Genomic DNA, 144179 nt, shown 5'->3' with positions numbered 1-144179 from the left:
AGAGAACACAAAGAAGTTTCTCAGAAAGCTTCTTTTCTTTGTTATCGGAGATTATTTCCTTTGGCCCTATAGTCTTCAAAGGGATCCGAAATATCTGTTCTCAGTTTCCACAGAAATAAGGCTAGCAAAGAGATCCACGAAATACAGATGTAACTCTGTGAGATGAATTAACAGAACACTAAGCAGTTTCTCAGAAAGCTTCTTTCCAGATTTCATCTGAGGATATTTCCTTTTTCACCATAGCCCTCTATGGGCTTCCAAATATCACTTTGCCAATTCCACAAGAACTGTCTTAGCGAAAGGCTTCTTGAGGGGAAAGCTGTAACTCAGTGAGATGATTTCACAGAACACAAAGAAGTTTCTCAGAAAGCTTCTTTCTCTTTGTTATCGGAGGATATTTCCTTTGGCCCTATAGTCTTCAAAGGGATCCGAAATATCTGTTCTCAGATTCCACAGAAATAAGCCTAGCAAAGAGATCCACGAAATACAGATGTAACTCTGTGAGATGAATTAACAGAACACTAAGCAGTTTCACAGAAAGCTTCTTTCCAGATTTCATCTGAGGATATTTCCTTTTTCAGCATAGCCCTCTAAGGGCTTCCAAATATCACTTTGCCAATTCCACAAGAACTGTCTTAGCGAAGGGCTTCTTGAGGGGAAAGCTGTAACTCTGTGAGATGATTTCACAGAACACAAAGAAGTTTCTCCGAAAGCTTCTTTCTCTTTGTTATCGGAGGATATTTCCTTTGGCCCTATAGTCTTCAAAGGGATCCGAAATATCTGTTCTCAGATTCCAGAGAAATAAGGCTAGCAAAGAGATCCACGACATACAGATGTAACTCTGTGAGATGAATTAACAGAACACTCAGCAGTTTCTCAGAAAGCTTCTTTCCAGATTTCATCTGAGGATATTTCCTTTTTCACCATAGCCCTCTATGGGCTTCCAAATATCACTTTGCCAATTCCACAAGAACTGTCTTAGCGAAAGGCTTCTTGAGGGGAAAGCTGTAACTCTGTGAGATGATTTCACAGAACACAAAGAAGTTTCTCAGAAAGCTTCTTTCTCTTTGTTATCTGAGGATATTTCCTTTGGCCCTATAGTCTTCAAAGGGATCCGAAATATCTGTTCTCAGATTCCACAGAAATAAGGCTAGCAAAGAGATCCACGAAATACAGATGTAACTCTGTGAGATGAATTAACAGAACACTCACCAGTTTCTCAGAAAGCTTCTTTCCAGATTTCATCTGAGGATATTTCCTTTTTCACCATAGACCTCTAAGGGCTTCCAAATATCACTTTGCCAATTCCACAAGAACTGTCTTAGCGAAAGGCTTCTTGAGGGGAAAGCTGTAACTCTGTGAGATGATTTCAGAGAACACAAAGAAGTTTCTCAGAAAGCTTCTTTTCTTTGTTATCGGAGATTATTTCCTTTGGCCCTATAGTCTTCAAAGGGATCCGAAATATCTGTTCTCAGTTTCCACAGAAATAAGGCTAGCAAAGAGATCCACGAAATACAGATGTAACTCTGTGAGATGAATTAACAGAACACTAAGCAGTTTCTCAGAAAGCTTCTTTCCAGATTTCATCTGAGGATATTTCCTTTTTCACCATAGCCCTCTATGGGCTTCCAAATATCACTTTGCCAATTCCACAAGAACTGTCTTAGCGAAAGGCTTCTTGAGGGGAAAGCTGTAACTCAGTGAGATGATTTCACAGAACACAAAGAAGTTTCTCAGAAAGCTTCTTTCTCTTTGTTATCGGAGGATATTTCCTTTGGCCCTATAGTCTTCAACAGGATCCGAAATATCTGTTCTCAGATTCCACAGAAATAAGTCTAGCAAAGAGATCCACGAAATACAGATGTAACTCTGTGAGATGAATTAATAGAACACTCAGCAGTTTCTCAGAAAGCTTCTTTCCAGATTTCATCTGAGGATATTTCCTTTTTCACCATGGACCCCTAAGGGCTTCCAAATATCTCTTTGCCAATTCCACAAGAACTGTCTTAGCGAAAGGCTTCTTGAGGGGAAAGCTGCAACTCTGTGAGATGATTTCACAGAACACAAAGAAGTTTCTCAGAAAGCTTCTTTCTCTTTGTTATCGGAGGATATTTCCTTTGGCCCTATAGTCTTCAATGGGATCCGAAATATCTGTTCTCAGATTCCACAGAAATAAGGCTAGCAAAGAGATCCACGACATACAGATGTAACTCTGTGAGATGAATTAACAGAACACTCAGCAGTTTCTCAGAAAGCTTTTTTCCAGATTTCATGTGAGGATATTTCCTTTTTCACCATAGCCCTCTATGGGCTTCCAAATATCACTTTGCCTATTCCACAAGAACTGTCTTAGCGAAAGGCTTCTGGAGGGGAAAGCTGTAACTCAGTGAGATGATTTCACAGAACACAAAGAAGTTTCTCAGAGAGCTTCTTTCTCTTTGTTATCGGAGGATATTTCCTTTGGCCCTATAGTCTTCAAAGGGATCCGAAATATCTGTTCTCAGATTCCACAGAAATAAGCCTAGCAAAGAGATCCACGAAATACAGATGTAACTCTGTGAGATGAATTAACAGAACACTCAGCAGTTTCTCAGAAAGCTTCCTTCCAGATTTCATCTGAGGATATTTCCTTTTTCACCATAGCCCTCTATGGGCTTCCAAATATCACTTTGCGAATTCCACAAGAACTGTCTTAGCGAAAGGCTTCTTGAGGGGAAAGCTGTAACTCTGTGAGATGATTTCACAGAACACAAAGAAGTTTCTCAGAAAGCTTCTTTCTCTTTGTTATCGGAGGTTATTTCCTTTGGCCCTATAGTCTTCAATGGGATCCGAAATATCTGTTCTCAGATTCCACAGAAATAAGTCTAGCAAAGAGATCCACGAAATACAGATGTAACTCTGTGAGATGAATTAACAGAACACTCAGCAGTTTCTCAGAAAGCTTCTTTCCAGATTTCATGTGAGGATATTTCCTTTTTCACCATAGACCTCTATGGGCTTCCAAATATCACTTTGCCAATTCCACAAAAACTGTCTTAGCGAAAGGCTTCTTGAGGGGAAAGCTGTACTCTGTGAGATGATTTCACAGAACACAAAGAAGTTTCTCAGAAAGCTTCTTTCTCTTTGTTATCGGAGGATATTTCCTTTGGCCCTATAGTCTTCAAAGGGATCCGAAATATCTGTTCTGAGATTCCACAGAAATAAACCTAGCAAAGAGATCCACGAAATACAGATGTAACTCTGTGAGATGAATTAACAGAACACTAAGCAGTTTCACAGAAAGCTTCATTCCAGATTTCATCTGAGGATATTTCCTTTTTCACCATAGCCCTCTATGGGCTTCCAAATATCACTTTGCCAATTCCACAAGAACTGTCTTAGCGAAAGGCTTCTTGAGGGGAAAGCTGTAACTCTGTGAGATGATTTCACAGAACACAAAGAAGTTTCTCAGAAAGCTTCTTTCTCTTTGTTATCGGAGGATATTTCCTTTGGCCCTATAGTCTTCAATGGGATCCGAAATATCGGTTCTCAGATTCCACAGAAATAAGGCTAGCAAAGAGATCCACGACATACAGATGTAACTCTGTGAGATGTATTAACAGAACACTCAGCAGTTTCTCAGAAAGCTTCCTTCCAGATTTCATCTGAGGATATTTCCTTTTTCACCATAGCCCTCTATGGGCTTCCAAATATCCCTTTGCCAATTCCACAAGAACTGTCTTAGCGAAAGGCTTCTTGAGGGGAAAGCTGTAACTCTGTGAGATGATTTCACAGAACACAAAGAAGTTTCTCAGAAAGCTTCTTTCTCTTTGTTATCGGAGGTTATTTCCTTTGGCCCTATAGTGTTCAATGGGATCCGAAATATCTGTTCTCAGTTTCCACAGAAATAAGTCTAGCAAAGAGATACACGAAATACATATGTAACTCTGTGAGATGAATTAACAGAACACTCAGCAGTTTCTCAGAAAGCTTCTTTCCAGATTTCATGTGAGGATATTTCCTTTTTCACCATAGCCCTCTATGGGCTTACAAATATCACTTTGCCAATTCCACGAAAACTGTCTTAGCGAAAGGCTTCTTGAGGGGAAAGCTGTAACTCTGTGAGATGATTTTACAGAACACAAAGAAGTTTCTCAGAAAGCTTCTTTCTCTTTGTTATCGGAGGATATTTCCTTTGGCCCTATAGTCTTCAATGGGATCCGAATTATCTGTTCTCAGATTCCACAGAAATAAGGCTAGCAAAAAGATCCACGAAATACAGATGTAACTCTGTGAGATGAATTAACAGAACACTCAGCAGTTTCTCAGAAAGCTTCTTTCCAGATTTCATCTGAGGATATTTCCTTTTAAACCATAGCCCTCTAAGGGCTTCAAAATATCACTTTGCCAATTCCACAAAAACTGTCTTAGCGAAAGGCTTCTTGAGGGGAAAGCTGTAACTCTGTGAGATGATTTCACAGAACACAAAGAAGTTTCTCCGAAAGCTTCTTTCTCTTTGTTATCGGAGGATATTTCCTTTGGCCCTATAGTCTTCAAAGGGATCCGAAATATCTGTTCTCAGATTCCAGAGAAATAAGGCTAGCAAAGAGATCCACGACATACAGATGTAACTCTGTGAGATGAATTAACAGAACACTCAGCAGTTTCTCAGAAAGCTTCTTTCCAGATTTCATCTGAGGATATTTCCTTTTTCACCATAGCCCTCTATGGGCTTCCAAATATCACTTTGCCAATTCCACAAGAACTGTCTTAGCGAAAGGCTTCTTGAGGGGAAAGCTGTAACTCTGTGAGATGATTTCACAGAACACAAAGAAGTTTCTCAGAAAGCTTCTTTCTCTTTGTTATCTGAGGATATTTCCTTTGGCCCTATAGTCTTCAAAGGGATCCGAAATATCTGTTCTCAGATTCCACAGAAATAAGGCTAGCAAAGAGATCCACGAAATACAGATGTAACTCTGTGAGATGAATTAACAGAACACTCACCAGTTTCTCAGAAAGCTTCTTTCCAGATTTCATCTGAGGATATTTCCTTTTTCACCATAGACCTCTAAGGGCTTCCAAATATCACTTTGCCAATTCCACAAGAACTGTCTTAGCGAAAGGCTTCTTGAGGGGAAAGCTGTAACTCTGTGAGATGATTTCAGAGAACACAAAGAAGTTTCTCAGAAAGCTTCTTTTCTTTGTTATCGGAGATTATTTCCTTTGGCCCTATAGTCTTCAAAGGGATCCGAAATATCTGTTCTCAGTTTCCACAGAAATAAGGCTAGCAAAGAGATCCACGAAATACAGATGTAACTCTGTGAGATGAATTAACAGAACACTAAGCAGTTTCTCAGAAAGCTTCTTTCCAGATTTCATCTGAGGATATTTCCTTTTTCACCATAGCCCTCTATGGGCTTCCAAATATCACTTTGCCAATTCCACAAGAACTGTCTTAGCGAAAGGCTTCTTGAGGGGAAAGCTGTAACTCAGTGAGATGATTTCACAGAACACAAAGAAGTTTCTCAGAAAGCTTCTTTCTCTTTGTTATCGGAGGATATTTCCTTTGGCCCTATAGTCTTCAAAGGGATCCGAAATATCTGTTCTCAGATTCCACAGAAATAAGCCTAGCAAAGAGATCCACGAAATACAGATGTAACTCTGTGAGATGAATTAACAGAACACTAAGCAGTTTCACAGAAAGCTTCTTTCCAGATTTCATCTGAGGATATTTCCTTTTTCAGCATAGCCCTCTAAGGGCTTCCAAATATCACTTTGCCAATTCCACAAGAACTGTCTTAGCGAAGGGCTTCTTGAGGGGAAAGCTGTAACTCTGTGAGATGATTTCACAGAACACAAAGAAGTTTCTCCGAAAGCTTCTTTCTCTTTGTTATCGGAGGATATTTCCTTTGGCCCTATAGTCTTCAAAGGGATCCGAAATATCTGTTCTCAGATTCCAGAGAAATAAGGCTAGCAAAGAGATCCACGACATACAGATGTAACTCTGTGAGATGAATTAAGAGAACACTCAGCAGTTTCTCAGAAAGCTTCTTTCCAGATTTCATCTGAGGATATTTCCTTTTTCACCATAGCCCTCTATGGGCTTCCAAATATCACTTTGCCAATTCCACAAGAACTGTCTTAGCGAAAGGCTTCTTGAGGGGAAAGCTGTAACTCTGTGAGATGATTTCACAGAACACAAAGAAGTTTCTCAGAAAGCTTCTTTCTCTTTGTTATCTGAGGATATTTCCTTTGGCCCTATAGTCTTCAAAGGGATCCGAAATATCTGTTCTCAGATTCCACAGAAATAAGGCTAGCAAAGAGATCCACGAAATACAGATGTAACTCTGTGAGATGAATTAACAGAACACTCACCAGTTTCTCAGAAAGCTTCTTTCCAGATTTCATCTGAGGATATTTCCTTTTTCACCATAGACCTCTAAGGGCTTCCAAATATCACTTTGCCAATTCCACAAGAACTGTCTTAGCGAAAGGCTTCTTGAGGGGAAAGCTGTAACTCTGTGAGATGATTTCAGAGAACACAAAGAAGTTTCTCAGAAAGCTTCTTTTCTTTGTTATCGGAGATTATTTCCTTTGGCCCTATAGTCTTCAAAGGGATCCGAAATATCTGTTCTCAGTTTCCACAGAAATAAGGCTAGCAAAGAGATCCACGAAATACAGATGTAACTCTGTGAGATGAATTAACAGAACACTAAGCAGTTTCTCAGAAAGCTTCTTTCCAGATTTCATCTGAGGATATTTCCTTTTTCACCATAGCCCTCTATGGGCTTCCAAATATCACTTTGCCAATTCCACAAGAACTGTCTTAGCGAAAGGCTTCTTGAGGGGAAAGCTGTAACTCAGTGAGATGATTTCACAGAACACAAAGAAGTTTTTCAGAAAGCTTCTTTCTCTTTGTTATCGGAGGATATTTCCTTTGGCCCTATAGTCTTCAAAGGGATCCGAAATATCTGTTCTCAGATTCCACAGAAATAAGCCTAGCAAAGAGATCCACGAAATACAGATGTAACTCTGTGAGATGAATTAACAGAACACTAAGCAGTTTCACAGAAAGCTTCTTTCCAGATTTCATCTGAGGATATTTCCTTTTTCAGCATAGCCCTCTAAGGGCTTCCAAATATCACTTTGCCAATTCCACAAGAACTGTCTTAGCGAAGGGCTTCTTTAGGGGAAAGCTGTAACTCTGTGAGATGATTTCACAGAACACAAAGAAGTTTCTCAGAAAGCTTCTTTCTCTTTGTTATCGGAGGATATTTCCTTTGGCCCTATAGTCTTCAATGGGATCCGAAATATCTGTTCTCAGATTCCAGAGAAATAAGGCTAGCAAAGAGATCCACGAAATACAGATGTAACTCTGTGAGATGAATTAACAGAACACTCAGCAGTTTCTCAGACATCTTCCTTCCAGATTTCATCTGAGGATATTTCGTTTTTCACCATAGCCCTCTATGGGCTTACAAATATCACTTTGCCAATTCCACAAGAACTGTCTTAGCGAAAGGCTTCTTGAGGGGAAAGCTGTAACTCTGTGAGATGATTTCACAGAACACAAAGAAGTTTCTCAGAAAGCTTCTTTCTCTTTGTTATCGGAGTTTATTTCCTTTGGCCCTATAGTCTTCAATGGGATCCGAAATATCTGTTCTCAGATTCCACAGAAATAAGTCTAGCAAAGAGATCCACGAAATACAGATGTAACTCTGTGAGATGAATTAACAGAACACTCAGCAGTTTCTCAGAAAGCTTCTTTCCAGATTTCATGTGAGGATATTTCCTTTTTCACCATAGCCCTCTATGGGCTTCCAAATATCACTTTGCCAATTCCACGAAAACTGTCTTAGCGAAAGGCTTCTTGAGGGGAAAGCTGTAACTCTGTGAGATGATTTTACAGAACACAAAGAAGTTTCTCAGAAAGCTTCTTTCTCTTTGTTATCGGAGGATATTTCCTTTGGCCCTATAGTCTTCAATGGGATCCGAATTATCTGTTCTCAGATTCCACAGAAATAAGGCTAGCAAAAAGATCCACGAAATACAGATGTAACTCTGTGAGATGAATTAACAGAACACTCAGCAGTTTCTCAGAAAGCTTCTTTCCAGATTTCATCTGAGGATATTTCCTTTTAAACCATAGCCCTCTAAGGGCTTCAAAATATCACTTTGCCAATTCCACAAAAACTGTCTTAGCGAAAGGCTTCTTGAGGGGAAAGCTGTAACTCTGTGAGATGATTTCACAGAACACAAAGAAGTTTCTCCGAAAGCTTCTTTCTCTTTGTTATCGGAGGATATTTCCTTTGGCCCTATAGTCTTCAAAGGGATCCGAAATATCTGTTCTCAGATTCCAGAGAAATAAGGCTAGCAAAGAGATCCACGACATACAGATGTAACTCTGTGAGATGAATTAACAGAACACTCAGCAGTTTCTCAGAAAGCTTCTTTCCAGATTTCATCTGAGGATATTTCCTTTTTCACCATAGCCCTCTATGGGCTTCCAAATATCACTTTGCCAATTCCACAAGAACTGTCTTAGCGAAAGGCTTCTTGAGGGGAAAGCTGTAACTCTGTGAGATGATTTCACAGAACACAAAGAAGTTTCTCAGAAAGCTTCTTTCTCTTTGTTATCTGAGGATATTTCCTTTGGCCCTATAGTCTTCAAAGGGATCCGAAATATCTGTTCTCAGATTCCACAGAAATAAGGCTAGCAAAGAGATCCACGAAATACAGATGTAACTCTGTGAGATGAATTAACAGAACACTCACCAGTTTCTCAGAAAGCTTCTTTCCAGATTTCATCTGAGGATATTTCCTTTTTCACCATAGACCTCTAAGGGCTTCCAAATATCACTTTGCCAATTCCACAAGAACTGTCTTAGCGAAAGGCTTCTTGAGGGGAAAGCTGTAACTCTGTGAGATGATTTCAGAGAACACAAAGAAGTTTCTCAGAAAGCTTCTTTTCTTTGTTATCGGAGATTATTTCCTTTGGCCCTATAGTCTTCAACAGGATCCGAAATATCTGTTCTCAGATTCCACAGAAATAAGTCTAGCAAAGAGATCCACGAAATACAGATGTAACTCTGTGAGATGAATTAATAGAACACTCAGCAGTTTCTCAGAAAGCTTCTTTCCAGATTTCATCTGAGGATATTTCCTTTTTCACCATGGACCCCTAAGGGCTTCCAAATATCTCTTTGCCAATTCCACAAGAACTGTCTTAGCGAAAGGCTTCTTGAGGGGAAAGCTGCAACTCTGTGAGATGATTTCACAGAACACAAAGAAGTTTCTCAGAAAGCTTCTTTCTCTTTGTTATCGGAGGATATTTCCTTTGGCCCTATAGTCTTCAATGGGATCCGAAATATCTGTTCTCAGATTCCACAGAAATAAGGCTAGCAAAGAGATCCACGACATACAGATGTAACTCTGTGAGATGAATTAACAGAACACTCAGCAGTTTCTCAGAAAGCTTCTTTCCAGATTTCATGTGAGGATATTTCCTTTTTCACCATAGCCCTCTATGGGCTTCCAAATATCACTTTGCCTATTCCACAAGAACTGTCTTAGCGAAAGGCTTCTGGAGGGGAAAGCTGTAACTCAGTGAGATGATTTCACAGAACACAAAGAAGTTTCTCAGAGAGCTTCTTTCTCTTTGTTATCGGAGGATATTTCCTTTGGCCCTATAGTCTTCAAAGGGATCCGAAATATCTGTTCTCAGATTCCACAGAAATAAGCCTAGCAAAGAGATCCACGAAATACAGATGTAACTCTGTGAGATGAATTAACAGAACACTCAGCAGTTTCTCAGAAAGCTTCCTTCCAGATTTCATCTGAGGATATTTCCTTTTTCACCATAGCCCTCTATGGGCTTCCAAATATCACTTTGCGAATTCCACAAGAACTGTCTTAGCGAAAGGCTTCTTGAGGGGAAAACTGTAACTCTGTGAGATGATTTCACAGAACACAAAGAAGTTTCTCAGAAAGCTTCTTTCTCTTTGTTATCGGAGGTTATTTCCTTTGGCCCTATAGTCTTCAATGGGATCCGAAATATCTGTTCTCAGATTCCACAGAAATAAGTCTAGCAAAGAGATCCACGAAATACAGATGTAACTCTGTGAGATGAATTAACAGAACACTCAGCAGTTTCTCAGAAAGCTTCTTTCCAGATTTCATGTGAGGATATTTCCTTTTTCACCATAGACCTCTATGGGCTTCCAAATATCACTTTGCCAATTCCACAAAAACTGTCTTAGCGAAAGGCTTCTTGAGGGGAAAGCTGTACTCTGTGAGATGATTTCACAGAACACAAAGAAGTTTCTCAGAAAGCTTCTTTCTCTTTGTTATCGGAGGATATTTCCTTTGGCCCTATAGTCTTCAAAGGGATCCGAAATATCTGTTCTGAGATTCCACAGAAATAAACCTAGCAAAGAGATCCACGAAATACAGATGTAACTCTGTGAGATGAATTAACAGAACACTAAGCAGTTTCACAGAAAGCTTCATTCCAGATTTCATCTGAGGATATTTCCTTTTTCACCATAGCCCTCTATGGGCTTCCAAATATCACTTTGCCAATTCCACAAGAACTGTCTTAGCGAAAGGCTTCTTGAGGGGAAAGCTGTAACTCTGTGAGATGATTTCACAGAACACAAAGAAGTTTCTCAGAAAGCTTCTTTCTCTTTGTTATCGGAGGATATTTCCTTTGGCCCTATAGTCTTCAATGGGATCCGAAATATCGGTTCTCAGATTCCACAGAAATAAGGCTAGCAAAGAGATCCACGACATACAGATGTAACTCTGTGAGATGTATTAACAGAACACTCAGCAGTTTCTCAGAAAGCTTCCTTCCAGATTTCATCTGAGGATATTTCCTTTTTCACCATAGCCCTCTATGGGCTTCCAAATATCCCTTTGCCAATTCCACAAGAACTGTCTTAGCGAAAGGCTTCTTGAGGGGAAAGCTGTAACTCTGTGAGATGATTTCACAGAACACAAAGAAGTTTCTCAGAAAGCTTCTTTCTCTTTGTTATCGGAGGTTATTTCCTTTGGCCCTATAGTGTTCAATGGGATCCGAAATATCTGTTCTCAGTTTCCACAGAAATAAGTCTAGCAAAGAGATACACGAAATACATATGTAACTCTGTGAGATGAATTAACAGAACACTCAGCAGTTTCTCAGAAAGCTTCTTTCCAGATTTCATGTGAGGATATTTCCTTTTTCACCATAGCCCTCTATGGGCTTACAAATATCACTTTGCCAATTCCACGAAAACTGTCTTAGCGAAAGGCTTCTTGAGGGGAAAGCTGTAACTCTGTGAGATGATTTTACAGAACACAAAGAAGTTTCTCAGAAAGCTTCTTTCTCTTTGTTATCGGAGGATATTTCCTTTGGCCCTATAGTCTTCAATGGGATCCGAATTATCTGTTCTCAGATTCCACAGAAATAAGGCTAGCAAAAAGATCCACGAAATACAGATGTAACTCTGTGAGATGAATTAACAGAACACTCAGCAGTTTCTCAGAAAGCTTCTTTCCAGATTTCATCTGAGGATATTTCCTTTTAAACCATAGCCCTCTAAGGGCTTCAAAATATCACTTTGCCAATTCCACAAAAACTGTCTTAGCGAAAGGCTTCTTGAGGGGAAAGCTGTAACTCTGTGAGATGATTTCACAGAACACAAAGAAGTTTCTCCGAAAGCTTCTTTCTCTTTGTTATCGGAGGATATTTCCTTTGGCCCTATAGTCTTCAAAGGGATCCGAAATATCTGTTCTCAGATTCCAGAGAAATAAGGCTAGCAAAGAGATCCACGACATACAGATGTAACTCTGTGAGATGAATTAACAGAACACTCAGCAGTTTCTCAGAAAGCTTCTTTCCAGATTTCATCTGAGGATATTTCCTTTTTCACCATAGCCCTCTATGGGCTTCCAAATATCACTTTGCCAATTCCACAAGAACTGTCTTAGCGAAAGGCTTCTTGAGGGGAAAGCTGTAACTCTGTGAGATGATTTCACAGAACACAAAGAAGTTTCTCAGAAAGCTTCTTTCTCTTTGTTATCTGAGGATATTTCCTTTGGCCCTATAGTCTTCAAAGGGATCCGAAATATCTGTTCTCAGATTCCACAGAAATAAGGCTAGCAAAGAGATCCACGAAATACAGATGTAACTCTGTGAGATGAATTAACAGAACACTCACCAGTTTCTCAGAAAGCTTCTTTCCAGATTTCATCTGAGGATATTTCCTTTTTCACCATAGACCTCTAAGGGCTTCCAAATATCACTTTGCCAATTCCACAAGAACTGTCTTAGCGAAAGGCTTCTTGAGGGGAAAGCTGTAACTCTGTGAGATGATTTCAGAGAACACAAAGAAGTTTCTCAGAAAGCTTCTTTTCTTTGTTATCGGAGATTATTTCCTTTGGCCCTATAGTCTTCAAAGGGATCCGAAATATCTGTTCTCAGTTTCCACAGAAATAAGGCTAGCAAAGAGATCCACGAAATACAGATGTAACTCTGTGAGATGAATTAACAGAACACTAAGCAGTTTCTCAGAAAGCTTCTTTCCAGATTTCATCTGAGGATATTTCCTTTTTCACCATAGCCCTCTATGGGCTTCCAAATATCACTTTGCCAATTCCACAAGAACTGTCTTAGCGAAAGGCTTCTTGAGGGGAAAGCTGTAACTCAGTGAGATGATTTCACAGAACACAAAGAAGTTTCTCAGAAAGCTTCTTTCTCTTTGTTATCGGAGGATATTTCCTTTGGCCCTATAGTCTTCAAAGGGATCCGAAATATCTGTTCTCAGATTCCACAGAAATAAGCCTAGCAAAGAGATCCACGAAATACAGATGTAACTCTGTGAGATGAATTAACAGAACACTAAGCAGTTTCACAGAAAGCTTCTTTCCAGATTTCATCTGAGGATATTTCCTTTTTCAGCATAGCCCTCTAAGGGCTTCCAAATATCACTTTGCCAATTCCACAAGAACTGTCTTAGCGAAGGGCTTCTTGAGGGGAAAGCTGTAACTCTGTGAGATGATTTCACAGAACACAAAGAAGTTTCTCCGAAAGCTTCTTTCTCTTTGTTATCGGAGGATATTTCCTTTGGCCCTATAGTCTTCAAAGGGATCCGAAATATCTGTTCTCAGATTCCAGAGAAATAAGGCTAGCAAAGAGATCCACGACATACAGATGTAACTCTGTGAGATGAATTAACAGAACACTCAGCAGTTTCTCAGAAAGCTTCTTTCCAGATTTCATCTGAGGATATTTCCTTTTTCACCATAGCCCTCTATGGGCTTCCAAATATCACTTTGCCAATTCCACAAGAACTGTCTTAGCGAAAGGCTTCTTGAGGGGAAAGCTGTAACTCTGTGAGATGATTTCACAGAACACAAAGAAGTTTCTCAGAAAGCTTCTTTCTCTTTGTTATCTGAGGATATTTCCTTTGGCCCTATAGTCTTCAAAGGGATCCGAAATATCTGTTCTCAGATTCCACAGAAATAAGGCTAGCAAAGAGATCCACGAAATACAGATGTAACTCTGTGAGATGAATTAACAGAACACTCACCAGTTTCTCAGAAAGCTTCTTTCCAGATTTCATCTGAGGATATTTCCTTTTTCACCATAGACCTCTAAGGGCTTCCAAATATCACTTTGCCAATTCCACAAGAACTGTCTTAGCGAAAGGCTTCTTGAGGGGAAAGCTGTAACTCTGTGAGATGATTTCAGAGAACACAAAGAAGTTTCTCAGAAAGCTTCTTTTCTTTGTTATCGGAGATTATTTCCTTTGGCCCTATAGTCTTCAAAGGGATCCGAAATATCTGTTCTCAGTTTCCACAGAAATAAGGCTAGCAAAGAGATCCACGAAATACAGATGTAACTCTGTGAGATGAATTAACAGAACACTAAGCAGTTTCTCAGAAAGCTTCTTTCCAGATTTCATCTGAGGATATTTCCTTTTTCACCATAGCCCTCTATGGGCTTCCAAATATCACTTTGCCAATTCCACAAGAACTGTCTTAGCGAAAGGCTTCTTGAGGGGAAAGCTGTAACTCAGTGAGATGATTTCACAGAACACAAAGAAGTTTTTCAGAAAGCTTCTTTCTCTTTGTTATCGGAGGATATTTCCTTTGGCCCTATAGTCTTCAAAGGGATCCGAAATATCTGTTCTCAGATTCCACAGAAATAAGCCTAGCAAAGAGATCCACGAAATACAGATGTAACTCTGTGAGATGAATTAACAGAACACTAAGCAGTTTCACAGAAAGCTTCTTTCCAGATTTCATCTGAGGATATTTCCTTTTTCAGCATAGCCCTCTAAGGGCTTCCAAATATCACTTTGCCAATTCCACAAGAACTGTCTTAGCGAAGGGCTTCTTTAGGGGAAAGCTGTAACTCTGTGAGATGATTTCACAGAACACAAAGAAGTTTCTCAGAAAGCTTCTTTCTCTTTGTTATCGGAGGATATTTCCTTTGGCCCTATAGTCTTCAATGGGATCCGAAATATCTGTTCTCAGATTCCAGAGAAATAAGGCTAGCAAAGAGATCCACGAAATACAGATGTAACTCTGTGAGATGAATTAACAGAACACTCAGCAGTTTCTCAGACATCTTCCTTCCAGATTTCATCTGAGGATATTTCGTTTTTCACCATAGCCCTCTATGGGCTTACAAATATCACTTTGCCAATTCCACAAGAACTGTCTTAGCGAAAGGCTTCTTGAGGGGAAAGCTGTAACTCTGTGAGATGATTTCACAGAACACAAAGAAGTTTCTCAGAAAGCTTCTTTCTCTTTGTTATCGGAGTTTATTTCCTTTGGCCCTATAGTCTTCAATGGGATCCGAAATATCTGTTCTCAGATTCCACAGAAATAAGTCTAGCAAAGAGATCCACGAAATACAGATGTAACTCTGTGAGATGAATTAACAGAACACTCAGCAGTTTCTCAGAAAGCTTCTTTCCAGATTTCATGTGAGGATATTTCCTTTTTCACCATAGCCCTCTATGGGCTTCCAAATATCACTTTGCCAATTCCACGAAAACTGTCTTAGCGAAAGGCTTCTTGAGGGGAAAGCTGTAACTCTGTGAGATGATTTTACAGAACACAAAGAAGTTTCTCAGAAAGCTTCTTTCTCTTTGTTATCGGAGGATATTTCCTTTGGCCCTATAGTCTTCAATGGGATCCGAATTATCTGTTCTCAGATTCCACAGAAATAAGGCTAGCAAAAAGATCCACGAAATACAGATGTAACTCTGTGAGATGAATTAACAGAACACTCAGCAGTTTCTCAGAAAGCTTCTTTCCAGATTTCATCTGAGGATATTTCCTTTTAAACCATAGCCCTCTAAGGGCTTCAAAATATCACTTTGCCAATTCCACAAAAACTGTCTTAGCGAAAGGCTTCTTGAGGGGAAAGCTGTAACTCTGTGAGATGATTTCACAGAACACAAAGAAGTTTCTCTGAAAGCTTCTTTCTCTTTGTTATCGGAGGATATTTCCTTTGGCCCTATAGTCTTCAAAGGGATCCGAAATATCTGTTCTCAGATTCCAGAGAAATAAGGCTAGCAAAGAGATCCACGACATACAGATGTAACTCTGTGAGATGAATTAACAGAACACTCAGCAGTTTCTCAGAAAGCTTCTTTCCAGATTTCATCTGAGGATATTTCCTTTTTCACCATAGCCCTCTATGGGCTTCCAAATATCACTTTGCCAATTCCACAAGAACTGTCTTAGCGAAAGGCTTCTTGAGGGGAAAGCTGTAACTCTGTGAGATGATTTCACAGAACACAAAGAAGTTTCTCAGAAAGCTTCTTTCTCTTTGTTATCTGAGGATATTTCCTTTGGCCCTATAGTCTTCAAAGGGATCCGAAATATCTGTTCTCAGATTCCACAGAAATAAGGCTAGCAAAGAGATCCACGAAATACAGATGTAACTCTGTGAGATGAATTAACAGAACACTCACCAGTTTCTCAGAAAGCTTCTTTCCAGATTTCATCTGAGGATATTTCCTTTTTCACCATAGACCTCTAAGGGCTTCCAAATATCACTTTGCCAATTCCACAAGAACTGTCTTAGCGAAAGGCTTCTTGAGGGGAAAGCTGTAACTCTGTGAGATGATTTCAGAGAACACAAAGAAGTTTCTCAGAAAGCTTCTTTTCTTTGTTATCGGAGATTATTTCCTTTGGCCCTATAGTCTTCAAAGGGATCCGAAATATCTGTTCTCAGTTTCCACAGAAATAAGGCTAGCAAAGAGATCCACGAAATACAGATGTAACTCTGTGAGATGAATTAACAGAACACTAAGCAGTTTCTCAGAAAGCTTCTTTCCAGATTTCATCTGAGGATATTTCCTTTTTCACCATAGCCCTCTATGGGCTTCCAAATATCACTTTGCCAATTCCACAAGAACTGTCTTAGCGAAAGGCTTCTTGAGGGGAAAGCTGTAACTCAGTGAGATGATTTCACAGAACACAAAGAAGTTTCTCAGAAAGCTTCTTTCTCTTTGTTATCGGAGGATATTTCCTTTGGCCCTATAGTCTTCAAAGGGATCCGAAATATCTGTTCTCAGATTCCACAGAAATAAGCCTAGCAAAGAGATCCACGAAATACAGATGTAACTCTGTGAGATGAATTAACAGAACACTAAGCAGTTTCACAGAAAGCTTCTTTCCAGATTTCATCTGAGGATATTTCCTTTTTCAGCATAGCCCTCTAAGGGCTTCCAAATATCACTTTGCCAATTCCACAAGAACTGTCTTAGCGAAGGGCTTCTTGAGGGGAAAGCTGTAACTCTGTGAGATGATTTCACAGAACACAAAGAAGTTTCTCCGAAAGCTTCTTTCTCTTTGTTATCGGAGGATATTTCCTTTGGCCCTATAGTCTTCAAAGGGATCCGAAATATCTGTTCTCAGATTCCAGAGAAATAAGGCTAGCAAAGAGATCCACGACATACAGATGTAACTCTGTGAGATGAATTAACAGAACACTCAGCAGTTTCTCAGAAAGCTTCTTTCCAGATTTCATCTGAGGATATTTCCTTTTTCACCATAGCCCTCTATGGGCTTCCAAATATCACTTTGCCAATTCCACAAGAACTGTCTTAGCGAAAGGCTTCTTGAGGGGAAAGCTGTAACTCTGTGAGATGATTTCACAGAACACAAAGAAGTTTCTCAGAAAGCTTCTTTCTCTTTGTTATCTGAGGATATTTCCTTTGGCCCTATAGTCTTCAAAGGGATCCGAAATATCTGTTCTCAGATTCCACAGAAATAAGGCTAGCAAAGAGATCCACGAAATACAGATGTAACTCTGTGAGATGAATTAACAGAACACTCACCAGTTTCTCAGAAAGCTTCTTTCCAGATTTCATCTGAGGATATTTCCTTTTTCACCATAGACCTCTAAGGGCTTCCAAATATCACTTTGCCAATTCCACAAGAACTGTCTTAGCGAAAGGCTTCTTGAGGGGAAAGCTGTAACTCTGTGAGATGATTTCAGAGAACACAAAGAAGTTTCTCAGAAAGCTTCTTTTCTTTGTTATCGGAGATTATTTCCTTTGGCCCTATAGTCTTCAAAGGGATCCGAAATATCTGTTCTCAGTTTCCACAGAAATAAGGCTAGCAAAGAGATCCACGAAATACAGATGTAACTCTGTGAGATGAATTAACAGAACACTAAGCAGTTTCTCAGAAAGCTTCTTTCCAGATTTCATCTGAGGATATTTCCTTTTTCACCATAGCCCTCTATGGGCTTCCAAATATCACTTTGCCAATTCCACAAGAACTGTCTTAGCGAAAGGCTTCTTGAGGGGAAAGCTGTAACTCAGTGAGATGATTTCACAGAACACAAAGAAGTTTTTCAGAAAGCTTCTTTCTCTTTGTTATCGGAGGATATTTCCTTTGGCCCTATAGTCTTCAAAGGGATCCGAAATATCTGTTCTCAGATTCCACAGAAATAAGCCTAGCAAAGAGATCCACGAAATACAGATGTAACTCTGTGAGATGAATTAACAGAACACTAAGCAGTTTCACAGAAAGCTTCTTTCCAGATTTCATCTGAGGATATTTCCTTTTTCAGCATAGCCCTCTAAGGGCTTCCAAATATCACTTTGCCAATTCCACAAGAACTGTCTTAGCGAAGGGCTTCTTTAGGGGAAAGCTGTAACTCTGTGAGATGATTTCACAGAACACAAAGAAGTTTCTCAGAAAGCTTCTTTCTCTTTGTTATCGGAGGATATTTCCTTTGGCCCTATAGTCTTCAATGGGATCCGAAATATCTGTTCTCAGATTCCAGAGAAATAAGGCTAGCAAAGAGATCCACGAAATACAGATGTAACTCTGTGAGATGAATTAACAGAACACTCAGCAGTTTCTCAGACATCTTCCTTCCAGATTTCATCTGAGGATATTTCGTTTTTCACCATAGCCCTCTATGGGCTTACAAATATCACTTTGCCAATTCCACAAGAACTGTCTTAGCGAAAGGCTTCTTGAGGGGAAAGCTGTAACTCTGTGAGATGATTTCACAGAACACAAAGAAGTTTCTCAGAAAGCTTCTTTCTCTTTGTTATCGGAGTTTATTTCCTTTGGCCCTATAGTCTTCAATGGGATCCGAAATATCTGTTCTCAGATTCCACAGAAATAAGTCTAGCAAAGAGATCCACGAAATACAGATGTAACTCTGTGAGATGAATTAACAGAACACTCAGCAGTTTCTCAGAAAGCTTCTTTCCAGATTTCATGTGAGGATATTTCCTTTTTCACCATAGCCCTCTATGGGCTTCCAAATATCACTTTGCCAATTCCACGAAAACTGTCTTAGCGAAAGGCTTCTTGAGGGGAAAGCTGTAACTCTGTGAGATGATTTTACAGAACACAAAGAAGTTTCTCAGAAAGCTTCTTTCTCTTTGTTATCGGAGGATATTTCCTTTGGCCCTATAGTCTTCAATGGGATCCGAATTATCTGTTCTCAGATTCCACAGAAATAAGGCTAGCAAAAAGATCCACGACATACAGATGTACCTCTGTGAGATGAATTAACAGAACACTCAGCAGTTTCTCAGAAAGCTTCCTTCCAGATTTCATCTGAGGATATTTCCTTTTTCACCATAGCCCTCTATGGGCTTCCAAATATCACTTTGCAAATTCCACAAGAACTGTCTTAGCGAAAGGCTTCTTGAGGGGAAAGCTGTAACTCTGTGAGATGATTTCACAGAACACAAAGAAGTTTCTCAGAAAGCTTCTTTCTCTTTGTTATCGGAGGATATTTCCTTTGGCCCTATAGTCTTCAAAGGGATCCGAAATATCTGTTCTCAGATTCCACAGAAATAAGGCTAGCAAAGAGATCCACGAAATACAGATGTAACTCTGTGAGATGTATTAACAGAACACTCAGCAGTTTCTCAGAAAGCTTCTTTCCAGATTTCATCTGAGGATATTTCCTTTTTCACCATAGACCTCTAAGGGCTTCCAAATATCACTTTGCCAATTCCACAAGAACTGTCTTAGTGAAAGGCTTCTTGAGGGGAAAGCTGTAACTCTGTGAGATGATTTCAGAGAACAGAAAGAAGTTTCTCAGAAAGCTTCTTTTCTTTGTTATCGGAGATTATTTCCTTTGGCCCTATAGTCTTCAATGGGATCCGAAATATCTGTTCTCAGTTTCCACAGAAATAAGTCTAGCAAAGAGATCCACGAAATACAGATGTAACTCTGTGAGATGAATTAACAGAACACTCAGCAGTTTCTCAGAAAGCTTCCTTCCAGATTTCATCTGAGGATATTTCCTTTTTCACCATAGCCCTCTACGGGCTTCCAAATATCACTTTGCCAATTCCACAAGAACTGTCTTAGCGAAAGGCTTCTTGAGGGGAAAGCTGTAACTCTGTGAGATGATTTCACAGAACACAAAGAAGTTTCTCAGAAAGCTTCTTTCTCTTTGTTATCGGAGGTTATTTCCTTTGGCCCTATAGTCTTCAATGGGATCCGAAATATCTGTTCTCAGATTCCACAGAAATAAGTCTAGCAAAGAGATCCACGAAATACAGATGTAACTCTGTGAGATGAATTAACAGAACACTAAGCAGTTTCTCAGAAAGCTTCTTTCCAGATTTCATCTGAGGATATTTCCTTTTTCACCATAGCCCTCCATGGGCTTCCAAATATCACTTTGCCAATTCCACAAGAACTGTCTTAGCGAAAGGCTTCTTGAGGGGAAAGCTGTAACTCAGTGAGATGATTTCACAGAACACAAAGAAGTTTCTCAGAAAGCTTCTTTCTCTTTGTTATCGGAGGATATTTCCTTTGGCCCTATAGTCTTCAAAGGGATCCGAAATATCTGTTCTCAGTTTCCACAGAAATAAGGCTAGCAAAGAGATCCACGAAATACAGATGTAACTCTGTGAGATGAATTAACAGAACACTCACCAGTTTCTCAGAAAGCTTCTTTCCAGATTTCATCTGAGGATATTTCCTTTTTCACCATAGACCTCTAAGGGCTTCCAAATATCACTTTGCCAATTCCACAAGAACTGTCTTAGCGAAAGGCTTCTTGAGGGGAAAGCTGTAACTCTGTGAGATGATTTCAGAGAACACAAAGAAGTTTCTCAGAAAGCTTCTTTTCTTTGTTATCGGAGATTATTTCCTTTGGCCCTATAGTCTTCAAAGGGATCCGAAATATCTGTTCTCAGTTTCCACAGAAATAAGGCTAGCAAAGAGATCCACGAAATACAGATGTAACTCTGTGAGATGAATTAACAGAACACTAAGCAGTTTCTCAGAAAGCTTCTTTCCAGATTTCATCTGAGGATATTTCCTTTTTCACCATAGCCCTCTATGGGCTTCCAAATATCACTTTGCCAATTCCACAAGAACTGTCTTAGCGAAAGGCTTCTTGAGGGGAAAGCTGTAACTCAGTGAGATGATTTCACAGAACACAAAGAAGTTTTTCAGAAAGCTTCTTTCTCTTTGTTATCGGAGGATATTTCCTTTGGCCCTATAGTCTTCAAAGGGATCCGAAATATCTGTTCTCAGATTCCACAGAAATAAGCCTAGCAAAGAGATCCACGAAATACAGATGTAACTCTGTGAGATGAATTAACAGAACACTAAGCAGTTTCACAGAAAGCTTCTTTCCAGATTTCATCTGAGGATATTTCCTTTTTCAGCATAGCCCTCTAAGGGCTTCCAAATATCACTTTGCCAATTCCACAAGAACTGTCTTAGCGAAGGGCTTCTTTAGGGGAAAGCTGTAACTCTGTGAGATGATTTCACAGAACACAAAGAAGTTTCTCAGAAAGCTTCTTTCTCTTTGTTATCGGAGGATATTTCCTTTGGCCCTATAGTCTTCAATGGGATCCGAAATATCTGTTCTCAGATTCCAGAGAAATAAGGCTAGCAAAGAGATCCACGAAATACAGATGTAACTCTGTGAGATGAATTAACAGAACACTCAGCAGTTTCTCAGACATCTTCCTTCCAGATTTCATCTGAGGATATTTCGTTTTTCACCATAGCCCTCTATGGGCTTACAAATATAACTTGCCAATTCCACAAGAACTGTCTTAGCGAAAGGCTTCTTGAGGGGAAAGCTGTAACTCTGTGAGATGATTTCACAGAACACAAAGAAGTTTCTCAGAAAGCTTCTTTCTCTTTGTTATCGGAGTTTATTTCCTTTGGCCCTATAGTCTTCAATGGGATCCGAAATATCTGTTCTCAGATTCCACAGAAATAAGTCTAGCAAAGAGATCCACGAAATACAGATGTAACTCTGTGAGATGAATTAACAGAACACTCAGCAGTTTCTCAGAAAGCTTCTTTCCAGATTTCATGTGAGGATATTTCCTTTTTCACCATAGCCCTCTATGGGCTTCCAAATATCACTTTGCCAATTCCACGAAAACTGTCTTAGCGAAAGGCTTCTTGAGGGGAAAGCTGTAACTCTGTGAGATGATTTTACAGAACACAAAGAAGTTTCTCAGAAAGCTTCTTTCTCTTTGTTATCGGAGGATATTTCCTTTGGCCCTATAGTCTTCAATGGGATCCGAATTATCTGTTCTCAGATTCCACAGAAATAAGGCTAGCAAAAAGATCCACGACATACAGATGTACCTCTGTGAGATGAATTAACAGAACACTCAGCAGTTTCTCAGAAAGCTTCCTTCCAGATTTCATCTGAGGATATTTCCTTTTTCACCATAGCCCTCTATGGGCTTCCAAATATCACTTTGCAAATTCCACAAGAACTGTCTTAGCGAAAGGCTTCTTGAGGGGAAAGCTGTAACTCTGTGAGATGATTTCACAGAACACAAAGAAGTTTCTCAGAAAGCTTCTTTCTCTTTGTTATCGGAGGATATTTCCTTTGGCCCTATAGTCTTCAAAGGGATCCGAAATATCTGTTCTCAGATTCCACAGAAATAAGGCTAGCAAAGAGATCCACGAAATACAGATGTAACTCTGTGAGATGTATTAACAGAACACTCAGCAGTTTCTCAGAAAGCTTCTTTCCAGATTTCATCTGAGGATATTTCCTTTTTCACCATAGACCTCTAAGGGCTTCCAAATATCACTTTGCCAATTCCACAAGAACTGTCTTAGTGAAAGGCTTCTTGAGGGGAAAGCTGTAACTCTGTGAGATGATTTCAGAGAACAGAAAGAAGTTTCTCAGAAAGCTTCTTTTCTTTGTTATCGGAGATTATTTCCTTTGGCCCTATAGTCTTCAATGGGATCCGAAATATCTGTTCTCAGTTTCCACAGAAATAAGTCTAGCAAAGAGATCCACGAAATACAGATGTAACTCTGTGAGATGAATTAACAGAACACTCAGCAGTTTCTCAGAAAGCTTCCTTCCAGATTTCATCTGAGGATATTTCCTTTTTCACCATAGCCCTCTACGGGCTTCCAAATATCACTTTGCCAATTCCACAAGAACTGTCTTAGCGAAAGGCTTCTTGAGGGGAAAGCTGTAACTCTGTGAGATGATTTCACAGAACACAAAGAAGTTTCTCAGAAAGCTTCTTTCTCTTTGTTATCGGAGGTTATTTCCTTTGGCCCTATAGTCTTCAATGGGATCCGAAATATCTGTTCTCAGATTCCACAGAAATAAGTCTAGCAAAGAGATCCACGAAATACAGATGTAACTCTGTGAGATGAATTAACAGAACACTAAGCAGTTTCTCAGAAAGCTTCTTTCCAGATTTCATCTGAGGATATTTCCTTTTTCACCATAGCCCTCCATGGGCTTCCAAATATCACTTTGCCAATTCCACAAGAACTGTCTTAGCGAAAGGCTTCTTGAGGGGAAAGCTGTAACTCAGTGAGATGATTTCACAGAACACAAAGAAGTTTCTCAGAAAGCTTCTTTCTCTTTGTTATCGGAGGATATTTCCTTTGGCCCTATAGTCTTCAAAGGGATCCGAAATATCTGTTCTCAGTTTCCACAGAAATAAGGCTAGCAAAGAGATCCACGAAATACAGATGTAACTCTGTGAGATGAATTAACAGAACACTAAGCAGTTTCACAGAAAGCTTCTTTCCTGATTTCATCTGAGGATATTTCCTTTTTCAGCATAGCCCTCTAAGGGCTTCCAAATATCACTTTGCCAATTCCACAAGAACTGTCTTAGCGAAAGGCTTCTTTAGGGGAAAGCTGTAACTCTGTGAGATGATTTCACAGAACACAAAGAAGTTTCTCAGAAAGCTTCTTTCTCTTTGTTATCGGAGGATATTTCCTTTGGCCCTATAGTCTTCAATAGGATCCGAAATATCTGTTCTCAGATTCCACAGAAATAAGGCTAGCAAAGAGATCCACGAAATACAGATGTAACTCTGTGAGATGAATTAACAGAACACTCAGCAGTTTCTCAGAAAGCTTCCTTCCAGATTTCATCTGAGGATATTTCCTTTTTCACCATAGCCCTCTATGGGCTTCCAAATATCACTTTGCCAATTCCACAAGAACTGTCTTAGCGAAAGGCTTCTTGAGGGGAAAGCTGTAACTCAGTGAGATGATTTCACAGAACACAAAGAAGTTTCTCAGAAAGCTTCTTTCTCTTTGTTATCGGAGGATATTTTCTTTGGCCCTATAGTCTTCAATGGGATCCGAAATATCTGTTCTCAGATTCCACAGAAATAAGCCTAGCAAAGAGATCCACGAAATACAGATGTAACTGTGAGATGAATTAACAGAACACTAAGCAGTTTCACAGAAAGCTTCTTTCCAGATTTCATCTGAGGATATTTCCTTTTTCAGCATAGCCCTCTAAGGGCTTCCAAATATCACTTTGCCAATTCCACAAGAACTGTCTTAGCGAAAGGCTTCTTTAGGGGAAAGCTGTAACTCTGTGAGATGATTTCACAGAACACAAAGAAGTTTCTCAGAAAGCTTCTTTCTCTTTGTTATCGGAGGATATTTCCTTTGGCCCTATAGTCTTCAATGGGATCCGAAATATCTGTTCTCACATTCCAGAGAAATAAGGCTAGCAAAGAGATCCACGAAATACAGATGTAACTCTGTGAGATGAATTAACAGAACACTCAGCAGTTTCTCAGAAAGCTTCCTTCCAGATTTCATCTGAGGATATTTCCTTTTTCACCATAGCCCTCTATGGGCTTCCAAATATCACCTTGCCAATTCCACGAAAACTGTCTTAGCGAAAGGCTTCTTGAGGGGAAAGCTGTAACTCTGTGAGATGATTTCACAGAACACAAAGAAGTTTCTCAGAAAGCTTCTTTCTCTTTGTTATCGGAGGATATTTCCTTTGGCCCTATAGTCTTCAATGGGATCCGAAATATCTGTTCTCAGATTCCACAGAAATAAGTCTAGCAAAGAGATCCACGAAATACAGATGTAACTCTGTGAGATGAATTAACAGAACACTCAGCAGTTTCTCAGAAAGCTTCTTTCCAGATTTCATGTGAGGATATTTCCTTTTTCACCATAGCCCTCTATGGGCTTCCAAATATCACTTTGCCAATTCCACGAAAACTGTCTTAGCGAAAGGCTTCTTGAGGGGAAAGCTGTAACTCTGTGAGATGATTTCACAGAACACAAAGAAGTTTCTCAGAAAGCTTCTTTCTCTTTGTTATCGGAGGATATTTCCTTTGGCCCTATAGTCTTCAAAGGGATCCGAAATATCTGTTCTCAGATTCCACAGAAATAAACCTAGCAAAGAGATCCACGAAATACAGATGTAACTCTGTGAGATGAATTAACAGAACACTCAGCAGTTTCTCAGAAAGCTTCCTTCCAGATTTCATCTGAGGATATTTCCTTTTTCACCATAGCCCTCTATGGGCTTCCAAATATCACTTTGCCAATTCCACAAGAACTGTCTTAGCGAAAGGCTTCTTGAGGGGAAAGCTGTAACTCTGTGAGATGATTTCACAGAACACAAAGAAGTTTCTCAGAAAGCTTCTTTCTCTTTGTTATCGGAGGTTATTTCCTTTGGCCCTATAGTCTTCAATGGGATCCGAAATATCTGTTCTCAGATTCCACAGAAATAAGTCTAGCAAAGAGATCCACGAAATACAGATGTAACTCTGTGAGATGAATTAACAGAATACTCAGCAGTTTCTCAGAAAGCTTCTTTCCAGATTTCATGTGAGGATATTTCCTTTTTCACCATAGCCCTCTATGGGCTTCCAAATATCACTTTGCCAATTCCACGAAAACTGTCTTAGCGAAAGGCTTCTTGAGGGGATAGCTGTAACTCTGTGAGATGATTTCACAGAACACAAAGAAGTTTCTCAGAAAGCTTCTTTCTCTTTGTTATCGGAGGATATTTCCTTTGGCCCTATAGTCTTCAAAGGGATCCGAAATATCTGTTCTCAGATTCCACAGAAATAAGGCTAGCAAAGAGATCCACGACATACAGATGTAACTCTGTGAGATGTATTAACAGAACACTCAGCAGTTTCTCAGAAAGCTTCCTTCCAGATTTCATCTGAGGATATTTCCTTTTTCACCATAGCCCTCTATGGGCTTCCAAATATCACTTTGCCAATTCCACAAGAACTGTCTTAGCGAAAGGCTTCTTGAGGGGAAAGCTGTAACTCTGTGAGATGATTTCACAGAACACAAAGAAGTTTCTCAGAATGCTTCTTTCTCTTTGTTATCAGAGATTATTTCCTTTAGCCCTATAGTCTTCAAAGGGATCCGAAATAACTGTTCTCAGATTCCACAGAAATAAGTCTAGCAAAGAGATCCACGAAATACAGATGTAACTCTGTGAGATGAATTAACAGAACACTCAGCAGTTTCTCAGAAAGCTTCTTTCCAGATTTCATGTGAAGATATTTCCTTTTTCACCATAGCCCTCTATGGGCTTCCAAATATCACTTTGCCAATTCCACGAAAACTGTCTTAGCGAAAGGCTTCTTGAGGGGAAAGCTGTAACTCTGTGAGATGATTTCACAGAACACAAAGAAGTTTCTCAGAAAGCTTCTTTCTCTTTGTTATCGGAGGATATTTCCTTTGGCCCTATAGTCTTCAAAGGGATCCGAAATATCTGTTCTCAGATTCCACAGAAATAAGGCTAGCAAAGAGATCCACGACATACAGATGTAACTCTGTGAGATGTATTAACAGAACACTCAGCAGTTTCTCAGAAAGCTTCCTTCCAGATTTCATCTGAGGATATTTCCCTTTTCACCATAGCCCTCTATGGGCTTCCAAATATCACTTTGCCAATTCCACAAGAACTGTCTTAGCGAAAGGCTTCTTGAGGGGAAAGCTGTAACTCTGTGAGATGATTTCACAGAACACAAAGAAGTTTCTCAGAAAGCTTCTTTCTCTTTGTTATCGGAGGTTATTTCCTTTGGCCCTATAGTGTTCAATGGGATCCGAAATATCTGTTCTCAGTTTCCACAGAAATAAGTCTAGCAAAGAGATACACGAAATACAGATGTAACTCTGTGAGATGAATTAACAGAACACTCAGCAGTTTCTCAGAAAGCTTCTTTCCAGATTTCATGTGAGGATATTTCCTTTTTCACCATAGCCCTCTATGGGCTTCCAAATATCACTTTGCCAATTCCACGAAAACTGTCTTAGCGAAAGGCTTCTTGAGGGGAAATCTGTAACTCTGTGAGATGATTTTACAGAACACAAAGAAGTTTCTCAGAAAGCTTCTTTCTCTTTGTTATCGGAGGATATTTCCTTTGGCCCTATAGTCTTCAATGGGATCCGAATTATCTGTTCTCAGATTCCACAGAAATAAGGCTAGCAAAAAGATCCACGACATACAGATGTAACTCTGTGAGATGAATTAACAGAACACTCAGCAGTTTCTCAGAAAGCTTCCTTCCAGATTTCATCTGAGGATATTTCCTTTTTCACCATAGCCCTCTATGGGCTTCCAAATATCACTTTGCCAATTCCACAAGAACTGTCTTAGCGAAAGGCTTCTTGAGGGGAAAGCTGTAACTCTGTGAGATGATTTCACAGAACACAAAGAAGTTTCTCAGAATGCTTCTTTCTCTTTGTTATCAGAGATTATTTCCTTTAGCCCTATAGTCTTCAAAGGGATCCGAAATAACTGTTCTCAGATTCCACAGAAATAAGTCTAGCAAAGAGATCCACGAAATACAGATGTAACTCTGTGAGATGAATTAACAGAACACTCAGCAGTTTCTCAAAAAGCTTCTTTCCAGATTTCATCTGAGGATATTTCCTTTTAAACCATAGCCCTCTAAGGGCTTCCAAATATCACTTTGCCAATTCCACAAAAACTGTCTTAGCGAAAGGCTTCTTGAGGGGAAAGCTGTAACTCTGTGAGATGATTTCACAGAACACAAAGAAGTTTCTCAGAAAGCTTCTTTCTCTTTGTTAACGGAGGATATTTCCTTTGGCCCTATAGTCTTCAATGGGATCCGAAATATCTGTTCTCACATTCCAGAGAAATAAGGCTAGCAAAGAGATCCACGACATACAGATGTAACTCTGTGAGATGAATTAACAGAACACTCAGCAGTTTCTCAGAAAGCTTCTTTCCAGATTTCATGTGAGGATATTTCCTTTTTCACCATAGCCCTCTATGGGCTTCCAAATATCACTTTGCCAATTCCACAAGAACTGTCTTAGCCAAAGGCTTCTTGAGGGGAAAGCTGTAACTCTGTGAGATGATTTCACAGAACACAAAGAAGTTTCTCAGAAAGCTTCTTTCTCTTTGTTATCTGAGGATATTTCCTTTGGCCCTATAGTCTTCAAAGGGATCCGAAATATCTGTTCTCAGATTCCACAGAAATAAGGCTAGCAAAGAGATCCACGAAATACAGATGTAACTCTGTGAGATGAATTAACAGAACACTCAGCAGTTTCTCAGAAAGCTTCTTTCCAGATTTCATCTGAGGATATTTCCTTTTTCACCATAGACTTCTAAGGGCTTCCAAATATCACTTTGCCAATTCCACAAGAACTGTCTTAGCGAAAGGCTTCTTGAGGGGAAAGCTGTAACTCTGTGAGATGATTTCAGAGAACACAAAGAAGTTTCTCAGAAAGCTTCTTTTCTTTGTTATCGGAGATTATTTCCTTTGGCCCTATAGTCTTCAATGGGATCCGAAATATCTGTTCTCAGTTTCCACAGAAATAAGGCTAGCAAAGAGATCCACGAAATACAGATGTAACTCTGTGAGATGAATTAACAGAACACTAAGCAGTTTCTCAGAAAGCTTCTTTCCAGATTTCATCTGAGGATATTTCCTTTTTCACCATAGCCCTCTATGGGCTTCCAAATATCACTTTGCCAATTCCACAAGAACTGTCTTAGCGAAAGGCTTCTTGAGGGGAAAGCTGTAACTCAGTGAGATGATTTCACAGAACACAAAGAAGTTTCTCAGAAAGCTTCTTTCTCTTTGTTATCGGAGGATATTTTCTTTGGCCCTATAGTCTTCAATGGGATCCGAAATATCTGTTCTCAGATTCCACAGAAATAAGCCTAGCAAAGAGATCCACGAAATACAGATGTAACTCTGTGAGATGAATTAACAGAACACTAAGCAGTTTCACAGAAAGCTTCTTTCCAGATTTCATCTGAGGATATTTCCTTTTTCAGCATAGCCCTCTAAGGGCTTCAAAATATCACTTTGCCAATTCCACAAGAACTGTCTTAGCGAAAGGCTTCTTTAGGGGAAAGCTGTAACTCTGTGAGATGATTTCACAGAACACAAAGAAGTTTCTCAGAAAGCTTCTTTCTCTTTGTTATCGGAGGATATTTCCTTTGGCCCTATAGTCTTCAATGGGATCCGAAATATCTGTTCTCACATTCCAGAGAAATAAGGCTAGCAAAGAGATCCACGAAATACAGATGTAACTCTGTGAGATGAATTAACAGAACACTCAGCAGTTTCTCAGAAAGCTTCCTTCCAGATTTCATCTGAGGATATTTCCTTTTTCACCATAGCCCTCTATGGGCTTCCAAATATCACCTTGCCAATTCCACGAAAACTGTCTTAGCGAAAGGCTTCTTGAGGGGAAAGCTGTAACTCTGTGAGATGATTTCACAGAACACAAAGAAGTTTCTCAGAAAGCTTCTTTCTCTTTGTTATCGGAGGATATTTCCTTTGGCCCTATAGTCTTCAAAGGGATCCGAAATATCTGTTCTCAGATTCCACAGAAATAAACCTAGCAAAGAGATCCACGAATACAGATGTAACTCTGTGAGATGAATTAACAGAACACTAAGCAGTTTCACAGAAAGCTTCATTCCAGATTTCATCTGAGGATATTTCCTTTTTCACCATAGCCCTCTATGGGCTTCCAAATATCACTTTGCCAATTCCACAAGAACTGTCTTAGCGAAAGGCTTCTTGAGGGGAAAGCTGTAACTCTGTGAGATGATTTCACAGAACACAAAGAAGTTTCTCAGAAAGCTTCTTTCTCTTTGTTATAGGAGGATATTTCCTTTGGCCCTATAGTCTTCAAAGGGATCCGAAATATCTGTTCTCAGATTCCACAGAAATAAGGCTAGCAAAGAGATCCACGACATACAGATGTAACTCTGTGAGATGTATTAACAGAACACTCAGCAGTTTCTCAGAAACCTTCCTTCCAGATTTCATCTGAGGATATTTCCTTTTTCACCATAGCCCTCTATGGGCTTCCAAATATCACTTTGCCAATTCCACAAGAACTGTCTTAGCGAAAGGCTTCTTGAGGGGAAAGCTGTAACTCTGTGAGATGATTTCACAGAACACAAAGAAGTTTCTCAGAAAGCTTCTTTCTCTTTGTTATCGGAGGTTATTTCCTTTGGCCCTATAGTGTTCAATGGGATCCGAAATATCTCTTCTCAGTTTCCACAGAAATAAGTCTAGCAAAGAGATACACGAAATACAGATGTAACTCTGTGAGATGAATTAACAGAACACTCAGCAGTTTCTCAGAAAGCTTCTTTCCAGATTTCATGTGAGGATATTTCCTTTTTCACCATAGCCCTCTATGGGCTTCCAAATATCACTTTGCCAATTCCACGAAAACTGTCTTAGCGAAAGGCTTCTTGAGGGGAAAGATGTAACTCTGTGAGATGATTTCACAGAACACAAAGAAGTTTCTCAGAAAGCTTCTTTCTCTTTGTTATCGGAGGATATTTCCTTTGGCCCTATAGTCTTCAATGGGATCCGAATTATCTGTTCTCAGATTCCACAGAAATAAGGCTAGCAAAAAGATCCACGACATACAGATGTACCTCTGTGAGATGAATTAACAGAACACTCAGCAGTTTCTCAGAAAGCTTCCTTCCAGATTTCATCTGAGGATATTTCCTTTTTCACCATAGCCCTCTATGGGCTTCCAAATATCACTTTGCCAATTCCACAAGAACTGTCTTAGCGAAAGGCTTCTTGAGGGGAAAGCTGTAACTCTGTGAGATGATTTCACAGAACACAAAGAAGTTTCTCAGAATGCTTCTTTCTCTTTGTTATCAGAGATTATTTCCTTTAGCCCTATAGTCTTCAAAGGGATCCGAAATAACTGTTCTCAGATTCCACAGAAATAAGGCTAGCAAAGAGATCCACGAAATACAGATATAACTCTGTGAGATGAATTAACAGAACACTCAGCAGTTTCTCAGAAAGCTTCTTTCCAGATTTCATCTGAGGATATTTCCTTTTTCACCATAGCCCTCTAAGGGCTTCCAAATATCACTTTGCCAATTCCACAAGAACTGTCTTAGCGAAAGGCTTCTTGAGGGGAAAGCTGTAACTCTGTGAGATGATTTCACAGAACACAAAGAAGTTTCTCAGAAAGCTTCTTTCTCTTTGTTATCTGAGGATATTTCCTTTGGCCCTATAGTCTTCAAAGGGATCCGAAATATCTGTTCTCAGATTCCACAGAAATAAGGCTAGCAAAGAGATCCACGAAATACAGATGTAACTCTGTGAGATGAATTAACAGAACACTCAGCAGTTTCTCAGAAAGCTTCTTTCCAGATTTCATCTGAGGATATTTCCTTTTTCACCATAGACTTCTAAGGGCTTCCAAATATCACTTTGCCAATTCCACAAGAACTGTCTTAGCGAAAGGCTTCTTGAGGGGAAAGCTGTAACTCTGTGAGATGATTTCAGAGAACACAAAGAAGTTTCTCAGAAAGCTTCTTTTCTTTGTTATCGGAGATTATTTCCTTTGGCCCTATAGTCTTCAATGGGATCCGAAATATCTGTTCTCAGTTTCCACAGAAGTAAGGCTAGCAAAGAGATCCACGAAATACAGATGTAACTCTGTGAGATGAATTAACAGAACACTAAGCAGTTTCTCAGAAAGCTTCTTTCCAGATTTCATCTGAGGATATTTCCTTTTTCACCATAGCCCTCTATGGGCTTCCAAATATCACTTTGCCAATTCCACAAGAACTGTCTTAGCGAAAGGCTTCTTGAGGGGAAAGCTGTAACTCAGTGAGATGATTTCACAGAACACAAAGAAGTTTCTCAGAAAGCTTCTTTCTCTTTGTTATCGGAGGATATTTTCTTTGGCCCTATAGTCTTCAATGGGATCCGAAATATCTGTTCTCAGATTCCACAGAAATAAGCCTAGTAAAGAGATCCACGAAATACAGATGTAACTGTGAGATGAATTAACAGAACACTAAGCAGTTTCACAGAAAGCTTCTTTCCAGATTTCATCTGAGGATATTTCCTTTTTCAGCATAGCCCTCTAAGGGCTTCCAAATATCACTTTGCCAATTCCACAAGAACTGTCTTAGCGAAAGGCTTCTTTAGGGGAAAGCTGTAACTCTGTGAGATGATTTCACAGAACACAAAGAAGTTTCTCAGAAAGCTTCTTTCTCTTTGTTATCGGAGGATATTTCCTTTGGCCCTATAGTCTTCAATGGGATCCGAAATATCTGTTCTCACATTCCAGAGAAATAAGGCTAGCAAAGAGATCCACGAAATACAGATGTAACTCTGTGAGATGAATTAACAGAACACTCAGCAGTTTCTCAGAAAGCTTCCTTCCAGATTTCATCTGAGGATATTTCCTTTTTCACCATAGCCCTCTATGGGCTTCCAAATATCACCTTGCCAATTCCACGAAAACTGTCTTAGCGAAAGGCTTCTTGAGGGGAAAGCTGTAACTCTGTGAGATGATTTCACAGAACACAAAGAAGTTTCTCAGAAAGCTTCTTTCTCTTTGTTATCGGAGGATATTTCCTTTGGCCCTATAGTCTTCAAAGGGATCCGAAATATCTGTTCTCAGATTCCACAGAAATAAACCTAGCAAAGAGATCCACGAATACAGATGTAACTCTGTGAGATGAATTAACAGAACACTAAGCAGTTTCACAGAAAGCTTCATTCCAGATTTCATCTGAGGATATTTCCTTTTTCACCATAGCCCTCTATGGGCTTCCAAATATCACTTTGCCAATTCCACAAGAACTGTCTTAGCGAAAGGCTTCTTGAGGGGAAAGCTGTAACTCTGTGAGATGATTTCACAGAACACAAAGAAGTTTCTCAGAAAGCTTCTTTCTCTTTGTTATCGGAGGATATTTCCTTTGGCCCTATAGTCTTCAATGGGATCCGAAATATCTGTTCTCAGATTCCAGAGAAATAAGGCTAGCAAAGAGATCCACGACATACAGATGTAACTCTGTGAGATGAATTAACAGAACACTCAGCAGTTTCTCAGAAAGCTTCCTTCCAGATTTCATCTGAGGATATTTCCTTTTTCACCTTAGCCCTCTATGGGCTTCCAAATATCACTTTGCCAATTCCACAAGAACTGTCTTAGCGAAAGGCTTCTTGAGGGGAAAGCTGTAACTCTGTGAGATGATTTCACAGAACACAAAGAAGTTTCTCAGAAAGCTTCTTTCTCTTTGTTATCGGAGGATATTTCCTTTGGCCCTATAGTCTTCAATGGGATCCGAAATATCTGTTCTCAGATTCCACAGAAATAAGGCTAGCAAAGAGACCCACGACATACAGATGTAACTCTGTGAGATGAATTAACAGAACACTCAGCAGTATCTCAGAAAGCTTCCTTCCAGATTTCATCTGAGGATATTTCCTTTTTCACCATAGCCCTCTATGGGCTTCCAAATATCACTTTGCCAATTCCACAAGAACTGTCTTAGCGAAAGGCTTCTTGAGGGGAAAGCTGTAACTCTGTGAGATGATTTCACAGAACACAAAGAAGTTTCTCAGAAAGCTTCTTTGTCTTTGTTATCGGAGATTATTTCCTTTGGCCCTATAGTCTTCAATGGGATCCGAAATATCTGTTCTCAGATTCCACAGAAATAAGGCTAGCAAAGAGATCCACGAAATACAGATGTAACTCTGTGAGATGAATTAACAGAACACTAAGCAGTTTCTCAGAAAGCTTCTTTCCAGATTTCATCTGAAGATATTTCCTTTTTCACCATAGCCCTCTATGGGCTTCCAATTATCACTTTGCCAATTCCACAAGAACTGTCTTAGCGAAAGGCTTCTTGAGGGGAAAGCTGTAACTCTGTGAGATGGTTTCACAGAACACAAAGAAGTTTCTCAGAAAGCTTCTTTCTCTTTGTTATCGGAGGATATTTCCTTTGGCCCTATAGTCTTCAAAGGGATCCGAAATATCTGTTCTCAGATTCCACAGAAATAAGTCTAGCAAAGAGATCCACGAAATACCGATGTAACTCTGTGAGATGAATTAACAGAACACTCAGCAGTTTCACAGAAAGCTTCTTTCCAGATTTCATCTGATGATATTTCCTTTTTCAGCATAGCCCTCTAAGGGCTTCCAAATATCACTTTGCCAATTCCACAAGAACTGTCTTAGCGAAAGGCTTCTTGAGGGGAAAGCTGTAACTCTGTGAGATGATTTCACAGAACACAAAGAAGTTTCTCAGAAAGCTTCTTTCTCTTTGTTATCGGAGGATATTTCCTTTGGCCCTATAGTCTTCAAAGGGATCCGAAATATCTGTTCTCAGATTCCACAGAAATAAGGCTAGCAAAGAGATCCACGACATACAGATGTAACTCTGTGAGATGAATTAACAGAACACTCAGCAGTTTCTCAGAAAGCTTCCTTCCAGATTTCATCTGAGGATATTTCCTTTTTCACCATAGCCCTCTATGGGCTTCCAAATATCACTTTGCCAATTCCACAAGAACTGTCTTAGCGAAAGGCTTCTTGAGGGGAAAGCTGTAACTCTGTGAGATGATTTCACAGAACACAAAGAAGTTTCTCAGAAAGCTTCTTTCTCTTTGTTATCGGAGGTTATTTCCTTTGGCCCTATAATCTTCAATGGGATCCGAAATATCTGTTCTCAGATTCCACAGAAATAAGTCTAGCAAAGAGATCCACGAAATACAGATGTAACTCTGTGAGATGAATTAACAGAACACTCAGCAGTTTCTCAGAAAGCTTCTTTCCAGATTTCATGTGAGGATATTTCCTTTTTCACCATAGCCCTCTATGGGCTTCCAAATATCACTTTGCCAATTCCACGAAAACTGTCTTAGCGAAAGGCTTCTTGAGGGGAAAGCTGTAACTCTGTGAGATGATTTCACAGAACACAAAGAAGTTTCTCAGAAAGCTTCTTTCTCTTTGTTATCGGAGGATATTTCCTTTGGCCCTATAGTCTTCAATGGGATCCGAAGTATCTGTTCTCAGATTCCACAGAAATAAGGCTAGCAAAGAGATCCACGACATACAGATGTAACTCTGTGAGATGAATTAACAGAACACTCAGCAGTTTCTCAGAAAGCTTCCTTCCAGATTTCATCTGAGGATATTTCCTTTTTCACCATAGCCCTCTATGGGCTTCCAAATATCACTTTGCAAATTCCACAAGAACTGTCTTAGCGAAAGGCTTCTTGAGGGGAAAGCTGTAACTCTGTGAGATGATTTCACAGAACACAAAGAAGTTTCTCAGAAAGCTTCTTTCTCTTTGTTATCGGAGGATATTTCCTTTGGCCCTATAGTCTTCAATGGGATCCGAAATATCTGTTCTCAGATTCCACAGAAATAAGGCTAGCAAAGAGACCCACGACATACAGATGTAACTCTGTGAGATGAATTAACAGAACACTCAGCAGTATCTCAGAAAGCTTCCTTCCAGATTTCATCTGAGGATATTTCCTTTTTCACCATAGCCCTCTATGGGCCTCCAAATATCACTTTGCCAATTCCACAAGAACTGTCTTAGCGAAAGGCTTCTTGAGGGGAAAGCTGTAACTCTGTGAGATGATTTCACAGAACACAAAGAAGTTTCTCAGAAAGCTTCTTTGGCTTTGTTATCGGAGATTATTTCCTTTGGCCCTATAGTCTTCAATGGGATCCGAAATATCTGTTCTCAGTTTCCACAGAAATAAGGCTAGCAAAGAGATCCACGAAATACAGATGTAACTCTGTGAGATGAATTAACAGAACACTAAGCAGTTTCTCAGAAAGCTTCTTTCGAGATTTCATCTGAGGATATTTCCTTTTTCACCATAGCCCTCTATGGGCTTCCAAATATCACTTTGCCAATTCCACAAGAACTGTCTTAGCGAAAGGCTTCTTGAGGGGAAAGCTGTAACTCTGTGAGATGGTTTCACAGAACACAAAGAAGTTTCTCAGAAAGCTTCTTTCTCTTTGTTATCGGAGGATATTTCCTTTGGCCCTATAGTCTTCAAAGGGATCCGAAATATCTGTTCTCAGATTCCACAGAAATAAGTCTAGCAAAGAGATCCACGAAATACCGATGTAACTCTGTGAGATGAATTAACAGAACACTAAGCAGTTTCTCAGAAAGCTTCTTTCCAGATTTCATCTGAAGATATTTCCTTTTTCACCATAGCCCTCTATGGGCTTCCAAATATCACTTTGCCAATTCCACAAGAACTGTCTTAGCGAAAGGCTTCTTGAGGGGAAAGCTGTAACTCTGTGAGATGGTTTCACAGAACACAAAGAAGTTTCTCAGAAAGCTTCTTTCTCTTTGTTATCGGAGGATATTTCCTTTGGCCCTATAGTCTTCAATGGGATCCGAAATATCTGTTCTCAGATTCCACAGAAATAAGTCTAGCAAAGAGATCCACGAAATACCGATGTAACTCTGTGAGATGAATTAACAGAACACTCAGCAGTTTCACAGAAAGCTTCTTTCCAGATTTCATCTGATGATATTTCCTTTTTCAGCATAGCCCTCTAAGGGCTTCCAAATATCACTTTGCCAATTCCACAAGAACTGTCTTAGCGAAAGGCTTCTTGAGGGGAAAGCTGTAACTCTGTGAGATGATTTCACAGAACACAAGGAAGTTTCTCAGAAAGCTTCTTTCTCTTTGTTATCGGAGGATATTTCCTTTGGCCCTATAGTCTTCAAAGGGATCCGAAATATCTGTTCTCAGATTCCACAGAAATAAGGCTAGCAAAGAGATCCACGACATACAGATGTAACTCTGTGAGATGAATTAACAGAACACTCAGCAGTTTCTCAGAAAGCTTCCTTCCAGATTTCATCTGAGGATATTTCCTTTTTCACCATAGCCCTCTATGGGCTTCCAAATATCACTTTGCCAATTCCACAAGAACTGTCTTAGCGAAAGCCTTCTTTGGGGGGAAAGCTGTAACTCTGTGAGATGATTTCACAGAACACAAAGAAGTTTCTCAGAAAGCTTCTTTCTCTTTGTTATCGGAGGTTATTTCCTTTGGCCCTATAATCTTCAATGGGATCCGAAATATCTGTTCTCAGATTCCACAGAAATAAGTCTAGCAAAGAGATCCACGAAATACAGATGTAACTCTGTGAGATGAATTAACAGAACACTCAGCAGTTTCTCAGAAAGCTTCTTTCCAGATTTCATGTGAGGATATTTCCTTTTTCACCATAGCCCTCTATGGGCTACCAAATATCACTTTGACAATTCCACGAAAACTGTCTTAGCGAAAGGCTTCTTGAGGGGAAAGCTGTAACTCTGTGAGATGATTTCACAGAACACAAAGAAGTTTCTCAGAAAGCTTCTTTCTCTTTGTTATCGGAGGATATTTCCTTTGGCCCTATAGTCTTCAAAGGGATCCGAAATATCTGTTCTCAGATTCCACAGAAATAAACCTAGCAAAGAGATCCACGAAATACAGATGTAACTCTGTGAGATGAATTAACAGAACACTAAGCAGTTTCACAGAAAGCTTCATTCTAGATTTCATCTGAGGATATTTCCTTTTTCATCATAGCCCTCTATGGGCTTCCAAATATCACTTTGCCAATTCCACAAGAACTGTCTTAGCGAAAGGCTTCTTGAGGGGAAAGCTGTAACTCTGTGAGATGATTTCACAGAACACAAAGAAGTTTCTCAGAAAGCTTCTTTCTCTTTGTTATCGGAGGATATTTCCTTTGGCCCTATAGTCTTCAATGGGATCCGAAGTATCTGTTCTCAGATTCCACAGAAATAAGGCTAGCAAAGAGATCCACGACATACAGATGTAACTCTGTGAGATGAATTAACAGAACACTCAGCAGTTTCTCAGAAAGCTTCCTTCCAGATTTCATCTGAGGATATTTCCTTTTTCACCATAGCCCTCTATGGGCTTCCAAATATCACTTTGCCAATTCCACAAGAACTGTCTTAGCGAAAGGCTTCTTGAGGGGAAAGCTGTAACTCTGTGAGATGATTTCACAGAACACAAAGAAGTTTCTCAGAAAGCTTCTTTCTCTTTGTTATCGGAGGATATTTCCTTTGGCCCTATAGTCTTCAATGGGATCCGAAATATCTGTTCTCAGATTCCACAGAAATAAGGCTAGCAAAGAGACCCACGACATACAGATGTAACTCTGTGAGATGAATTAACAGAACACTCAGCAGTATCTCAGAAAGCTTCCTTCCAGATTTCATCTGAGGATATTTCCTTTTTCACCATAGCCCTCTATGGGCTTCCAAATATCACTTTGCCAATTCCACAAGAACTGTCTTAGCGAAAGGCTTCTTGAGGGGAAAGCTGTAACTCTGTGAGATGATTTCACAGAACACAAAGAAGTTTCTCAGAAAGCTTCCTTGTCTTTGTTATCGGAGATTATTTCCTTTGGCCCTATAGTCTTCAATGGGATCCGAAATATCTGTTCTCAGTTTCCACAGAAATAAGGCTAGCAAAGAGATCCACGAAATACAGATGTAACTCTGTGAGATGAATTAACAGAACACTAAGCAGTTTCTCAGAAAGCTTCTTTCCAGATTTCATCTGAGGATATTTCCTTTTTCACCATAGCCCTCTATGGGCTTCCAAATATCACTTTGCCAATTCCACAAGAACTGTCTTAGCGAAAGGCTTCTTGAGGGGAAAGCTGTAACTCTGTGAGATGGTTTCACAGAACACAAAGAAGTTTCTCAGAAAGCTTCTTTCTCTTTGTTATCGGAGGATATTTCCTTTGGCCCTATAGTCTTCAAAGGGATCCGAAATATCTGTTCTCAGATTCCACAGAAATAAGTCTAGCAAAGAGATCCACGAAATACCGATGTAACTCTGTGAGATGAATTAACAGAACACTAAGCAGTTTCTCAGAAAGCTTCTTTCCAGATTTCATCTGAAGATATTTCCTTTTTCACCATAGCCCTCTATGGGCTTCCAAATATCACTTTGCCAATTCCACAAGAACTGTCTTAGCGAAAGGCTTCTTGAGGGGAAAGCTGTAACTCTGTGAGATGGTTTCACAGAACACAAAGAAGTTTCTCAGAAAGCTTCTTTCTCTTTGTTATCGGAGGATATTTCCTTTGGCCCTATAGTCTTCAATGGGATCCGAAATATCTGTTCTCAGATTCCACAGAAATAAACCTAGCAAAGAGATCCACGAAATACAGATGTAACTCTGTGAGATGAATTAACAGAACACTAAGCAGTTTCTCAGAAAGCTTCTTTCCAGATTTCATCTGAGGATATTTCCTTTTTCACCATAGCCCTCTATGGGCTTCCAAATATCACTTTGCCAATTCCACAAGAACTGTCTTAGCGAAAGGCTTCTTGAGGGGAAAGCTGTAACTCTGTGAGATGGTTTCACAGAACACAAAGAAGTTTCTCAGAAAGCTTCTTTCTCTTTGTTATCGGAGGATATTTCCTTTGGCCCTATAGTCTTCAAAGGGATCCGAAATATCTGTTCTCAGATTCCACAGAAATAAGTCTAGCAAAGAGATCCACGAAATACCGATGTAACTCTGTGAGATGAATTAACAGAACACTCAGCAGTTTCACAGAAAGCTTCTTTCCAGATTTCATCTGAGGATATTTCCTTTTTCAGCATAGCCCTCTAAGGGCTTCCAAATATCACTTTGCCAATTCCACAAGAACTGTCTTAGCGAAAGGCTTCTTGAGGGGAAAGGTGTAACTCTGTGAGATGATTTCACAGAACACAAAGAAGTTTCTCAGAAAGCTTCTTTCTCTTTGTTATCGGAGGATATTTCCTTTGGCCCTATAGTCTTCAAAGGGATCCGAAATATCTGTTCTCAGATTCCACAGAAATAAGGCTAGCAAAGAGATCCACGACATACAGATGTAACTCTGTGAGATGTATTAACAGAACACTCAGCAGTTTCTCAGAAAGCTTCTTTCCAGATTTCATCTGAGGATATTTCCTTTTTCAGCATAGCCCTCTAAGGGCTTCCAAATATCACTTTGCCAATTCCACAAGAACTGTCTTAGCGAAGGGCTTCTTTAGGGGAAAGCTGTAACTCTGTGAGATGATTTCACAGAACACAAAGAAGTTTCTCAGAAAGCTTCTTTCTCTTTGTTATCGGAGGATATTTCCTTTGGCCCTATAGTCTTCAATGGGATCCGAAATATCTGTTCTCAGATTCCAGAGAAATAAGGCTAGCAAAGAGATCCACGAAATACAGATGTAACTCTGTGAGATGAATAAACAGAACACTCAGCAGTTTCTCAGACATCTTCCTTCCAGATTTCATCTGAGGATATTTCGTTTTTCACCATAGCCCTCTATGGGCTTACAAATATCACTTTGCCAATTCCACAAGAACTGTCTTAGCGAAAGGCTTCTTGAGGGGAAAGCTGTAACTCTGTGAGATGATTTCACAGAACACAAAGAAGTTTCTCAGAAAGCTTCTTTCTCTTTGTTATCGGAGTTTATTTCCTTTGGCCCTATAGTCTTCAATGGGATCCGAAATATCTGTTCTCAGATTCCACAGAAATAAGTCTAGCAAAGAGATCCACGAAATACAGATGTAACTCTGTGAGATGAATTAACAGAACACTCAGCAGTTTCTCAGAAAGCTTCTTTCCAGATTTCATGTGAGGATATTTCCTTTTTCACCATAGCCCTCTATGGGCTTCCAAATATCACTTTGCCAATTCCACGAAAACTGTCTTAGCGAAAGGCTTCTTGAGGGGAAAGCTGTAACTCTGTGAGATGATTTTACAGAACACAAAGAAGTTTCTCAGAAAGCTTCTTTCTCTTTGTTATCTGAGGATATTTCCTTTGGCCCTATAGTCTTCAATGGGATACGAATTATCTGTTCTCAGATTCCACAGAAATAAGGCTAGCAAAAAGATCCACGACATACAGATGTACCTCTGTGAGATGAATTAACAGAACACTCAGCAGTTTCTCAGAAAGCTTCCTTCCAGATTTCATCTGAGGATATTTCCTTTTTCACCATAGCCCTCTATGGGCTTCCAAATATCACTTTGCAAATTCCACAAGAACTGTCTTAGCGAAAGGCTTCTTGAGGGGAAAGCTGTAACTCTGTGAGATGATTTCACAGAACACAAAGAAGTTTCTCAGAAAGCTTCTTTCTCTTTGTTATCTGAGGATATTTCCTTTGGCCCTATAGTCTTCAAAGGGATCCGAAATATCTGTTCTCAGATTCCACAGAAATAAGGCTAGCAAAGAGATCCACGAAATACAGATGTAACTCTGTGAGATGAATTAACAGAACACTCAGCAGTTTCTCAGAAAGCTTCTTTCCAGATTTCATCTGAGGATATTTCCTTTTTCACCATAGACCTCTAAGGGCTTCCAAATACCACTTTGCCAATTCCACAAGAACTGTCTTAGTGAAAGGCTTCTTGAGGGGAAAGCTGTAACTCTGTGAGATGATTTCAGAGAACAGAAAGAAGTTTCTCAGAAAGCTTCTTTTCTTTGTTATCGGAGATTATTTCCTTTGGCCCTATAGTCTTCAATGGGATCCGAAATATCTGTTCTCAGTTTCCACAGAAATAAGGCTAGCAAAGAGATCCACGAAATACAGATGTAACTCTGTGAGATGAATTAACAGAACACTAAGCAGTTTCTCAGAAAGCTTCTTTCCAGATTTCATCTGAGGATATTTCCTTTTTCACCATAGCCCTCCATGGGCTTCCAAATATCACTTTGCCAATTCCACAAGAACTGTCTTAGCGAAAGGCTTCTTGAGGGGAAAGCTGTAACTCAGTGAGATGATTTCACAGAACACAAAGAAGTTTCTCAGAAAGCTTCTTTCTCTTTGTTATCGGAGGATATTTCCTTTGGCCCTATAGTCTTCAAAGGGATCCGAAATATCTGTTCTCAGATTCCACAGAAATAAGGCTAGCAAAGAGATCCACGAAATACAGATGTAACTCTGTGAGATGAATTAACAGAACACTAAGCAGTTTCACAGAAAGCTTCTTTCCAGATTTCATCTGAGGATATTTCCTTTTTCAGCATAGCCCTCTAAGGGCTTCCAAATATCACTTTGCCAATTCCACAAGAACTGTCTTAGCGAAAGGCTTCTTTAGGGGAAAGCTGTAACTCTGTGAGATGATTTCACAGAACACAAAGAAGTTTCTCAGAAAGCTTCTTTCTCTTTGTTATCGGAGGATATTTCCTTTGGCCCTATAGTCTTCAATGGGATCCGAAATATCTGTTCTCAGATTCCACAGAAATAAGGCTAGCAAAGAGATCCACGAAATACAGATGTAACTCTGTGAGATGAATTAACAGAACACTCAGCAGTTTCTCAGAAAGCTTCCTTCCAGATTTCATCTGAGGATATTTCCTTTTTCACCATAGCCCTCTATGGGCTTCCAAATATCACTTGGCCAATTCCACGAAAACTGTCTTAGCGAAAGGCTTCTTGAGGGGAAAGCTGTAACTCTGTGAGATGATTTCACAGAACACAAAGAAGTTTCTCAGAAAGCTTCTTTCTCTTTGTTATCGGAGGATATTTCCTTTGGCCCTATAGTCTTCAAAGGGATCCGAAATATCTGTTCTCAGATTCCACAGAAATAAGGCTAGCAAAGAGATCCACGAAATACAGATGTAACTCTGTGAGATGAATTAACAGAACACTCAGCAGTTTCTCAGAAAGCCTCCTTCCAGATTTCATCTGAGGATATTTCCTTTTTCACCATAGCCCTCTATGGGCTTCCAAATATCACTTTGCCAATTCCACAAGAACTGTCTTAGCGAAAGGCTTCTTGAGGGGAAAGCTGTAACTCTGTGAGATGATTTCACAGAACACAAAGAAGTTTCTCAGAAAGCTTCTTTCTCTTTGTTATCGGAGGTTATTTCCTATGGCCCTATAGTCTTCAATGGGATCCGAAATATCTGTTCTCAGATTCCACAGAAATAAGTCTAGCAAAGAGATCCACGAAATACAGATGTAACTCTGTGAGATGAATTAACAGAACACTCAGCAGTTTCTCAGAAAGCTTCTTTCCAGATTTCATGTGAGGATATTTCCTTTTTCACCGTAGCCCTCTATGGGCTTCCAAATATCACTTTGCCAATTCCACGAAAACTGTCTTAGCGAAAGGCTTCTTGAGGGGAAAGCTGTAACTCTGTGAGATGATTTCACAGAACACAAAGAAGTTTCTCAGAAAGCTTCTTTCTCTTTGTTATCGGAGGATATTTCCTTTGGCCCTATAGTCTTCAAAGTGATCCGAAATATCTGTTCTCAGATTCCACAGAAATAAGGCTAGCAAAGAGATCCACGACATACAGATGTAACTCTGTGAGATGTATTAACAGAACACTCAGCAGTTTCTCAGAAAGCTTCCTTCCAGATTTCATCTGAGGATATTTCCTTTTTCACCATAGCCCTCTATGGGCTTCCAAATATCACTTTGCCAATTCCACAAGAACTGTCTTAGCGAAAGGCTTCTTGAGGGGAAAGCTGTAACTCTGTGAGATGATTTCACAGAACACAAAGAAGTTTCTCAGAAAGCTTCTTTCTCTTTGTTATCGGAGGTTATTTCCTTTGGCCCTATAGTCTTCAATGGGATCCGAAATATCTGTTCTCAGTTTCCACAGAAATAAGTCTAGCAAAGAGATACACGAAATACAGATGTAACTCTGTGAGATGAATTAACAGAACACTCAGCAGTTTCTCAGAAAGCTTCTTTCCAGATTTCATGTGAGGATATTTCCTTTTTCACCATAGCCCTCTATGGGCTTCCAAATATCACTTTGCCAATTCCACGAAAACTGTCTTAGCGAAAGGCTTCTTGAGGGGAAAGCTGTAACTCTGTGAGATGATTTTACAGAACACAAAGAAGTTTCTCAGAAAGCTTCTTTCTCTTTGTTATCGGAGGATATTTCCTTTGGCCCTATATTCTTCAATGGGATCCGAATTATCTGTTCTCAGATTCCACAGAAATAAGGCTAGCAAAAAGATCCACGACATACAGATGTACCTCTGTGAGATGAATTAACAGAACACTCAGCAGTTTCTCAGAAAGCTTCCTTCCAGATTTCATCTGAGGATATTTCCTTTTTCACCATAGCCCTCTATGGGCTTCCAAATATCACTTTGCCAATTCCACAAGAACTGTCTTAGCGAAAGGCTTCTTGAGGGGAAAGCTGTAACTCTGTGAGATGATTTCACAGAACACAAAGAAGTTTCTCAGAATGCTTCTTTCTCTTTGTTATCAGAGATTATTTCCTTTAGCCCTATAGTCTTCAAAGGGATCCGAAATAACTGTTCTCAGATTCCACAGAAATAAGTCTAGCAAAGAGATCCACGAAATACAGATGTAACTCTGTGAGATGAATTAACAGAACACTCAGCAGTTTCTCAGAAAGCTTCTTTCCAGATTTCATGTGAGGATATTTCCTTTTTCACCATAGCCCTCTATGGGCTTCTAAATATCACTTTGCCAATTCCACGAAAACTGTCTTAGCGAAAGGCTTCTTGAGGGGAAAGCTGTAACTCTGTGAGATGATTTCACAGAACACAAAGAAGTTTCTCAGAAAGCTTCTTTCTCTTTGTTATCGGAGGATATTTCCTTTGGCCCTATAGTCTTCAAAGGGATCCGAAATATCTGTTCTCAGATTCCACAGAAATAAGGCTAGCAAAGAGATCCACGACATACAGATGTAACTCTGTGAGATGTATTAACAGAACACTCAGCAGTTTCTCAGAAAGCTTCCTTCCAGATTTCATCTGAGGATATTTCCTTTTTCACCATAGCCCTCTATGGGCTTCCAAATATCACTTTGCCAATTCCACAAGAACTGTCTTAGCGAAAGGCTTCTTGAGGGGAAAGCTGTAACTCTGTGAGATGATTTCACAGAACACAAAGAAGTTTCTCAGAAAGCTTCTTTCTCTTTGTTATCGGAGGTTATTTCCTTTGGCCCTATAGTGTTCAATGGGATCCGAAATATCTGTTCTCAGTTTCCACAGAAATAAGTCTAGCAAAGAGATACACGAAATACAGATGTAACTCTGTGAGATGAATTAACAGAACACTCAGCAGTTTCTCAGAAAGCTTCTTTCCAGATTTCATGTGAGGATATTTCCTTTTTCACCATAGCCCTCTATGGGCTTCCAAATATCACTTTGCCAATTCCACGAAAACTGTCTTAGCGAAAGGCTTCTTGAGGAGAAAGCTGTAACTCTGTGAGATGATTTTACAGAACACAAAGAAGTTTCTCAGAAAGCTTCTTTCTCTTTGTTATCGGAGGATATTTCCTTTGGCCCTATAGTCTTCAATGGGATCCGAATTATCTGTTCTCAGATTCCACAGAAATAAGGCTAGCAAAAAGATCCACGACATACAGATGTAACTCTGTGAGATGAATTAACAGAACACTCAGCAGTTTCTCAGAAAGCTTCCTTCCAGATTTCATCTGAGGATATTTCCTTTTTCACCATAGCCCTCTATGGGCTTCCAAATATCACTTTGCCAATTCCACAAGAACTGTCTTAGCGAAAGGCTTCTTGAGGGGAAAGCTGTAACTCTGTGAGATGATTTCACAGAACACAAAGAAGTTTCTCAGAATGCTTCTTTCTCTTTGTTATCAGAGATTATTTCCTTTAGCCCTATAGTCTTCAAAGGGATCCGAAATAACTGTTCTCAGATTCCACAGAAATAAGTCTAGCAAAGAGATCCACGAAATACAGATGTAACTCTGTGAGATGAATTAACAGAACACTCAGCAGTTTCTCAGAAAGCTTCTTTCCAGATTTCATCTGAGGATATTTCCTTTTTCACCATAGCCCTCTATGGGCTTCCAAATATCACTTTGCCAATTCCACAAGAACTGTCTTAGCGAAAGGCTTCTTGAGGGGAAAGCTGTAACTCTGTGAGATGATTTCACAGAACACAAAGAAGTTTCTCAGAAAGCTTCTTTCTCTTTGTTATCGGAGGATATTTCCTTTGGCCCTATAGTCTTCAAAGGGATCCGAAATATCTGTTCTCAGATTCCACAGAAATAAGGCTAGCAAAGAGATCCACGAAATACAGATGTAACTCTGTGAGATGAATTAACAGAACACTCAGCAGTTTCTCAGAAAGCTTCTTTCCAGATTTCATCTGAGGATATTTCCTTTTTCACCATAGACTTCTAAGGGCTTCCAAATATCACTTTGCCAATTCCACAAGAACTGTCTTAGCGAAAGGCTTCTTGAGGGGAAAGCTTAACTCTGTGAGATGATTTCAGAGAACACAAAGAAGTTTCTCAGAAAGCTTCTTTTCTTTGTTATCGGTGATTATTTCCTTTGGCCCTATAGTCTTCAATGGGATCCGAAATATCTGTTCTCAGTTTCCACAGAAATAAGGCTAGCAAAGAGATCCACGAAATACAGATGTAACTCTGTGAGATGAATTAACAGAACACTAAGCAGTTTCTCAGAAAGCTTCTTTCCAGATTTCATCTGAGGATATTTCCTTTTTCACCATAGCCCTCTATGGGCTTCCAAATATCACTTTGCCAATTCCACAAGAACTGTCTTAGCGAAAGGCTTCTTGAGGGGAAAGCTGTAACTCAGTGAGATGATTTCACAGAACACAAAGAAGTTTCTCAGAAAGCTTCTTTCTCTTTGTTATCGGAGGATATTTTCTTTGGCCCTATAGTCTTCAATGGGATCCGAAATATCTGTTCTCAGATTCCACAGAAATAAGCCTAGCAAAGAGATCCACGAAATACAGATGTAACTCTGTGAGATGAATTAACAGAACACTAAGCAGTTTCACAGAAAGCTTCTTTCCAGATTTCATCTGAGGATATTTCCTTTTTCAGCATAGCCCTCTAAGGGCTTCCAAATATCACTTTGCCAATTCCACAAGAACTGTCTTAGCGAAAGGCTTCTTTAGGGGAAAGCTGTAACTCTGTGAGATGATTTCACAGAACACAAAGAAGTTTCTCAGAAAGCTTCTTTCTCTTTGTTATCGGAGGATATTTCCTTTGGCCCTATAGTCTTCAATGGGATCCGAAATATCTGTTCTCACATTCCAGAGAAATAAGGCTAGCAAAGAGATCCACGAAATACAGATGTAACTCTGTGAGATGAATTAACAGAACACTAAGCAGTTTCTCAGAAAGCTTCTTTCCAGATTTCATCTGAGGATATTTCCTTTTTCACCATAGCCCTCTATGGGCTTCCAAATATCACTTTGCCAATTCCACAAGAACTGTCTTAGCGAAAGGCTTCTTGAGGGGAAAGCTGTAACTCTGTGAGATGGTTTCACAGAACACAAAGAAGTTTCTCAGAAAGCTTCTTTCTCTTTGTTATCGGAGGATAATTCCTTTGGCCCTATAGTCTTCAAAGGGATCCGAAATATCTGTTCTCAGATTCCACAGAAATAAGTCTAGCAAAGAGATCCACGAAATACCGATGTAACTCTGTGAGATGAATTAACAGAACACTCAGCAGTTTCACAGAAAGCTTCTTTCCAGATTTCATCTGAGGATATTTCCTTTTTCAGCATAGCCCTCTAAGGGCTTCCAAATATCACTTTGCCAATTCCACAAGAACTGTCTTAGCGAAAGGCTTCTTGAGGGGAAAGGTGTAACTCTGTGAGATGATTTCACAGAACACAAAGAAGTTTCTCAGAAAGCTTCTTTCTCTTTGTTATCGGAGGATATTTCCTTTGGCCCTAGAGTCTTCAAAGGGATCCGAAATATCTGTTCTCAGATTCCACAGAAATAAGGCTAGCAAAGAGATCCACGACATACAGATGTAACTCTGTGAGATGTATTAACAGAACACTCAGCAGTTTCTCAGAAAGCTTCCTTCCAGATTTCATCTGAGGATATTTCCTTTTTCACCATAGCCCTCTATGGGCTTACAAATATCACTTTGCCAATTCCACGAAAACTGTCTTAGCGAAAGGCTTCTTGAGGGGAAAGCTGTAACTCTGTGAGATGATTTTACAGAACACAAAGAAGTTTCTCAGAAAGCTTCTTTCTCTTTGTTTTCGGAGGATATTTCCTTTGGCCCTATATTCTTCAATGGGATCCGAATTATCTGTTCTCAGATTCCACAGAAATAAGGCTAGCAAAAAGATCCACGACATACAGATGTAACTCTGTGAGATGAATTAACAGAACACTCAGCAGTTTCTCAGAAAGCTTCCTTCCAGATTTCATCTGAGGATATTTCCTTTTTCACCATAGCCCTCTATGGGCTTCCAAATATCACTTTGCCAATTCCACAAGAACTGTCTTAGCGAAAGGCTTCTTGAGGGGAAAGCTGTAACTCTGTGAGATGATTTCACAGAACACAAAGAAGTTTCTCAGAATGCTTCTTTCTCTTTGTTATCAGAGATTATTTCCTTTAGCCCTATAGTCTTCAAAGGGATCCGAAATAACTGTTCTCAGATTCCACAGAAATAAGTCTAGCAAAGAGATCCACGAAATACAGATATAACTCTGTGAGATGAATTAACAGAACACTCAGCAGTTTCTCAGAAAGCTTCTTTCCAGATTTCATCTGAGGATATTTCCTTTTAAACCATAGCCCTCTAAGGGCTTCAAAATATCACTTTGCCAATTCCACAAAAACTGTCTTAGCGAAAGGCTTCTTGAGGGGAAAGCTGTAACTCTGTGAGATGATTTCACAGAACACAAAGAAGTTTCTCAGAAAGCTTCTTTCTCTTTGTTATCGGAGGATATTTCCTTTGGCCCTATAGTCTTCAAAGGGATCCGAAATATCTGTTCTCAGATTCCAGAGAAATAAGGCTAGCAAAGAGATCCACGACATACAGATATAACTCTGTGAGATGAATTAACAGAACACTCAGCAGTTTCTCAGAAAGCTTCTTTCCAGATTTCATCTGAGGATATTTCCTTTTTCACCATAGCCCTCTATGGGCTTCCAAATATCACTTTGCCAATTCCACAAGAACTGTCTTAGCGAAAGGCTTCTTGAGGGGAAAGCTGTAACTCTGTGAGATGGTTTCACAGAACACAAAGAAGTTTCTCAGAAAGCTTCTTTCTCTTTGTTATCTGAGGATATTTCCTTTGGCCCTATAGTCTTCAAAGGGATCCGAAATATCTGTTCTCAGATTCCACAGAAATAAGGCTAGCAAAGAGATCCACGAAATACAGATGTAACTCTGTGAGATGAATTAACAGAACACTCACCAGTTTCTCAGAAAGCTTCTTTCCAGATTTCATCTGAGGATATTTCCTTTTTCACCATAGACCTCTATGGGCTTCCAAATATCACTTTGCCAATTCCACAAGAACTGTCTTAGCGAAAGGCTTCTTGAGGGGAAAGCTGTAACTCTGTGAGATGATTTCACAGAACACAAAGAAGTTTCTCAGAATGCTTCTTTCTCTTTGTTATCAGAGATTATTTCCTTTAGCCCTATAGTCTTCAAAGGGATCCGAAATAACTGTTCTCAGATTCCACAGAAATAAGTCTAGCAAAGAGATCCACGAAATACAGATGTAACTCTGTGAGATGAATTAACAGAACACTAAGCAGTTTCTCAGAAAGCTTCTTTCCAGATTTCATCTGAGGATATTTCCTTTTTCACCATAGCCTTCTATGGGCTTCCAAATATCACTTTGCCAATTCCACAAGAACTGTCTTAGCGAAAGGCTTCTTGAGGGGAAAGCTGTAACTCTGTGAGATGATTTCACAGAACACAAAGAAGTTTCTCAGAAAGCTTCTTTCTCTTTGTTATCTGAGGATATTTCCTTTGGCCCTATAGTCTTCAAAGGGATCCGAAATATCTGTTCTCAGATTCCACAGAAATAAGGCTATCAAAGAGATCCACGAAATACAGATGTAACTCTGTGAGATGAATTAACAGAACACTCAGCAGTTTCTCAGAAAGCTTCTTTCCAGATTTCATCTGAGGATATTTCCTTTTTCACCATAGACTTCTAAGGGCTTCCAAATATCACTTTGCCAATTCCACAAGAACTGTCTTAGCGAAAGGCTTCTTGAGGGGAAAGCTGTAACTCTGTGAGATGATTTCAGAGAACACAAAGAAGTTTCTCTGAAAGCTTCTTTTCTTTGTTATCGGAGATTATTTCCTTTGGCCCTATAGTCTTCAATGGGATCCGAAATATCTGTTCTCACATTCCAGAGAAATAAGGCTAGCAAAGAGATCCACGAAATACAGATGTAACTCTGTGAGATGAATTAACAGAACACTCAGCAGTTTCTCAGAAAGCTTCCTTCCAGATTTCATCTGAGGATATTTCCTTTTTCACCATAGCCCTCTATGGGCTTCCAAATATCACCTTGCCAATTCCACGAAAACTGTCTTAGCGAAAGGCTTCTTGAGGGGAAAGCTGTAACTCTGTGAGATGATTTCACAGAACACAAAGAAGTTTCTCAGAAAGCTTCTTTCTCTTTGTTATCGGAGGATATTTCCTTTGGCCCTATAGTCTTCAATGGGATCCGAAATATCTGTTCTCAGATTCCACAGAAATAAGTCTAGCAAAGAGATCCACGAAATACAGATGTAACTCTGTGAGATGAATTAACAGAACACTCAGCAGTTTCTCAGAAAGCTTCTTTCCAGATTTCATGTGAGGATATTTCCTTTTTCACCATAGCCCTCTATGGGCTTCCAAATATCACTTTGCCAATTCCACGAAAACTGTCTTAGCGAAAGGCTTCTTGAGGGGAAAGCTGTAACTCTGTGAGATGATTTCACAGAACACAAAGAAGTTTCTCAGAAAGCTTCTTTCTCTTTGTTATCGGAGGATATTTCCTTTGGCCCTATAGTCTTCAAAGGGATCCGAAATATCTGTTCTCAGATTCCACAGAAATAAACCTAGCAAAGAGATCCACGAAATACAGATGTAACTCTGTGAGATGAATTAACAGAACACTCAGCAGTTTCTCAGAAAGCTTCCTTCCAGATTTCATCTGAGGATATTTCCTTTTTCACCATAGCCCTCTATGGGCTTCCAAATATCACTTTGCCAATTCCACAAGAACTGTCTTAGCGAAAGGCTTCTTGAGGGGAAAGCTGTAACTCTGTGAGATGATTTCACAGAACACAAAGAAGTTTCTCAGAAAGCTTCTTTCTCTTTGTTATCGGAGGTTATTTCCTTTGGCCCTATAGTCTTCAATGGGATCCGAAATATCTGTTCTCAGATTCCACAGAAATAAGTCTAGCAAAGAGATCCACGAAATACAGATGTAACTCTGTGAGATGAATTAACAGAACACTCAGCAGTTTCTCAGAAAGCTTCTTTCCAGATTTCATGTGAGGATATTTCCTTTTTCACCATAGCCCTCTAAGGGCTTCCAAATATCACTTTGCCAATTCCACGAAAACTGTCTTAGCGAAAGGCTTCTTGAGGGGATAGCTGTAACTCTGTGAGATGATTTCACAGAACACAAAGAAGTTTCTCAGAAAGCTTCCTTCTCTTTGTTATCGGAGGATATTTCCTTTGGCCCTATAGTCTTCAAAGGGATCCGAAATATCTGTTCTCAGATTCCACAGAAATAAGGCTAGCAAAGAGATCCACGACATACAGATGTAACTCTGTGAGATGTATTAACAGAACACTCAGCAGTTTCTCAGAAAGCTTCCTTCCAGATTTCATCTGAGGATATTTCCTTTTTCACCATAGCCCTCTATGGGCTTCCAAATATCACTTTGCCAATTCCACAAGAACTGTCTTAGCGAAAGGCTTCTTGAGGGGAAAGCTGTAACTCTGTGAGATGATTTCACAGAACACAAAGAAGTTTCTCAGAATGCTTCTTTCTCTTTGTTATCAGAGATTATTTCCTTTAGCCCTATAGTCTTCAAAGGGATCCGAAATAACTGTTCTCAGATTCCACAGAAATAAGTCTAGCAAAGAGATCCACGAAATACAGATGTAACTCTGTGAGATGAATTAACAGAACACTCAACAGTTTCTCAGAAAGCTTCTTTCCAGATTTCATGTGAGGATATTTCCTTTTTCACCATAGCCCTCTATGGGCTTCCAAATATCACTTTGCCAATTCCACGAAAACTGTCTTAGCGAAAGGCTTCTTGAGGGGAAAGCTGTAACTCTGTGAGATGATTTCACAGAACACAAAGAAGTTTCTCAGAAAGCTTCTTTCTCTTTGTTATCGGAGGATATTTCCTTTGGCCCTATAGTCTTCAAAGGGATCCGAAATATCTGTTCTCAGATTCCACAGAAATAAGGCTAGCAAAGAGATCCACGACATACAGATGTAACTCTGTGAGATGTATTAACAGAACACTCAGCAGTTTCTCAGAAAGCTTCCTTCCAGATTTCATCTGAGGATATTTCCTTTTTCACCATAGACCTCTATGGGCTTCCAAATATCACTTTGCCAATTCCACAAGAACTGTCTTAGCGAAAGGCTTCTTGAGGGGAAAGCTGTAACTCTGTGAGATGATTTCACAGAACACAAAGAAGTTTCTCAGAAAGCTTCTTTCTCTTTGTTATCGGAGGTTATTTCCTTTGGCCCTATAGTGTTCAATGGGATCCGAAATATCTGTTCTCAGTTTCCACAGAAATAAGTCTAGCAAAGAGATACACGAAATACAGATGTAACTCTGTGAGATGAATTAACAGAACACTCAGCAGTTTCTCAGAAAGCTTCTTTCCAGATTTCATGTGAGGATATTTCCTTTTTCACCATAGCCCTCTATGGGCTTCCAAATATCACTTTGCCAATTCCACGAAAACTGTCTTAGCGAAAGGCTTCTTGAGGGGAAAGCTGTAACTCTGTGAGATGATTTTACAGAACACAAAGAAGTTTCTCAGAAAGCTTCTTTCTCTTTGTTATCGGAGGATATTTCCTTTGGCCCTATAGTCTTCAATGGGATCCGAATTATCTGTTCTCAGATTCCACAGAAATAAGGCTAGCAAAAAGATCCACGACATACAGATGTAACTCTGTGAGATGAATTAACAGAACACTCAGCAGTTTCTCAGAAAGCTTCCTTCCAGATTTCATCTGAGGATATTTCCTTTTTCACCATAGCCCTCTATGGGCTTCCAAATATCACTTTGCCAATTCCACAAGAACTGTCTTAGCGAAAGGCTTCTTGAGGGGAAAGCTGTAACTCTGTGAGATGATTTCACAGAACACAAAGAAGTTTCTCAGAATGCTTCTTTCTCTTTGTTATCAGAGATTATTTCCTTTAGCCCTATAGTCTTCAAAGGGATCCGAAATAACTGTTCTCAGATTCCACAGAAATAAGTCTAGCAAAGAGATCCACGAAATACAGATGTAACTCTGTGAGATGAATTAACAGAACACTCAGCAGTTTCTCAAAAAGCTTCTTTCCAGATTTCATCTGAGGATATTTCCTTTTAAACCATAGCCCTCTAAGGGCTTCCAAATATCACTTTGCCAATTCCACAAAAACTGTCTTAGCGAAAGGCTTCTTGAGGGGAAAGCTGTAACTCTGTGAGATGATTTCAGAGAACACAAAGAAGTTTCTCAGAAAGCTTCTTTTCTTTGTTATCGGAGATTATTTCCTTTGGCCCTATAGTCTTCAATGGGATCCGAAGTATCTGTTCTCAGTTTCCACAGAAATAAGGCTAGCAAAGAGATCCACGAAATACAGATGTAACTCTGTGAGATGAATTAACAGAACACTAAGCAGTTTCTCAGAAAGCTTCTTTCCAGATTTCATCTGAGGATATTTCCTTTTTCACCATAGCCCTCTATAGGCTTCCAAATATCACTTTGCCAATTCCACAAGAACTGTCTTAGCGAAAGGCTTCTTGATGGGAAAGCTGTAACTCAGTGAGATGATTTCACAGAACACAAAGAAGTTTCTCAGAAAGCTTCTTTCTCTTTGTTATTGGAGGATATTTTCTTTGGCCCTATATTCTTCAATGGGATCCGAAATATCTGTTCTCAGATTCCACAGAAATAAGCCTAGCAAAGAGATCCACGAAATACAGATGTAACTCTGTGAGATGAATTAACAGAACACTAAGCAGTTTCACAGAAAGCTTCTTTCCAGATTTCATCTGAGGATATTTCCTTTTTCAGCATAGCCCTCTAAGGGCTTCCAAATATCACTTTGCCAATTCCACAAGAACTGTCTTAGCGAAAGGCTTCTTTAGGGGAAAGCTGTAACTCTGTGAGATGATTTCACAGAACACAAAGAAGTTTCTCAGAAAGCTTCTTTCTCTTTGTTATCGGAGGATATTTCCTTTGGCCCTATAGTCTTCAATGGGATCCGAAATATCTGTTCTCACATTCCAGAGAAATAAGGCTAGCAAAGAGATCCACGAAATACAGATGTAACTCTGTGAGATGAATTAACAGAACACTCAGCAGTTTCTCAGAAAGCTTCCTTCCAGATTTCATCTGAGGATATTTCCTTTTTCACCATAGCCCTCTATGGGCTTCCAAATATCACCTTGCCAATTCCACGAAAACTGTCTTAGCGAAAGGCTTCTTGAGGGGAAAGCTGTAACTCTGTGAGATGATTTCACAGAACACAAAGAAGTTTCTCAGAAAGCTTCTTTCTCTTTGTTATCGGAGGATATTTCCTTTGGCCCTATAGTCTTCAAAGGGATCCGAAATATCTGTTCTCAGATTCCACAGAAATAAACCTAGCAAAGAGATCCACGAAATACAGATGTAACTCTGTGAGATGAATTAACAGAACACTAAGCAGTTTCACAGAAAGCTACATTCCAGATTTCATCTGAGGATATTTCCTTTTTCACCATAGCCCTCTATGGGCTTCCAAATATCACTTTGCCAATTCCACAAGAACTGTCTTAGCGAAAGGCTTCTTGAGGGGAAAGCTGTAACTCTGTGAGATGATTTCACAGAACACAAAGAAGTTTCTCAGAAAGCTTCTTTCTCTTTGTTATCGGAGGATATTTCCTTTGGCCCTATAGTCTTCAATGGGATCCGAAATATCTGTTCTCAGATTCCACAGAAATAAGGCTAGCAAAGAGATCCACGACATACAGATGTAACTCTGTGAGATGAATTAACAGAACACTCAGCAGTTTCTCAGAAAGCTTCCTTCCAGATTTCATCTGAGGATATTTCCTTTTTCACCATAGCCCTCTATGGGCTTCCAAATATCACTTTGCCAATTCCACAAGAACTGTCTTAGCGAAAGGCTTCTTGAGGGGAAAGCTGTAACTCTGTGAGATGATTTCACAGAACACAAAGAAGTTTCTCAGAAAGCTTCTTTCTCTTTGTTATCGGAGGATATTTCCTTTGGCCCTATAGTCTTCAAAGGGATCCGAAATATCTGTTCTCAGATTCCACAGAAATAAGGCTAGCAAAGAGATCCACGAAATACAGATGTAACTCTGTGAGATGAATTAACAGAACACTCAGCAGTTTCTCAGAAAGCTTCTTTCCAGATTTCATCTGAGGATATTTCCTTTTTCACCATAGACTTCTAAGGGCTTCCAAATATCCCTTGCCAATTCCACAAGAACTGTCTTAGCGAAAGGCTTCTTGAGGGGAAAGCTGTAACTCTGTGAGATGATTTCAGAGAACACAAAGAAGTTTCTCAGAAAGCTTCTTTTCTTTGTTATCGGAGATTATTTCCTTTGGCCCTATAGTCTTCAACGGGATCCGAAATATCTGTTCTCAGTTTCCACAGAAATAAGGCTAGCAAAGAGATCCACGAAATACAGATGTAACTCTGTGAGATGAATTAACAGAACACTAAGCAGTTTCTCAGAAAGCTTCTTTCCAGATTTCATCTGAGGATATTTCCTTTTTCACCATAGCCCTCTATGGGCTTCCAAATATCACTTTGCCAATTCCACAAGAACTGTCTTAGCGAAAGGCTTCTTGAGGGGAAAGCTGTAACTCAGTGAGATGATTTCACAGAACACAAAGAAGTTTCTCAGAAAGCTTCTTTCTCTTTGTTATCGGAGGATATTTTCTTTGGCCCTATAGTCTTCAATGGGATCCGAAATATCTGTTCTCAGATTCCACAGAAATAAGCCTAGCAAAGAGATCCACGAAATACAGATGTAACTCTGTGAGATGAATTAACAGAACACTAAGCAGTTTCACAGAAAGCTTCTTTCCAGATTTCATCTGAGGATATTTCCTTTTTCAGCATAGCCCTCTAAGGTCTTCCAAATATCACTTTGCCAATTCCACAAGAACTGTCTTAGCGAAAGGCTTCTTTAGGGGAAAGCTGTAACTCTGTGAGATGATTTCACAGAACACAAAGAAGTTTCTCAGAAAGCTTCTTTCTCTTTGTTATCGGAGGATATTTCCTTTGGCCCTATAGTCTTCAATGGGATCCGAAATATCTGTTCTCACATTCCAGAGAAATAAGGCTAGCAAAGAGATCCACGACATACAGATGTAACTCTGTGAGATGAATTAACAGAACACTCAGCAGTTTCTCAGAAAGCTTCCTTCCAGATTTCATCTGAGGATATTTCCTTTTTCACCATAGCCCTCTATGGGCTTCCAAATATCACCTTGCCAATTCCACGAAAACTGTCTTAGCGAAAGGCTTCTTGAGGGGAAAGCTGTAACTCTGTGAGATGATTTCACAGAACACAAAGAAGTTTCTCAGAAAGCTTCTTTCTCTTTGTTATCGGAGGATATTTCCTTTGGCCCTATAGTCTTCAATGGGATCCGAAATATCTGTTCTCAGATTCCACAGAAATAAGTCTAGCAAAGAGATCCACGAAATACAGATGTAACTCTGTGAGATGAATTAACAGAACACTCAGCAGTTTCTCAGAAAGCTTCTTTCCAGATTTCATGTGAGGATATTTCCTTTTTCACCATAGCCCTCTATGGGCTTCCAAATATCACTTTGCCAATTCCACGAAAACTGTCTTAGCGAAAGGCTTCTTGAGGGGAAAGCTGTAACTCTGTGAGATGATTTCACAGAACACAAAGAAGTTTCTCAGAAAGCTTCTTTCTCTTTGTTATCGGAGGATATTTCCTTTGGCCCTATAGTCTTCAAAGGGATCCGAAATATCTGTTCTCAGATTCCACAGAAATAAACCTAGCAAAGAGATCCACGAAATACAGATGTAACTCTGTGAGATGAATTAACAGAACACTCAGCAGTTTCTCAGAAAGCTTCCTTCCAGATTTCATCTGAGGATATTTCCTTTTTCACCATAGCCCTCTATGGGCTTCCAAATATCACTTTGCCAATTCCACAAGAACTGTCCTAGCGAAAGGATTCTTGAGGGGAAAGCTGTAACTCTGTGAGATGATTTCACAGAACACAAAGAAGTTTCTCAGAAAGCTTCTTTCTCTTTGTTATCGGAGGTTATTTCCTTTGGCCCTATAGTCTTCAATGGGATCCGAAATATCTGTTCTCAGATTCCACAGAAATAAGTCTAGCAAAGAGATCCACGAAATACAGATGCAACTCTGTGAGATGAATTAACAGAACACTCAGCAGTTTCTCAGAAAGCTTCTTTCCAGATTTCATGTGAGGATATTTCCTTTTTCACCATAGCCCTCTATGGGCTTCCAAATATCACTTTGCCAATTCCACGAAAACTGTCTTAGCGAAAGGCTTCTTGAGGGGATAGCTGTAACTCTGTGAGATGATTTCACAGAACACAAAGAAGTTTCTCAGAAAGCTTCTTTCTCTTTGTTATCGGAGGATATTTCCTTTGGCCCTATAGTCTTCAAAGGGATCCGAAATATCTGTTCTCAGTTTCCACAGAAATAAGGCTAGCAAAGAGACCCACGACATACAGATGTAACTCTGTGAGATGTATTAACAGAACACTCAGCAGTTTCTCAGAAAGCTTCCTTCCAGATTTCATCTGAGGATATTTCCTTTTTCACCATAGCCCTCTATGGGCTTCCAAATATCACTTTGCCAATTCCACAAGAACTGTCTTAGCGAAAGGCTTCTTGAGGGGAAAGCTGTAACTCTGTGAGATGATTTCACAGAACACAAAGAAGTTTATCAGAAAGCTTCTTTCTCTTTGTTATCGGAGGATATTTTCTTTGGCCCTATAGTCTTCAATGGGATCCGAAATATCTGTTCTCAGATTCCACAGAAATAAGCCTAGCAAAGAGATCCACGAAATACAGATGTAACTCTGTGAGATGAATTAACAGAACACTAAGCAGTTTCACAGAAAGCTTCTTTCCAGATTTCATCTGAGGATATTTCCTTTTTCAGCATAGCCCTCTAAGGGCTTCCAAATATCACTTTGCCAATTCCACAAGAACTGTCTTAGCGAAAGGCTTCTTTAGGGGAAAGCTGTAACTCTGTGAGATGATTTCACAGAACACAAAGAAGTTTCTCAGAAAGCTTCTTTCTCTTTGTTATCGGAGGATATTTCCTTTGGCCCTATAGTCTTCAATGGGATCCGAAATATCTGTTCTCACATTCCAGAGAAATAAGGCTAGCAAAGAGATCCACGAAATACAGATGTAACTCTGTGAGATGAATTAACAGAACACTCAGCAGTTTCTCAGAAAGCTTCCTTCCAGATTTCATCTGAGGATATTTCCTTTTTCACCATAGCCCTCTATGGGCTTCCAAATATCACCTTGCCAATTCCACGAAAACTGTCTTAGCGAAAGGCTTCTTGAGGGGAAAGCTGTAACTCTGTGAGATGATTTCACAGAACACAAAGAAGTTTCTCAGAAAGCTTCTTTCTCTTTGTTATCGGAGGATATTTCCTTTGGCCCTATAGTCTTCAATGGGATCCGAAATATCTGTTCTCAGATTCCACAGAAATAAGTCTAGCAAAGAGATCCACGAAATACAGATGTAACTCTGTGAGATGAATTAACAGAACACTCAGCAGTTTCTCAGAAAGCTTCTTTCCAGATTTCATGTGAGGATATTTCCTTTTTCACCATAGCCCTCTATGGGCTTCCAAATATCACTTTGCCAATTCCACGAAAACTGTCTTAGCGAAAGGCTTCTTGAGGGGAAAGCTGTAACTCTGTGAGATGATTTCACAGAACACAAAGAAGTTTCTCAGAAAGCTTCTTTCTCTTTGTTATCGGAGGATATTTCCTTTGGCCCTATAGTCTTCAAAGGGATCCGAAATATCTGTTCTCAGATTCCACAGAAATAAACCTAGCAAAGAGATCCACGAAATACAGATGTAACTCTGTGAGATGAATTAACAGAACACTCAGCAGTTTCTCAGAAAGCTTCCTTCCAGATTTCATCTGAGGATATTTCCTTTTTCACCATAGCCCTCTATGGGCTTCCAAATATCACTTTGCCAATTCCACAAGAACTGTCTTAGCGAAAGGATTCTTGAGGGGAAAGCTGTAACTCTGTGAGATGATTTCACGGAACACAAAGAAGTTTCTCAGAAAGCTTCTTTCTCTTTGTTATCGGAGGTTATTTCCTTTGGCCCTATAGTCTTCAATGGGATCCGAAATATCTGTTCTCAGATTCCACAGAAATAAGTCTAGCAAAGAGATCCACGAAATACAGATGTAACTCTGTGAGATGAATTAACAGAACACTCAGCAGTTTCTCAGAAAGCTTCTTTCCAGATTTCATGTGAGGATATTTCCTTTTTCACCATAGCCCTCTATGGGCTTCCAAATATCACTTTGCCAATTCCACGAAAACTGTCTTAGCGAAAGGCTTCTTGAGGGGATGGCTGTAACTCTGTGAGATGATTTCACAGAACACAAAGAAGTTTCTCAGAAAGCTTCTTTCTCTTTGTTATCGGAGGATATTTCCTTTGGCCCTATAGTCTTCAAAGGGATCCGAAATATCTGTTCTCAGTTTCCACAGAAATAAGGCTAGCAAAGAGACCCACGACATACAGATGTAACTCTGTGAGATGTATTAACAGAACACTCAGCAGTTTCTCAGAAAGCTTCCTTCCAGATTTCATCTGAGGATATTTTCTTTTTCACCATAGCCCTCTATGGGCTTCCAAATATCACTTTGCCAATTCCACAAGAACTGTCTTAGCGAAAGGCTTCTTGAGGGGAAAGCTGTAACTCTGTGAGATGATTTCACAGAACACAAAGAAGTTTCTCAGAATGCTTCTTTCTCTTTGTTATCGGAGATTATTTCCTTTAGCCCTATAGTCTTCAAAGGGATCCGAAATAACTGTTCTCAGATTCCACAGAAATAAGTCTAGCAAAGAGATCCACGAAATACAGATGTAACTCTGTGAGATGAATTAACAGAACACTCAGCAGTTTCTCAGAAAGCTTCTTTCCAGATTTCATGTGAGGATATTTCCTTTTTCACCATAGCCCTCTATGGGCTTCCAAATATCACTTTGCCAATTCCACGAAAACTGTCTTAGCGAAAGGCTTCTTGAGGGGAAAGCTGTAACTCTGTGAGATGATTTCACAGAACACAAAGAAGTTTCTCAGAAAGCTTCTTTCTCTTTGTTATCAGAGGATATTTCCTTTGGCCCTATAGTCTTCAAAGGGATCCGAAATATCTGTTCTCAGATTCCACAGAAATAAGGCTAGCAAAGAGATCCACGACATACAGATGTAACTCTGTGAGATGTATTAACAGAACACTCAGCAGTTTCTCAGAAAGCTTCCTTCCAGATTTCATCTGAGGATATTTCCTTTTTCACCATAGCCCTCTATGGGCTTCCAAATATCACTTTGCCAATTCCACAAGAACTGTCTTAGCGAAAGGCTTCTTGAGGGGAAAGCTGTAACTCTGTGAGATGATTTCACAGAACACAAAGAAGTTTCTCAGAAAGCTTCTTTCTCTTTGTTATCGGAGGTTATTTCCTTTGGCCCTATAGTGTTCAATGGGATCCGAAATATCTGTTCTCAGTTTCCACAGAAATAAGTCTAGCAAAGAGATACACGAAATACAGATGTAACTCTGTGAGATGAATTAACAGAACACTCAGCAGTTTCTCAGAAAGCTTCTTTCCAGATTTCATGTGAGGATATTTCCTTTTTCACCATAGCCCTCTATGGGCTTCCAAATATCACTTTGCCAATTCCACGAAAACTGTCTTAGCGAAAGGCTTCTTGAGGGGAAAGCTGTAACTCTGTGAGATGATTTTACAGAACACAAAGAAGTTTCTCAGAAAGCTTCTTTCTCTTTGTTATCGGAGGATATTTCCTTTGGCCCTATAGTCTTCAATGGGATCCGAAATATCTGTTCTCAGATTCCACAGAAATAAGGCTAGCAAAAAGATCCACGACATACAGATGTAACTCTGTGAGATGAATTAACAGAACACTCAGCAGTTTCTCAGAAAGCTTCCTTCCAGATTTCATCTGAGGATATTTCCTTTTTCACCATAGCCCTCTATGGGCTTCCAAATATCACTTTGCCAATTCCACAAGAACTGTCTTAGCGAAAGGCTTCTTGAGGGGAAAGCTGTAACTCTGTGAGATGATTTCACAGAACACAAAGAAGTTTCTCAGAATGCTTCTTTCTCTTTGTTATCAGAGATTATTTCCTTTAGCCCTATAGTCTTCAAAGGGATCCGAAATAACTGTTCTCAGATTCCACAGAAATAAGTCTAGCAAAGAGATCCACGAAATACAGATGTAACTCTGTGAGATGAATTAACAGAACACTCAGCAGTTTCTCAAAAAGCTTCTTTCCAGATTTCATCTGACGATATTTCCTTTTAAACCATAGCCCTCTAAGGGCTTCCAAATATCACTTTGCCAATTCCACAAAAACTGTCTTAGCGAAAGGCTTCTTGAGGGGAAAGCTGTAACTCTGTGAGATGATTTCAGAGAACACAAAGAAGTTTCTCAGAAAGCTTCTTTTCTTTGTTATCGGAGATTATTTCCTTTGGCCCTATAGTCTTCAATGGGATCCGAAATATCTGTTCTCAGTTTCCACAGAAATAAGGCTAGCAAAGAGATCCACGAAATACAGATGTAACTCTGTGAGATGAATTAACAGAACACTAAGCAGTTTCTCAGAAAGCTTCTTTCCAGATTTCATGTGAGGATATTTCCTTTTTCACCATAGCCCTCTATGGGCTTCCAAATATCACTTTGCCAATTCCACGAAAACTGTCTTAGCGAAAGGCTTCTTGAGGGGATGGCTGTAACTCTGTGAGATGATTTCACAGAACACAAAGAAGTTTCTCAGAAAGCTTCTTTCTCTTTGTTATCGGAGGATATTTCCTTTGGCCCTATAGTCTTCAAAGGGATCCGAAATATCTGTTCTCAGTTTCCACAGAAATAAGGCTAGCAAAGAGACCCACGACATACAGATGTAACTCTGTGAGATGTATTAACAGAACACTCAGCAGTTTCTCAGAAAGCTTCCTTCCAGATTTCATCTGAGGATATTTTCTTTTTCACCATAGCCCTCTATGGGCTTCCAAATATCACTTTGCCAATTCCACAAGAACTGTCTTAGCGAAAGGCTTCTTGAGGGGAAAGCTGTAACTCTGTGAGATGATTTCACAGAACACAAAGAAGTTTCTCAGAATGCTTCTTTCTCTTTGTTATCGGAGATTATTTCCTTTAGCCCTATAGTCTTCAAAGGGATCCGAAATAACTGTTCTCAGATTCCACAGAAATAAGTCTAGCAAAGAGATCCACGAAATACAGATGTAACTCTGTGAGATGAATTAACAGAACACTCAGCAGTTTCTCAGAAAGCTTCTTTCCAGATTTCATGTGAGGATATTTCCTTTTTCACCATAGCCCTCTATGGGCTTCCAAATATCACTTTGCCAATTCCACGAAAACTGTCTTAGCGAAAGGCTTCTTGAGGGGAAAGCTGTAACTCTGTGAGATGATTTCACAGAACACAAAGAAGTTTCTCAGAAAGCTTCTTTCTCTTTGTTATCAGAGGATATTTCCTTTGGCCCTATAGTCTTCAAAGGGATCCGAAATATCTCTTCTCAGATTCCACAGAAATAAGGCTAGCAAAGAGATCCACGACATACAGATGTAACTCTGTGAGATGTATTAACAGAACACTCAGCAGTTTCTCAGAAAGCTTCCTTCCAGATTTCATCTGAGGATATTTCCTTTTTCACCATAGCCCTCTATGGGCTTCCAAATATCACTTTGCCAATTCCACAAGAACTGTCTTAGCGAAAGGCTTCTTGAGGGGAAAGCTGTAACTCTGTGAGATGATTTCACAGAACACAAAGAAGTTTCTCAGAAAGCTTCTTTCTCTTTGTTATCGGAGGTTATTTCCTTTGGCCCTATAGTGTTCAATGGGATCCGAAATATCTGTTCTCAGTTTCCACAGAAATAAGTCTAGCAAAGAGATACACGAAATACAGATGTAACTCTGTGAGATGAATTAACAGAACACTCAGCAGTTTCTCAGAAAGCTTCTTTCCAGATTTCATGTGAGGATATTTCCTTTTTCACCATAGCCCTCTATGGGCTTCCAAATATCACTTTGCCAATTCCACGAAAACTGTCTTAGCGAAAGGCTTCTTGAGGGGAAAGCTGTAACTCTGTGAGATGATTTTACAGAACACAAAGAAGTTTCTCAGAAAGCTTCTTTCTCTTTGTTATCGGAGGATATTTCCTTTGGCCCTATAGTCTTCAATGGGATCCGAAATATCTGTTCTCAGATTCCACAGAAATAAGGCTAGCAAAAAGATCCACGACATACAGATGTAACTCTGTGAGATGAATTAACAGAACACTCAGCAGTTTCTCAGAAAGCTTCCTTCCAGATTTCATCTGAGGATATTTCCTTTTTCACCATAGCCCTCTATGGGCTTCCAAATATCACTTTGCCAATTCCACAAGAACTGTCTTAGCGAAAGGCTTCTTGAGGGGAAAGCTGTAACTCTGTGAGATGATTTCACAGAACACAAAGAAGTTTCTCAGAATGCTTCTTTCTCTTTGTTATCAGAGATTATTTCCTTTAGCCCTATAGTCTTCAAAGGGATCCGAAATAACTGTTCTCAGATTCCACAGAAATAAGTCTAGCAAAGAGATCCACGAAATACAGATGTAACTCTGTGAGATGAATTAACAGAACACTCAGCAGTTTCTCAAAAAGCTTCTTTCCAGATTTCATCTGAGGATATTTCCTTTTAAACCATAGCCCTCTAAGGGCTTCCAAATATCACTTTGCCAATTCCACAAAAACTGTCTTAGCGAAAGGCTTCTTGAGGGGAAAGCTGTAACTCTGTGAGATGATTTCAGAGAACACAAAGAAGTTTCTCAGAAAGCTTCTTTTCTTTGTTATCGGAGATTATTTCCTTTGGCCCTATAGTCTTCAATGGGATCCGAAATATCTGTTCTCAGTTTCCACAGAAATAAGGCTAGCAAAGAGATCCACGAAATACAGATGTAACTCTGTGAGATGAATTAACAGAACACTAAGCAGTTTCTCAGAAAGCTTCTTTCCAGATTTCATCTGAGGATATTTCCTTTTTCACCATAGCCCTCTATGGGCTTCCAAATATCACTTTGCCAATTCCACAAGAACTGTCTTAGCGAAAGGCTTCTTGAGGGGAAAGCTGTAACTCAGTGAGATGATTTCACAGAACACAAAGAAGTTTCTCAGAAAGCTTCTTTCTCTTTGTTATCGGAGGATATTTTCTTTGGCCCTATAGTCTTCAATGGGATCCGAAATATCTGTTCTCAGATTCCACAGAAATAAGCCTAGCAAAGAGATCCACGAAATACAGATGTAACTCTGTGAGATGAATTAACAGAACACTAAGCAGTTTCACAGAAAGCTTCTTTCCAGATTTCATCTGAGGATATTTCCTTTTTCAGCATAGCCCTCTAAGGGCTTCCAAATATCACTTTGCCAATTCCACAAGAACTGTCTTAGCGATAGGCTTCTTTAGGGGAAAGCTGTAACTCTGTGAGATGATTTCACAGAACACAAAGAAGTTTCTCAGAAAGCTTCTTTCTCTTTGTTATCGGAGGATATTTCCTTTGGCCCTATAGTCTTCAATGGGATCCGAAATATCTGTTCTCACATTCCAGAGAAATAAGGCTAGCAAAGAGATCCACGAAATACAGATGTAACTCTGTGAGATGAATTAACAGAACACTCAGCAGTTTCTCAGAAAGCTTCCTTCCAGATTTCATCTGAGGATATTTCCTTTTTCACCATAGCCCTCTATGGGCTTCCAAATATCACCTTGCCAATTCCACGAAAACTGTCTTAGCGAAAGGCTTCTTGAGGGGAAAGCTGTAACTCTGTGAGATGATTTCACAGAACACAAAGAAGTTTCTCAGAAAGCTTCTTTCTCTTTGTTATCGGAGGATATTTCCTTTGGCCCTATAGTCTTCAAAGGGATCCGAAATATCTGTTCTCAGATTCCACAGAAATAAACCTAGCAAAGAGATCCACGAAATACAGATGTAACTCTGTGAGATGAATTAACAGAACACTAAGCAGTTTCACAGAAAGCTACATTCCAGATTTCATCTGAGGATATTTCCTTTTTCACCATAGCCCTCTATGGGCTTCCAAATATCACTTTGCCAATTCCACAAGAACTGTCTTAGCGAAAGGCTTCTTGAGGGGAAAGCTGTAACTCTGTGAGATGATTTCACAGAACACAAAGAAGTTTCTCAGAAAGCTTCTTTCTCTTTGTTATCGGAGGATATTTCCTTTGGCCCTATAGTCTTCAATGGGATCCGAAATATCTGTTCTCAGATTCCACAGAAATAAGGCTAGCAAAGAGATCCACGACATACAGATGTAACTCTGTGAGATGAATTAACAGAACACTCAGCAGTTTCTCAGAAAGCTTCCTTCCAGATTTCATCTGAGGATATTTCCTTTTTCACCTTAGCCCTCTATGGGCTTCCAAATATCACTTTGCCAATTCCACAAGAACTGTCTTAGCGAAAGGCTTCTTGATGGGAAAGCTGTAACTCTGTGAGATGATTTCACAGAACACAAAGAAGTTTCTCAGAAAGCTTCTTTCTCTTTGTTATCGGAGGATATTTCCTTTGGCCCTATAGTCTTCAATGGGATCCGAAATATCTGTTCTCAGATTCCACAGAAATAAGGCTAGCAAAGAGACCCACGACATACAGATGTAACTCTGTGAGATGAATTAACAGAACACTCAGCAGTATCTCAGAAAGCTTCCTTCCAGATTTCATCTGAGGATATTTCCTTTTTCACCATAGCCCTCTATGGGCTTCCAAATATCACTTTGCCAATTCCACAAGAACTGTCTTAGCGAAAGGCTTCTTGAGGGGAAAGCTGTAACTCTGTGAGATGGTTTCACAGAACACAAAGAAGTTTCTCAGAAAGCTTCTTTCTCTTTGTTATCGGAGGATATTTCCTTTGGCCCTATAGTCTTCAAAGGGATCCGAAATATCTGTTCTCAGATTCCACAGAAATAAGTCTAGCAAAGAGATCCACGAAATACCGATGTAACTCTGTGAGATGAATTAACAGAACACTCAGCAGTTTCACAGAAAGCTTCTTTCCAGATTTCATCTGATGATATTTCCTTTTTCAGCATAGCCCTCTAAGGGCTTCCAAATATCACTTTGCCAATTCCACAAGAACTGTCTTAGCGAAAGGCTTCTTGAGGGGAAAGCTGTAACTCTGTGAGATGATTTCACAGAACACAAAGAAGTTTCTCAGAAAGCTTCTTTCTCTTTGTTATCGGAGGATATTTCCTTTGGCCCTATAGTCTTCAAAGGGATCCGAAATATCTGTTCTCAGATTCCACAGAAATAAGGCTAGCAAAGAGATCCACGACATACAGATGTAACTCTGTGAGATGAATTAACAGAACACTCAGCAGTTTCTCAGAAAGCTTCCTTCCAGATTTCATCTGAGGATATTTCCTTTTTCACCATAGCCCTCTATGGGCTTCCAAATATCACTTTGCCAATTCCACAAGAACTGTCTTAGCGAAAGGCTTCTTGAGGGGAAAGCTGTAACTCTGTGAGATGATTTCACAGAACACAAAGAAGTTTCTCAGAAAGCTTCTTTCTCTTTGTTATCGGAGGTTATTTCCTTTGGCCCTATAATCTTCAATGGGATCCGAAATATCTGTTCTCAGATTCCACAGAAATAAGTCTAGCAAAGAGATCCACGAAATACAGATGTAACTCTGGGAGATGAATTAACAGAACACTCAGCAGTTTCTCAGAAAGCTTCTTTCCAGATTTCATGTGAGGATATTTCCTTTTTCACCATAGCCCTCTGTGGGCTTCCAAATATCACTTTGCCAATTCCACGAAAACTGTCTTAGCGAAAGGCTTCTTGAGGGGAAAGCTGTAACTCTGTGAGATGATTTCACAGAACACAAAGAAGTTTCTCAGAAAGCTTCTTTCTCTTTGTTATCGGAGGATATTTCCTTTGGCCCTATAGTCTTCAATGGGATCCGAAATATCTGTTCTCAGATTCCACAGAAATAAGGCTAGCAAAGAGACCCACGACATACAGATGTAACTCTGTGAGATGAATTAACAGAACACTCAGCAGTATCTCAGAAAGCTTCCTTCCAGATTTCATCTGAGGATATTTCCTTTTTCACCATAGCCCTCTATGGGCTTCCAAATATCACTTTGCCAATTCCACAAGAACTGTCTTAGCGAAAGGCTTCTTGAGGGGAAAGCTGTAACTCTGTGAGATGATTTCACAGAACACAAAGAAGTTTCTCAGAATGCTTCTTTCTCTTTGTTATCAGAGATTATTTCCTTTAGCCCTATAGTCTTCAAAGGGATCCGAAATAACTGTTCTCAGATTCCACAGAAATAAGTCTAGCAAAGAGATCCACGAAATACAGATGTAACTCTGTGAGATGAATTAACAGAACACTCAGCAGTTTCTCAAAAAGCTTCTTTCCAGATTTCATCTGAGGATATTTCCTTTTAAACCATAGCCCTCTAAGGGCTTCCAAATATCACTTTGCCAATTCCACAAAAACTGTCTTAGCGAAAGGCTTCTTGAGGGGAAAGCTGTAACTCTGTGAGATGATTTCAGAGAACACAAAGAAGTTTCTCAGAAAGCTTCTTTTCTTTGTTATCGGAGATTATTTCCTTTGGCCCTATAGTCTTCAATGGGATCCGAAATATCTGTTCTCAGTTTCCACAGAAATAAGGCTAGCAAAGAGATCCACGAAATACAGATGTAACTCTGTGAGATGAATTAACAGAACACTAAGCAGTTTCTCAGAAAGCTTCTTTCCAGATTTCATCTGAGGATATTTCCTTTTTCACCATAGCCCTCTATGGGCTTCCAAATATCACTTTGCCAATTCCACAAGAACTGTCTTAGCGAAAGGCTTCTTGAGGGGAAAGCTGTAACTCAGTGAGATGATTTCACAGAACACAAAGAAGTTTCTCAGAAAGCTTCTTTCTCTTTGTTATCGGAGGATATTTTCTTTGGCCCTATAGTCTTCAATGGGATCCGAAATATCTGTTCTCAGATTCCACAGAAATAAGCCTAGCAAAGAGATCCACGAAATACAGATGTAACTCTGTGAGATGAATTAACAGAACACTAAGCAGTTTCACAGAAAGCTTCTTTCCAGATTTCATCTGAGGATATTTCCTTTTTCAGCATAGCCCTCTAAGGGCTTCCAAATATCACTTTGCCAATTCCACAAGAACTGTCTTAGCGATAGGCTTCTTTAGGGGAAAGCTGTAACTCTGTGAGATGATTTCACAGAACACAAAGAAGTTTCTCAGAAAGCTTCTTTCTCTTTGTTATCGGAGGATATTTCCTTTGGCCCTATAGTCTTCAATGGGATCCGAAATATCTGTTCTCACATTCCAGAGAAATAAGGCTAGCAAAGAGATCCACGAAATACAGATGTAACTCTGTGAGATGAATTAACAGAACACTCAGCAGTTTCTCAGAAAGCTTCCTTCCAGATTTCATCTGAGGATATTTCCTTTTTCACCATAGCCCTCTATGGGCTTCCAAATATCACCTTGCCAATTCCACGAAAACTGTCTTAGCGAAAGGCTTCTTGAGGGGAAAGCTGTAACTCTGTGAGATGATTTCACAGAACACAAAGAAGTTTCTCAGAAAGCTTCTTTCTCTTTGTTATCGGAGGATATTTCCTTTGGCCCTATAGTCTTCAAAGGGATCCGAAATATCTGTTCTCAGATTCCACAGAAATAAACCTAGCAAAGAGATCCACGAAATACAGATGTAACTCTGTGAGATGAATTAACAGAACACTAAGCAGTTTCACAGAAAGCTACATTCCAGATTTCATCTGAGGATATTTCCTTTTTCACCATAGCCCTCTATGGGCTTCCAAATATCACTTTGCCAATTCCACAAGAACTGTCTTAGCGAAAGGCTTCTTGAGGGGAAAGCTGTAACTCTGTGAGATGATTTCACAGAACACAAAGAAGTTTCTCAGAAAGCTTCTTTCTCTTTGTTATCGGAGGATATTTCCTTTGGCCCTATAGTCTTCAATGGGATCCGAAATATCTGTTCTCAGATTCCACAGAAATAAGGCTAGCAAAGAGATCCACGACATACAGATGTAACTCTGTGAGATGAATTAACAGAACACTCAGCAGTTTCTCAGAAAGCTTCCTTCCAGATTTCATCTGAGGATATTTCCTTTTTCACCTTAGCCCTCTATGGGCTTCCAAATATCACTTTGCCAATTCCACAAGAACTGTCTTAGCGAAAGGCTTCTTGATGGGAAAGCTGTAACTCTGTGAGATGATTTCACAGAACACAAAGAAGTTTCTCAGAAAGCTTCTTTCTCTTTGTTATCGGAGGATATTTCCTTTGGCCCTATAGTCTTCAATGGGATCCGAAATATCTGTTCTCAGATTCCACAGAAATAAGGCTAGCAAAGAGACCCACGACATACAGATGTAACTCTGTGAGATGAATTAACAGAACACTCAGCAGTATCTCAGAAAGCTTCCTTCCAGATTTCATCTGAGGATATTTCCTTTTTCACCATAGCCCTCTATGGGCTTCCAAATATCACTTTGCCAATTCCACAAGAACTGTCTTAGCGAAAGGCTTCTTGAGGGGAAAGCTGTAACTCTGTGAGATGGTTTCACAGAACACAAAGAAGTTTCTCAGAAAGCTTCTTTCTCTTTGTTATCGGAGGATATTTCCTTTGGCCCTATAGTCTTCAAAGGGATCCGAAATATCTGTTCTCAGATTCCACAGAAATAAGTCTAGCAAAGAGATCCACGAAATACCGATGTAACTCTGTGAGATGAATTAACAGAACACTCAGCAGTTTCACAGAAAGCTTCTTTCCAGATTTCATCTGATGATATTTCCTTTTTCAGCATAGCCCTCTAAGGGCTTCCAAATATCACTTTGCCAATTCCACAAGAACTGTCTTAGCGAAAGGCTTCTTGAGGGGAAAGCTGTAACTCTGTGAGATGATTTCACAGAACACAAAGAAGTTTCTCAGAAAGCTTCTTTCTCTTTGTTATCGGAGGATGTTTCCTTTGGCCCTATAGTCTTCAAAGGGATCCGAAATATCTGTTCTCAGATTCCACAGAAATAAGGCTAGCAAAGAGATCCACGACATACAGATGTAACTCTGTGAGATGAATTAACAGAACACTCAGCAGTTTCTCAGAAAGCTTCCTTCCAGATTTCATCTGAGGATATTTCCTTTTTCACCATAGCCCTCTATGGGCTTCCAAATATCACTTTGCCAATTCCACAAGAACTGTCTTAGCGAAAGGCTTCTTGAGGGGAAAGCTGTAACTCTGTGAGATGATTTCACAGAACACAAAGAAGTTTCTCAGAAAGCTTCTTTCTCTTTGTTATCGGAGGTTATTTCCTTTGGCCCTATAATCTTCAATGGGATCCGAAATATCTGTTCTCAGATTCCACAGAAATAAGTCTAGCAAAGAGATCCACGAAATACAGATGTAACTCTGTGAGATGAATTAACAGAACACTCAGCAGTTTCTCAGAAAGCTTCTTTCCAGATTTCATGTGAGGATATTTCCTTTTTCACCATAGCCCTCTGTGGGCTTCCAAATATCACTTTGCCAATTCCACGAAAACTGTCTTAGCGAAAGGCTTCTTGAGGGGAAAGCTGTAACTCTGTGAGATGATTTCACAGAACACAAAGAAGTTTCTCAGAAAGCTTCTTTCTCTTTGTTATCGGAGGATATTTCCTTTGGCCCTATAGTCTTCAATGGGATCCGAAATATCTGTTCTCAGATTCCACAGAAATAAGGCTAGCAAAGAGACCCACGACATACAGATGTAACTCTGTGAGATGAATTAACAGAACACTCAGCAGTATCTCAGAAAGCTTCCTTCCAGATTTCATCTGAGGATATTTCCTTTTTCACCATAGCCCTCTATGGGCTTCCAAATATCACTTTGCCAATTCCACAAGAACTGTCTTAGCGAAAGGCTTCTTGAGGGGAAAGCTGTAACTCTGTGAGATGATTTCACAGAACACAAAGAAGTTTCTCAGAATGCTTCTTTCTCTTTGTTATCAGAGATTATTTCCTTTAGCCCTATAGTCTTCAAAGGGATCCGAAATAACTGTTCTCAGATTCCACAGAAATAAGTCTAGCAAAGAGATCCACGAAATACAGATGTAACTCTGTGAGATGAATTAACAGAACACTCAGCAGTTTCTCAAAAAGCTTCTTTCCAGATTTCACCTGAGGATATTTCCTTTTAAACCATAGCCCTCTAAGGGCTTCCAAATATCACTTTGCCAATTCCACAAAAACTGTCTTAGCGAAAGGCTTCTTGAGGGGAAAGCTGTAACTCTGTGAGATGATTTCAGAGAACACAAAGAAGTTTCTCAGAAAGCTTCTTTTCTTTGTTATCGGAGATTATTTCCTTTGGCCCTATAGTCTTCAATGGGATCCGAAATATCTGTTCTCAGTTTCCACAGAAATAAGGCTAGCAAAGAGATCCACGAAATACAGATGTAACTCTGTGAGATGAATTAACAGAACACTAAGCAGTTTCTCAGAAAGCTTCTTTCCAGATTTCATCTGAGGATATTTCCTTTTTCACCATAGCCCTCTATGGGCTTCCAAATATCACTTTGCCAATTCCACAAGAACTGTCTTAGCGAAAGGCTTCTTGAGGGGAAAGCTGTAACTCAGTGAGATGATTTCACAGAACACAAAGAAGTTTCTCAGAAAGCTTCTTTCTCTTTGTTATCGGAGGATATTTTCTTTGGCCCTATATTCTTCAATGGGATCCGAAATATCTGTTCTCAGATTCCACAGAAATAAGCCTAGCAAAGAGATCCACGAAATACAGATGTAACTCTGTGAGATGAATTAACAGAACACTAAGCAGTTTCACAGAAAGCTTCTTTCCAGATTTCATCTGAGGATATTTCCTTTTTCAGCATAGCCCTCTAAGGGCTTCCAAATATCACTTTGCCAATTCCACAAGAACTGTCTTAGCGAAAGGCTTCTTTAGGGGAAAGCTGTAACTCTGTGAGATGATTTCACAGAACACAAAGAAGTTTCTCAGAAAGCTTCTTTCTCTTTGTTATCGGAGGATATTTCCTTTGGCCCTATAGTCTTCAATGGGATCCGAAATATCTGTTCTCACATTCCAGAGAAATAAGGCTAGCAAAGAGATCCACGAAATACAGATGTAACTCTGTGAGATGAATTAACAGAACACTCAGCAGTTTCTCAGAAAGCTTCCTTCCAGATTTCATCTGAGGATATTTCCTTTTTCACCATAGCCCTCTATGGGCTTCCAAATATCACCTTGCCAATTCCACGAAAACTGTCTTAGCGAAAGGCTTCTTGAGGGGAAAGCTGTAACTCTGTGAGATGATTTCACAGAACACAAAGAAGTTTCTCAGAAAGCTTCTTTCTCTTTGTTATCGGAGGATATTTCCTTTGGCCCTATAGTCTTCAAAGGGATCCGAAATATCTGTTCTCAGATTCCACAGAAATAAACCTAGCAAAGAGATCCACGAAATACAGATGTAACTCTGTGAGATGAATTAACAGAACACTAAGCAGTTTCACAGAAAGCTACATTCCAGATTTCATCTGAGGATATTTCCTTTTTCACCATAGCCCTCTATGGGCTTCCAAATATCACTTTGCCAATTCCACAAGAACTGTCTTAGCGAAAGGCTTCTTGAGGGGAAAGCTGTAACTCTGTGAGATGATTTCACAGAACACAAAGAAGTTTCTCAGAAAGCTTCTTTCTCTTTGTTATCGGAGGATATTTCCTTTGGCCCTATAGTCTTCAATGGGATCCGAAATATCTGTTCTCAGATTCCACAGAAATAAGGCTAGCAAAGAGATCCACGACATACAGATGTAACTCTGTGAGATGAATTAACAGAACACTCAGCAGTTTCTCAGAAAGCTTCCTTCCAGATTTCATCTGAGGATATTTCCTTTTTCACCATAGCCCTCTATGGGCTTCCAAATATCACTTTGCCAATTCCACAAGAACTGTCTTAGCGAAAGGCTTCTTGAGGGGAAAGCTGTAACTCTGTGAGATGATTTCACAGAACACAAAGAAGTTTCTCAGAAAGCTTCTTTCTCTTTGTTATCTGAGGATATTTCCTTTGGCCCTATAGTCTTCAAAGGGATCCGAAATATCTGTTCTCAGATTCCACAGAAATAAGGCTAGCAAAGAGATCCACGAAATACAGATGTAACTCTGTGAGATGAATTAACAGAACACTCAGCAGTTTCTCAGAAAGCTTCTTTCCAGATTTCATCTGAGGATATTTCCTTTTTCACCATAGACTTCTAAGGGCTTCCAAATATCACTTTGCCAATTCCACAAGAACTGTCTTAGCGAAAGGCTTCTTGAGGGGAAAGCTGTAACTCTGTGAGATGATTTCAGAGAACACAAAGAAGTTTCTCAGAAAGCTTCTTTTCTTTGTTATCGGAGATTATTTCCTTTGGCCCTATAGTCTTCAATGGGATCCGAAATATCTGTTCTCAGTTTCCACAGAAATAAGGCTAGCAAAGAGATCCACGAAATACAGATGTAACTCTGTGAGATGAATTAACAGAACACTAAGCAGTTTCTCAGAAAGCTTCTTTCCAGATTTCATCTGAGGATATTTCCTTTTTCACCATAGCCCTCTATGGGCTTCCAAATATCACTTTGCCAATTCCACAAGAACTGTCTTAGCGAAAGGCTTCTTGAGGGGAAAGCTGTAACTCAGTGAGATGATTTCACAGAACACAAAGAAGTTTCTCAGAAAGCTTCTTTCTCTTTGTTATCGGAGGATATTTTCTTTGGCCCTATAGTCTTCAAAGGGATCCGAAATATCTGTTCTCAGATTCCACAGAAATAAGCCGAGCAAAGAGATCCACGAAATACAGATGTAACTCTGTGAGATGAATTAACAGAACACTAAGCAGTTTCACAGAAAGCTTCTTTCCAGATTTCATCTGAGGATATTTCCTTTTTCAGCATAGCCCTCTAAGGGCTTCCAAATATCACTTTGCCAATTCCACAAGAACTGTCTTAGCGAAAGGCTTCTTTAGGGGAAAGCTGTAACTCTGTGAGATGATTTCACAGAACACAAAGAAGTTTCTCAGAAAGCTTCTTTCTCTTTGTTATCGGAGGATATTTCCTTTGGCCCTATAGTCTTCAATGGGATCCGAAATATCTGTTCTCACATTCCAGAGAAATAAGGCTAGCAAAGAGATCCACGAAATACAGATGTAACTCTGTGAGATGAATTAACAGAACACTCAGCAGTTTCTCAGAAAGCTTCCTTCCAGATTTCATCTGAGGATATTTCCTTTTTCACCATAGCCCTCTATGGGCTTCCAAATATCACCTTGCCAATTCCACGAAAACTGTCTTAGCGAAAGGCTTCTTGAGGGGAAAGCTGTAACTCTGTGAGATGATTTCACAGAACACAAAGAAGTTTCTCAGAAAGCTTCTTTCTCTTTGTTATCGGAGGATATTTCCTTTGGCCCTATAGTCTTCAATGGGATCCGAAATATCTGTTCTCAGATTCCACAGAAATAAGTCTAGCAAAGAGATCCACGAAATACAGATGTAACTCTGTGAGATGAATTAACAGAACACTCAGCAGTTTCTCAGAAAGCTTCTTTCCAGATTTCATGTGAGGATATTTCCTTTTTCACCATAGCCCTCTATGGGCTTCCAAATATCACTTTGCCAATTCCACGAAAACTGTCTTAGCGAAAGGCTTCTTGAGGGGAAAGCTGTAACTCTGTGAGATGATTTCACAGAACACAAAGAAGTTTCTCAGAAAGCTTCTTTCTCTTTGTTATCGGAGGATATTTCCTTTGGCCCTATAGTCTTCAAAGGGATCCGAAATATCTGTTCTCAGATTCCACAGAAATAAACCTAGCAAAGAGATCCACGAAATACAGATGTAACTCTGTGAGATGAATTAACAGAACACTCAGCAGTTTCTCAGAAAGCTTCCTTCCAGATTTCATCTGAGGATATTTCCTTTTTCACCATAGCCCTCTATGGGCTTCCAAATATCACTTTGCCAATTCCACAAGAACTGTCTTAGCGAAAGGATTCTTGAGGGGAAAGCTGTAACTCTGTGAGATGATTTCACAGAACACAAAGAAGTTTCTCAGAAAGCTTCTTTCTCTTTGTTATCGGAGGTTATTTCCTTTGGCCCTATAGTCTTCAATGGGATCCGAAATATCTGTTCTCAGATTCCACAGAAATAAGTCTAGCAAAGAGATCCACGAAATACAGATGTAACTCTGTGAGATGAATTAACAGAACACTCAGCAGTTTCTCAGAAAGCTTCTTTCCAGATTTCATGTGAGGATATTTCCTTTTTCACCATAGCCCTCTATGGGCTTCCAAATATCACTTTGCCAATTCCACGAAAACTGTCTTAGCGAAAGGCTTCTTGAGGGGATAGCTGTAACTCTGTGAGATGATTTCACAGAACACAAAGAAGTTTCTCAGAAAGCTTCTTTCTCTTTGTTATCGGAGGATATTTCCTTTGGCCCTATAGTCTTCAAAGGGATCCGAAATATCTGTTCTCAGATTCCACAGAAATAAGGCTAGCAAAGAGACCCACGACATACAGATGTAACTCTGTGAGATGTATTAACAGAACACTCAGCAGTTTCTCAGAAAGCTTCCTTCCAGATTTCATCTGAGGATATTTCCTTTTTCACCATAGCCCTCTATGGGCTTCCAAATATCACTTTGCCAATTCCACAAGAACTGTCTTAGCGAAAGGCTTCTTGAGGGGAAAGCTGTAACTCTGTGAGATGATTTCACAGAACACAAAGAAGTTTCTCAGAATGCTTCTTTCTCTTTGTTATCAGAGATTATTTCCTTTAGCCCTATAGTCTTCAAAGGGATCCGAAATAACTGTTCTCAGATTCCACAGAAATAAGTCTAGCAAAGAGATCCACGAAATACAGATGTAACTCTGGGAGATGAATTAACAGAACACTCAGCAGTTTCTCAGAAAGCTTCTTTCCAGATTTCATGTGAGGATATTTCCTTTTTCACCATAGCCCTCTATGGGCTTCCAAATATCACTTTGCCAATTCCACGAAAACTGTCTTAGCGAAAGGCTTCTTGAGGGGAAAGCTGTAACTCTGTGAGATGATTTCACAGAACACAAAGAAGTTTCTCAGAAAGCTTCTTTCTCTTTGTTATCGGAGGATATTTCCTTTGGCCCTATAGTCTTCAAAGGGATCCGAAATATCTGTTCTCAGATTCCACAGAAATAAGGCTAGCAAAGAGATCCACGACATACAGATGTAACTCTGTGAGATGTATTAACAGAACACTCAGCAGTTTCTCAGAAAGCTTCCTTCCAGATTTCATCTGAGGATATTTCCTTTTTCACCATAGCCCTCTATGGGCTTCCAAATATCACTTTGCCAATTCCACAAGAACTGTCTTAGCGAAAGGCTTCTTGAGGGGAAAGCTGTAACTCTGTGAGATGATTTCACAGAACACAAAGAAGTTTCTCAGAAAGCTTCTTTCTCTTTGTTATCGGAGGTTATTTCCTTTGGCCCTATAGTGTTCAATGGGATCCGAAATATCTGTTCTCAGTTTCCACAGAAATAAGTCTAGCAAAGAGATACACGAAATACAGATGTAACTCTGTGAGATGAATTAACAGAACACTCAGCAGTTTCTCAGAAAGCTTCTTTCCAGATTTCATGTGAGGATATTTCCTTTTTCACCATAGCCCTCTATGGGCTTCCAAATATCACTTTGCCAATTCCACGAAAACTGTCTTAGCGAAAGGCTTCTTGAGGGGAAAGCTGTAACTCTGTGAGATGATTTTACAGAACACAAAGAAGTTTCTCAGAAAGCTTCTTTCTCTTTGTTATCGGAGGATATTTCCTTTGGCCCTATAGTCTTCAATGGGATCCGAATTATCTGTTCTCAGATTCCACAGAAATAAGGCTAGCAAAAAGATCCACGACATACAGATGTAACTCTGTGAGATGAATTAACAGAACACTCAGCAGTTTCTCAGAAAGCTTCCTTCCAGATTTCATCTGAGGATATTTCCTTTTTCACCATAGCCCTCTATGGGCTTCCAAATATCACTTTGCCAATTCCACAAGAACTGTCTTAGCGAAAGGCTTCTTGAGGGGAAAGCTGTAACTCTGTGAGATGATTTCACAGAACACAAAGAAGTTTCTCAGAATGCTTCTTTCTCTTTGTTATCAGAGATTATTTCCTTTAGCCCTATAGTCTTCAAAGGGATCCGAAATAACTGTTCTCAGATTCCACAGAAATAAGTCTAGCAAAGAGATCCACGAAATACAGATGTAACTCTGTGAGATGAATTAACAGAACACTCAGCAGTTTCTCAAAAAGCTTCTTTCCAGATTTCATCTGAGGATATTTCCTTTTAAACCATAGCCCTCTAAGGGCTTCCAAATATCACTTTGCCAATTCCACAAAAACTGTCTTAGCGAAAGGCTTCTTGAGGGGAAAGCTGTAACTCTGTGAGATGATTTCAGAGAACACAAAGAAGTTTCTCAGAAAGCTTCTTTTCTTTGTAATCGGAGATTATTTCCTTTGGCCCTATAGTCTTCAATGGGATCCGAAATATCTGTTCTCAGTTTCCACAGAAATAAGGCTAGCAAAGAGATCCACGAAATACAGATGTAACTCTGTGAGATGAATTAACAGAACACTAAGCAGTTTCTCAGAAAGCTTCTTTCCAGATTTCATCTGAGGATATTTCCTTTTTCACCATAGCCCTCTATGGGCTTCCAAATATCACTTTGCCAATTCCACAAGAACTGTCTTAGCGAAAGGCTTCTTGAGGGGAAAGCTGTAACTCAGTGAGATGATTTCACAGAACACAAAGAAGTTTCTCAGAAAGCTTCTTTCTCTTTGTTATCGGAGGATATTTTCTTTGGCCCTATAGTCTTCAATGGGATCCGAAATATCTGTTCTCAGATTCCACAGAAATAAGCCTAGCAAAGAGATCCACGAAATACAGATGTAACTCTGTGAGATGAATTAACAGAACACTAAGCAGTTTCACAGAAAGCTTCTTTCCAGATTTCATCTGAGGATATTTCCTTTTTCAGCATAGCCCTCTAAGGGCTTCCAAATATCACTTTGCCAATTCCACAAGAACTGTCTTAGCGAAAGGCTTCTTTAGGGGAAAGCTGTAACTCTGTGAGATGATTTCACAGAACACAAAGAAGTTTCTCAGAAAGCTTCTTTCTCTTTGTTATCGGAGGATATTTCCTTTGGCCCTATAGTCTTCAATGGGATCCGAAATATCTGTTCTCACATTCCAGAGAAATAAGGCTAGCAAAGAGATCCACGAAATACAGATGTAACTCTGTGAGATGAATTAACAGAACACTCAGCAGTTTCTCAGAAAGCTTCCTTCCAGATTTCATCTGAGGATATTTCCTTTTTCACCATAGCCCTCTATGGGCTTCCAAATATCACCTTGCCAATTCCACGAAAACTGTCTTAGCGAAAGGCTTCTTGAGGGGAAAGCTGTAACTCTGTGAGATGATTTCACAGAACACAAAGAAGTTTCTCAGAAAGCTTCTTTCTCTTTGTTATCGGAGGATATTTCCTTTGGCCCTATAGTCTTCAAAGGGATCCGAAATATCTGTTCTCAGATTCCACAGAAATAAACCTAGCAAAGAGATCCACGAAATACAGATGTAACTCTGTGAGATGAATTAACAGAACACTAAGCAGTTTCACAGAAAGCTACATTCCAGATTTCATCTGAGGATATTTCCTTTTTCACCATAGCCCTCTATGGGCTTCCAAATATCACTTTGCCAATTCCACAAGAACTGTCTTAGCGAAAGGCTTCTTGAGGGGAAAGCTGTAACTCTGTGAGATGATTTCACAGAACACAAAGAAGTTTCTCAGAAAGCTTCTTTCTCTTTGTTATCGGAGGATATTTCCTTTGGCCCTATAGTCTTCAATGGGATCCGAAATATCTGTTCTCAGATTCCACAGAAATAAGGCTAGCAAAGAGATCCACGACATACAGATGTAACTCTGTGAGATGAATTAACAGAACACTCAGCAGTTTCTCAGAAAGCTTCCTTCCAGATTTCATCTGAGGATATTTCCTTTTTCACCATAGCCCTCTATGGGCTTCCAAATATCACTTTGCCAATTCCACAAGAACTGTCTTAGCGAAAGGCTTCTTGAGGGGAAAGCTGTAACTCTGTGAGATGATTTCACAGAACACAAAGAAGTTTCTCAGAAAGCTTCTTTCTCTTTGTTATCTGAGGATATTTCCTTTGGCCCTATAGTCTTCAAAGGGATCCGAAATATCTGTTCTCAGATTCCACAGAAATAAGGCTAGCAAAGAGATCCACGAAATACAGATGTAACTCTGTGAGATGAATTAACAGAACACTCAGCAGTTTCTCAGAAAGCTTCTTTCCAGATTTCATCTGAGGATATTTCCTTTTTCACCATAGACTTCTAAGGGCTTCCAAATATCACTTTGCCAATTCCACAAGAACTGTCTTAGCGAAAGGCTTCTTGAGGGGAAAGCTGTAACTCTGTGAGATGATTTCAGAGAACACAAAGAAGTTTCTCAGAAAGCTTCTTTTCTTTGTTATCGGAGATTATTTCCTTTGGCCCTATAGTCTTCAATGGGATCCGAAATATCTGTTCTCAGTTTCCACAGAAATAAGGCTAGCAAAGAGATCCACGAAATACAGATGTAACTCTGTGAGATGAATTAACAGAACACTAAGCAGTTTCTCAGAAAGCTTCTTTCCAGATTTCATCTGAGGATATTTCCTTTTTCACCATAGCCCTCTATGGGCTTCCAAATATCACTTTGCCAATTCCACAAGAACTGTCTTAGCGAAAGGCTTCTTGAGGGGAAAGCTGTAACTCAGTGAGATGATTTCACAGAACACAAAGAAGTTTCTCAGAAAGCTTCTTTCTCTTTGTTATCGGAGGATATTTTCTTTGGCCCTATAGTCTTCAAAGGGATCCGAAATATCTGTTCTCAGATTCCACAGAAATAAGCCGAGCAAAGAGATCCACGAAATACAGATGTAACTCTGTGAGATGAATTAACAGAACACTAAGCAGTTTCACAGAAAGCTTCTTTCCAGATTTCATCTGAGGATATTTCCTTTTTCAGCATAGCCCTCTAAGGGCTTCCAAATATCACTTTGCCAATTCCACAAGAACTGTCTTAGCGAAAGGCTTCTTTAGGGGAAAGCTGTAACTCTGTGAGATGATTTCACAGAACACAAAGAAGTTTCTCAGAAAGCTTCTTTCTCTTTGTTATCGGAGGATATTTCCTTTGGCCCTATAGTCTTCAATGGGATCCGAAATATCTGTTCTCACATTCCAGAGAAATAAGGCTAGCAAAGAGATCCACGAAATACAGATGTAACTCTGTGAGATGAATTAACAGAACACTCAGCAGTTTCTCAGAAAGCTTCCTTCCAGATTTCATCTGAGGATATTTCCTTTTTCACCATAGCCCTCTATGGGCTTCCAAATATCACCTTGCCAATTCCACGAAAACTGTCTTAGCGAAAGGCTTCTTGAGGGGAAAGCTGTAACTCTGTGAGATGATTTCACAGAACACAAAGAAGTTTCTCAGAAAGCTTCTTTCTCTTTGTTATCGGAGGATATTTCCTTTGGCCCTATAGTCTTCAATGGGATCCGAAATATCTGTTCTCAGATTCCACAGAAATAAGTCTAGCAAAGAGATCCACGAAATACAGATGTAACTCTGTGAGATGAATTAACAGAACACTCAGCAGTTTCTCAGAAAGCTTCTTTCCAGATTTCATGTGAGGATATTTCCTTTTTCACCATAGCCCTCTATGGGCTTCCAAATATCACTTTGCCAATTCCACGAAAACTGTCTTAGCGAAAGGCTTCTTGAGGGGAAAGCTGTAACTCTGTGAGATGATTTCACAGAACACAAAGAAGTTTCTCAGAAAGCTTCTTTCTCTTTGTTATCGGAGGATATTTCCTTTGGCCCTATAGTCTTCAAAGGGATCCGAAATATCTGTTCTCAGATTCCACAGAAATAAACCTAGCAAAGAGATCCACGAAATACAGATGTAACTCTGTGAGATGAATTAACAGAACACTCAGCAGTTTCTCAGAAAGCTTCCTTCCAGATTTCATCTGAGGATATTTCCTTTTTCACCATAGCCCTCTATGGGCTTCCAAATATCACTTTGCCAATTCCACAAGAACTGTCTTAGCGAAAGGATTCTTGAGGGGAAAGCTGTAACTCTGTGAGATGATTTCACAGAACACAAAGAAGTTTCTCAGAAAGCTTCTTTCTCTTTGTTATCGGAGGTTATTTCCTTTGGCCCTATAGTCTTCAATGGGATCCGAAATATCTGTTCTCAGATTCCACAGAAATAAGTCTAGCAAAGAGATCCACGAAATACAGATGTAACTCTGTGAGATGAATTAACAGAACACTCAGCAGTTTCTCAGAAAGCTTCTTTCCAGATTTCATGTGAGGATATTTCCTTTTTCACCATAGCCCTCTATGGGCTTCCAAATATCACTTTGCCAATTCCACGAAAACTGTCTTAGCGAAAGGCTTCTTGAGGGGATAGCTGTAACTCTGTGAGATGATTTCACAGAACACAAAGAAGTTTCTCAGAAAGCTTCTTTCTCTTTGTTATCGGAGGATATTTCCTTTGGCCCTATAGTCTTCAAAGGGATCCGAAATATCTGTTCTCAGATTCCACAGAAATAAGGCTAGCAAAGAGACCCACGACATACAGATGTAACTCTGTGAGATGTATTAACAGAACACTCAGCAGTTTCTCAGAAAGCTTCCTTCCAGATTTCATCTGAGGATATTTCCTTTTTCACCATAGCCCTCTATGGGCTTCCAAATATCACTTTGCCAATTCCACAAGAACTGTCTTAGCGAAAGGCTTCTTGAGGGGAAAGCTGTAACTCTGTGAGATGATTTCACAGAACACAAAGAAGTTTCTCAGAATGCTTCTTTCTCTTTGTTATCAGAGATTATTTCCTTTAGCCCTATAGTCTTCAAAGGGATCCGAAATAACTGTTCTCAGATTCCACAGAAATAAGTCTAGCAAAGAGATCCACGAAATACAGATGTAACTCTGGGAGATGAATTAACAGAACACTCAGCAGTTTCTCAGAAAGCTTCTTTCCAGATTTCATGTGAGGATATTTCCTTTTTCACCATAGCCCTCTATGGGCTTCCAAATATCACTTTGCCAATTCCACGAAAACTGTCTTAGCGAAAGGCTTCTTGAGGGGAAAGCTGTAACTCTGTGAGATGATTTCACAGAACACAAAGAAGTTTCTCAGAAAGCTTCTTTCTCTTTGTTATCGGAGGATATTTCCTTTGGCCCTATAGTCTTCAAAGGGATCCGAAATATCTGTTCTCAGATTCCACAGAAATAAGGCTAGCAAAGAGATCCACGACATACAGATGTAACTCTGTGAGATGTATTAACAGAACACTCAGCAGTTTCTCAGAAAGCTTCCTTCCAGATTTCATCTGAGGATATTTCCTTTTTCACCATAGCCCTCTATGGGCTTCCAAATATCACTTTGCCAATTCCACAAGAACTGTCTTAGCGAAAGGCTTCTTGAGGGGAAAGCTGTAACTCTGTGAGATGATTTCACAGAACACAAAGAAGTTTCTCAGAAAGCTTCTTTCTCTTTGTTATCGGAGGTTATTTCCTTTGGCCCTATAGTGTTCAATGGGATCCGAAATATCTGTTCTCAGTTTCCACAGAAATAAGTCTAGCAAAGAGATACACGAAATACAGATGTAACTCTGTGAGATGAATTAACAGAACACTCAGCAGTTTCTCAGAAAGCTTCTTTCCAGATTTCATGTGAGGATATTTCCTTTTTCACCATAGCCCTCTATGGGCTTCCAAATATCACTTTGCCAATTCCACGAAAACTGTCTTAGCGAAAGGCTTCTTGAGGGGAAAGCTGTAACTCTGTGAGATGATTTTACAGAACACAAAGAAGTTTCTCAGAAAGCTTCTTTCTCTTTGTTATCGGAGGATATTTCCTTTGGCCCTATAGTCTTCAATGGGATCCGAATTATCTGTTCTCAGATTCCACAGAAATAAGGCTAGCAAAAAGATCCACGACATACAGATGTAACTCTGTGAGATGAATTAACAGAACACTCAGCAGTTTCTCAGAAAGCTTCCTTCCAGATTTCATCTGAGGATATTTCCTTTTTCACCATAGCCCTCTATGGGCTTCCAAATATCACTTTGCCAATTCCACAAGAACTGTCTTAGCGAAAGGCTTCTTGAGGGGAAAGCTGTAACTCTGTGAGATGATTTCACAGAACACAAAGAAGTTTCTCAGAATGCTTCTTTCTCTTTGTTATCAGAGATTATTTCCTTTAGCCCTATAGTCTTCAAAGGGATCCGAAATAACTGTTCTCAGATTCCACAGAAATAAGTCTAGCAAAGAGATCCACGAAATACAGATGTAACTCTGTGAGATGAATTAACAGAACACTCAGCAGTTTCTCAAAAAGCTTCTTTCCAGATTTCATCTGAGGATATTTCCTTTTAAACCATAGCCCTCTAAGGGCTTCCAAATATCACTTTGCCAATTCCACAAGAACTGTCTTAGCGAAAGGCTTCTTTAGGGGAAAGCTGTAACTCTGTGAGATGATTTCACAGAACACAAAGAAGTTTCTCAGAAAGCTTCTTTCTCTTTGTTATCGGAGGATATTTCCTTTGGCCCTATAGTCTTCAATGGGATCCGAAATATCTGTTCTCACATTCCACAGAAATAAGGCTAGCAAAGAGATCCACGAAATACAGATGTAACTCTGTGAGATGAATTAACAGAACACTCAGCAGTTTCTCAGAAAGCTTCCTTCCAGATTTCATCTGAGGATATTTCCTTTTTCACCATAGCCCTCTATGGGCTTCCAAATATCACCTTGCCAATTCCACGAAAACTGTCTTAGCGAAAGGCTTCTTGAGGGGAAAGCTGTAACTCTGTGAGATGATTTCACAGAACACAAAGAAGTTTCTCAGAAAGCTTCTTTCTCTTTGTTATCGGAGGATATTTCCTTTGGCCCTATAGTCTTCAAAGGGATCCGAAATATCTGTTCTCAGATTCCACAGAAATAAACCTAGCAAAGAGATCCACGAAATACAGATGTAACTCTGTGAGATGAATTAACAGAACACTAAGCAGTTTCACAGAAAGCTACATTCCAGATTTCATCTGAGGATATTTCCTTTTTCACCATAGCCCTCTATGGGCTTCCAAATATCACTTTGCCAATTCCACAAGAACTGTCTTAGCGAAAGGCTTCTTGAGGGGAAAGCTGTAACTCTGTGAGATGATTTCACAGAACACAAAGAAGTTTCTCAGAAAGCTTCTTTCTCTTTGTTATCGGAGGATATTTCCTTTGGCCCTATAGTCTTCAATGGGATCCGAAATATCTGTTCTCAGATTCCACAGAAATAAGGCTAGCAAAGAGATCCACGACATACAGATGTAACTCTGTGAGATGAATTAACAGAACACTCAGCAGTTTCTCAGAAAGCTTCCTTCCAGATTTCATCTGAGGATATTTCCTTTTTCACCTTAGCCCTCTATGGGCTTCCAAATATCACTTTGCCAATTCCACAAGAACTGTCTTAGCGAAAGGCTTCTTGAGGGGAAAGCTGTAACTCTGTGAGATGATTTCACAGAACACAAAGAAGTTTCTCAGAAAGCTTCTTTCTCTTTGTTATCGGAGGATATTTCCTTTGGCCCTATAGTCTTCAATGGGATCCGAAATATCTGTTCTCAGATTCCACAGAAATAAGGCTAGCAAAGAGACCCACGACATACAGATGTAACTCTGTGAGATGAATTAACAGAACACTCAGCAGTATCTCAGAAAGCTTCCTTCCAGATTTCATCTGAGGATATTTCCTTTTTCACCATAGCCCTCTATGGGCTTCCAAATATCACTTTGCCAATTCCACAAGAACTGTCTTAGCGAAAGGCTTCTTGAGGGGAAAGCTGTAACTCTGTGAGATGGTTTCACAGAACACAAAGAAGTTTCTCAGAAAGCTTCTTTCTCTTTGTTATCGGAGGATATTTCCTTTGGCCCTATAGTCTTCAAAGGGAACCGAAATATCTGTTCTCAGATTCCACAGAAATAAGTCTAGCAAAGAGATCCACGAAATACCGATGTAACTCTGTGAGATGAATTAACAGAACACTCAGCAGTTTCACAGAAAGCTTCTTTCCAGATTTCATCTGATGATATTTCCTTTTTCAGCATAGCCCTCTAAGGGCTTCCAAATATCACTTTGCCAATTCCACAAGAACTGTCTTAGCGAAAGGCTTCTTGAGGGGAAAGCTGTAACTCTGTGAGATGATTTCACAGAACACAAAGAAGTTTCTCAGAAAGCTTCTTTCTCTTTGTTATCGGAGGATATTTCCTTTGGCCCTATAGTCTTCAAAGGGATCCGAAATATCTGTTCTCAGATTCCACAGAAATAAGGCTAGCAAAGAGATCCACGACATACAGATGTAACTCTGTGAGATGAATTAACAGAACACTCAGCAGTTTCTCAGAAAGCTTCCTTCCAGATTTCATCTGAGGATATTTCCTTTTTCACCATAGCCCTCTATGGGCTTCCAAATATCACTTTGCCAATTCCACAAGAACTGTCTTAGCGAAAGGCTTCTTGAGGGGAAAGCTGTAACTCTGTGAGATGATTTCACAGAACACAAAGAAGTTTCTCAGAAAGCTTCTTTCTCTTTGTTATCGGAGGTTATTTCCTTTGGCCCTATAATCTTCAATGGGATCCGAAATATCTGTTCTCAGATTCCACAGAAATAAGTCTAGCAAAGAGATCCACGAAATACAGATGTAACTCTGTGAGATGAATTAACAGAACACTCAGCAGTTTCTCAGAAAGCTTCTTTCCAGATTTCATGTGAGGATATTTCCTTTTTCACCATAGCCCTCTGTGGGCTTCCAAATATCACTTTGCCAATTCCACGAAAACTGTCTTAGCGAAAGGCTTCTTGAGGGGAAAGCTGTAACTCTGTGAGATGATTTCACAGAACACAAAGAAGTTTCTCAGAAAGCTTCTTTCTCTTTGTTATCGGAGGATATTTCCTTTGGCCCTATAGTCTTCAAAGGGATCCGAAATATCTGTTCTCAGATTCCACAGAAATAAACCTAGCAAAGAGATCCACGAAATACAGATGTAACTCTGTGAGATGAATTAACAGAACACTCAGCAGTATCTCAGAAAGCTTCCTTCCAGATTTCATCTGAGGATATTTCCTTTTTCACCATAGCCCTCTATGGGCTTCCAAATATCACTTTGCCAATTCCACAAGAACTGTCTTAGCGAAAGGCTTCTTGAGGGGAAAGCTGTAACTCTGTGAGATGATTTCACAGAACACAAAGAAGTTTCTCAGAAAGCTTCTTTCTCTTTGTTATCGGAGGTTATTTCCTTTGGCCCTATAGTGTTCAATGGGATCCGAAATATCTGTTCTCAGTTGCCACAGAAATAAGTCTAGCAAAGAGATACACGAAATACAGATGTAACTCTGTGAGATGAATTAACAGAACACTCAGCAGTTTCTCAGAAAGCTTCTTTCCAGATTTCATGTGAGGATATTTCCTTTTTCACCATAGCCCTCTATGGGCTTCCAAATATCACTTTGCCAATTCCACGAAAACTGTCTTAGCGAAAGGCTTCTTGAGGGGAAAGCTGTAACTCTGTGAGATGATTTTACAGAACACAAAGAAGTTTCTCAGAAAGCTTCTTTCTCTTTGTTATCGGAGGATATTTCCTTTGGCCCTATAGTCTTCAATGGGATCCGAATTATCTGTTCTCAGATTCCACAGAAATAAGGCTAGCAAAAAGATCCACGACATACAGATGTAACTCTGTGAGATGAATTAACAGAACACTCAGCAGTTTCTCAGAAAGCTTCCTTCCAGATTTCATCTGAGGATATTTCCTTTTTCACCATAGCCCTCTATGGGCTTCCAAATATCACTTTGCCAATTCCACAAGAACTGTCTTAGCGAAAGGCTTCTTGAGGGGAAAGCTGTAACTCTGTGAGATGATTTCACAGAACACAAAGAAGTTTCTCAGAATGCTTCTTTCTCTTTGTTATCAGAGATTATTTCCTTTAGCCCTATAGTCTTCAAAGGGATCCGAAATAACTGTTCTCAGATTCCACAGAAATAAGTCTAGCAAAGAGATCCACGAAATACAGATGTAACTCTGTGAGATGAATTAACAGAACACTCAGCAGTTTCTCAAAAAGCTTCTTTCCAGATTTCATCTGAGGATATTTCCTTTTAAACCAGAGCCCTCTAAGGGCTTCCAAATATCACTTTGCCAATTCCACAAAAACTGTCTTAGCGAAAGGCTTCTTGAGGGGAAAGCTGTAACTCTGTGAGATGATTTCAGAGAACACAAAGAAGTTTCTCAGAAAGCTTCTTTTCTTTGTTATCGGAGATTATTTCCTTTGGCCCTATAGTCTTCAAAGGGATCCGAAATATCTGTTCTCAGTTTCCACAGAAATAAGGCTAGCAAAGAGATCCACGAAATACAGATGTAACTCTGTGAGATGAATTAACAGAACACTAAGCAGTTTCTCAGAAAGCTTCTTTCCAGATTTCATCTGAGGATATTTCCTTTTTCACCATAGCCCTCTATGGGCTTCCAAATATCACTTTGCCAATTCCACAAGAACTGTCTTAGCGAAAGGCTTCTTGAGGGGAAAGCTGTAACTCAGTGAGATGATTTCACAGAACACAAAGAAGTTTCTCAGAAAGCTTCTTTCTCTTTGTTATCGGAGGATATTTTCTTTGGCCCTATAGTCTTCAATGGGATCCGAAATATCTGTTCTCAGATTCCAAAGAAATAAGCCTAGCAAAGAGATCCACGAAATACAGATGTAACTCTGTGAGATGAATTAACAGAACACTAAGCAGTTTCACAGAAAGCTTCTTTCCAGATTTCATCTGAGGATATTTCCTTTTTCAGCATAGCCCTCTAAGGGCTTCCAAATATCACTTTGCCAATTCCACAAGAACTGTCTTAGCGAAAGGCTTCTTTAGGGGAAAGCTGTAACTCTGTGAGATGATTTCACAGAACACAAAGAAGTTTCTCAGAAAGCTTCTTTCTCTTTGTTATCGGAGGATATTTCCTTTGGCCCTATAGTCTTCAATGGGATCCGAAATATCTGTTCTCACATTCCAGAGAAATAAGGCTAGCAAAGAGATCCACGAAATACAGATGTAACTCTGTGAGATGAATTAACAGAACACTCAGCAGTTTCTCAGAAAGCTTCCTTCCAGATTTCATCTGAGGATATTTCCTTTTTCACCATAGCCCTCTATGGGCTTCCAAATATCACCTTGCCAATTCCACGAAAACTGTCTTAGCGAAAGGCTTCTTGAGGGGAAAGCTGTAAATCTGTGAGATGATTTCACAGAACACAAAGAAGTTTCTCAGAAAGCTTCTTTCTCTTTGTTATCGGAGGATATTTCCTTTGGCCCTATAGTCTTCAAAGGGATCCGAAATATCTGTTCTCAGATTCCACAGAAATAAGGCTAGCAAAGAGATCCACGACATACAGATGTAACTCTGTGAGATGAATTAACAGAACACTCAGCAGTTTCTCAGAAATCTTCCTTCCAGATTTCATCTGAGGATATTTCCTTTTTCACCATAGCCCTCTATGGGCTTCCAAATATCACTTTGCCAATTCCACAAGAACTGTCTTAGCGAAAGGCTTCTTGAGGGGAAAGCTGTAAATCTGTGAGATGATTTCACAGAACACAAAGAAGTTTCTCAGAAAGCTTCTTTCTCTTTGTTATCGGAGGTTATTTCCTTTGGCCCTATAATCTTCAATGGGATCTGAAATATCTGTTCTCAGATTCCACAGAAATAAGTCTAGCAAAGAGATCCACGAAATACAGATGTAACTCTGTGAGATGAATTAACAGAACACTCAGCAGTTTCTCAGAAAGCTTCTTTCCAGATTTCATGTGAGGATATTTCCTTTTTCACCATAGCCCTCTGTGGGCTTCCAAATATCACTTTGCCAATTCCACGAAAACTGTCTTAGCGAAAGGCTTCTTGAGGGGAAAGCTGTAACTCTGTGAGATGATTTCACAGAACACAAAGAAGTTTCTCAGAAAGCTTCTTTCTCTTTGTTATCGGAGGATATTTCCTTTGGCCCTATACTCTTCAAAGGGATCCGAAATATCTGTTCTCAGATTCCACAGAAATAAACCTAGCAAAGAGATCCACGAAATACAGATGTAACTCTGTGAGATGAATTAACAGAACACTAAGCAGTTTCACAGAAAGCTTCATTCTAGATTTCATCTGAGGATATTTCCTTTTTCATCATAGCCCTCTATGGGCTTCCAAATATCACTTTGCCAATTCCACAAGAACTGTCTTAGCGAAAGGCTTCTTGAGGGGAAAGCTGTAACTCTGTGAGATGATTTCACAGAACACAAAGAAGTTTCTCAGAAAGCTTCTTTCTCTTTGTTATCGGAGGATATTTCCTTTGGCCCTATAGTCTTCAATGGGATCCGAATTATCTGTTCTCAGATTCCACAGAAATAAGGCTAGCAAAGAGATCCACGACATACAGATGTAACTCTGTGAGATGAATTAACAGAACACTCAGCAGTTTCTCAGAAAGCTTCCTTCCAGATTTCATCTGAGGATATTTCCTTTTTCACCATAGCCCTCTATGGGCTTCCAAATATCACTTTGCCAATTCCACAAGAACTGTCTTAGCGAAAGGCTTCTTGAGGGGAAAGCTGTAACTCTGTGAGATGATTTCACAGAACACAAAGAAGTTTCTCAGAAAGCTTCTTTCTCTTTGTTATCGGAGGATATTTCCTTTGGCCCTATAGTCTTCAATGGGATCCGAAATATCTGTTCTCAGATTCCACAGAAATAAGGCTAGCAAAGAGACCCACGACATACAGATGTAACTCTGTGAGATGAATTAACAGAACACTCAGCAGTATCTCAGAAAGCTTCCTTCCAGATTTCATCTGAGGATATTTCCTTTTAAACCATAGCCCTCTAAGGGCTTCCAAATATCACTTTGCCAATTCCACAAAAACTGTCTTAGCGAAAGGCTTCTTGAGGGGAAAGCTGTAACTCTGTGAGATGATTTCAGAGAACACAAAGAAGTTTCTCAGAAAGCTTCTTTTCTTTGTTATCGGAGATTATTTCCTTTGGCCCTATAGTCTTCAAAGGGATCCGAAATATCTGTTCTCAGTTTCCACAGAAATAAGGCTAGCAAAGAGATCCACGAAATACAGATGTAACTCTGTGAGATGAATTAACAGAACACTAAGCAGTTTCTCAGAAAGCTTCTTTCCAGATTTCATCTGAGGATATTTCCTTTTTCACCATAGCCCTCTATGGGCTTCCAAATATCACTTTGCCAATTCCACAAGAACTGTCTTAGCGAAAGGCTTCTTGAGGGGAAAGCTGTAACTCAGTGAGATGATTTCACAGAACACAAAGAAGTTTCTCAGAAAGCTTCTTTCTCTTTGTTATCGGAGGATATTTTCTTTGGCCCTATAGTCTTCAATGGGATCCGAAATATCTGTTCTCAGATTCCAAAGAAATAAGCCTAGCAAAGAGATCCACGAAATACAGATGTAACTCTGTGAGATGAATTAACAGAACACTAAGCAGTTTCACAGAAAGCTTCTTTCCAGATTTCATCTGAGGATATTTCCTTTTTCAGCATAGCCCTCTAAGGGCTTCCAAATATCACTTTGCCAATTCCACAAGAACTGTCTTAGCGAAAGGCTTCTTTAGGGGAAAGCTGTAACTCTGTGAGATGATTTCACAGAACACAAAGAAGTTTCTCAGAAAGCTTCTTTCTCTTTGTTATCGGAGGATATTTCCTTTGGCCCTATAGTCTTCAATGGGATCCGAAATATCTGTTCTCACATTCCAGAGAAATAAGGCTAGCAAAGAGATCCACGAAATACAGATGTAACTCTGTGAGATGAATTAACAGAACACTCAGCAGTTTCTCAGAAAGCTTCCTTCCAGATTTCATCTGAGGATATTTCCTTTTTCACCATAGCCCTCTATGGGCTTCCAAATATCACCTTGCCAATTCCACGAAAACTGTCTTAGCGAAAGGCTTCTTGAGGGGAAAGCTGTAAATCTGTGAGATGATTTCACAGAACACAAAGAAGTTTCTCAGAAAGCTTCTTTCTCTTTGTTATCGGAGGATATTTCCTTTGGCCCTATAGTCTTCAAAGGGATCCGAAATATCTGTTCTCAGATTCCACAGAAATAAGGCTAGCAAAGAGATCCACGACATACAGATGTAACTCTGTGAGATGAATTAACAGAACACTCAGCAGTTTCTCAGAAAGCTTCCTTCCAGATTTCATCTGAGGATATTTCCTTTTTCACCATAGCCCTCTATGGGCTTCCAAATATCACTTTGCCAATTCCACAAGAACTGTCTTAGCGAAAGGCTTCTTGAGGGGAAAGCTGTAAATCTGTGAGATGATTTCACAGAACACAAAGAAGTTTCTCAGAAAGCTTCTTTCTCTTTGTTATCGGAGGTTATTTCCTTTGGCCCTATAATCTTCAATGGGATCTGAAATATCTGTTCTCAGATTCCACAGAAATAAGTCTAGCAAAGAGATCCACGAAATACAGATGTAACTCTGTGAGATGAATTAACAGAACACTCAGCAGTTTCTCAGAAAGCTTCTTTCCAGATTTCATGTGAGGATATTTCCTTTTTCACCATAGCCCTCTATGGGCTTCCAAATATCACTTTGCCAATTCCACAAGAACTGTCTTAGCGAAAGGCTTCTTGAGGGGAAAGCTGTAACTCTGTGAGATGGTTTCACAGAACACAAAGAAGTTTCTCAGAAAGCTTCTTTCTCTTTGTTATCGGAGGATATTTCCTTTGGCCCTATAGTCTTCAAAGGGATCCGAAATATCTGTTCTCAGATTCCACAGAAATAAGTCTAGCAAAGAGATCCACGAAATACCGATGTAACTCTGTGAGATGAATTAACAGAACACTAAGCAGTTTCTCAGAAAGCTTCTTTCCAGATTTCATCTGAAGATATTTCCTTTTTCACCATAGCCCTCTATGGGCTTCCAAATATCACTTTGCCAATTCCACAAGAACTGTCTTAGCGAAAGGCTTCTTGAGGGGAAAGCTGTAACTCTGTGAGATGGTTTCACAGAACACAAAGAAGTTTCTCAGAAAGCTTCTTTCTCTTTGTTATCGGAGGATATTTCCTTTGGCCCTATAGTCTTCAAAGGGATCCGAAACATCTGTTCTCAGATTCCACAGAAATAAGTCTAGCAAAGAGATCCACAAAATACCGATGTAACTCTGTGAGATGAATTAACAGAACACTCAGCAGTTTCACAGAAAGCTTCTTTCCAGATTTCATCTGATGATATTTCCTTTTTCAGCATAGCCCTCTAAGGGCTTCCAAATATCACTTTGCCAATTCCACAAGAACTGTCTTAGCGAAAGGCTTCTTGAGGGGAAAGCTGTAACTCTGTGAGATGATTTCACAGAACACAAGGAAGTTTCTCAGAAAGCTTCTTTCTCTTTGTTATCGGAGGATATTTCCTTTGGCCCTATAGTCTTCAATGGGATCCGAAATATCTGTTCTCAGATTCCACAGAAATAAGGCTAGCAAAGAGATCCACGACATACAGATGTAACTCTGTGAGATGAATTAACAGAACACTCAGCAGTTTCTCAGAAAGCTTCCTTCCAGATTTCATGTGAGGATATTTCCTTTTTCACCATAGCCCTCTATGGGCTTCCAAATATCACTTTGCCAATTCCACAAGAACTGTCTTAGCGAAAGGCTTCTTGAGGGGAAAGCTGTAACTCTGTGAGATGATTTCACAGAACACAAAGAAGTTTCTCAGAAAGCTTCTTTCTCTTTGTTATCGGAGGATATTTCCTTTGGCCCTATAGTCTTCAAAGGGATCCGAAATATCTGTTCTCAGATTCCACAGAAATAAACCTAGCAAAGAGATCCACGAAATACAGATGTAACTCTGTGAGATGAATTAACAGAACACTAAGCAGTTTCACAGAAAGCTTCATTCCAGATTTCATCTGAGGATATTTCCTTTTTCACCATAGCCCTCTATGGGCTTCCAAATATCACTTTGCCAATTCCACAAGAACTGTCTTAGCGAAAGGCTTCTTGAGGGGAAAGCTGTAACTCTGTGAGATGATTTCACAGAACACAAAGAAGTTTCTCAGAAAGCTTCTTTCTCTTTGTTATCGGAGGATATTTCCTTTGGCCCTATAGTCTTCAATGGGATCCGAAATATCTGTTCTCAGATTCCACAGAAATAAGGCTAGCAAAGAGATCCACGACATACAGATGTAACTCTGTGAGATGAATTAACAGAACACTCAGCAGTTTCTCAGAAAGCTTCCTTCCAGATTTCATCTGAGGATATTTCCTTTTTCACCTTAGCCCTCTATGGGCTTCCAAATATCACTTTGCCAATTCCACAAGAACTGTCTTAGCGAAAGGCTTCTTGAGGGGAAAGCTGTAACTCTGTGAGATGATTTCACAGAACACAAAGAAGTTTCTCAGAAGGCTTCTTTCTCTTTGTTATCGGAGGATATTTCCTTTGGCCCTATAGTCTTCAATGGGATCCGAAATATCTGTTCTCAGATTCCACAGAAATAAGGCTAGCAAAGAGACCCACGACATACAGATGTAACTCTGTGAGATGAATTAACAGAACACTCAGCAGTATCTCAGAAAGCTTCCTTCCAGATTTCATCTGAGGATATTTCCTTTTTCACCATAGCCCTCTATGGGCTTCCAAATATCACTTTGCCAATTCCACAAGAACTGTCTTAGCGAAAGGCTTCTTGAGGGGAAAGCTGTAACTCTGTGAGATGATTTCACAGAACACAAAGAAGTTTCTCAGAAAGCTTCTTTGTCTTTGTTATCGGAGATTATTTCCTTTGGCCCTATAGTCTTCAATGGGATCCGAAATATCTATTCTCAGATTCCACAGAAATAAGGCTAGCAAAGAGATCCACGAAGTACAGATGTAACTCTGTGAGATGAATTAACAGAACACTAAGCAGTTTCTCAGAAAGCTTCTTTCCAGATTTCATCTGAAGATATTTCCTTTTTCACCATAGCCCTCTATGGGCTTCCAAATATCACTTTGCCAATTCCACAAGAACTGTCTTAGCGAAAGGCTTCTTGAGGGGAAAGCTGTAACTCTGTGAGATGGTTTCACAGAACACAAAGAAGTTTCTCAGAAAGCTTCTTTCTCTTTGTTATCGGAGGATATTTCCTTTGTCCCTATAGTCTTCAAAGGGATCCGAAATATCTGTTCTCAGATTCCACAGAAATAAGTCTAGCAAAGAGATCCACGAAATACCGATGTAACTCTGTGAGATGAATTAACAGAACACTCAGCAGTTTCACAGAAAGCTTCTTTCCAGATTTCATCTGATGATATTTCCTTTTTCAGCATAGCCCTCTAAGGGCTTCCAAATATCACTTTGCCAATTCCACAAGAACTGTCTTAGCGAAAGGCTTCTTGAGGGGAAAGCTGTAACTCTGTGAGATGATTTCACAGAACACAAAGAAGTTTCTCAGAAAGCTTCTTTCTCTTTGTTATCGGAGGATATTTCCTTTGGCCCTATAGTCTTCAAAGGGATCCGAAATATCTGTTCTCAGATTCCACAGAAATAAGGCTAGCAAAGAGATCCACGACATACAGATGTAACTCTGTGAGATGAATTAACAGAACACTCAGCAGTTTCTCAGAAAGCTTCCTTCCAGATTTCATCTGAGGATATTTCCTTTTTCACCATAGCCCTCTATGGGCTTCCAAATATCACTTTGCCAATTCCACAAGAACTGTCTTAGCGAAAGGCTTCTTGAGGGGAAAGCTGTAACTCTGTGAGATGATTTCACAGAACACAAAGAAGTTTCTCAGAAAGCTTCTTTCTCTTTGTTATCGGAGGTTATTTCCTTTGGCCCTATAATCTTCAATGGGATCCGAAATATCTGTTCTCAGATTCCACAGAAATAAGTCTAGCAAAGAGATCCACGAAATACAGATGTAACTCTGTGAGATGAATTAACAGAACACTCAGCAGTTTCTCAGAAAGCTTCTTTCCAGATTTCATGTGAGGATATTTCCTTTTTCACCATAGCCCTCTATGGGCTTCCAAATATCACTTTGCCAATTCCACGAAAACTGTCTTAGCGAAAGGCTTCTTGAGGGGAAAGCTGTAACTCTGTGAGATGATTTCACAGAACACAAAGTAGTTTCTCAGAAAGCTTCTTTCTCTTTGTTATCGGAGGATATTTCCTTTGGCCCTATAGTCTTCAAAGGGATCCGAAATATCTGTTCTCAGATTCCACAGAAATAAGGCTAGCAAAGAGATCCACGAAATACAGATGTAACTCTGTGAGATGAATTAACAGAACACTAAGCAGTTTCACAGAAAGCTTCATTCTAGATTTCATCTGAGGATATTTCCTTTTTCATCATAGCCCTCTATGGGCTTCCAAATATCACTTTGCCAATTCCACAAGAACTGTCTTAGCGAAAGGCTTCTTGAGGGGAAAGCTGTAACTCTGTGAGATGATTTCACAGAACACAAAGAAGTTTCTCAGAAAGCTTCTTTCTCTTTGTTATCGGAGGATATTTCCTTTGGCCCTATAGTCTTCAATGGGATCCGAAGTATCTGTTCTCAGATTCCACAGAAATAAGGCTAGCAAAGAGATCCACGACATACAGATGTAACTCTGTGAGATGAATTAACAGAACACTCAGCAGTTTCTCAGAAAGCTTCCTTCCAGATTTCATCTGAGGATATTTCCTTTTTCACCATAGCCCCCTATGGGCTTCCAAATATCACTTTGCCAATTCCACAAGAACTGTCTTAGCGAAAGGCTTCTTGAGGGGAAAGATGTAAATCTGTGAGATGATTTCACAGAACACAAAGAAGTTTCTCAGAAAGCTTCTTTGTCTTTGTTATCGGAGATTATTTCCTTTGGCCCTATAGTCTTCAATGGGATCCGAAATATCTGTTCTCAGTTTCCACAGAAATAAGGCTAGCAAAGAGATCCACGAAATACAGATGTAACTCTGTGAGATGAATTAACAGAACACTAAGCAGTTTCTCAGAGAGCTTCTTTCCAGATTTCATCTGAGGATATTTCCTTTTTCACCGTAGCCCTCTATGGGCTTCCAAATATCACTTTGCCAATTCCACAAGAACTGTCTTAGCGAAAGGCTTCTTGAGGGGAAAGCTGTAACTCTGTGAGATGATTTCACAGAACACAAAGAAGTTTCTCAGAAAGCTTCTTTCTCTTTGTTATCGGAGGATATTTCCTTTGGCCCTATAGTCTTCAAAGGGATCCGAAATATCTGTTCTCAGATTCCACAGAAATAAGTCTAGCAAAGAGATCCACGAAATACAGATGTCACTCTGTGAGATGAATTAACAGAACACTCAGCAGTTCACAGAAAGCTTCTTTCCAGATTTCATCTGAGGATATTTCCTTTTTCAGCATAGCCCTCTAAGGGCTTCCAAATATCACTTTGCCAATTCCACAAGAACTGTCTTAGCGAAAGGCTTCTTGAGGGGAAAGCTGTAACTCTGTGAGATGATTTCAGAGAACACAAAGAAGTTTCTCAGAAAGCTTCTTTCTCTTTGTTATCGGAGGATATTTCCTTTGGCCCTATAGTCTTCAAAGGGTTCCGAAATATCTGTTCTCAGATTCCACAGAAATAAGGCTAGCAAAGAGATCCACGACATACAGATGTAATTCTGTGAGATGTATTAACAGAACACTCAGCAGTTTCTCAGAAAGCTTCCTTCCAGATTTCATCTGAGGATATTTCCTTTTTCACCATAGCCCTCTATGGGCTTCCAAATATCACTTTGCCAATTCCACAAGAACTGTCTTAGCGAAAGGCTTCTTGAGGGGAAAGCTGTAACTCTGTGAGATGATTTCACAGAACACAAAGAAGTTTCTCAGAAAGCTTCTTTCTCTTTGTTATCGGAGGTTATTTCCTTTGGCCCTATAGTGTTCAATGGGATCCGAAATATCTGTTCTCAGATTCCACAGAAATAAGTCTAGCAAAGAGATCCACGAAATACAGATGTAACTCTGTGAGATGAATTAACAGAACACTCAGCAGTTTCTCAGAAAGCTTCTTTCCAGATTTCACGTGAGGATATTTCCTTTTTCACCATAGCCCTCTATGGGCTTCCAAATATCACTTTGCCAATTCCACGAAAACTGTCTTAGCGAAAGGCTTCTTGAGGGGAAATCTGTAACTCTGTGAGATGATTTTACAGAACACAAAGAAGTTTCTCAGAAAGCTTCTTTCTCTTCGATATCGGAGGATATTTCCTTTGGCCCTATAGTCTTCAAAGGGATCCGAATTATCTGTTCTCAGATTCCACAGAAATAAGGCTAGCAAAAAGATCCAAGACATACAGATGTAACTCTGTGAGATGAATTAACAGAACACTCAGCAGTTTCTCAGAAAGCTTCCTTCCAGATTTCATCTGAGGATATTTCCTTTTTCACCATAGCCCTCTTTGGGCTTCCAAATATCACTTTGCCAATTCCACAAGAACTGTCTTAGCGAAAGGCTTCTTGAGGGGAAAGCTGTAACTCTGTGAGATGATTTCACAGAACACAAAGAAGTTTCTCAGAAAGCTTCTTTCTCTTTGTTATCGGAGGATATTTCCTTTGGCCCTATAGTCTTCAATGGGATCCGAAATATCTGTTCTCAGATTCCACAGAAATAAGGCTAGCAAAGAGACCCACGACATACAGATGTAACTCTGTGAGATGAATTAACAGAACACTCAGCAGTATCTCAGAAAGCTTCCTTCCAGATTTCATCTGAGGATATTTCCTTTTTCACCATAGCCCTCTATGGGCTTCCAAATATCACTTTGCCAATTCCACAAGAACTGTCTTAGCGAAAGGCTTCTTGAGGGGAAAGCTGTAACTCTGTGAGATGATTTCACAGAACACAAAGAAGTTTCTCAGAAAGCTTCTTTGTCTTTGTTATCGGAGATTATTTCCTTTGGCCCTATAGTCTTCAATGGGATCCGAAATATCTGTTCTCAGTTTCCACAGAAATAAGGCTAGCAAAGAGATCCACGAAATACAGATGTAACTCTGTGAGATGAATTAACAGAACACTAAGCAGTTTCTCAGAAAGCTTCTTTCCAGATTTCATCTGAGGATATTTCCTTTTTCACCATAGCCCTCTATGGGCTTCCAAATATCACTTTGCCAATTCCACAAGAACTGTCTTAGCGAAAGGCTTCTTGAGGGGAAAGCTGTAACTCTGTGAGATGGTTTCACAGAACACAAAGAAGTTTCTCAGAAAGCTTCTTTCTCTTTGTTATCGGAGGATATTTCCTTTGGCCCTATAGTCTTCAAAGGGATCCGAAATATCTGTTCTCAGATTCCACAGAAATAAGGCTAGCAAAGAGATCCACGACATACAGATGTAACTCTGTGAGATGAATTAACAGAACACTCAGCAGTTTCTCAGAAAGCTTCCTTCCAGATTTCATCTGAGGATATTTCCTTTTTCACCTTAGCCCTCTATGGGCTTCTAAATATCACTTTGCCAATTCCACAAGAACTGTCTTAGCGAAAGGCTTCTTGAGGGGAAAGCTGTAACTCTGTGAGATGATTTCACAGAACACAAAGAAGTTTCTCAGAAAGCTTCTTTCTCTTTGTTATCGGAGGATATTTCCTTTGGCCCTATAGTCTTCAATGGGATCCGAAATATCTGTTCTCAGATTCCACAGAAATAAGGCTAGCAAAGAGACCCACGACATACAGATGTAACTCTGTGAGATGAATTAACAGAACACTCAGCAGTATCTCAGAAAGCTTCCTTCCAGATTTCATCTGAGGATATTTCCTTTTTCACCATAGCCCTCTATGGGCTTCCAAATATCACTTTGCCAATTCCACAAGAACTGTCTTAGCGAAAGGCTTCTTGAGGGGAAAGCTGTAACTCTGTGAGATGATTTCACAGAACACAAAGAAGTTTCTCAGAAAGCTTCTTTGTCTTTGTTATCGGAGATTATTTCCTTTGGCCCTATAGTCTTCAATGGGATCCGAAATATCTGTTCTCAGATTCCACAGAAATAAGGCTAGCAAAGAGATCCACGAAATACAGATGTAACTCTGTGAGATGAATTAACAGAACACTAAGCAGTTTCTCAGAAAGCTTCTTTCCAGATTTCATCTGAAGATATTTCCTTTTTCACCATAGCCCTCTATGGGCTTCCAAATATCACTTTGCCAATTCCACAAGAACTGTCTTAGCGAAAGGCTTCTTGAGGGGAAAGCTGTAACTCTGTGAGATGGTTTCACAGAACACAAAGAAGTTTCTCAGAAAGCTTCTTTCTCTTTGTTATCGGAGGATATTTCCTTTGGCCCTATAGTCTTCAAAGGGATCCGAAATATCTGTTCTCAGATTCCACAGAAATAAGTCTAGCAAAGAGATCCACGAAATACCGATGTAACTCTGTGAGATGAATTAACAGAACACTCAGCAGTTTCACAGAAAGCTTCTTTCCAGATTTCATCTGATGATATTTCCTTTTTCAGCATAGCCCTCTAAGGGCTTCCAAATATCACTTTGCCAATTCCACAAGAACTGTCTTAGCGAAAGGCTTCTTGAGGGGAAAGCTGTAACTCTGTGAGATGATTTCACAGAACACAAAGAAGTTTCTCAGAAAGCTTCTTTCTCTTTGTTATCGGAGGATATTTCCTTTGGCTCTATAGTCTTCAAAGGGATCCGAAATATCTGTTCTCAGATTCCACAGAAATAAGGCTAGCAAAGAGATCCACGACATACAGATGTAACTCTGTGAGATGAATTAACAGAACACTCAGCAGTTTCTCAGAAAGCTTCCTTCCAGATTTCATCTGAGGATATTTCCTTTTTCACCATAGCCCTCTATGGGCTTCCAAATATCACTTTGCCAATTCCACAAGACCTGTCTTAGCGAAAGGCTTCTTGAGGGGAAAGCTGTAACTCTGTGAGATGATTTCACAGAACACAAAGAAGTTTCTCAGAAAGCTTCTTTCTCTTTGTTATCGGAGGTTATTTCCTTTGGCCCTATAATCTTCAATGGGATCTGAAATATCTGTTCTCAGATTCCACAGAAATAAGTCTAGCAAAGAGATCCACGAAATACAGATGTAACTCTGTGAGATGAATTAACAGAACACTGAGCAGTTTCTCAGAAAGCTTCTTTCCAGATTTCATGTGAGGATATTTCCTTTTTCACCATAGCCCTCTATGGGCTTCCAAATATCACTTTGCCAATTCCACGAAAACTGTCTTAGCGAAAGGCTTCTTGAGGGGAAAGCTGTAACTCTGTGAGATGATTTCACAGAACACAAAGAAGTTTCTCAGAAAGCTTCTTTCTCTTTGTTATCGGAGGATATTTCCTTTGGCCCTATACTCTTCAAAGGGATCCGAAATATCTGTTCTCAGATTCCACAGAAATAAACCTAGCAAAGAGATCCACGAAATACAGATGTAACTCTGTGAGATGAATTAACAGAACACTAAGCAGTTTCACAGAAAGCTTCATTCTAGATTTCATCTGAGGATATTTCCTTTTTCATCATAGCCCTCTATGGGCTTCCAAATATCACTTTGCCAATTCCACAAGAACTGTCTTAGCGAAAGGCTTCTTGAGGGGAAAGCTGTAACTCTGTGAGATGATTTCACAGAACACAAAGAAGTTTCTCAGAAAGCTTCTTTCTCTTTGTTATCGGAGGATATTTCCTTTGGCCCTATAGTCTTCAATGGGATCCGAAGTATCTGTTCTCAGATTCCACAGAAATAAGGCTAGCAAAGAGATCCACGACATACAGATGTAACTCTGTGAGATGAATTAACAGAACACTCAGCAGTTTCTCAGAAAGCTTCCTTCCAGATTTCATCTGAGGATATTTCCTTTTTCACCATAGCCCTCTATGGGCTTCCAAATATCACTTTGCCAATTCCACAAGAACTGTCTTAGCGAAAGGCTTCTTGAGGGGAAAGCTGTAACTCTGTGAGATGATTTCACAGAACACAAAGAAGTTTCTCAGAAAGCTTCTTTCTCTTTGTTATCGGAGGATATTTCCTTTGGCCCTATAGTCTTCAATGGGATCCGAAATATCTGTTCTCAGATTCCACAGAAATAAGGCTAGCAAAGAGACCCACGACATACAGATGTAACTCTGTGAGATGAATTAACAGAACACTCAGCAGTATCTCAGAAAGCTTCCTTCCAGATTTCATCTGAGGATATTTCCTTTTTCACCATAGCCCTCTATGGGCTTCCAAATATCACTTTGCCAATTCCACAAGAACTGTCTTAGCGAAAGGCTTCTTGAGGGGAAAGCTGTAACTCTGTGAGATGATTTCACAGAACACAAAGAAGTTTCTCAGAAAGCTTCTTTGTCTTTGTTATCGGAGATTATTTCCTTTGGCCCTATAGTCTTCAATGGGATCCGAAATATCTGTTCTCAGTTTCCACAGAAATAAGGCTAGCAAAGAGATCCACGAAATACAGATGTAACTCTGTGAGATGAATTAACAGAACACTAAGCAGTTTCTCAGAAAGCTTCTTTCCAGATTTCATCTGAGGATATTTCCTTTTTCACCATAGCCCTCTATGGGCTTCCAAATATCACTTTGCCAATTCCACAAGAACTGTCTTAGCGAAAGGCTTCTTGAGGGGAAAGCTGTAACTCTGTGAGATGGTTTCACAGAACACAAAGAAGTTTCTCAGAAAGCTTCTTTCTCTTTGTTATCGGAGGATATTTCCTTTGGCCCTATAGTCTTCAAAGGGATCCGAAATATCTGTTCTCAGATTCCACAGAAATAAGTCTAGCAAAGAGATCCACGAAATACCGATGTAACTCTGTGAGATGAATTAACAGAACACTCAGCAGTTTCACAGAAAGCTTCCTTCCAGATTTCATCTGAGGATATTTCCTTTTTCACCATAGCCCCCTACGGGCTTCCAAATATCACTTTGCCAATTCCACAAGAACTGTCTTAGCGAAAGGCTTCTTGAGGGGAAAGATGTAAATCTGTGAGATGATTTCACAGAACACAAAGAAGTTTCTCAGAAAGCTTCTTTCTCTTTGTTATCGGAGATTATTTCCTTTGGCCCTATAGTCTTCAATGGGATCCGAAATATCTGTTCTCAGTTTCCACAGAAATAAGGCTAGCAAAGAGATCCACGAAATACAGATGTAACTCTGTGAGATGAATTAACAGAACACTAAGCAGTTTCTCAGAGAGCTTCTTTCCAGATTTCATCTGAGGATATTTCCTTTTTCACCGTAGCCCTCTATGGGCTTCCAAATATCACTTTGCCAATTCCACAAGAACTGTCTTAGCGAAAGGCTTCTTGAGGGGAAAGCTGTAACTCTGTGAGATGATTTCACAGAACACAAAGAAGTTTCTCAGAAAGCTTCTTTCTCTTTGTTATCGGAGGATATTTCCTTTGGCCCTATAGTCTTCAAAGGGATCCGAAATATCTGTTCTCAGATTCCACAGAAATAAGTCTAGCAAAGAGATCCACGAAATACAGATGTCACTCTGTGAGATGAATTAACAGAACACTCAGCAGTTCACAGAAAGCTTCTTTCCAGATTTCATCTGAGGATATTTCCTTTTTCAGCATAGCCCTCTAAGGGCTTCCAAATATCACTTTGCCAATTCCACAAGAACTGTCTTAGCGAAAGGCTTCTTGAGGGGAAAGCTGTAACTCTGTGAGATGATTTCAGAGAACACAAAGAAGTTTCTCAGAAAGCTTCTTTCTCTTTGTTATCGGAGGATATTTCCTTTGGCCCTATAGTCTTCAAAGGGATCCGAAATATCTGTTCTCAGATTCCACAGAAATAAGGCTAGCAAAGAGATCCACGACATACAGATGTAATTCTGTGAGATGTATTAACAGAACACTCAGCAGTTTCTCAGAAAGCTTCCTTCCAGATTTCATCTGAGGATATTTCCTTTTTCACCATAGCCCTCTATGGGCTTCCAAATATCACTTTGCCAATTCCACAAGAACTGTCTTAGCGAAAGGCTTCTTGAGAAGAAAGCTGTAACGCTGTGAGATGATTTCACAGAACACAAAGAAGTTTCTCAGAAAGCTTCTTTCTCTTTGTTATCGGAGGTTATTTCCTTTGGCCCTATAGTGTTCAATGGGATCCGAAATATCTGTTCTCAGATTCCACAGAAATAAGTCTAGCAAAGAGATCCACGAAATACAGATGTAACTCTGTGAGATGAATTAACAGAACACTCAGCAGTTTCTCAGAAAGCTTCTTTCCAGATTTCACGTGAGGATATTTCCTTTTTCACCATAGCCCTCTATGGGCTTCCAAATATCACTTTGCCAATTCCACGAAAACTGTCTTAGCGAAAGGCTTCTTGAGGGGAAATCTGTAACTCTGTGAGATGATTTTACAGAACACAAAGAAGTTTCTCAGAAAGCTTCTTTCTCTTTGATATCGGAGGATATTTCCTTTGGCCCTATAGTCTTCAAAGGGATCCGAATTATCTGTTCTCAGATTCCACAGAAATAAGGCTAGCAAAAAGATCCACGACATACAGATGTAACTCTGTGAGATGAATTAACAGAACACTCAGCAGTTTCTCAGAAAGCTTCCTTCCAGATTTCATCTGAGGTTATTTCCTTTTTCACCATAGCCCTCTATGGGCTTCCAAATATCACTTTGCCAATTCCACAAGAACTGTCTTAGCGAAAGGCTTCTTGAGGGGAAAGCTGTAACTCTGTGACATGATTTCACAGAACACATAGAAGTTTCTCAGAAAGCTTCTTTCTCTTTGTTATCAGAGATTTTTTCCTTTAGCCCTATAGTCTTCAAAGGGATCCGAAATAACTGTTCTCAGATTCCACAGAAATAAGTCTAGCAAAGAGATCCACGAAATACAGATGTAACTCTGTGAGATGAATTAACAGAACACTCAGCAGTTTCTCAGAAACCTTCTTTCCAGATTTCATCTGAGGCTATTTCCTTTTTCACCATAGCCCTCTATGGGCTTCCAAATATCACTTTGCCAATTCCACAAGAACTGTCTTAGCGAAAGGCTTCTTGAGGGGAAAGCTGTAACTCTGTGAGATGATTTCACAGAACACAAAGAAGTTTCTCAGAAAGCTTCTTTCTTTTTGTTATCGGAGATTATTTCCTTTGGCCCTATAGTCTTCAATGGGATCCGAAATATCTGTTCTCAGATTCCACAGAAATAAGGCTAGCAAAGAGATCCACGAAATACAGATGTAACTCTGTGAGATGAATTAACAGAACACTCAGCAGTTTCTCAGAAAGCTTCCTTCCAGATTTCATCTGAGGATATTTCCTTTTTCACCATAGCCCTCTATGGGCTTCCAAATATCACTTTGCCAATTCCACAAGAACTGTCTTAGCGAAAGGCTTCTTGAGGGGAAAGCTGTAACTCTGTGAGATGATTTCACAGAACACAAAGAAGTTTCTCAGAAAGCTTCTTTCTCTTTGTTATCGGAGGATATTTCCTTTGGCCCTATAGTCTTCAAAGGGATCCGAAATATCTGTTCTCAGATTCCACAGAAATAAGTCTAGCAAAGAGATCCACGAAATACAGATGTAACTCTGTGAGATGAATTAACAGAACACTAAGCAGTTTCACAGCAAGCTTCTTTCCAGATTTCATCTGAGGATATTTCCTTTTTCAGCATAGCCCTCTAAGGGCTTCCAAATATCACTTTGCCAATTCCACAAGAACTGTCTTAGCGAAAGGCTTCTTGAGAAGAAAGCTGTAACGCTGTGAGATGATTTCACAGAACACAAAGAAGTTTCTCAGAAAGCTTCTTTCTCTTTGTTATCGGAGGATATTTCCTTTGGCCCTATAGTCTTCAAAGGGATCCGAAATATCTGTTCTCAGATTCCACAGAAATAAGTCTAGCAAAGAGATCCACGAAATACAGATGTAACTCTGTGAGATGAATTAACAGAACACTCAGCAGTTTCTCAGAAAGCTTCCTTCCAGATTTCATCTGAGGATATTTCCTTTTTCACCATAGCCCTCTATGGGCTTCCAAATATCACTTTGCCAATTCCACAAGAACTGTCTTAGCGAAAGGCTTCTTGAGGGGAAAGCTGTAACTCTGTGAGATGATTTCACAGAACACAAAGAAGTTTCTCAGAAAGCTTCTTTCTCTTTGTTATCGGAGGATATTTCCTTTGGCCCTATAGTCTTCAACAGGATCCGAAATATCTGTTCTCAGATTCCACAGAAATAAGTCTAGCAAAGAGATCCACGAAATACAGATGTAACTCTGTGAGATGAATTAATAGAACACTCAGCAGTTTCTCAGAAAGCTTCTTTCCAGATTTCATCTGAGGATATTTCCTTTTTCATCATGGACCCCTAAGGGCTTCCAAATATCTCTTTGCCAATTCCACAAGAACTGTCTTAGCGAAAGGCTTCTTGAGGGGAAAGCTGTAACTCTGTGAGATGATTTCACAGAACACAAAGAAGTTTCTCAGAAAGCTTCTTTCTCTTTGTTATCGGAGGATATTTCCTTTGGCCCTATAGTCTTCAATGGGATCCGAAATATCTGTTCTCAGATTCCACAGAAATAAGGCTAGCAAAGAGATCCACGACATACAGATGTAACTCTGTGAGATGAATTAACAGAACACTCAGCAGTTTCTCAGAAAGCTTCTTTCCAGATTTCATCTGAGGATATTTCCTTTTTCACCATAGCCCTCTATGGGCTTCCAAATATCACTTTGCCAATTCCACAAGAACTGTCTTAGCGAAAGGCTTCTTGAGGGGAAAGCTGTAACTCAGTGAGATGATTTCACAGAACACAAAGAAGTTTCTCAGAAAGCTTCTTTCTCTTTGTTATCGGAGGATATTTCCTTTGGCCCTATAGTCTTCAAAGGGATCCGAAATATCTGTTCTCAGATTCCACAGAAATAAGCCTAGCAAAGAGATCCACGAAATACAGATGTAACTCTGTGAGATGAATTAACAGAACACTCAGCAGTTTCTCAGAAAGCTTCCTTCCAGATTTCATCTGAGGATATTTCCTTTTTCACCATAGCCCTCTATGGGCTTCCAAATATCACTTTGCGAATTCCACAAGAACTGTCTTAGCGAAAGGCTTCTTGAGGGGAAATCTGTAACTCTGTGAGATGATTTCACAGAACCCAAAGAAGTTTCTCAGAAAGCTTCTTTCTCTTTGTTGTCGGAGGTTATTTCCATTGGCCCTATAGTCTTCAATGGGATCTGAAATATCTGTTCTCAGATTCCACAGAAATAAGTCTAGCAAAGAGATCCACGAAATACAGATGTAACTCTGTGAGATGAATTAACAGAACACTAAGCAGTTTCACAGAAAGCTTCATTCCAGATTTCATCTGAGGATATTTCCTTTTTCACCATAGCCCTCTATGGGCTTCCAAATATCACTTTGCCAATTCCACAAGAACTGTCTTAGCGAAAGGCTTCTTGAGGGGAAAGCTGTAACTCTGTGAGATGATTTCACAGAACACAAAGAAGTTTCTCAGAAAGCTTCTTTCTCTTTGTTATCGGAGGATATTTCCTTTGGCCCTATAGTCTTCAATGGGATCCGAAATATCTGTTCTCAGATTCCACAGAAATAAGGCTAGCAAAGAGATCCACGACATACAGATGTAACTCTGTGAGATGAATTAACAGAACACTCAGCAGTTTCTCAGAAAGCTTCCTTCCAGATTTCATCTGAGGATATTTCCTTTTTCACCATAGCCCTCTATGGGCTTCCAAATATCACTTTGCCAATTCCACAAGAACTGTCTTAGCGAAAGGCTTCTTGAGGGGAAAGCTGTAACTCTGTGAGATGATTTCACAGAACACTAAGAAGTTTCTCAGAAAGCTTCTTTCTCTTTGTTATCGGAGGTTATTTCCTTTGGCCCTATAGTCTTCAATGGGATCCGAAATATCTGTTCTCAGATTCCACAGAAATAAGTCTAGCAAAGAGATCCACGAAATACAGATGTAACTCTGTGAGATGAATTAACAGAACACTCAGCAGTTTCTCAGAAAGCTTCTTTCCAGATTTCATGTGAGGATATTTCCTTTTTCACCATAGCCCTCTATGGGCTTCCAAATATCACTTTGCCAATTCCACGAAAACTGTCTTAGCGAAAGGCTTCTTGAGGGGAAAGCTGTAACTCTGTGAGATGATTTCACAGAACACAAAGAAGTTTCTCAGAAAGCTTCTTTCTCTTTGTTATCGGAGGATATTTCCTTTGGCCCTATAGTCTTCAAAGGGATCCGAAATATCTGTTCTCAGATTCCACAGAAATAAGGCTAGCAAAGAGATCCACGACATACAGATGTAACTCTGTGAGATGTATTAACAGAACACTCAGCAGTTTCTCAGAAAGCTTCCTTCCAGATTTCATCTGAGGATATTTCCTTTTTCACCATAGCCCTCTATGGGCTTCCAAATATCACTTTGCCAATTCCACGAAAACTGTCTTAGCGAAAGGCTTCTTGAGGGGAAAGCTGTAACTCTGTGAGATGATTTCACAGAACACAAAGAAGTTTCTCAGAAAGCTTCTTTCTCTTTGTTATCGGAGGTTATTTCCTTTGGCCCTATAGTGTTCAATGGGATCCGAAATATCTGTTCTCAGTTTCCACAGAAATAAGTCTAGCAAAGAGATCCACGAAATACAGATGTAACTCTGTGAGATGAATTAACAGAACACTCAGCAGTTTCTCAGAAAGCTTCTTTCCAGATTTCATGTGAGGATATTTCCTTTTTCACCATAGCCCTCTATGGGCTTCCAAATATCACTTTGCCAATTCCACGAAAACTGTCTTAGCGAAAGGCTTCTTGAGGGGAAAGCTGTAACTCTGTGAGATGATTTTACAGAACACAAAGAAGTTTCTCAGAAAGCTTCTTTCTCTTTGTTATCGGAGGATATTTCCTTTGGCCCTATAGTCTTCAATGGGATCCGAATTATCTGTTCTCAGATTCCACAGAAATAAGGCTAGCAAAAAGATCCACGACATACAGATGTACCTCTGTGAGATGAATTAACAGAACACTCAGCAGTTTCTCAGAAAGCTTCCTTCCAGATTTCATCTGAGGATATTTCCTTTTTCACCATAGCCCTCTATGGGCTTCCAAATATCACTTTGCCAATTCCACAAGAACTGTCTTAGCGAAAGGCTTCTTGAGGGGAAAGCTGTAACTCTGTGAGATGATTTCACAGAACACAAAGAAGTTTCTCAGAAAGCTTCTTTCTCTTTGTTATCGGAGTTTATTTCCTTTGGCCCTATAGTCTTCAATGGGATCCGAAATATCTGTTCTCAGATTCCACAGAAATAAGTCTAGCAAAGAGATACTCGAAATACACATGTAACTCTGTGAGATGAATTAACAGAACACTCAGCAGTTTCTCAGAAAGCTTCTTTCCAGATTTCATCTGAGGATATTTCCTTTTAAACCATAGCCCTCTAAGGGCTTCAAAATATCACTTTGCCAATTCCACAAGAACTGTCTTAGCGAAAGGCTTCTTGAGGGGAAAGCTGTAACTCTGTGAGATGATTTCACAGAACACAAAGAAGTTTCTCAGAAAGCTTCTTTCTCTTTGTTATCTGAGGATATTTCCTTTGGCCCTATAGTCTTCAAAGGGATCCGAAATATCTGTTCTCAGATTCCACAGAAATAAGGCTAGCAAAGAGATCCACGAAATACAGATGTAACTCTGTGAGATGAATTAACAGAACACTCAGCAGTTTCTCAGAAAGCTTCTTTCCAGATTTCATCTGAGGATATTTCCTTTTTCACCATAGACCTCTAAGGGCTTCCAAATATCACTTTGCCAATTCCACAAGAACTGTCTTAGCGAAAGGCTTCTTGAGGGGAAAGCTGTAACTCTGTGAGATGATTTCAGAGAACACAAAGAAGTTTCTCAGAAAGCTTCTTTTCTTTGTTATCGGAGATTATTTCCTTTGGCCCTATAGTCTTCAATGGGATCCGAAATATCTGTTCTCAGTTTCCACAGAAATAAGGCTAGCAAAGAGATCCACGAAATACAGATGTAACTCTGTGAGATGAATTAACAGAACACTAAGCAGTTTCTCAGAAAGCTTCTTTCCAGATTTCATCTGAGGATATTTCCTTTTTCACCATAGCCCTCTATGGGCTTCCAAATATCACTTTGCCAATTCCACAAGAACTGTCTTAGCGAAAGGCTTCTTGAGGGGAAAGCTGTAACTCTGTGAGATGATTTCACAGAACACAAAGAAGTTTCTCAGAAAGCTTCTTTCTCTTTGTTATCGGAGGATATTTCCTTTGGCCCTATAGTCTTCAAAGGGATCCGAAATATCTGTTCTCAGATTCCACAGAAATAAGCCTAGCAAAGAGATCCACGAAATACAGATGTAACTCTGTGAGATGAATTAACAGAACACTAAGCAGTTTCACAGAAAGCTTCTTTCCAGATTTCATCTGAGGATATTTCCTTTTTCAGCATAGCCCTCTAAGGGCTTCCAAATATCACTTTGCCAATTCCACAAGAACTGTCTTAGCGAAGGGCTTCTTTAGGGGAAATCTGTAACTCTGTGAGATGATTTCACAGAACACAAAGAAGTTTCTCAGAAAGCTTCTTTCTCTTTGTTATCGGAGGATATTTCCTTTGGCCCTATAGTCTTCAATGGGATTCGAAATATCTGTTCTCAGATTCCAGAGAAATAAGGCTAGCAAAGAGATCCACGAAATACAGATGTAACTCTGTGAGATGAATTAACAGAACACTCAGCAGTTTCTCAGAAAGCTTCCTTCCAGATTTCATCTGAGGATATTTCCTTTTTCACCATAGCCCTCTATGGGCTTCCAAATATCACTTTGCCAATTCCACAAGAACTGTCTTAGCGAAAGGCTTCTTGAGGGGAAAGCTGTAACTCTGTGAGATGATTTCACAGAACACAAAGAAGTTTCTCAGAAAGCTTCTTTCTCTTTGTTATCGGAGGTTATTTCCTTTGGCCCTATAGTCTTCAATGGGATCCGAAATATCTGTTCTCAGATTCCACAGAAATAAGTCTAGCAAAGAGATCCACGAAATACAGATGTAACTCTGTGAGATGAATTAACAGAACACTCAGCAGTTTCTCAGAAAGCTTCTTTCCAGATTTCATGTGAGGATATTTCCTTTTTCACCATAGCCCTCTATGGGCTTCCAAATATCACTTTGCCAATTCCACGAAAACTGTCTTAGCGAAAGGCTTCTTGAGGGGAAAGCTGTAACTCTGTGAGATGATTTCACAGAACACAAAGAAGTTTCTCAGAAAGCTTCTTTCTCTTTGTTATCGGAGGATATTTCCTTTGGCCCTATAGTCTTCAAAGGGATCCGAAATATCTGTTCTCAGATTCCACAGAAATAAGGCTAGCAAAGAGATCCACGACATACAGATGTAACTCTGTGAGATGTATTAACAGAACACTCAGCAGTTTCTCAGAAAGCTTCCTTCCAGATTTCATCTGAGGATATTTCCTTTTTCACCATAGCCCTCTATGGGCTTCCCAATATCACTTTGCCAATTCCACAAGAACTGTCTTAGCGAAAGGCTTCTTGAGGGGAAAGCTGTAACTCTGTGAGATGATTTCACAGAACACAAAGAAGTTTCTCAGAAAGCTTCTTTCTCTTTGTTATCGGAGGTTATTTCCTTTGGCCCTATAGTGTTCAATGGGATCCGAAATATCTGTTCTCAGTTTCCACAGAAATAAGTCTAGCAAAGAGATACATGAAATACAGATGTAACTCTGTGAGATGAATTAACAGAACACTCAGCAGTTTCTCAGAAAGCTTCTTTCCAGATTTCATGTGAGGATATTTCCTTTTTCACCATAGCCCTCTATGGGCTTCCAAATATCACTTTGCCAATTCCACGAAAACTGTCTTAGCGAAAGGCTTCTTGAGGGGAAAGCTGTAACTCTGTGAGATGATTTCACAGAACACAAAGAAGTTTCTCAGAAAGCTTCTTTCTCTTTGTTATCGGAGGATATTTCCTTTGGCCCTATAGTCTTCAATGGGATCCGAATTATCTGTTCTCAGATTCCACAGAAATAAGGCTAGCAAAAAGATCCACGACATACAGATGTACCTCCGTGAGATGAATTAACAGAACACTCAGCAGTTTCTCAGAAAGCTTCCTTCCAGATTTCATCTGAGGATATTTCCTTTTTCACCATAGCCCTCTATGGGCTTCCAAATATCACTTTGCCAATTCCACAAGAACTGTCTTAGCGAAAGGCTTCTTGAGGGGAAAGCTGTAACTCTGTGAGATGATTTCACAGAACACAAAGAAGTTTCTCAGAAAGCTTCTTTCTCTTTGTTATCGGAGGATATTTCCTTTGGCCCTATAGTCTTCAATGGGATCCGAAGTATCTGTTCTCAGATTCCACAGAAATAAGGCTAGCAAAGAGATCCACGACATACAGATGTAACTCTGTGAGATGAATTAACAGAACACTCAGCAGTTTCTCAGAAAGCTTCCTTCCAGATTTCATCTGAGGATATTTCCTTTTTCACCATAGCCCCCTATGGGCTTCCAAATATCACTTTGCCAATTCCACAAGAACTGTCTTAGCGAAAGGCTTCTTGAGGGGAAAGATGTAAATCTGTGAGATGATTTCACAGAACACAAAGAAGTTTCTCAGAAAGCTTCTTTGTCTTTGTTATCGGAGATTATTTCCTTTGGCCCTATAGTCTTCAATGGGATCCGAAATATCTGTTCTCAGTTTCCACAGAAATAAGGCTAGCAAAGAGATCCACGAAATACAGATGTAACTCTGTGAGATGAATTAACAGAACACTAAGCAGTTTCTCAGAGAGCTTCTTTCCAGATTTCATCTGAGGATATTTCCTTTTTCACCGTAGCCCTCTATGGGCTTCCAAATATCACTTTGCCAATTCCACAAGAACTGTCTTAGCGAAAGGCTTCTTGAGGGGAAAGCTGTAACTCTGTGAGATGATTTCACAGAACACAAAGAAGTTTCTCAGAAAGCTTCTTTCTCTTTGTTATCGGAGGATATTTCCTTTGGCCCTATAGTCTTCAAAGGGATCCGAAATATCTGTTCTCAGATTCCACAGAAATAAGTCTAGCAAAGAGATCCACGAAATACAGATGTCACTCTGTGAGATGAATTAACAGAACACTCAGCAGTTCACAGAAAGCTTCTTTCCAGATTTCATCTGAGGATATTTCCTTTTTCAGCATAGCCCTCTAAGGGCTTCCAAATATCACTTTGCCAATTCCACAAGAACTGTCTTAGCGAAAGGCTTCTTGAGGGGAAAGCTGTAACTCTGTGAGATGATTTCAGAGAACACAAAGAAGTTTCTCAGAAAGCTTCTTTCTCTTTGTTATCGGAGGATATTTCCTTTGGCCCTATAGTCTTCAAAGGGTTCCGAAATATCTGTTCTCAGATTCCACAGAAATAAGGCTAGCAAAGAGATCCACGACATACAGATGTAATTCTGTGAGATGTATTAACAGAACACTCAGCAGTTTCTCAGAAAGCTTCCTTCCAGATTTCATCTGAGGATATTTCCTTTTTCACCATAGCCCTCTATGGGCTTCCAAATATCACTTTGCCAATTCCACAAGAACTGTCTTAGCGAAAGGCTTCTTGAGGGGAAAGCTGTAACTCTGTGAGATGATTTCACAGAACACAAAGAAGTTTCTCAGAAAGCTTCTTTCTCTTTGTTATCGGAGGTTATTTCCTTTGGCCCTATAGTGTTCAATGGGATCCGAAATATCTGTTCTCAGATTCCACAGAAATAAGTCTAGCAAAGAGATCCACGAAATACAGATGTAACTCTGTGAGATGAATTAACAGAACACTCAGCAGTTTCTCAGAAAGCTTCTTTCCAGATTTCACGTGAGGATATTTCCTTTTTCACCATAGCCCTCTATGGGCTTCCAAATATCACTTTGCCAATTCCACGAAAACTGTCTTAGCGAAAGGCTTCTTGAGGGGAAATCTGTAACTCTGTGAGATGATTTTACAGAACACAAAGAAGTTTCTCAGAAAGCTTCTTTCTCTTCGATATCGGAGGATATTTCCTTTGGCCCTATAGTCTTCAAAGGGATCCGAATTATCTGTTCTCAGATTCCACAGAAATAAGGCTAGCAAAAAGATCCACGACATACAGATGTAACTCTGTGAGATGAATTAACAGAACACTCAGCAGTTTCTCAGAAAGCTTCCTTCCAGATTTCATCTGAGGATATTTCCTTTTTCACCATAGCCCTCTATGGGCTTCCAAATATCACTTTGCCAATTCCACAAGAACTGTCTTAGCGAAAGGCTTCTTGAGGGGAAAGCTGTAACTCTGTGAGATGATTTCACAGAACACAAAGAAGTTTCTCAGAAAGCTTCTTTCTCTTTGTTATCGGAGGATATTTCCTTTGGCCCTATAGTCTTCAATGGGATCCGAAATATCTGTTCTCAGATTCCACAGAAATAAGGCTAGCAAAGAGACCCACGACATACAGATGTAACTCTGTGAGATGAATTAACAGAACACTCAGCAGTATCTCAGAAAGCTTCCTTCCAGATTTCATCTGAGGATATTTCCTTTTTCACCATAGCCCTCTATGGGCTTCCAAATATCACTTTGCCAATTCCACAAGAACTGTCTTAGCGAAAGGCTTCTTGAGGGGAAAGCTGTAACTCTGTGAGATGATTTCACAGAACACAAAGAAGTTTCTCAGAAAGCTTCTTTGTCTTTGTTATCGGAGATTATTTCCTTTGGCCCTATAGTCTTCAATGGGATCCGAAATATCTGTTCTCAGTTTCCACAGAAATAAGGCTAGCAAAGAGATCCACGAAATACAGATGTAACTCTGTGAGATGAATTAACAGAACACTAAGCAGTTTCTCAGAAAGCTTCTTTCCAGATTTCATCTGAGGATATTTCCTTTTTCACCATAGCCCTCTATGGGCTTCCAAATATCACTTTGCCAATTCCACAAGAACTGTCTTAGCGAAAGGCTTCTTGAGGGGAAAGCTGTAACTCTGTGAGATGGTTTCACAGAACACAAAGAAGTTTCTCAGAAAGCTTCTTTCTCTTTGTTATCGGAGGATATTTCCTTTGGCCCTATAGTCTTCAAAGGGATCCGAAATATCTGTTCTCAGATTCCACAGAAATAAGTCTAGCAAAGAGATCCACGAAATACCGATGTAACTCTGTGAGATGAATTAACAGAACACTAAGCAGTTTCTCAGAAAGCTTCTTTCCAGATTTCATCTGAAGATATTTCCTTTTTCACCATAGCCCTCTATGGGCTTCCAAATATCACTTTGCCAATTCCACAAGAACTGTCTTAGCGAAAGGCTTCTTGAGGGGAAAGCTGTAACTCTGTGAGATGGTTTCACAGAACACAAAGAAGTTTCTCAGAAAGCTTCTTTCTCTTTGTTATCGGAGGATATTTCCTTTGGCCCTATAGTCTTCAAAGGGATCCGAAACATCTGTTCTCAGATTCCACAGAAATAAGTCTAGCAAAGAGATCCACGAAATACCGATGTAACTCTGTGAGATGAATTAACAGAACACTCAGCAGTTTCACAGAAAGCTTCTTTCCAGATTTCATCTGATGATATTTCCTTTTTCAGCATAGCCCTCTAAGGGCTTCCAAATATCACTTTGCCAATTCCACAAGAACTGTCTTAGCGAAAGGCTTCTTGAGGGGAAAGCTGTAACTCTGTGAGATGATTTCACAGAACACAAGGAAGTTTCTCAGAAAGCTTCTTTCTCTTTGTTATCGGAGGATATTTCCTTTGGCCCTATAGTCTTCAATGGGATCCGAAATATCTGTTCTCAGATTCCACAGAAATAAGGCTAGCAAAGAGATCCACGACATACAGATGTAACTCTGTGAGATGAATTAACAGAACACTCAGCAGTTTCTCAGAAAGCTTCCTTCCAGATTTCATCTGAGGATATTTCCTTTTTCACCATAGCCCTCTATGGGCTTCCAAATATCACTTTGCCAATTCCACAAGAACTGTCTTAGCGAAAGGCTTCTTGAGGGGAAAGCTGTAACTCTGTGAGATGATTTCACAGAACACAAAGAAGTTTCTCAGAAAGCTTCTTTCTCTTTGTTATCGGAGGATATTTCCTTTGGCCCTATAGTCTTCAAAGGGATCCGAAATATCTGTTCTCAGATTCCACAGAAATAAACCTAGCAAAGAGATCCACGAAATACAGATGTAACTCTGTGAGATGAATTAACAGAACACTAAGCAGTTTCACAGAAAGCTTCATTCCAGATTTCATCTGAGGATATTTCCTTTTTCACCATAGCCCTCTATGGGCTTCCAAATATCACTTTGCCAATTCCACAAGAACTGTCTTAGCGAAAGGCTTCTTGAGGGGAAAGCTGTAACTCTGTGAGATGATTTCACAGAACACAAAGAAGTTTCTCAGAAAGCTTCTTTCTCTTTGTTATCGGAGGATATTTCCTTTGGCCCTATAGTCTTCAATGGGATCCGAAATATCTGTTCTCAGATTCCACAGAAATAAGGCTAGCAAAGAGATCCACGACATACAGATGTAACTCTGTGAGATGAATTAACAGAACACTCAGCAGTTTCTCAGAAAGCTTCCTTCCAGATTTCATCTGAGGATATTTCCTTTTTCACCTTAGCCCTCTATGGGCTTCTAAATATCACTTTGCCAATTCCACAAGAACTGTCTTAGCGAAAGGCTTCTTGAGGGGAAAGCTGTAACTCTGTGAGATGATTTCACAGAACACAAAGAAGTTTCTCAGAAAGCTTCTTTCTCTTTGTTATCGGAGGATATTTCCTTTGGCCCTATAGTCTTCAATGGGATCCGAAATATCTGTTCTCAGATTCCACAGAAATAAGGCTAGCAAAGAGACCCACGACATACAGATGTAACTCTGTGAGATGAATTAACAGAACACTCAGCAGTATCTCAGAAAGCTTCCTTCCAGATTTCATCTGAGGATATTTCCTTTTTCACCATAGCCCTCTATGGGCTTCCAAATATCACTTTGCCAATTCCACAAGAACTGTCTTAGCGAAAGGCTTCTTGAGGGGAAAGCTGTAACTCTGTGAGATGATTTCACAGAACACAAAGAAGTTTCTCAGAAAGCTTCTTTGTCTTTGTTATCGGAGATTATTTCCTTTGGCCCTATAGTCTTCAATGGGATCCGAAATATCTGTTCTCAGATTCCACAGAAATAAGGCTAGCAAAGAGATCCACGAAATACAGATGTAACTCTGTGAGATGAATTAACAGAACACTAAGCAGTTTCTCAGAAAGCTTCTTTCCAGATTTCATCTGAAGATATTTCCTTTTTCACCATAGCCCTCTATGGGCTTCCAAATATCACTTTGCCAATTCCACAAGAACTGTCTTAGCGAAAGGCTTCTTGAGGGGAAAGCTGTAACTCTGTGAGATGGTTTCACAGAACACAAAGAAGTTTCTCAGAAAGCTTCTTTCTCTTTGTTATCGGAGGATATTTCCTTTGGCCCTATAGTCTTCAAAGGGATCCGAAATATCTGTTCTCAGATTCCACAGAAATAAGTCTAGCAAAGAGATCCACGAAATACCGATGTAACTCTGTGAGATGAATTAACAGAACACTCAGCAGTTTCACAGAAAGCTTCTTTCCAGATTTCATCTGATGATATTTCCTTTTTCAGCATAGCCCTCTAAGGGCTTCCAAATATCACTTTGCCAATTCCACAAGAACTGTCTTAGCGAAAGGCTTCTTGAGGGGAAAGCTGTAACTCTGTGAGATGATTTCACAGAACACAAAGAAGTTTCTCAGAAAGCTTCTTTCTCTTTGTTATCGGAGGATATTTCCTTTGGCCCTATAGTCTTCAAAGGGATCCGAAATATCTGTTCTCAGATTCCACAGAAATAAGGCTAGCAAAGAGATCCACGACATACAGATGTAACTCTGTGAGATGAATTAACAGAACACTCAGCAGTTTCTCAGAAAGCTTCCTTCCAGATTTCATCTGAGGATATTTCCTTTTTCACCATAGCCCTCTATGGGCTTCCAAATATCACTTTGCCAATTCCACAAGACCTGTCTTAGCGAAAGGCTTCTTGAGGGGAAAGCTGTAACTCTGTGAGATGATTTCACAGAACACAAAGAAGTTTCTCAGAAAGCTTCTTTCTCTTTGTTATCGGAGGTTATTTCCTTTGGCCCTATAATCTTCAATGGGATCTGAAATATCTGTTCTCAGATTCCACAGAAATAAGTCTAGCAAAGAGATCCACGAAATACAGATGTAACTCTGTGAGATGAATTAACAGAACACTCAGCAGTTTCTCAGAAAGCTTCTTTCCAGATTTCATGTGAGGATATTTCCTTTTTCACCATAGCCCTCTATGGGCTTCCAAATATCACTTTGCCAATTCCACGAAAACTGTCTTAGCGAAAGGCTTCTTGAGGGGAAAGCTGTAACTCTGTGAGATGATTTCACAGAACACAAAGAAGTTTCTCAGAAAGCTTCTTTCTCTTTGTTATCGGAGGATATTTCCTTTGGCCCTATACTCTTCAAAGGGATCCGAAATATCTGTTCTCAGATTCCACAGAAATAAACCTAGCAAAGAGATCCACGAAATACAGATGTAACTCTGTGAGATGAATTAACAGAACACTAAGCAGTTTCACAGAAAGCTTCATTCTAGATTTCATCTGAGGATATTTCCTTTTTCATCATAGCCCTCTATGGGCTTCCAAATATCACTTTGCCAATTCCACAAGAACTGTCTTAGCGAAAGGCTTCTTGAGGGGAAAGCTGTAACTCTGTGAGATGATTTCACAGAACACAAAGAAGTTTCTCAGAAAGCTTCTTTCTCTTTGTTATCGGAGGATATTTCCTTTGGCCCTATAGTCTTCAATGGGATCCGAAGTATCTGTTCTCAGATTCCACAGAAATAAGGCTAGCAAAGAGATCCACGACATACAGATGTAACTCTGTGAGATGAATTAACAGAACACTCAGCAGTTTCTCAGAAAGCTTCCTTCCAGATTTCATCTGAGGATATTTCCTTTTTCACCATAGCCCTCTATGGGCTTCCAAATATCACTTTGCCAATTCCACAAGAACTGTCTTAGCGAAAGGCTTCTTGAGGGGAAAGCTGTAACTCTGTGAGATGATTTCACAGAACACAAAGAAGTTTCTCAGAAAGCTTCTTTCTCTTTGTTATCGGAGGATATTTCCTTTGGCCCTATAGTCTTCAATGGGATCCGAAATATCTGTTCTCAGATTCCACAGAAATAAGGCTAGCAAAGAGACCCACGACATACAGATGTAACTCTGTGAGATGAATTAACAGAACACTCAGCAGTATCTCAGAAAGCTTCCTTCCAGATTTCATCTGAGGATATTTCCTTTTTCACCATAGCCCTCTATGGGCTTCCAAATATCACTTTGCCAATTCCACAAGAACTGTCTTAGCGAAAGGCTTCTTGAGGGGAAAGCTGTAACTCTGTGAGATGATTTCACAGAACACAAAGAAGTTTCTCAGAAAGCTTCTTTGTCTTTGTTATCGGAGATTATTTCCTTTGGCCCTATAGTCTTCAATGGGATCCGAAATATCTGTTCTCAGTTTCCACAGAAATAAGGCTAGCAAAGAGATCCACGAAATACAGATGTAACTCTGTGAGATGAATTAACAGAACACTAAGCAGTTTCTCAGAAAGCTTCTTTCCAGATTTCATCTGAGGATATTTCCTTTTTCACCATAGCCCTCTATGGGCTTCCAAATATCACTTTGCCAATTCCACAAGAACTGTCTTAGCGAAAGGCTTCTTGAGGGGAAAGCTGTAACTCTGTGAGATGGTTTCACAGAACACAAAGAAGTTTCTCAGAAAGCTTCTTTCTCTTTGTTATCGGAGGATATTTCCTTTGGCCCTATAGTCTTCAAAGGGATCCGAAATATCTGTTCTCAGATTCCACAGAAATAAGTCTAGCAAAGAGATCCACGAAATACCGATGTAACTCTGTGAGATGAATTAACAGAACACTAAGCAGTTTCTCAGAAAGCTTCTTTCCAGATTTCATCTGAAGATATTTCCTTTTTCACCATAGCCCTCTATGGGCTTCCAAATATCACTTTGCCAATTCCACAAGAACTGTCTTAGCGAAAGGCTTCTTGAGGGGAAAGCTGTAACTCTGTGAGATGGTTTCACAGAACACAAAGAAGTTTCTCAGAAAGCTTCTTTCTCTTTGTTATCGGAGGATATTTCCTTTGGCCCTATAGTCTTCAAAGGGATCCGAAATATCTGTTCTCAGATTCCACAGAAATAAGTCTAGCAAAGAGATCCACGAAATACCGATGTAACTCTGTGAGATGAATTAACAGAACACTCAGCAGTTTCACAGAAAGCTTCCTTCCAGATTTCATCTGAGGATATTTCCTTTTTCACCATAGCCCCCTATGGGCTTCCAAATATCACTTTGCCAATTCCACAAGAACTGTCTTAGCGAAAGGCTTCTTGAGGGGAAAGATGTAAATCTGTGAGATGATTTCACAGAACACAAAGAAGTTTCTCAGAAAGCTTCTTTCTCTTTGTTATCGGAGATTATTTCCTTTGGCCCTATAGTCTTCAATGGGATCCGAAATATCTGTTCTCAGTTTCCACAGAAATAAGGCTAGCAAAGAGATCCACGAAATACAGATGTAACTCTGTGAGATGAATTAACAGAACACTAAGCAGTTTCTCAGAGAGCTTCTTTCCAGATTTCATCTGAGGATATTTCCTTTTTCACCGTAGCCCTCTATGGGCTTCCAAATATCACTTTGCCAATTCCACAAGAACTGTCTTAGCGAAAGGCTTCTTGAGGGGAAAGCTGTAACTCTGTGAGATGATTTCACAGAACACAAAGAAGTTTCTCAGAAAGCTTCTTTCTCTTTGTTATCGGAGGATATTTCCTTTGGCCCTATAGTCTTCAAAGGGATCCGAAATATCTGTTCTCAGATTCCACAGAAATAAGTCTAGCAAAGAGATCCACGAAATACAGATGTCACTCTGTGAGATGAATTAACAGAACACTCAGCAGTTCACAGAAAGCTTCTTTCCAGATTTCATCTGAGGATATTTCCTTTTTCAGCATAGCCCTCTAAGGGCTTCCAAATATCACTTTGCCAATTCCACAAGAACTGTCTTAGCGAAAGGCTTCTTGAGGGGAAAGCTGTAACTCTGTGAGATGATTTCAGAGAACACAAAGAAGTTTCTCAGAAAGCTTCTTTCTCTTTGTTATCGGAGGATATTTCCTTTGGCCCTATAGTCTTCAAAGGGATCCGAAATATCTGTTCTCAGATTCCACAGAAATAAGGCTAGCAAAGAGATCCACGACATACAGATGTAATTCTGTGAGATGTATTAACAGAACACTCAGCAGTTTCTCAGAAAGCTTCCTTCCAGATTTCATCTGAGGATATTTCCTTTTTCACCATAGCCCTCTATGGGCTTCCAAATATCACTTTGCCAATTCCACAAGAACTGTCTTAGCGAAAGGCTTCTTGAGGGGAAAGCTGTAACTCTGTGAGATGATTTCACAGAACACAAAGAAGTTTCTCAGAAAGCTTCTTTCTCTTTGTTATCGGAGGTTATTTCCTTTGGCCCTATAGTGTTCAATGGGATCCGAAATATCTGTTCTCAGATTCCACAGAAATAAGTCTAGCAAAGAGATCCACGAAATACAGATGTAACTCTGTGAGATGAATTAACAGAACACTCAGCAGTTTCTCAGAAAGCTTCTTTCCAGATTTCACGTGAGGATATTTCCTTTTTCACCATAGCCCTCTATGGGCTTCCAAATATCACTTTGCCAATTCCACGAAAACTGTCTTAGCGAAAGGCTTCTTGAGGGGAAATCTGTAACTCTGTGAGATGATTTTACAGAACACAAAGAAGTTTCTCAGAAAGCTTCTTTCTCTTTGATATCGGAGGATATTTCCTTTGGCCCTATAGTCTTCAAAGGGATCCGAATTATCTGTTCTCAGATTCCACAGAAATAAGGCTAGCAAAGAGATCCACGACATACAGATGTAACTCTGTGAGATGAATTAACAGAACACTCAGCAGTTTCTCAGAAAGCTTCCTTCCAGATTTCATCTGAGGATATTTCCTTTTTCACCATAGCCCTCTATGGGCTTCCAAATATCACTTTGCCAATTCCACAAGAACTGTCTTAGCGAAAGGCTTCTTGAGGGGAAAGCTGTAACTCTGTGAGATGATTTCACAGAACACTAAGAAGTTTCTCAGAAAGCTTCTTTCTCTTTGTTATCGGAGGTTATTTCCTTTGGCCCTATAGTCTTCAATGGGATCCGAAATATCTGTTCTCAGATTCCACAGAAATAAGTCTAGCAAAGAGATCCACGAAATACAGATGTAACTCTGTGAGATGAATTAACAGAACACTCAGCAGTTTCTCAGAAAGCTTCTTTCCAGATTTCATGTGAGGATATTTCCTTTTTCACCATAGCCCTCTATGGGCTTCCAAATATCACTTTGCCAATTCCACGAAAACTGTCTTAGCGAAAGGCTTCTTGAGGGGAAAGCTGTAACTCTGTGAGATGATTTCACAGAACACAAAGAAGTTTCTCAGAAAGCTTCTTTCTCTTTGTTATCGGAGGATATTTCCTTTGGCCCTATAGTCTTCAAAGGGATCCGAAATATCTGTTCTCAGATTCCACAGAAATAAGGCTAGCAAAGAGATCCACGACATACAGATGTAACTCTGTGAGATGTATTAACAGAACACTCAGCAGTTTCTCAGAAAGCTTCCTTCCAGATTTCATCTGAGGATATTTCCTTTTTCACCATAGCCCTCTATGGGCTTCCAAATATCACTTTGCCAATTCCACGAAAACTGTCTTAGCGAAAGGCTTCTTGAGGGGAAAGCTGTAACTCTGTGAGATGATTTCACAGAACACAAAGAAGTTTCTCAGAAAGCTTCTTTCTCTTTGTTATCGGAGGTTATTTCCTTTGGCCCTATAGTGTTCAATGGGATCCGAAATATCTGTTCTCAGTTTCCACAGAAATAAGTCTAGCAAAGAGATCCACGAAATACAGATGTAACTCTGTGAGATGAATTAACAGAACACTCAGCAGTTTCTCAGAAAGCTTCTTTCCAGATTTCATGTGAGGATATTTCCTTTTTCACCATAGCCCTCTATGGGCTTCCAAATATCACTTTGCCAATTCCACGAAAACTGTCTTAGCGAAAGGCTTCTTGAGGGGAAAGCTGTAACTCTGTGAGATGATTTTACAGAACACAAAGAAGTTTCTCAGAAAGCTTCTTTCTCTTTGTTATCGGAGGATATTTCCTTTGGCCCTATAGTCTTCAATGGGATCCGAATTATCTGTTCTCAGATTCCACAGAAATAAGGCTAGCAAAAAGATCCACGACATACAGATGTACCTCTGTGAGATGAATTAACAGAACACTCAGCAGTTTCTCAGAAAGCTTCCTTCCAGATTTCATCTGAGGATATTTCCTTTTTCACCATAGCCCTCTATGGGCTTCCAAATATCACTTTGCCAATTCCACAAGAACTGTCTTAGCGAAAGGCTTCTTGAGGGGAAAGCTGTAACTCTGTGAGATGATTTCACAGAACACAAAGAAGTTTCTCAGAATGCTTCTTTCTCTTTGTTATCAGAGATTATTTCCTTTAGCCCTATAGTCTTCAAAGGGATCCGAAATAACTGTTCTCAGATTCCACAGAAATAAGTCTAGCAAAGAGATCCACGAAATACAGATGTAACTCTGTGAGATGAATTAACAGAACACTCAGCAGTTTCTCAGAAAGCTTCTTTCCAGATTTCATCTGAGGATATTTCCTTTTAAACCATAGCCCTCTAAGGGCTTCAAAATATCACTTTGCCAATTCCACAAAAACTGTCTTAGCGAAAGGCTTCTTTAGGGGAAAGCTGTAACTCTGTGAGATGATTTCACAGAACACAAAGAAGTTTCTCAGAAAGCTTCTTTCTCTTTGTTATCGGAGGATATTTCCTTTGGCCCTATAGTCTTCAATGGGATCCGAAATATCTGTTCTCAGATTCCAGAGAAATAAGGCTAGCAAAGAGATCCACGAAATACAGATGTAACTCTGTGAGATGAATTAACAGAACACTCAGCAGTTTCTCAGAAAGCTTCCTTCCAGATTTCATCTGAGGATATTTCGTTTTTCACCATAGCCCTCTATGGGCTTCCAAATATCACTTTGCCAATTCCACAAGAACTGTCTTAGCGAAAGGCTTCTTGAGGGGAAAGCTGTAACTCTGTGAGATGATTTCACAGAACACAAAGAAGTTTCTCAGAAAGCTTCTTTCTCTTTGTTATCGGAGTTTATTTCCTTTGGCCCTATAGTCTTCAATGGGATCCGAAATATCTGTTCTCAGATTCCACAGAAATAAGTCTAGCAAAGAGATACTCGAAATACACATGTAACTCTGTGAGATGAATTAACAGAACACTCAGCAGTTTCTCAGAAAGCTTCTTTCCAGATTTCATCTGAGGATATTTCCTTTTAAACCATAGCCCTCTAAGGGCTTCAAAATATCACTTTGCCAATTCCACAAGAACTGTCTTAGCGAAAGGCTTCTTGAGGGGAAAGCTGTAACTCTGTGAGATGATTTCACAGAACACAAAGAAGTTTCTCAGAAAGCTTCTTTCTCTTTGTTATCTGAGGATATTTCCTTTGGCCCTATAGTCTTCAAAGGGATCCGAAATATCTGTTCTCAGATTCCACAGAAATAAGGCTAGCAAAGAGATCCACGAAATACAGATGTAACTCTGTGAGATGAATTAACAGAACACTCAGCAGTTTCTCAGAAAGCTTCTTTCCAGATTTCATCTGAGGATATTTCCTTTTTCACCATAGACCTCTAAGGGCTTCCAAATATCACTTTGCCAATTCCACAAGAACTGTCTTAGCGAAAGGCTTCTTGAGGGGAAAGCTGTAACTCTGTGAGATGATTTCAGAGAACACAAAGAAGTTTCTCAGAAAGCTTCTTTTCTTTGTTATCGGAGATTATTTCCTTTGGCCCTATAGTCTTCAATGGGATCCGAAATATCTGTTCTCAGTTTCCACAGAAATAAGGCTAGCAAAGAGATCCACGAAATACAGATGTAACTCTGTGAGATGAATTAACAGAACACTAAGCAGTTTCTCAGAAAGCTTCTTTCCAGATTTCATCTGAGGATATTTCCTTTTTCACCATAGCCCTCTATGGGCTTCCAAATATCACTTTGCCAATTCCACAAGAACTGTCTTAGCGAAAGGCTTCTTGAGGGGAAAGCTGTAACTCAGTGAGATGATTTCACAGAACACAAAGAAGTTTCTCAGAAAGCTTCTTTCTCTTTGTTATCGGAGGATATTTCCTTTGGCCCTATAGTCTTCAAAGGGATCCGAAATATCTGTTCTCAGATTCCACAGAAATAAGCCTAGCAAAGAGATCCACGAAATACAGATGTAACTCTGTGAGATGAATTAACAGAACACTAAGCAGTTTCACAGAAAGCTTCTTTCCAGATTTCATCTGAGGATATTTCCTTTTTCAGCATAGCCCTCTAAGGGCTTCCAAATATCACTTTGCCAATTCCACAAGAACTGTCTTAGCGAAGGGCTTCTTTAGGGGAAATCTGTAACTCTGTGAGATGATTTCACAGAACACAAAGAAGTTTCTCAGAAAGCTTCTTTCTCTTTGTTATCGGAGGATATTTCCTTTGGCCCTATAGTCTTCAATGGGATTCGAAATATCTGTTCTCAGATTCCAGAGAAATAAGGCTAGCAAAGAGATCCACGAAATACAGATGTAACTCTGTGAGATGAATTAACAGAACACTCAGCAGTTTCTCAGAAAGCTTCCTTCCAGATTTCATCTGAGGATATTTCCTTTTTCACCATAGCCCTCTATGGGCTTCCAAATATCACTTTGCCAATTCCACAAGAACTGTCTTAGCGAAAGGCTTCTTGAGGGGAAAGCTGTAACTCTGTGAGATGATTTCACAGAACACAAAGAAGTTTCTCAGAAAGCTTCTTTCTCTTTGTTATCGGAGGTTATTTCCTTTGGCCCTATAGTCTTCAATGGGATCCGAAATATCTGTTCTCAGATTCCACAGAAATAAGTCTAGCAAAGAGATCCACGAAATACAGATGTAACTCTGTGAGATGAATTAACAGAACACTCAGCAGTTTCTCAGAAAGCTTCTTTCCAGATTTCATGTGAGGATATTTCCTTTTTCACCATAGCCCTCTATGGGCTTCCAAATATCACTTTGCCAATTCCACGAAAACTGTCTTAGCGAAAGGCTTCTTGAGGGGAAAGCTGTAACTCTGTGAGATGATTTCACAGAACACAAAGAAGTTTCTCAGAAAGCTTCTTTCTCTTTGTTATCGGAGGATATTTCCTTTGGCCCTATAGTCTTCAAAGGGATCCGAAATATCTGTTCTCAGATTCCACAGAAATAAGGCTAGCAAAGAGATCCACGACATACAGATGTAACTCTGTGAGATGTATTAACAGAACACTCAGCAGTTTCTCAGAAAGCTTCCTTCCAGATTTCATCTGAGGATATTTCCTTTTTCACCATAGCCCTCTATGGGCTTCCCAATATCACTTTGCCAATTCCACAAGAACTGTCTTAGCGAAAGGCTTCTTCAGGGGAAAGCTGTAACTCTGTGAGATGATTTCACAGAACACAAAGAAGTTTCTCAGAAAGCTTCTTTCTCTTTGTTATCGGAGGTTATTTCCTTTGGCCCTATAGTGTTCAATGGGATCCGAAATATCTGTTCTCAGTTTCCACAGAAATAAGTCTAGCAAAGAGATACATGAAATACAGATGTAACTCTGTGAGATGAATTAACAGAACACTCAGCAGTTTCTCAGAAAGCTTCTTTCCAGATTTCATGTGAGGATATTTCCTTTTTCACCATAGCCCTCTATGGGCTTCCAAATATCACTTTGCCAATTCCACGAAAACTGTCTTAGCGAAAGGCTTCTTGAGGGGAAAGCTGTAACTCTGTGAGATGATTTCACAGAACACAAAGAAGTTTCTCAGAAAGCTTCTTTCTCTTTGTTATCGGAGGATATTTCCTTTGGCCCTATAGTCTTCAATGGGATCCGAATTATCTGTTCTCAGATTCCACAGAAATAAGGCTAGCAAAAAGATCCACGACATACAGATGTACCTCCGTGAGATGAATTAACAGAACACTCAGCAGTTTCTCAGAAAGCTTCCTTCCAGATTTCATCTGAGGATATTTCCTTTTTCACCATAGCCCTCTATGGGCTTCCAAATATCACTTTGCCAATTCCACAAGAACTGTCTTAGCGAAAGGCTTCTTGAGGGGAAAGCTGTAACTCTGTGAGATGATTTCACAGAACACAAAGAAGTTTCTCAGAAAGCTTCTTTCTCTTTGTTATCGGAGGATATTTCCTTTGGCCCTATAGTCTTCAATGGGATCCGAAGTATCTGTTCTCAGATTCCACAGAAATAAGGCTAGCAAAGAGATCCACGACATACAGATGTAACTCTGTGAGATGAATTAACAGAACACTCAGCAGTTTCTCAGAAAGCTTCCTTCCAGATTTCATCTGAGGATATTTCCTTTTTCACCATAGCCCCCTATGGGCTTCCAAATATCACTTTGCCAATTCCACAAGAACTGTCTTAGCGAAAGGCTTCTTGAGGGGAAAGATGTAAATCTGTGAGATGATTTCACAGAACACAAAGAAGTTTCTCAGAAAGCTTCTTTGTCTTTGTTATCGGAGATTATTTCCTTTGGCCCTATAGTCTTCAATGGGATCCGAAATATCTGTTCTCAGTTTCCACAGAAATAAGGCTAGCAAAGAGATCCACGAAATACAGATGTAACTCTGTGAGATGAATTAACAGAACACTAAGCAGTTTCTCAGAGAGCTTCTTTCCAGATTTCATCTGAGGATATTTCCTTTTTCACCGTAGCCCTCTATGGGCTTCCAAATATCACTTTGCCAATTCCACAAGAACTGTCTTAGCGAAAGGCTTCTTGAGGGGAAAGCTGTAACTCTGTGAGATGATTTCACAGAACACAAAGAAGTTTCTCAGAAAGCTTCTTTCTCTTTGTTATCGGAGGATATTTCCTTTGGCCCTATAGTCTTCAAAGGGATCCGAAATATCTGTTCTCAGATTCCACAGAAATAAGTCTAGCAAAGAGATCCACGAAATACAGATGTCACTCTGTGAGATGAATTAACAGAACACTCAGCAGTTCACAGAAAGCTTCTTTCCAGATTTCATCTGAGGATATTTCCTTTTTCAGCATAGCCCTCTAAGGGCTTCCAAATATCACTTTGCCAATTCCACAAGAACTGTCTTAGCGAAAGGCTTCTTGAGGGGAAAGCTGTAACTCTGTGAGATGATTTCAGAGAACACAAAGAAGTTTCTCAGAAAGCTTCTTTCTCTTTGTTATCGGAGGATATTTCCTTTGGCCCTATAGTCTTCAAAGGGTTCCGAAATATCTGTTCTCAGATTCCACAGAAATAAGGCTAGCAAAGAGATCCACGACATACAGATGTAATTCTGTGAGATGTATTAACAGAACACTCAGCAGTTTCTCAGAAAGCTTCCTTCCAGATTTCATCTGAGGATATTTCCTTTTTCACCATAGCCCTCTATGGGCTTCCAAATATCACTTTGCCAATTCCACAAGAACTGTCTTAGCGAAAGGCTTCTTGAGGGGAAAGCTGTAACTCTGTGAGATGATTTCACAGAACACAAAGAAGTTTCTCAGAAAGCTTCTTTCTCTTTGTTATCGGAGGTTATTTCCTTTGGCCCTATAGTGTTCAATGGGATCCGAAATATCTGTTCTCAGATTCCACAGAAATAAGTCTAGCAAAGAGATCCACGAAATACAGATGTAACTCTGTGAGATGAATTAACAGAACACTCAGCAGTTTCTCAGAAAGCTTCTTTCCAGATTTCACGTGAGGATATTTCCTTTTTCACCATAGCCCTCTATGGGCTTCCAAATATCACTTTGCCAATTCCACGAAAACTGTCTTAGCGAAAGGCTTCTTGAGGGGAAATCTGTAACTCTGTGAGATGATTTTACAGAACACAAAGAAGTTTCTCAGAAAGCTTCTTTCTCTTCGATATCGGAGGATATTTCCTTTGGCCCTATAGTCTTCAAAGGGATCCGAATTATCTGTTCTCAGATTCCACAGAAATAAGGCTAGCAAAAAGATCCACGACATACAGATGTAACTCTGTGAGATGAATTAACAGAACACTCAGCAGTTTCTCAGAAAGCTTCCTTCCAGATTTCATCTGAGGATATTTCCTTTTTCACCATAGCCCTCTATGGGCTTCCAAATATCACTTTGCCAATTCCACAAGAACTGTCTTAGCGAAAGGCTTCTTGAGGGGAAAGCTGTAACTCTGTGAGATGATTTCACAGAACACAAAGAAGTTTCTCAGAAAGCTTCTTTCTCTTTGTTATCGGAGGATATTTCCTTTGGCCCTATAGTCTTCAATGGGATCCGAAATATCTGTTCTCAGATTCCACAGAAATAAGGCTAGCAAAGAGACCCACGACATACAGATGTAACTCTGTGAGATGAATTAACAGAACACTCAGCAGTATCTCAGAAAGCTTCCTTCCAGATTTCATCTGAGGATATTTCCTTTTTCACCATAGCCCTCTATGGGCTTCCAAATATCACTTTGCCAATTCCACAAGAACTGTCTTAGCGAAAGGCTTCTTGAGGGGAAAGCTGTAACTCTGTGAGATGATTTCACAGAACACAAAGAAGTTTCTCAGAAAGCTTCTTTGTCTTTGTTATCGGAGATTATTTCCTTTGGCCCTATAGTCTTCAATGGGATCCGAAATATCTGTTCTCAGTTTCCACAGAAATAAGGCTAGCAAAGAGATCCACGAAATACAGATGTAACTCTGTGAGATGAATTAACAGAACACTAAGCAGTTTCTCAGAAAGCTTCTTTCCAGATTTCATCTGAGGATATTTCCTTTTTCACCATAGCCCTCTATGGGCTTCCAAATATCACTTTGCCAATTCCACAAGAACTGTCTTAGCGAAAGGCTTCTTGAGGGGAAAGCTGTAACTCTGTGAGATGGTTTCACAGAACACAAAGAAGTTTCTCAGAAAGCTTCTTTCTCTTTGTTATCGGAGGATATTTCCTTTGGCCCTATAGTCTTCAAAGGGATCCGAAATATCTGTTCTCAGATTCCACAGAAATAAGTCTAGCAAAGAGATCCACGAAATACCGATGTAACTCTGTGAGATGAATTAACAGAACACTAAGCAGTTTCTCAGAAAGCTTCTTTCCAGATTTCATCTGAAGATATTTCCTTTTTCACCATAGCCCTCTATGGGCTTCCAAATATCACTTTGCCAATTCCACAAGAACTGTCTTAGCGAAAGGCTTCTTGAGGGGAAAGCTGTAACTCTGTGAGATGGTTTCACAGAACACAAAGAAGTTTCTCAGAAAGCTTCTTTCTCTTTGTTATCGGAGGATATTTCCTTTGGCCCTATAGTCTTCAAAGGGATCCGAAACATCTGTTCTCAGATTCCACAGAAATAAGTCTAGCAAAGAGATCCACGAAATACCGATGTAACTCTGTGAGATGAATTAACAGAACACTCAGCAGTTTCACAGAAAGCTTCTTTCCAGATTTCATCTGATGATATTTCCTTTTTCAGCATAGCCCTCTAAGGGCTTCCAAATATCACTTTGCCAATTCCACAAGAACTGTCTTAGCGAAAGGCTTCTTGAGGGGAAAGCTGTAACTCTGTGAGATGATTTCACAGAACACAAGGAAGTTTCTCAGAAAGCTTCTTTCTCTTTGTTATCGGAGGATATTTCCTTTGGCCCTATAGTCTTCAATGGGATCCGAAATATCTGTTCTCAGATTCCACAGAAATAAGGCTAGCAAAGAGATCCACGACATACAGATGTAACTCTGTGAGATGAATTAACAGAACACTCAGCAGTTTCTCAGAAAGCTTCCTTCCAGATTTCATCTGAGGATATTTCCTTTTTCACCATAGCCCTCTATGGGCTTCCAAATATCACTTTGCCAATTCCACAAGAACTGTCTTAGCGAAAGGCTTCTTGAGGGGAAAGCTGTAACTCTGTGAGATGATTTCACAGAACACAAAGAAGTTTCTCAGAAAGCTTCTTTCTCTTTGTTATCGGAGGATATTTCCTTTGGCCCTATAGTCTTCAAAGGGATCCGAAATATCTGTTCTCAGATTCCACAGAAATAAACCTAGCAAAGAGATCCACGAAATACAGATGTAACTCTGTGAGATGAATTAACAGAACACTAAGCAGTTTCACAGAAAGCTTCATTCCAGATTTCATCTGAGGATATTTCCTTTTTCACCATAGCCCTCTATGGGCTTCCAAATATCACTTTGCCAATTCCACAAGAACTGTCTTAGCGAAAGGCTTCTTGAGGGGAAAGCTGTAACTCTGTGAGATGATTTCACAGAACACAAAGAAGTTTCTCAGAAAGCTTCTTTCTCTTTGTTATCGGAGGATATTTCCTTTGGCCCTATAGTCTTCAATGGGATCCGAAATATCTGTTCTCAGATTCCACAGAAATAAGGCTAGCAAAGAGATCCACGACATACAGATGTAACTCTGTGAGATGAATTAACAGAACACTCAGCAGTTTCTCAGAAAGCTTCCTTCCAGATTTCATCTGAGGATATTTCCTTTTTCACCTTAGCCCTCTATGGGCTTCTAAATATCACTTTGCCAATTCCACAAGAACTGTCTTAGCGAAAGGCTTCTTGAGGGGAAAGCTGTAACTCTGTGAGATGATTTCACAGAACACAAAGAAGTTTCTCAGAAAGCTTCTTTCTCTTTGTTATCGGAGGATATTTCCTTTGGCCCTATAGTCTTCAATGGGATCCGAAATATCTGTTCTCAGATTCCACAGAAATAAGGCTAGCAAAGAGACCCACGACATACAGATGTAACTCTGTGAGATGAATTAACAGAACACTCAGCAGTATCTCAGAAAGCTTCCTTCCAGATTTCATCTGAGGATATTTCCTTTTTCACCATAGCCCTCTATGGGCTTCCAAATATCACTTTGCCAATTCCACAAGATCTGTCTTAGCGAAAGGCTTCTTGAGGGGAAAGCTGTAACTCTGTGAGATGATTTCACAGAACACAAAGAAGTTTCTCAGAAAGCTTCTTTGTCTTTGTTATCGGAGATTATTTCCTTTGGCCCTATAGTCTTCAATGGGATCCGAAATATCTGTTCTCAGATTCCACAGAAATAAGGCTAGCAAAGAGATCCACGAAATACAGATGTAACTCTGTGAGATGAATTAACAGAACACTAAGCAGTTTCTCAGAAAGCTTCTTTCCAGATTTCATCTGAAGATATTTCCTTTTTCACCATAGCCCTCTATGGGCTTCCAAATATCACTTTGCCAATTCCACAAGAACTGTCTTAGCGAAAGGCTTCTTGAGGGGAAAGCTGTAACTCTGTGAGATGGTTTCACAGAACACAAAGAAGTTTCTCAGAAAGCTTCTTTCTCTTTGTTATCGGAGGATATTTCCTTTGGCCCTATAGTCTTCAAAGGGATCCGAAATATCTGTTCTCAGATTCCACAGAAATAAGTCTAGCAAAGAGATCCACGAAATACCGATGTAACTCTGTGAGATGAATTAACAGAACACTCAGCAGTTTCACAGAAAGCTTCTTTCCAGATTTCATCTGATGATATTTCCTTTTTCAGCATAGCCCTCTAAGGGCTTCCAAATATCACTTTGCCAATTCCACAAGAACTGTCTTAGCGAAAGGCTTCTTGAGGGGAAAGCTGTAACTCTGTGAGATGATTTCACAGAACACAAAGAAGTTTCTCAGAAAGCTTCTTTCTCTTTGTTATCGGAGGATATTTCCTTTGGCCCTATAGTCTTCAAAGGGATCCGAAATATCTGTTCTCAGATTCCACAGAAATAAGGCTAGCAAAGAGATCCACGACATACAGATGTAACTCTGTGAGATGAATTAACAGAACACTCAGCAGTTTCTCAGAAAGCTTCCTTCCAGATTTCATCTGAGGATATTTCCTTTTTCACCATAGCCCTCTATGGGCTTCCAAATATCACTTTGCCAATTCCACAAGACCTGTCTTAGCGAAAGGCTTCTTGAGGGGAAAGCTGTAACTCTGTGAGATGATTTCACAGAACACAAAGAAGTTTCTCAGAAAGCTTCTTTCTCTTTGTTATCGGAGGTTATTTCCTTTGGCCCTATAATCTTCAATGGGATCCGAAATATCTGTTCTCAGATTCCACAGAAATAAGTCTAGCAAAGAGATCCACGAAATACAGATGTAACTCTGTGAGATGAATTAACAGAACACTCAGCAGTTTCTCAGAAAGCTTCTTTCCAGATTTCATGTGAGGATATTTCCTTTTTCACCATAGCCCTCTATGGGCTTCCAAATATCACTTTGCCAATTCCACGAAAACTGTCTTAGCGAAAGGCTTTTTGAGGGGAAAGCTGTAACTCTGTGAGATGATTTCACAGAACACAAAGAAGTTTCTCAGAAAGCTTCTTTCTCTTTGTTATCGGAGGATATTTCCTTTGGCCCTATACTCTTCAAAGGGATCCGAAATATCTGTTCTCAGATTCCACAGAAATAAACCTAGCAAAGAGATCCACGAAATACAGATGTAACTCTGTGAGATGAATTAACAGAACACTAAGCAGTTTCACAGAAAGCTTCATTCTAGATTTCATCTGAGGATATTTCCTTTTTCATCATAGCCCTCTATGGGCTTCCAAATATCACTTTGCCAATTCCACAAGAACTGTCTTAGCGAAAGGCTTCTTGAGGGGAAAGCTGTAACTCTGTGAGATGATTTCACAGAACACAAAGAAGTTTCTCAGAAAGCTTCTTTCTCTTTGTTATCGGAGGATATTTCCTTTGGCCCTATAGTCTTCAATGGGATCCGAAGTATCTGTTCTCAGATTCCACAGAAATAAGGCTAGCAAAGAGATCCACGACATACAGATGTAACTCTGTGAGATGAATTAACAGAACACTCAGCAGTTTCTCAGAAAGCTTCCTTCCAGATTTCATCTGAGGATATTTCCTTTTTCACCATAGCCCTCTATGGGCTTCCAAATATCACTTTGCCAATTCCACAAGAACTGTCTTAGCGAAAGGCTTCTTGAGGGGAAAGCTGTAACTCTGTGAGATGATTTCACAGAACACAAAGAAGTTTCTCAGAAAGCTTCTTTCTCTTTGTTATCGGAGGATATTTCCTTTGGCCCTATAGTCTTCAATGGGATCCGAAATATCTGTTCTCAGATTCCACAGAAATAAGGCTAGCAAAGAGACCCACGACATACAGATGTAACTCTGTGAGATGAATTAACAGAACACTCAGCAGTATCTCAGAAAGCTTCCTTCCAGATTTCATCTGAGGATATTTCCTTTTTCACCATAGCCCTCTATGGGCTTCCAAATATCACTTTGCCAATTCCACAAGAACTGTCTTAGCGAAAGGCTTCTTGAGGGGAAAGCTGTAACTCTGTGAGATGATTTCACAGAACACAAAGAAGTTTCTCAGAAAGCTTCTTTGTCTTTGTTATCGGAGATTATTTCCTTTGGCCCTATAGTCTTCAATGGGATCCGAAATATCTGTTCTCAGTTTCCACAGAAATAAGGCTAGCAAAGAGATCCACGAAATACAGATGTAACTCTGTGAGATGAATTAACAGAACACTAAGCAGTTTCTCAGAAAGCTTCTTTCCAGATTTCATCTGAGGATATTTCCTTTTTCACCATAGCCCTCTATGGGCTTCCAAATATCACTTTGCCAATTCCACAAGAACTGTCTTAGCGAAAGGCTTCTTGAGGGGAAAGCTGTAACTCTGTGAGATGGTTTCACAGAACACAAAGAAGTTTCTCAGAAAGCTTCTTTCTCTTTGTTATCGGAGGATATTTCCTTTGGCCCTATAGTCTTCAAAGGGATCCGAAATATCTGTTCTCAGATTCCACAGAAATAAGTCTAGCAAAGAGATCCACGAAATACCGATGTAACTCTGTGAGATGAATTAACAGAACACTAAGCAGTTTCTCAGAAAGCTTCTTTCCAGATTTCATCTGAAGATATTTCCTTTTTCACCATAGCCCTCTATGGGCTTCCAAATATCACTTTGCCAATTCCACAAGAACTGTCTTAGCGAAAGGCTTCTTGAGGGGAAAGCTGTAACTCTGTGAGATGGTTTCACAGAACACAAAGAAGTTTCTCAGAAAGCTTCTTTCTCTTTGTTATCGGAGGATATTTCCTTTGGCCCTATAGTCTTCAAAGGGATCCGAAATATCTGTTCTCAGATTCCACAGAAATAAGTCTAGCAAAGAGATCCACGAAATACCGATGTAACTCTGTGAGATGAATTAACAGAACACTCAGCAGTTTCACAGAAAGCTTCCTTCCAGATTTCATCTGAGGATATTTCCTTTTTCACCATAGCCCCCTATGGGCTTCCAAATATCACTTTGCCAATTCCACAAGAACTGTCTTAGCGAAAGGCTTCTTGAGGGGAAAGATGTAAATCTGTGAGATGATTTCACAGAACACAAAGAAGTTTCTCAGAAAGCTTCTTTCTCTTTGTTATCGGAGATTATTTCCTTTGGCCCTATAGTCTTCAATGGGATCCGAAATATCTGTTCTCAGTTTCCACAGAAATAAGGCTAGCAAAGAGATCCACGAAATACAGATGTAACTCTGTGAGATGAATTAACAGAACACTAAGCAGTTTCTCAGAGAGCTTCTTTCCAGATTTCATCTGAGGATATTTCCTTTTTCACCGTAGCCCTCTATGGGCTTCCAAATATCACTTTGCCAATTCCACAAGAACTGTCTTAGCGAAAGGCTTCTTGAGGGGAAAGCTGTAACTCTGTGAGATGATTTCACAGAACACAAAGAAGTTTCTCAGAAAGCTTCTTTCTCTTTGTTATCGGAGGATATTTCCTTTGGCCCTATAGTCTTCAAAGGGATCCGAAATATCTGTTCTCAGATTCCACAGAAATAAGTCTAGCAAAGAGATCCACGAAATACAGATGTCACTCTGTGAGATGAATTAACAGAACACTCAGCAGTTCACAGAAAGCTTCTTTCCAGATTTCATCTGAGGATATTTCCTTTTTCAGCATAGCCCTCTAAGGGCTTCCAAATATCACTTTGCCAATTCCACAAGAACTGTCTTAGCGAAAGGCTTCTTGAGGGGAAAGCTGTAACTCTGTGAGATGATTTCAGAGAACACAAAGAAGTTTCTCAGAAAGCTTCTTTCTCTTTGTTATCGGAGGATATTTCCTTTGGCCCTATAGTCTTCAAAGGGATCCGAAATATCTGTTCTCAGATTCCACAGAAATAAGGCTAGCAAAGAGATCCACGACATACAGATGTAATTCTGTGAGATGTATTAACAGAACACTCAGCAGTTTCTCAGAAAGCTTCCTTCCAGATTTCATCTGAGGATATTTCCTTTTTCACCATAGCCCTCTATGGGCTTCCAAATATCACTTTGCCAATTCCACAAGAACTGTCTTAGCGAAAGGCTTCTTGAGGGGAAAGCTGTAACTCTGTGAGATGATTTCACAGAACACAAAGAAGTTTCTCAGAAAGCTTCTTTCTCTTTGTTATCGGAGGTTATTTCCTTTGGCCCTATAGTGTTCAATGGGATCCGAAATATCTGTTCTCAGATTCCACAGAAATAAGTCTAGCAAAGAGATCCACGAAATACAGATGTAACTCTGTGAGATGAATTAACAGAACACTCAGCAGTTTCTCAGAAAGCTTCTTTCCAGATTTCACGTGAGGATATTTCCTTTTTCACCATAGCCCTCTATGGGCTTCCAAATATCACTTTGCCAATTCCACGAAAACTGTCTTAGCGAAAGGCTTCTTGAGGGGAAATCTGTAACTCTGTGAGATGATTTTACAGAACACAAAGAAGTTTCTCAGAAAGCTTCTTTCTCTTTGATATCGGAGGATATTTCCTTTGGCCCTATAGTCTTCAAAGGGATCCGAATTATCTGTTCTCAGATTCCACAGAAATAAGGCTAGCAAAAAGATCCACGACATACAGATGTAACTCTGTGAGATGAATTAACAGAACACTCAGCAGTTTCTCAGAAAGCTTCCTTCCAGATTTCATCTGAGGATATTTCCTTTTTCACCATAGCCCTCTATGGGCTTCCAAATATCACTTTGCCAATTCCACAAGAACTGTCTTAGCGAAAGGCTTCTTGAGGGGAAAGCTGTAACTCTGTGACATGATTTCACAGAACACATAGAAGTTTCTCAGAAAGCTTCTTTCTCTTTGTTATCAGAGATTTTTTCCTTTAGCCCTATAGTCTTCAAAGGGATCCGAAATAACTGTTCTCAGATTCCACAGAAATAAGTCTAGCAAAGAGATCCACGAAATACAGATGTAACTCTGTGAGATGAATTAACAGAACACTCAGCAGTTTCTCAGAAACCTTCTTTCCAGATTTCATCTGAGGCTATTTCCTTTTTCACCATAGCCCTCTATGGGCTTCCAAATATCACTTTGCCAATTCCACAAGAACTGTCTTAGCGAAAGGCTTCTTGAGGGGAAAGCTGTAACTCTGAGAGATGATTTCACAGAACACAAAGAAGTTTCTCAGAAAGCTTCTTTCTTTTTGTTATCGGAGATTATTTCCTTTGGCCCTATAGTCTTCAATGGGATCCGAAATATCTGTTCTCAGATTCCACAGAAATAAGGCTAGCAAAGAGATCCACGAAATACAGATGTAACTCTGTGAGATGAATTAACAGAACACTCAGCAGTTTCTCAGAAAGCTTCCTTCCAGATTTCATCTGAGGATATTTCCTTTTTCACCATAGCCCTCTATGGGCTTCCAAATATCACTTTGCCAATTCCACAAGAACTGTCTTAGCGAAAGGCTTCTTGAGGGGGAAGCTGTAACTCTGTGAGATGATTTCACAGAACACAAAGAAGTTTCTCAGAAAGCTTCTTTCTCTTTGTTATCGGAGGATATTTCCTTTGGCCCTATAGTCTTCAAAGGGATCCGAAATATCTGTTCTCAGATTCCACAGAAATAAGTCTAGCAAAGAGATCCACGAAATACAGATGTAACTCTGTGAGATGAATTAACAGAACACTAAGCAGTTTCACAGCAAGCTTCTTTCCAGATTTCATCTGAGGATATTTCCTTTTTCAGCATAGCCCTCTAAGGGCTTCCAAATATCACTTTGCCAATTCCACAAGAACTGTCTTAGCGAAAGGCTTCTTGAGAAGAAAGCTGTAACGCTGTGAGATGATTTCACAGAACACAAAGAAGTTTCTCAGAAAGCTTCTTTCTCTTTGTTATCGGAGGATATTTCCTTTGGCCCTATAGTCTTCAAAGGGATCCGAAATATCTGTTCTCAGATTCCACAGAAATAAGTCTAGCAAAGAGATCCACGAAATACAGATGTAACTCTGTGAGATGAATTAACAGAACACTCAGCAGTTTCTCAGAAAGCTTCCTTCCAGATTTCATCTGAGGATATTTCCTTTTTCACCATAGCCCTCTATGGGCTTCCAAATATCACTTTGCCAATTCCACAAGAACTGTCTTAGCGAAAGGCTTCTTGAGGGGAAAGCTGTAACTCTGTGAGATGATTTCACAGAACACAAAGAAGTTTCTCAGAAAGCTTCTTTCTCTTTGTTATCGGAGGATATTTCCTTTGGCCCTATAGTCTTCAACAGGATCCGAAATATCTGTTCTCAGATTCCACAGAAATAAGTCTAGCAAAGAGATCCACGAAATACAGATGTAACTCTGTGAGATGAATTAATAGAACACTCAGCAGTTTCTCAGAAAGCTTCTTTCCAGATTTCATCTGAGGATATTTCCTTTTTCATCATGGACCCCTAAGGGCTTCCAAATATCTCTTTGCCAATTCCACAAGAACTGTCTTAGCGAAAGGCTTCTTGAGGGGAAAGCTGTAACTCTGTGAGATGATTTCACAGAACACAAAGAAGTTTCTCAGAAAGCTTCTTTCTCTTTGTTATCGGAGGATATTTCCTTTGGCCCTATAGTCTTCAATGGGATCCGAAATATCTGTTCTCAGATTCCACAGAAATAAGGCTAGCAAAGAGATCCACGACATACAGATGTAACTCTGTGAGATGAATTAACAGAACACTCAGCAGTTTCTCAGAAAGCTTCTTTCCAGATTTCATCTGAGGATATTTCCTTTTTCACCATAGCCCTCTATGGGCTTCCAAATATCACTTTGCCAATTCCACAAGAACTGTCTTAGCGAAAGGCTTCTTGAGGGGAAAGCTGTAACTCAGTGAGATGATTTCACAGAACACAAAGAAGTTTCTCAGAAAGCTTCTTTCTCTTTGTTATCGGAGGATATTTCCTTTGGCCCTATAGTCTTCAAAGGGATCCGAAATATCTGTTCTCAGATTCCACAGAAATAAGCCTAGCAAAGAGATCCACGAAATACAGATGTAACTCTGTGAGATGAATTAACAGAACACTCAGCAGTTTCTCAGAAAGCTTCCTTCCAGATTTCATCTGAGGATATTTCCTTTTTCACCATAGCCCTCTATGGGCTTCCAAATATCACTTTGCGAATTCCACAAGAACTGTCTTAGCGAAAGGCTTCTTGAGGGGAAATCTGTAACTCTGTGAGATGATTTCACAGAACACAAAGAAGTTTCTCAGAAAGCTTCTTTCTCTTTGTTATCGGAGGTTATTTCCATTGGCCCTATAGTCTTCAATGGGATCTGAAATATCTGTTCTCAGATTCCACAGAAATAAGTCTAGCAAAGAGATCCACGAAATACAGATGTAACTCTGTGAGATGAATTAACAGAACACTAAGCAGTTTCACAGAAAGCTTCATTCCAGATTTCATCTGAGGATATTTCCTTTTTCACCATAGCCCTCTATGGGCTTCCAAATATCACTTTGCCAATTCCACAAGAACTGTCTTAGCGAAAGGCTTCTTGAGGGGAAAGCTGTAACTCTGTGAGATGATTTCACAGAACACAAAGAAGTTTCTCAGAAAGCTTCTTTCTCTTTGTTATCGGAGGATATTTCCTTTGGCCCTATAGTCTTCAATGGGATCCGAAATATCTGTTCTCAGATTCCACAGAAATAAGGCTAGCAAAGAGATCCACGACATACAGATGTAACTCTGTGAGATGAATTAACAGAACACTCAGCAGTTTCTCAGAAAGCTTCCTTCCAGATTTCATCTGAGGATATTTCCTTTTTCACCATAGCCCTCTATGGGCTTCCAAATATCACTTTGCCAATTCCACAAGAACTGTCTTAGCGAAAGGCTTCTTGAGGGGAAAGCTGTAACTCTGTGAGATGATTTCACAGAACACTAAGAAGTTTCTCAGAAAGCTTCTTTCTCTTTGTTATCGGAGGTTATTTCCTTTGGCCCTATAGTCTTCAATGGGATCCGAAATATCTGTTCTCAGATTCCACAGAAATAAGTCTAGCAAAGAGATCCACGAAATACAGATGTAACTCTGTGAGATGAATTAACAGAACACTCAGCAGTTTCTCAGAAAGCTTCTTTCCAGATTTCATGTGAGGATATTTCCTTTTTCACCATAGCCCTCTATGGGCTTCCAAATATCACTTTGCCAATTCCACAAGAACTGTCTTAGCGAAAGGCTTCTTGAGGGGAAAGCTGTAACTCAGTGAGATGATTTCACAGAACACAAAGAAGTTTCTCAGAAAGCTTCTTTGTCTTTGTTATCGGAGGATATTTCCTTTGGCCCTATAGTCTTCAAAGGGATCCGAAATATCTGTTCTCAGATTCCACAGAAATAAGCCTAGGAAAGAGATCCACGAAATACAGATGTAACTCTGTGAGATGAATTAACAGAACACTAAGCAGTTTCACAGAAAGCTTCTTTCCAGATTTCATCTGAGGATATTTCCTTTTTCAGCATAGCCCTCTAAGGGCTTCCAAATATCACTTTGCCAATTCCACAAGAACTGTCTTAGCGAAGGGCTTCTTTAGGGGAAAGCTGTAACTCTGTGAGATGATTTCACAGAACACAAAGAAGTTTCTCAGAAAGCTTCTTTCTCTTTGTTATCGGAGGATATTTCCTTTGGCCCTATAGTCTTCAATGGGATCCGAAATATCTGTTCTCAGATTCCAGAGAAATAAGGCTAGCAAAGAGATCCACGAAATACAGATGTAACTCTGTGAGATGAATTAACAGAACACTCAGCAGTTTCTCAGAAAGCTTCCTTCCAGATTTCATCTGAGGATATTTCGTTTTTCACCATAGCCCTCTATGGACTTACAAATATCACTTTGCCAATTCCACAAGAACTGTCTTAGCGAAAGGCTTCTTGAGGGGAAAGCTGTAACTCTGTGAGATGATTTCACAGAACACAAAGAAGTTTCTCAGAAAGCTTCTTTCTCTTTGTTATCGGAGTTTATTTCCTTTGGCCCTATAGTCTTCAATGGGATCCGAAATATCTGTTCTCAGATTCCACAGAAATAAGTCTAGCAAAGAGATCCACGAAATACAGATGTAACTCTGTGAGATGAATTAACAGAGCACTCAGCAGTTTCTCAGAAAGCTTCTTTCCAGATTTCATGTGAGGATATTTCCTTTTTCACCATAGCCCTCTATGGGCTTCCAAATATCACTTTGCCAATTCCACGAAAACTGTCTTAGCGAAAGGCTTCTTGAGGGGAAAGCTGTAACTCTGTGAGATGATTTTACAGAACACAAAGAAGTTTCTCAGAAAGCTTCTTTCTCTTTGTTATCTGAGGATATTTCCTTTGGCCCTGTAGTCTTCAATGGGATCCGAATTATCTGTTCTCAGATTCCACAGAAATAAGGCTAGCAAAAAGATCCACGACATACAGATGTACCTCTGTGAGATGAATTAACAGAACACTCAGCAGTTTCTCAGAAAGCTTCCTTCCAGATTTCATCTGAGGATATTTCCTTTTTCACCATAGCCCTCTATGGGCTTCCAAATATCACTTTGCCAATTCCACAAGAACTGTCTTAGCGAAAGGCTTCTTGAGGGGAAAGCTGTAACTCTGTGAGATGATTTCACAGAACACAAAGAAGTTTCTCAGAATGCTTCTTTCTCTTTGTTATCAGAGATTATTTCCTTTAGCCCTATAGTCTTCAAAGGGATCCGAAATAACTGTTCTCAGATTCCACAGAAATAAGTCTAGCAAAGAGATCCACGAAATACAGATGTAACTCTGTGAGATGAATTAACAGAACACTCAGCAGTTTCTCAGAAAGCTTCTTTCCAGATTTCATCTGAGGATATTTCCTTTTAAACCATAGCCTTCTAAGGGCTTCAAAATATCACTTTGCCAATTCCACAAAAACTGTCTTAGCGAAAGGCTTCTTGAGGGGAAAGCTGTAACTCAGTGAGATGATTTCACAGAACACAAAGAAGTTTCTCAGAAAGCTTCTTTCTCTTTGTTATCGGAGGATATTTCCTTTGGCCCTATAGTCTTCAAAGGGATCCGAAATATCTGTTCTCAGATTCCACTGAAATAAGCCTAGCAAAGAGATCCACGAAATACAGATGTAACTCTGTGAGATGAATTAACAGAACACTAAGCAGTTTCACAGAAAGCTTCTTTCCAGATTTAATCTGAGGATATTTCCTTTTTCAGCATAGCCCTCTAAGGGCTTCCAAATATCACTTTGCCAATTCCACAAGAACTGTCTTAGCGAAGGGCTTCTTTAGGGGAAAGCTGTAACTCTGTGAGATGATTTCACAGAACACAAAGAAGTTTCTCAGAAAGCTTCTTTCTCTTTGTTATCGGAGGATATTTCCTTTGGCCCTATAGTCTTCAATGGGATCCGAAATATCTGTTCTCAGATTCCAGAGAAATAAGGCTAGCAAAGAGATCCACGAAATACAGATGTAACTCTGTGAGATGAATTAACAGAACACTCAGCAGTTTCTCAGAAAGCTTCCTTCCAGATTTCATCTGAGGATATTTCGTTTTTCACCATAGCCCTCTATGGGCTTACAAATATCACTTTGCCAATTCCACAAGAACTGTCTTAGCGAAAGGCTTCTTGAGGGGAAAGCTGTAACTCTGTGAGATGATTTCACAGAACACAAAGAAGTTTCTCAGAAAGCTTCTTTCTCTTTGTTATCGGAGTTTATTTCCTTTGGCCCTATAGTCTTCAATGGGATCCGAAATATCTGTTCTCAGATTCCACAGAAATAAGTCTAGCAAAGAGATCCACGAAATACAGATGTAACTCTGTGAGATGAATTAACAGAACACTAAGCAGTTTCACAGAAAGCTTCTTTCCAGATTTCATCTGAGGATATTTCCTTTTTCAGCATAGTCCTCTAAGGGCTTCCAAATATCACTTTGCCAATTCCACAAAAACTGTCTTAGCGAAAGGCTTCTTGAGGGGAAAGCTGTAACTCTCTGAGATGATTTCACAGAACACAAAGAAGTTTCTCAGAAAGCTTCTTTCTCTTTGTTATCGGAGGATATTTCCTTTGGCCCTATAGTCTTCAATGGGATCCGAAATATCTGTTCTCAGATTCCAGAGAAATAAGGCTAGCAAAGAGATCCACGAAATACAGATGTAACTCTGTGAGATGAATTAACAGAACACTCAGCAGTTTCTCAGAAAGCTTCTTTCCAGATTTCATCTGAGGATATTTCCTTTTTCACCATAGCCCACTATGGGCTTCCAAATATCACTTTGCCAATTCCACAAGAACTGTCTTAGCGAAAGGCTTCTTGAGGGGAAAGCTGTAACTCTGTGAGATGATTTCACAGAACACAAAGAAGTTTCTCAGAAAGCTTCTTTCTCTTTGTTATCTGAGGATATTTCCTTTGGCCCTATAGTCTTCAAAGGGATCCGAAATATCTGTTCTCAGATTCCACAGAAATAAGGCTAGCAAAGAGATCCACGAAATACAGATGTAACTCTGTGAGATGAATTAACAGAACACTCAGCAGTTTCTCAGAAAGCTTCTTTCCAGATTTCATCTGAGGATATTTCCTTTTTCACCATAGACCTCTAAGGGCTTCCAAATATCACTTTGCCAATTCCACAAGAACTGTCTTAGCGAAAGGCTTCTTGAGGGGAAAGCTGTAACTCTGTGAGATGATTTCAGAGAACACAAAGAAGTTTCTCAGAAAGCTTCTTTTCTTTGTTATCGGAGATTATTTCCTTTGGCCCTATAGTCTTCAATGGGATCCGAAATATCTGTTCTCAGTTTCCACAGAAATAAGGCTAGCAAAGAGATCCACGAAATACAGATGTAACTCTGTGAGATGAATTAACAGAACACTAAGCAGTTTCTCAGAAAGCTTCTTTCCAGATTTCATCTGAGGATATTTCCTTTTTCACCATAGCCCTCTATGGGCTTCCAAATATCACTTTGCCAATTCCACAAGAACTGTCTTAGCGAAAGGCTTCTTGAGGGGAAAGCTGTAACTCAGTGAGATGATTTCACAGAACACAAAGAAGTTTCTCAGAAAGCTTCTTTCTCTTTGTTATCGGAGGATATTTCCTTTGGCCCTATAGTCTTCAAAGGGATCCGAAATATCTGTTCTCAGATTCCACAGAAATAAGCCTAGCAAAGAGATCCACGAAATACAGATGTAACTCTGTGAGATG

This window comes from Macaca nemestrina, chromosome 20 (assembly GCF_043159975.1).
Source record: "Macaca nemestrina isolate mMacNem1 chromosome 20, mMacNem.hap1, whole genome shotgun sequence".
In the NCBI taxonomy this organism is placed as follows: Eukaryota; Metazoa; Chordata; class Mammalia; order Primates; family Cercopithecidae; genus Macaca; species Macaca nemestrina.
Note: the sequence above shows the minus strand (reverse complement) of the source record.